Below are 144,179 nucleotides of genomic sequence, written 5' to 3'. Positions count from 1 at the left end.
AGGCTGAACCTGAAGCTTGGGGACAGAAAAGCACTTGGAGGCAGAGGAGAGGTGAAGATGAGTAGGATCTCCATCATGATGCTGACTGAAACAGTGTACCAGTTTTCTCTTGCAGTATTAACAAGCCATCCCCAAATGTAGTGCCTTCAGTTCAGTTCAGTTCAGTTACTCAGTCCTGTCCAACTCTTTGAGACCCCATGGACCGCAGCATGCCAGGCTGTCCATCACCAACTCCCGGAGTTTACTCAAATGTATGTTCATTGAGTTGGTGATGCCATCCAACCATCTCATCCTCTGTCGTTCCCTTTTCCTCCCACCTTCAATCTTTCCCAGCATCAGGGCCTTTTCTAATGAGTCAGCTCTTCGCATCAGGTGACCAAAGTATTGGAGTTTCAGCTTCAACATCAGTCTTTCCAATGAACACTCAGGACTGATCTCCTTTAGGATGGACTGGTTGGATCTTCTTGCAGTCTAAAGATCTCTCAATAGTCTTCTTTAACACCACAGTTCAAAAGCATCAATTCTTTGGTGCTCAGCTTTCTTTATAGTTGAACTCTCACATCCATATATGACTACTGGAAAAACCATAGCCTTGACTAGATAGACCTTTGTTGGCAAAGTAATGTCTCTGCTTTTTAATATGCTGTCTGGGTTGGTCATAACTTTCCTTCCAAGGAGTAAGCGTTTTTTAATTTCATGGATGCAGTCACCATCTGCAGTGATTTTGGAGCCTCCCAAAATAAAGCCAGCCACCATTTCTACTGTTTCCCCATCTATTTGCCATGAAATTATGGGACCAGATGCCATGATCTTAGTTTTCTGAATGTTGAGCTTTAAGCCAACTTTTTCACTCTCCTCTTTCACTTTCATCAACAGGCTCTTTAGTTCTTCACTTTCTGCCATAAGGGTGGTGTCATCTGCATATCTGAGGTTATTGATATTTCTCCCGGCAATCTTGATTCCAGCTTGTGCTTCTTCCAGCTCAGCATTTCTCATGATGTACTCTGTATATAAGTTAAATAAGCAGGGTGACAATATACAGCCTTGACGTATCCCTTTTCCTATTTGGAACCAGTCTGTTGTTCCATGTCCAGTTCCAACTGTTGCTTCCTGACCTGGAAACAGATTTCAGGTGGTCTGGTATTTCCATCTCTTTCAGAATTTTCCACAGTTTATTGTGATCCACACAGTCAAAGGCTTTGGCATACTCAATAAAGCAGAAATAGATGTTTTCTGGAACTCTCTTGTTTTTTCAATGATCCAGAAGGTGTTGGCAATTTGATGATCTCTGGTTCCTCTGCCTTTTCTAAAACCATCTTGAACATCTGGAAGTTCTCGGTTCACGTATTGCTGAAGCCTGGCTTGGAGAATTTTGAGCATTACTTTACTAGCGTATGAGATGAATGCAATTGTATGGTAGTTTGAGCATTCTTTGGCATTGCCTTTCTTTGAGATTGGAATGAAAACTGACCTTTTCCAGTCCTGTGGCCACTGCTGAGTTTTCCAAATTTGCTGGCATATTGAGTGCAGCACTTTCACAGCATCATCTTTCAGGATTTGAAATAGCTCAACTGGAATTCCATCACCTCAACTAGCTTTGTTCATAGTGATGCTTCTTAAGGCCCACTGACTTCACATTCCAGGATGTCTGGCTCTAGGTGAATGTGAGTGACCACACCATTGTGATTATCTGGTCGTGAAGATCTTTTTTGTATAGTTCTTCTGTGTAGTGCCTTAAAACAGCAATAAAAAGTAACGTTGCTCACAAATCTATAATTGGTAGGCAGAGCTTAGTGGGGACAACTGGTGTCTGTTCCATGAGAAGAGCCTGCTCGGGAAGTTAGTGGAGGATTGGATAGAGGATCCCTCTTCAAGATGGCTCACTCACACGGCTGGCATGTGCAGGCCCATCACTAGCTATGAACCTCTCCATGGACTTCCTCACACACAGCATGGTGACTGGGTTTCATCGGGACAGGGTTGAAGAACATGAAAGTGAAAGTCACTCAGTCATGTCCGACTCTTTGTGATACCACGTTCTGTAGTCTGACAGGCTCCTCTGTCCATCGAATTCTCCAGGCCAGAATACTAGAGTGGGTAGGTGTTCCCTTTTCCAGGGGATTTTCCCAACCCAGGGATCAAACCCAGGTCTCCCACATTGCAGGCAAATTCTTTACCATCTGAGCCACCAGGGAAGTCCCTGAAGAACATAGTTTTCTTTTTTATAAGCACATGGTATTTTTATGACCTAGACCTGGAAGTCAAGGAGTGTCACTTTTACCAGGCTTAAGGTAAAGGCAGTCATAAAAGTCATCTTACTTTCAAAGAGATGATCATAGACTTCACTTCTTGTTGGAGGAATGGTTAGGCTTTCCTGGTGGCTCAGATGGTAAAGAATCTGCCTGCAATGTGGGAAACCTGGGTTCAATCCCTGGGTTGGGAAGACCAGCTGAGGAAGGGAATGGCTACCCACTCCAGTATTCTGGCCTGGAGAATTCCACAGAGGAGAGAGGAGCCTGGTGGCAGGCTACAGGCCATGGGGTAGCAAAGAGTTGTTCACGACTGAGCAACTTTGACTTCAAGGTTCTAGAGGAGAGCATAGAACAGGAGACACCTTTGCAGGTCTGCCACCAGCATAGAGGGTTAAATAAATGAAAGGGGACCAAGGACCTTAGTTGCTAATTAGGCTATGCTGGGCCCTGAATGACCTGAAGTTTCAAAACTACATTCTAGACACCATGGGACCTGTCCATTCTTTCTCTCGGATTTCATGATGGCAGACCTCCATTTTTTATAATAAACTTCCATTATTTAATTATTAATACCTCAGGTAACTTTAGCAAATCTTCCATCCTTGCAAACAAAAAAAGAAAAAGAAGCGCCACTAATCTAGACATCCAGATAGCAACTACATAAAGAAAAATTAATGGAAGGAAGACTGGACATAAATGTGTTGAAATGATAACAATTGTTGCCTCTGAGTGGTAGATTTTTAGGTGATTTGACTTATTCCTTTAAGATTATTTGAAAAACACTAAGGTGAAAAGGCACTAAAAAACTTTATTTAAAAAAGAAATAAGATTATTCGTGGTAGGGAGATTTGTATTATAAATGAGCCTTCTATCAAGTTATGTCTGGTTGCCCAGAACTGGTTCTCATAAAGATCTTAGCTATACCCAGTTCTTTCCCCAATCTCATTTTTATTTATTAAAAATGTTTTTAGTATTTATTTTTATTTATTTATTTATGTGTCTGCACCGAGACTTAGTTGCAGCATGTGGGCTCTAGTTGTCCCAGCAAAGAGTGAACCTGGGCCTCCCACACTGGGAGCACAGAGTCTTAGCCACTGGACCACCAGGGAAGTCCCCTAAATCTCTTTTTTAATAATCCCAGCTTGGTGCCAGTTATTTGCAAGAGATCGTTTTCTAGACATATTCATGTCTAATAACAATCCTAAAATTAGATGTTCAGGGAAATTGGAAGAGACATCTTGTCTGATCTGGCTCTCTTGTTCTTCACCACCCTTAAACAAGCAGTCCCTCAGTAAGGGCTGATGATTAAGGATGCTCTGCAGAGGACCCCTGCATCAGGCTGGCTGCTCAGGCTTGCCAGGTTGCCCCAGCGTTCTGCTGCTGGTCACGGAGAGTGATGACATCCCACTGCAATAAATCCTCATGGGCCGAGGGCTCCATTTCTATTTAAATCCACTGAAGCTAACTCATCTTGTTATTTCTCATTTCCACCACTGCCAGCTGGTTTAAAGGCAGTGATGAAGTAAGTTCAGGCCAAGCAGTCCCCATTCTAGAGATTCCCTCCTGCTGTCTCCACTGTCTCTTTCCCTTTCATGTTGTCATGCATGGAGAGAGAAGACATAATGTCAGCCACGGGCATGGTCCCTTGAATCGCTGGGAAGTCAGATTGGCTCCCTAAGATTGCAGGGGTATTCTTTATCATCTCCTTCACCCCAGTTCCCTTTTCTTCATCTGACTCACCTCACCTTACAACTCCCCCACTCGCTTCTACCTGAGGCACATGTATAAACACACACACATACACCCTGTACTACCACCTCATACAAATCTGTTCATCAGAGAATCTCTTACCAACTTTCCGTAGAGTCTCTGTTGTGCTTTGGTACAATGTGGTTGTCCCCTATTCAAAACTAAACCTGTTTCCTTTATCCTCAACATCCACCTTCTAGCTATGTTTCAAAGCCTCTGTAGGCTTTATGTTTAGTGGGAAGTTCCAAGCAATCCAGGTACTTTTATGGTCAAAATAGCTGGGGGGAAGATGGTGCAGGTCAGGCAGACATAGGGGATCTGTGACATTTGTCTTTACCTGTACAACCTCGGGGGTCCTGCTACTTACCAGTGAGAGAGTGCTTTAAGGTTTGCCCTATTTTCATCTCAATGAGGACTTCTCAGACAAGCAAGATTACATCTTGGATTTAGCACTGTTAGCATGCACTCTTCATTCATTTATTTTGGCAATAATAATTAATCTTTGCTCTGACCTATACAAACTGGCTTGGTGTGGATCCACTTCAAATGGTTTTCTCATAGGGTATTTCAACAATAGCAGAAGTAATGATGTCATCTCTGCAGAGTTGTCTAGTATTTGTTTTTTTTCTGACCATACCTTCTGATAGATCACACAAGAGCACTGTGAAGGCAGCAGTTAATTTTTCTTTGGTTACTGCACTTACTGAAGACACTTCACTTGTGAGGTCTATGCCTCCTGGCAGAGCATAGAGACAGCCCTGCCAGAAAGAAGATTCCCTTAGTAAGACAACGTTTTGTACGCAGAGAATGTTGAGATTCCCTGTTGAGGTATTTTAGTCTTTTGGAAATATTTTTGGGGAAAATTAGTTGGAATAGTTTTGTGTTAATAAATCCAAAGATCTCTGATGCAGAACCAGTCTCTTCCTTGCTTTTTGAAAACAACAAAACAAAAAAATAAACTATTATCCAATGCAATATGCTGAAAAATTGATGCTTTTGAATTGTGGTTCTGAAGACTCTTGAGGGTACATTGGACAGCAAGGCGATCAAACCAGTCAATCCTAAAGGAAATCAACACTGAATATTCATTTAAAGGACTGATTCTGTATCTCCAATACTTTAGCCACTTGGTGCGAAGAGCTGACTCATTCAAAATAAAAAAAAACAACCCTGATGCTGGGAAAGATCAAGGGCAGGAGAAGAAGGGGACAACAGAAGATGAGATGGTCAGGTGGCATCAACAGACATGAGTTTGAGCAAACTCCAGAAGATAGTGAAGGACAGGGAAGCCTGGTGTGCTGCAGTCCACCAGGTGGCAAAGAGTTGGACACGACTGTGTGACTAAGCACAGCACAGCACAATATTCCTCTGTATGATATATCACATTTTGTTAATCAATTGACAGACAGTTGGATTGTTTCCACCTTTTGACTATTATGAATAATGTTGTTTACCCCCTTTCGTGTGACACATTTTCAAATCTCTTAGGGGTATGTCTAGAAGTAGCATTTCTGGGTCTTATGATAACTCTATGTTTAGGGTGTTTTTGAGGAATTATTAAACTGTTTTTTAAAGTGGCTGTGCAATTTTACACTCCATAAGCAATCACTAGGGGGTTCCAGTTTCTTTATATCCTGCCAACACACATTATTGTCTGTCTTCCCCACTACCCTCTCATGAGTCTGTTTTCTTTTAAATTTATTTTTGTCTTTTATATGATAGCTATCTTAGTGGGTATGAAGTGATATTTCATTGTGGTTTTGATTTGTATGATGACTAATGATGTTAAGCATCTCATCATGTGTTTATTGGATATTTGTAAATATTCTTTGCTCATTTTTCAGTTGGGTTATTTGTTTTATTATTACTGAGTTGTAACAGTTCTTGGTTTTCTCTCTAATTGCTCTATCCATTATTGAATCATATTGAAGTTTCCAAATATTATTATTAAATTGCCTATTAATTCCTTCATGTCTGATCATTTTGTTTGTTTGCTTAGTGGTTAGGTAATTATTAGATAGAAATTTCCTTAAATGTTGGGAACCAATGGATCTTTCTTTCTTTGCAGAGGGCCCTTGCATACATGTTGAAGCATGCCTTCAACATCCAGTCAGGCAATTGACAACTCTGCCTTAGCTTACACTTCCTGCCTACACACAGCTTCAACGTTAGGTTGCATAGCAGCGAGAACTTAGGGCCTTCTCAGGTCTTTCCTGAGCATATGCAACAGTCCCATGTATGACCACAGCTTTCTAGTTTCCCAGGAATGTGTTAGAGTTTTTAGAAGTCCTTATGGGCATTCCCCAGCCTTTCCTTTTAAGCTTTTAGGTTAGCCTACTGTTTGCCAACATATATCCATTGCCTCGAAGTAGTCATGAGGTTAAATAATTGCTTCTAAGTATTTTCAACAAAAGTCCTCAGGGAAAAGGCTTTTCACATTAGGTGAGCTCCAAAAGAAGTCAAAGACTGCCTTGCAATTGGAATATTTTAGGGGAACAGCAGACAGGTCAAATCATGACTGTTCTGTGAGAAAGAGGCTTTGCAGGTGCTCTAGTTTCATTTTACGCTGTCCCATTGCTGTCGGCATGCTAATTTTCACTGTGATTGTTGCCTATTGGTTTTCAAGGCTACAGAGCTGGGGGATGTGGGTAATGGGAACCGGGCAAATTAAACCCACTCTTCTTTGTAAGATTCAACTGTTTTTCTTGAATAAAAACTTCTTGAATTCCTGTAATATTTGATCAATTTTCAGAGTTTTGAAAAAGCTGATTCTGACAACTTTTTGCCAGTTTCCTCCTTGTTTTTATGGAGGAAAGAATTTTTGGAGGTCCTTACTCTGCCATTTTCACTGACATTGCTCCAGTGAAGTCTTAATGGGGAAAACAAGTATGTGTTTTGAAATAGTGGAGTACAGTGTGTATGCTTAGTCACTCATGTCATGTCTGATTCTTTGCGACCCCATGGACTGTAGCCCACCAGGCTCCTCTGTCCATGGGGATTCTCCAAGCAAGAATACTGGAGCGGGTTGCCATGCCCTTCTCCAGGGGATCTTCCCAACCCAGGGATTGAACCCAGGTCTCCTACATTGCAGGTGGGTTCATGTTTTGAAATAGTGGAATTGTTTCAAGTAATGACAAGATTCAGGGTAGGATCATGGGACTGGAGAGCTGGAGTGGAAGGTAGGTAAATGCCACTGCTGTGGAGGAAGGTGGCAGATAATGGATTTTTGAGGCCAGGCTGATGAGAGGATACCATGGTCCCTATGTTTGTATCCTCCCGAAATTCATGTGTTTAAATAATAACCCTCAAGGTGATGGTATTCTGAGGCGGGGCCTCTGAAAAGCAATTAGATCATGAAGGTGGTACACTTATGAACGGGATTAGTGCCCTTATAAAAGAGGCCTCAGAGAGCTCCCTGTTCAGTTGCTAAGCTGTGTCTGAATCTTTGCAACCCCATGGACTGCAGCATGCCAGGCTTCTCTGTCTGTCACTATCTCCCAGAGTTTGCTCAACTCGTGTCCATTGAATCGGTGATGACATCCAACCATCTCATCCTCTGTTACCCCCCCTTCTCCTCCTGCCCTCAATCTTTCCCAGCCCCTTCCATCATGTGAGGAAAAAGATGACCATCCAGGAAGGAGGCCTTCACCAAACAACAAATCTACTGGCGCCTTGATTCAAGATCTTCTCAGGTTCAGCACTGTGAGAAACAAATTTCTGTGGTTTATAAGCCACTCAGTTTATGGTATTGTGTTTTAGCAGTTTACATGGACTAAGACAGAGGGTGTCCACATGGATTTTGAAATCTTCCTGAATGATGATACTGCTTCAGGGAAAAGGATATTGACCAGGTACCTAAGTTTCCCATGACTAAGAAGTCACCTGAGACTGATGGATGGTAGTGTCAATGTTTGAAATTTGAGAAATAAAAGTTATCATCATATGCATAGCCAGTAGGAAAAAGCAATGGTAGAGAAATTCTCAAGGGGGAATAGGACCAAAAAATTTTTTAATGAGAATTTTAAGTATATGGAAATTATACCAAGATAAAAAATGGAGAGCTGTTATCAATATACCAAGGATGGTCTATCTGTAGGAGCATTTCTTAATGCCAATAAACTATTTTTACTCATCCCTTCATACATCAGGATGTAAAGGCAAGAATTGCAGCCCTCGATAGCTTCATCTTCTCATAGTTAGACTCTGATCATTTTTCAAGGCAGTCTATTTCTCTGAGCTTTCTATTACCTGGGTTTCTTTCTAGCTTTATATTATATAAAAGCCCATAAGTCTCTCTCACTGGAGATGACCCACTATAAGGACAAGTTTGGTGACCTGCAATATCTTCAGATCAAGGTTAGTCAAGGCCTTTGTCTTTGGAAAGTCATTGCTTTCTGCAGGCTCTGAGGGCACTGATTCATCCATCTTTGGTCTTTACACACAGAATCATGAGTATTCATTACATAAAATTCTTTTCATTGACATTTTCACTATTTATAATAGCTAATCTATAGTGGCTCACAACACATGTGCAAAAGCATTATACACTAAAATGTCCTAATGGGGCCATTACCAAGTTATATCCAATACAAGCCAAGACAACAAGATTTGGGACTGGAAAATATACTCTTTAACATAGTGGTTTAAAGCTACCAACACTTTGGACAAGGAAAATCACTTCAAGTTCAGCTCTCCTGACTGAATTTTAGACCCAAGGGACACGGGGTGAATTCAACTGCTTTTCCCCTAATTTTCTAACCACACGTTATACCAGACTTAGAAGGAAACAGCATGAGGAAAATAAAGCAGGGAAATTGCCTCTCCTTCAAGTGGCTGTAACTCCTTTTCCTGCTGGTTGTTGACTTCCTGGAAATAGTGGTTTCTAGTTGCCTTCTAGTACTCATTCCCAAGCGATCTTCAGCAAGCAATGGCCTGGCTTCCACCTGCGCTGCTCTAAAAAGATCAGCTGTGATGGATGCTCTGCTGTCAAGGATGATGTCTGTCCTGTCTGTGAGTGCTGCATGAATAACTTGGTCCTTCGTCCCCCTATACCTCCCATCTCCACCTGGGAGCCCCAAGTCTCCACTCAGCCTGCCCGACACTGACATCGACACCAATATTTAGCAAATATCTCCAGCTCAGCATGCCTCAGATTGTACAAACTGGTTTCCCCAAACCTGCTTCTCTTCTTATCTTCCCTAGTCTCCATGTTACCCAGCCTAGAAATACTGAGTCATTACATATTCTTTCTCCATATAATCGATTCACTCCATTTCTGAATAAAACATTCTTAGATGCCTCTCCTCTCCAACCCCACTGGGTTCCCAGTTATCCCTCTGCTTTCCTATGTGCATTGCCATCAGACTCCCCTCTATAATATAGACACATCTGAACAGTGTCAGGCCTTACAGGTGTGGCAATGCTAGGGTGACTGAATCGCCCCATTAGCTTGGAAAATTTCAGTTTTATGTTGGGTGTTGTGTTATCCCATCTGGTTAGCATGCCCTTCTATTCTCAAAAGTGACCCATTTGGATGATGAATTATGTGGTCATTCTACCATGGCTAACAGGATAAAATTCAAACTCTTTTATCTAACTTACAGTCTGGCTCCAGGCTAACTTTTTGGCTCTGTCTTCTTCCATTCTGGACACCTGCTATTCCTCAAACATACCAAGCTGTTGCCCACCTCCTCGCTACCGTCTATGCCATTTCCTCTTCCTAAGCAACTTTCCCCCTATTTCCCACTTACTGATTCCTCTTTGACCTTCACTGCCCAACCAAAATAGCACCTCTTTGGTAAATACTATGTCCTCTCTGGCCCCACCTCCACCCATCAGAGATTGCTTCCCACTGTCCCCCAGAATCCTGCCTGTGATCTTGTAGCAATTTGTTCAAACGTTTGTTTGAAACTAGTACAACACCTGGCACATTGTAGGCCTTCAAAGTGTTTTGAAAGAGAGGCTTTAAAGGAGCATGAAGCCAGGAGTATTTTCTCTGTCTCTTTTTAGAATTGAGAGCTTTTATCCTCCATGTGGGACTTGCTTGAGAAAATCTGACATGTCAGAGCCAAGTCTATTTCTTCTTCATCTGTAAAGAAATAAGGAGAATAATTGCTGCTGCCAAAACCTACCCAAGTAAACTCAATAGGATGGTAAAAACAAGTCCTTCTGTTGAACTGTAACATGCTGAAATAAAGAGATGAGCTTTCCACCTTCTGTCATCTGTCCCCACAGCCTAGGGCCTGTGGAGGGTGTGGGCAGGAAGAGGTTCTGAGTTCTGGCAGATGGCTAAGTAGAGAATGTACCTATGGGAGGTCAGAATGATTTATTCCAATACAAATGAAACTTAGTTTCATTTATAATAAATAAATAAATAACCATTTATTGACCATGTCCATGGGTCAGATACTGTGCTAAGAAGTTTATATACCATTTTTTATGTAAGGCCAATCTTGTAGGATAGATATTATGAGTTCCCATTTTATATTTGAGGAAACTGAAACTCAGAGAGGTTAAGTAACTTACCAAGGGCATAAAGATTGTAAGTGGAGTCGGAATGCATAATCATAACACTAATAAACACATGTATGTGCCAAGGTCTTTATGAAGTTTGCTGCTTGGTCTTCACTACCACTTCACTACCACATATGAGTTTAATACTGTTATGTTTCCATTATCAGATGGGAAAACCTTTAAGTAACTAGCCCAGGGTCACACAGCTAGTAAGAAATTATACCAGGAAGTTTACATCAGAAGTCACATAGCTGGTCAGTAACTTCACTGTCCTCCAGCTCTGCTTGATTTTGCGATTTTGGTTCATTCTATATCGTCAGCATCCATAATATACTCTAGCTCCTCAAACATATGCAGACCAGCAACATTGATATCACCTGGAAGTATGCTTGAAAATTCCTGGACCCTAGTCCAGACCTAGGAAACCAGAATCAGCACTGTAACACGATCCCAGGTCCAATGGGTATCAACCTTGTCTGCACATTGGACTTCCGTCAGTTCAGTTCAGTTGCTCAGTCATGTCTGACTTTTGTGACCCCATGGACTGCAGCACGCCAGGCTCCCCTGTCCATCACCAACTCCCGGAGTTTACTCAAATTCATGTCCATTGAGTCAATGATGCCATCCAACCACCTCATCCTCTGTCGTCCGCTTCTCCTCCTGCCTTCAATCTTTCCCAGCATCAGGGTCTTTTCAAATGAGTCAGCTCTTCACATCAGGTGGCCAAAGGATTGGCATTTCAGCTTCAGCATCAGTCCTTCCAATGAATATTCAGGATTGATTTCCTTTAGGATGGACTGGTTGGATCTTCTTGCAGTCCAACGGACTCTCAAGAGTCTTCTCCAACACCACAGTTCAAAAGCATCAATTCTTTGGCACTCAGCTTTCTTTACAGTCCAACTCTCACATCCATACATGACCACTGGAAAAACCATATTTTTGAGTAGATGGACATTTGTTGGCAAAGTAATGTCTCTGCTTTTTAATATGCTGTCTAGGTTGTCTTTTCTTCCAAGGAGCCAGGGTCTTTTAATTTCATGGCTGCAGTCACCATCTGCAGTGATTTTGGAGCACCCCAAAATAAAGTCTCTCATTGTTTCCATTGTTTCCCCATCTATTTGCCGTGAAGTAATGGGACCGGATGCCACGATCTTAGTTTTCTGAATGTTGAGTTTCAAGCCAACTTTTTCGCTCTCCTCTTTCACTTTCATCTAGAGGCTCTTCAGTTCTTCTTCAATTTCTGCCATAAGGGTGGTGTCATCTGCATATCTGAGGTTATTGATATTTCTCCCGGCAATCTTGATTCCAGCTTGTGTTTCATCCAGCCCAGGGCTTCTCATGATGTACTCTGCATATAAGTTAAATAAGCAGGGTGACAATATACAGCCTTGACATACTCCTTTCCCGATTTGGAACCAGTCTGTTGTTCCATGTCCAGTTCTAACTGTTGCTTCTTGACCTGCATACAGATTTCTCAGGAGGTCAGGTGGTCTGATATTCCCATGTCTTTAAGAATTTTCCACAATTTGTTGTGATGCACACAGTCAAAGGCTTTGGTATAGTCAACAAAGAAGAAGTAGATGTTTTTATGGAGCTCTCTTGCTTTTTTGATAATCCAATTGATGTTGGCAAATTGATCTCTGGTTCCTCTGCCTTTTCTAAATCCAGCTTGAACAAAAAACAAAAAACTCTACAATTATGGTGGAGTAGAAGGACATGTGCTCATCTTCTCCTGCGAGAACTCCAAAATTACAACTCATTGGTGAACAATCATCAACAGGAGAATGTTGGATCCCACCAAAAAAGATACCCCACATCCAAGGGCAAAGGAGAAGCCCCAACAAGACAGTAGGAGGGGCGAAATCGTTGTTTAGAATCAAACCCCATAGCTGCAAGAGATGCTTGGAGGGCTCAAACAAACCTTGTGTGCACCAGGACCCAGAGAACCCACAGAGACTGGACTTCCATAGGGAGCTTGAAAGAATCCTGATGCCTGCGTTCCACTGACAGCGATTCTGCTTTGTCTGGTTATGGTTTCAGTATCGAACTTATAAAAAGCTTCCCAGGGGAATTCTGATGTGAGGTGAAGTCTGAGAACCACTCCTTTAAGCAAATATAGCTTGGTTCCTTTCTTCCTTTCTTCCTTAACTCATTTCTCTTATGTGCAATTGACCTTGCCGAAGTATAGGCACAGCTCTGTGGGAAGATGAACAAACAATTACAATATTGTAGAATAAGCACTATGAAAATCATTACCCCATTGGGCAGGGAGATCCAGAGGAAAGCCTGATGTCCAAGTTCACGTGAAAGAATCACGGCGGATTGTTTCCAGGACACCACATGGGTTTCAAAGGCAAATAGGAGTTCTTGGATCTGTTGCACCTATGCTCAGTTGCTCAGTTGTGTTTGACTCTTTTTCACTCTATGGAGCCTGCCAGGCTCCTCTGTCTATGGGGTTTTCCAGGCAAATTGAGCCATTGAGCCACCTGGGAAGCCCTGGATTTGTTGAGGGGGATGGGAAGCTGCTTATGGGTGAAGGGAGAGTTCTGTGTTTACTATGAAAGTGAGAGTCATAGAATTTGAAGCCATAACAGATTATAAAGATCATTTGATGAATCCAATGAAGTAATATTTACCTTCACTACATGTAATGCACTTTGATGTTTTCTAGTATTTCAATACTCTTTTCCTTCATTAAAAAAATAAATACTGGTCATGCCTAATTGAACTGGCTTCCTGCATCACTAATGGATCACATCTGCAGTTTGGAAGACCAGACTTAAATCCTTCCATCTTCCCTTGTAGAAAAAAATAATCTAGAATATTGAAATAACAGCCTGGAAGAGTAAAGAAAAATGTGTTCACATTCCAGTGTGAAGGATTTGTATCAGAACTTTTTTTAAAAAGCCTTCTGTATGGTTTTGGTTGTTGGATATTTCAGAAGGACTTGCCTTCCCTAGAAGTTCTACCCATTTTCTGGCAGACTAAGGCATAGACCTGTGCAGAAGGCCAGATGGTGATTAATAAATGAGGTATCCAGGCCCTTTCTTGTCGTCATTGTTCAGTCGCTAAGACATGTCTGACTCTGTGACTCCAAGGACCGAAGCACACCAGGCTTCCCTGTCCTTCAGTATCTCCCAGAGTTTGCTCAGATTCATGTCCATTGAGTTGGTGATGCTATCTAACCATCTTATCCTCTGCCACCCTCTTCTGCCTTCAACCTTTCCCAGCTTCAGGGTCTTTTCCAATTCACATCTGGTGGCCATAGGATTGGAGCTCCAGCTTCAGCATCATTCCTTCCAATGAATATTCAAGGTCCTTTCTAACCCCACTCAAATATCCTGGATATATTACTACTGAGCAGGAATTCTCAGTTTAGCTGGGTTTGGGAAGTGGTCATTGCCATTTGGGTGTGGGGAGAAGGCCTATTGGAATCACCCAGAGTCTTTATCTAAGGTACATGACTCCCAGCTCTTTTGATATGCACCCTGCCCTTTTAAGGCCCAAATTCCAGCTGACAGTATGTCCTATTGAGGCTGTGGGAAATGTAGGAAAAGCAAAAATGAGAACCACTGATCTCTTCAGCAATGGTTCCCCACCTTTTAGGTTTCACAGGTGAATAAAAATTCAAAATGAGTTTGGGAATCAATATCAGGGTGCCAATATTTCATTGTGTCAAATAAGGAAGTAAAAAAAAATCCCAAATAAGCAAAAAAAAAAAAAAACCAGCTAAATTCCCCAAACTACTGCTCTCTACAATATGCTACTGGAGACCAGTGGAGAAATAACTCCAAAAAGAATGAAGGGATGGAGCCAAAGCAAAAAGAATACCCAGCTGTGGATGTGACTGGTGATAGAAGTAAGGTCCGATGCTGTAAAGAGCAATGTTGCATAGGAACCTGGAATGTCAGGTCCATGAATCAAGGCAAATTGGAAGTGGTCAAACAAGAGATGGCAAGAGTGAATGTTGACATTCTAGCAATCAGCGAACTGAAATGGACTGGAATGGGTGAATTTAACTGAGATGACCATTATATCTACTACTGCAGGCAGGAATCCCTCAGAAGAAATGGAGTAGCCATCATGGTCAACAAAAGAGTCCGAAATGCAGTACCTGGATGCAATCTCAAAAACAACAGAATGATCTCTGTTCGTTTCCAAGGCAAACCATTCAATATCACAGTAATCCAAGTCTATGCCCCAACCAGTAACGCTGAAGAAGCTGAAGTTGAACAGTTCTATGAAGACCTACAAGAACTTTTAGAACTAACACCCAAAAAAGATGTCCTTTTCATTATAGGGGACTGTAATGCAAAAGTAGGAAGTCAAGAAACACCTGGAGTAACAGGCAAATTTGGCCTTGGAATACGGAATGAAGCAGGGCAAAGACTAATAGAGTTTTGCCAAGAAAATGCACTGGTCATAACAAACACCCTCTTCCAACAACACAAGAGAAGACTCTATACATGGACATCACCAGATGGTCAACACCGAAATCAGATTGATTATATTCTTTGCAGCCAAAGATGGAGAAGCTCTATACAGTCAGCGAAGACAAGACCAGGAGCTGACTGTGGTTTAGACCATGAACTCCTTATTGCCAAATTCAGACTTAAATTGAAGAAAGTAGGGAAAACCACTAGACCATTCAGGTATGACCTAAATCAAATCCCTTATGATTACACAGTGGAAATGAGAAATAGATTTAAGGGCCTAGATCTGATAGAGTGCCTGATGAACTATGGAATGAGGTTCGTGACATTGTACAGGAGACAGGGATCAAGACCATCCCCATGGAAAAGAAACACAAAAAAAGCAAAATGGCTGTCTGGGGAGGCCTTACAAATAGCTGTTAAAAGAAGAGAAGCGAAAAGCAAAGGAGAAAAGGAAAGATATAAACATCTGAATACAGAGTTCCAAAGAATAGCAAGAAGAGATAAGAAAGCCTTCCTCAGCGATCAATGCAAAGAAATAGAGGAAAACAACAGAATGGGAAAGACTAGAGATCTCTTCAAGAAAATCAGAGATACCAAAGGAACATTTCATGCAAAGATGGGATCAATAAAGGACAGAAATGGTATGGACCTAACAGAAGCAGAAGATATTAAGAAGAGATGGCAAGAATACACAGAAGAACTATACACAAAAGATATTCATGACCCAGATAATCACGATGGTGTGATCACTGACCTCGAGCCAGACATCCTGGAATGTGAAGTCAAGTGGGCCTTAGAAAGCATCAGTACGAACAAAGCTAGTGGAGGTGATAGAATTCCAGTTGAGCTATTCCAAATCCTGAAAGATGATGCTGTGAAAGTGCTGCACTCAATATGCCAGCAAATTTGGAAAACTCAGCAGTGGCCACAGGTCTGGAAAAGGTCAGTTTTCATTCCAATCCCAAAGAAAGGCAATGCCAAAGAATGCTCAAACTACCGCACAATTGCACTTATCTCACACGCTAGTAAAGTAATGCTCAAAATTCTCCAAGCCAGGCTTCAGCAATATGTGAACTGTGAACTTCCTGATGTTCAAGCTGGTTTTAGAAAAGGCAGAGGAACCAGAGATCAAATTGCCAACATCCACTGGATCATGGAAAAAGCAAGAGAGTTCCAGAAAAACATCTATTTCTGCTTTATTGACTATGCCAAAGCCTTTGACTGTGTGGATCACAATAAACTGTGGAAAATTCTGAAACAGATGGGAATACCAGACCACCTGCTCTGCCTCTTGAGAAATTTGTATGCAGGTCAGGAAGCAACACTTAGAAGTGGACATGGAACAACAGACTGGTTCCAAATAGGAAAAGGAGTACGTCAAAGCTGTATATTGTCACCCTGCTTATTTAACTTACATACAGAGTACATCATGAGAAACGCTGGACTGGAAGAAACACAAACTGGAATCAAGATTTCTGGGAGAAATATCAATAACTTCAGATATGAAGATGACACCACCCTTATGGCAGAAAGTGAAGAGGAACTCAAAAGCCTCTTGATGAAAGTGAAAGTGGAGAGTGAAAAAGTTGGCTTAAAGCTCAACATTCAGAAAACGAAGATCATGGCATCTGGTCCCATCACTTCATGGGAAGTAGATGGGGAAACAGTGGAAATAGTGTCAGACTTTATTTTTCTGGGGTCCAAAATCACTGCAGATGGTGACTGCAGCCATGAAATTAAAAGATGCTTACTCCTTGAAGGAAAGTTATGACCAACCTAGATAGCATATTCAAAAGCAGAGACATTACTTTGCCAACAAAGGTTCGTCTAGTCAAGGCTATGGTTTTTCCTGTGGTCATGTATGGATGTGAGAGTTGGACTGTGAAGAAGGCTGAGTGCCGAAGAATTGATGCTTTTGAACTGTGGTGTTGGAGAAGACTCTTGAGAGTCCCTTGGACTGCAAGGAGGTCCAACCGGTCCATTCTGAAGGAGATCAGCCCTGGGATTTCTTTGGAAGGACTGATGCTAAAGCTGAAACTCCAGTACTTTGGCCACCTCATGCGAAGACTTGACTCATTGGAAAAGACTCTGATGCTGGGAGGGATTGGGGGCAAGAGGAGAAGGGGACGACAGAGGATGAGATGGCTGGATGGCATCACTGACTCGATGGACGTGAGTCTGAGTGAACTCCGGGAGTTGGTGATGGACAGGGAGGCCTGGCGTGCTGGGATTCATGGGGTCGAAAAGAGTCTGACACGACTGAGCGACTGATGTGACAATTATCATAAGATTAGGAAGGACATAATCTTAAAGGAAAGTTTTGTGAAATGAATATGTTTAGCCTTAAGAAATTTTAAATATGGTAGCAGAAAATTTCCCATCTTAACCATTTTTAAGTGTACGGTTGGGTAGTGTTAATTATGTTCAATTATTGTGTAACCAGTCTCCAAAATTTTTCATCCTGCCAAACTAAAATTCTGTACCCCTTAACAACTCATAATATCTCCCTCCCCCTAGCCCCTGACAACCACCATTCTAATTTTGGTCTCTATGAATTTGACTGCTCTAGGTACCTCGTGTAAGTGGAATCGCACAGTATTTTTGTCTGTTTGTTTTTGTGACTGACTCCTTTCAAGCCTTCAGGTTTCATCCCTGTTGTAGCGTGTGTCAGTTTCCTTCCTTTCTGCTCTCCCTCTGCTCGCCCCTGTGTGAGAATACAATGAGAAGACAGTAACTTGGAGGCTCTCATCCGACACCAGATCTACTGGCACCTTGATTTTGGACTTCCCAGCTCCAGAGCTATGAGAAATAAATGTCTATTGTTCGAGTAAAAAAAATCTGAATAATATTTTATCATATGTATATACTACATTCTTTTAATCCATTCATCCACAGAGGAACACAGGTTGCTCCCACCTTTTGGCTATTTCTAGTAATGCTGCAATGAACAGGGTGAACAAATATGTTTGAGTCACTGCTTTCAATTCTTTTGGGTATAATCCCAGAGGTGGGATTGCTGGATCATATGGTAATTGAATGCTTAATTTTTGGAGGTACCATCATATTGTTGGAAGACATTTAGCGTTTTCTAGATAAGAAAGCAACTGCTGCATTGAACTAATTTTTCTTAGTTTACTGTGAAGGCTTCCTCACATACCTGCATCAGTCTGTAGATCGATGCCTAGAATTACTGCTTCAACAGATATAAACTTATTTCTGATGCTGTCCACTCTTCAAATGAGGAAATCTGGGTTCTTTATATCTTGCCTGACAAGAAAGATAATTATTTTTCATCATAAAATATCCATTAAGTAGTTTAGAAAAGTATACAAAATCCATTAGCTTTATTGCACTAAATTATGAAAAACAAGACAGTTTCTGTTATTCACCTTATCAAGCCATCACTATTTTAAATTTGACTGTAGGTCATTATCATTCTAATATTGAGCATTGAAGACAGCAGACATTTCCTCTTCCCTGCATAGTGACTGAGTTTATAAAACTCCTCGAGGAGATACTCTTGCTTTCCAAAACTCATTTCTCTAAAGTTCATGTGTATCAAACTAAGTAAAATTTCTGAATGATGGGGCTTAAAAAAATTTTTTTTTCAAGTTGTTCTTTTTCAGTTCTTTGTGAGCTCCACAAGAAACTCTTTTACTACTGAAAGTCATTAGTTATTATCAAATAACTTTAATTCAGTAGGAAAAAATCCTAATAAAAGAAAAGAAAATCCTGCTGTATTAAAATGAAATCTTAATTGTAGCTGCCATATTGGCCTTGACGTCTTGACAGTATTTTTCACATCACCCAGTCATTGGAGAGGGGTAGGCATGAAGAAACAGAGCACAATTTATTAGTAGTATGACGTGTCTTAAAAGACCTTACTCCTTGGAAGGAAAGTTATGACCAACCTAGATAGCATATTGAAAAGCAGAGACATTACTTTGTCAACAAAGGTCTGTCTAGTCAAGCCTATGGTTTTTCCAGTGGTCATGTATGGATGTGAGAGTTGGACTATAAAGAAAGCTGAGTGCCGAAGAATTGATGCTTTTGAACTGTGGTGTTGGAGAAGCCTCTTGAGAGTCTCTTTGGACTGCAAGGAGATCCAACCAGTCCATCCTAAAGGATATCAGTTCTCGGTGTTCACTGGAAGGACTGATGTTGAAGCTGAAACTCCAATCCTTTGGCCACCTCATGTGAAGAGCTAACTCATTTGAAAACACCCTGATGCTGGGAAAGATTGAAGGCAGGAGGAGAAGGGGACGACAGAGGATGAGATGGTTGGATGGCATCACCAACTCAATGGATATGGGTTTGGGTGAACTCCGGGAGTTGGTGATGGACAGGGAGGCCTGGCCTGCTACTGTTCACGGGGTTGCAATGAGTCGGTCACGACTGAGCGACTGAACTGAACTGAACTGATGATGTGTGTTAAAAGACATACTAGAGAAACTCCATAGATGTACATCTAAATGTTAATTGAAATGTTGCATTTTACTGAAGAAATTCCAGATCTCTCCTAATTCCTCCCTGGAATGCCAATGAATCATAATTTCAATATGTTACAAATTCTAAAAATTGTCATTTCCAAACCTGTGAATCTGCTCTTTGCACAAGTCATGTCTGAAGTTCCTCCTATTTAAATACCTTTTTTGTTTTTGCTTGCCTTACAAAGAACTCAATTCTGGAAATGTTTTTTATCTTTCTTACTTCTGACACAAAACTGAATCAGAGATCCCTCACGAAGTGTTTGTGTGTGTATGTGTGTGTGTGTTTTCTTTTTGCCCTTTCTCTGCTAAATCTGTGTGCTTTTAGTGTAGCACATTTTATTTTCCCATCTGTATGATTTGCTTGAAGCTTGGTACTTTTATGCCATACAAGAAAATGTTCTAAATGTATGGAAAAAATACACTTCATTGTAAAATCTGATTAAGTTATTCCACAGTTTCAGTATGTTTGTTTCAGACAGTTGTAAGAGTGTTTTTTGGCATTAATCTTCTAGAGTTTATTATTTGTTCACAATTTGCCCATGGTATGAAAACGAATCTCCACCCAATCATTTCATTAGGCCTGTAGACTCTTCTTCCTTTCCCACTGTTTCTGATGCAGGTCAGCCTCTTACTTTTTTTTTTTCTGGTGGTAAAATATATGTAACAAAAATTTTAATCATTAAAATAATTTTATTTTACTGAAGTATCATTGATTTACAATGTTGAGTTAATTTCTGCTATACAGCAAACAGCAAAGTGATTCAGTTACACAAACGTATATTCTTTTTCATACTTTTTTCATTACTATTTATGGATAATGATTATAGTTCTCTGTGCGATACAGTAGGACCTTGTTTATTCAAAGCGTCTTTAAGTGCACAGCTCAGTGGCAGTTAAGTGTATTCATATGATTGTGCAGCCCTCATCATTTTGTACCTGGGTTACTGCAACAGCCTTCAAAACCCAGTCTTGCTTCTAATTTTGCCCGCAGTAAGGAAACAGAAATCGTAACTCTGTTGACTTATTTTCACCATGTGCATCCGGAGAAAAAAAGTGAAATGTAAGGGGCATTCCTTGCCATTTCTTCTGTGCTTTTGTCTACATAGCTGATGAAGATCAAAGGCAGATAAAGTTCCAGGGGCAAAAAAAGGCATGTACCTGCTGCACTTGTGCTTCCCTGACGCAGATTATTCCTTGCTCCGGATATCACAGCCGACGCGATTGCTTTGTGAACCTTGAAAACGTAAATGCTCTTAAACTGATTTGGCACTAAAGGGTCTGGTCACCAGACGTACCAAAAGGCTTTTAGAAGTAAAATTTGTAGCTTAATAGAGCGCAGAAATGATTATTTCTAAAAACAAAGACGCAAAATTCTTAGACGGCTGAACTTTGTACACACGCGCGCGCGCGCGCGCACACACACACGCACACGCACACGCGCGCGCACACACACACACACACACACACACACACACACACACACACACAGCGTAAAGGAGCCTGACCCGCCTTGGCCCCGCCCACGACCGCTGACGTCACCTGGTCAATCTGGTCCACGCCGAGTCCTGAGCCCTCTAGGAGGGTAAGCGCTTCGAAAACGAAAACCAGGAACCGGTTGACGCAAACTGTTTCAGGTTTGGAGCCTTTGGCAGTGCAGTTTTGCATCACTAGATGTCAGTGTGGGCTTTCCCGACCGCCTCTGCAGGAGATGCTCCAGACAGCACCCTGGGTCCTTCCCCAAGTCCTGGCAAACACAGGGCTATTTTCAGAACTGTAATTTCACCAAATATATTATATACTTACATATTTTGACTTTTCAGAGCTCTTGTAAAACACAGAAACCCTGAACCAAAGGCTGTTCTTTTTAATGCTGTGACCTAATCTCAGTGCTTGCATTTGGAAGACAGCTCACCACGCTGTTTTGAGGCAGGTGATGGGAAGTCCCAGCTGTGTTCCACTTAGGGTCTTTCAAAAGCAGCGTGCTATCTCAGATACTTGTAATACCTAGCTTCAGGAAATCGAGCATCTTATGCTACCATGACTCACGAATAGGGCAGGAAGCCAAGAAAAAAATATGTATGATTAGCTACATAAGAATTTCATTGGTCATGGTTATTAGATTTTCTTTAAATGTAGTTTGTCATCAGGGAGCTTCTGAAGTCTTAAAGAACAATCAATATATTCGTTTCCTATGGCTGCTGTTGGAGAAGGAAATGGCAACCCATTCCAGTATTCTTGCCTAGAGAATTCCATGGACAGAGGAGCCTGGCAAAAAGTCCAACACAAAGGACCAGCACACATGGCTGCTGTAACAGATTACCACAAACAGTTGCCTAAAAACAATACACATTTACTATCTTGCAGTATCAGAGGTCAGAAATCCAAAATGGGTCACACTGACTAAAACCAAGATGTTGGTGGGACTGTGTTCCTCTTGAAGGATCTCGAGAGAATCCATTTCCTTGCTTTTTCCAGCTTCTAGAAGCTACCAGCTTTCCTTGGCTTGTAGCCCCTGTCTTTAGCAATGGCCCACCGAGTTCTTCTTGCACTGTATCACTCTTCTTGATGTATCATTTTGAAAAGTCAAAATATGTAAGTATATATTTGGTGAAATTACAGTTCCAAAAATAGTCCTGTGTTTGCCAGGACTTAGGGAAGGACCCAGGGTGCTGTCTGGTATATCTCCTGCAGAGCAGAGAGGTTGGCGGTCGGGAAAATCCACACTGATATCTAGTGCCTCTCCTCTCCTCCTCCCTGTTTCATTTATAAGGAACCTTGAAATTATTATTTTTTTTAATTTATTTATTTTCATTGAAGGCTAATTACAATATTGTAGTGTTTTTTTGCCATACATTGACATGAATCAGCCATGGGTGTACATGTGTTCCCCACCCTGAAACCCCCTCCCATCTCCCTCCCCATCCCATCCCTCTGGGTCATCCCAGTGCACCAGCCCTGAGCCCCGTCTCATACATTGAACCTGGACTGGCGATCTATTTCACATATGGTAATATACATGTTTCAGTGCTCTTCTCTTAGATCATCCCACCCTTGCCTTCTCCCACAGAGTCCAAAAGTCTGTTCTTTATATCTGTGTCTCTCTTGCTGTCTCGCATATAGGGTCATCGTTACGATCTTTCTAAATTCCATATATATGCATCAGTATACTGTATTCATGTTTTTCTTTCTGACTTACTCCACTCTGTACAATAGGCTCCAGTTTCATCCACCTCATTAGAACTGATTCAAATGTATTCTTTTTAATGGCTGAGTAAAACTCCATTGTGAGAGATGATTTTTTTTTTTTTACATCTTTTTTTTTTTTTAATTTATTCGTTTATTTCTCATGTGTTCCCCATCCTGAACCCTCCTCCCTCCTCCCTCCCCATACAATCCCTCTGGGTCGTCCCAGTGCACCAGCCCCAAGCATCCAGCATCGTGCGTTGAACCTGGACTGGCATCTCGTTTCATACATGACATTTCACATGTTTCAATGCCATTCTCCCAAAAGATTATATATTAGTCAAAGGATTACATTTAAAAAATAAAGCATTATTTGCAAAAATAACTACTGGAGGTACTAATTAAAAATGGCACTTGGGTTTCATTCCCTGATATAATCTATTCCCCTTTCTATCTATTAGAAATACCGAAAAAAAAAAAAAAGAAAACCAACAAAGATAAAAAAAAAAAAAATGGCTGAGTAATACTCCATTGTGTATATGTACCACAGCTTTTTTATCCATTTGTCTGCTGATGGACATCTAGATTGCTTTCATGTCCTGGCTATTATAAACAGTGCTGCGATGAACATTGGGGTACATGTGTCTCTTTCAATTCTGGGAACCTTGAAATTAAATTGGGCCCATTCAGATCATACAATCTCCCTATCTCAAGACCCTTCATTTATTTATACCTGCAAAGTCCCTCTTGCCATGTAAGGTAATATATTCACAAGTACCATAGATAAAGGCATAGACATCTTTAGGTGGGCATTTCCCTGCCTATCACAGTCATTATTTTAAGTACAATATAAGATGCAATTTTTAGATACTTATTTTTTATTTACTGATGTATTTGTCTATGCCGGGTCTTACTTGAGGCACAGTGATCTTTGATCTTTGTCGTGGCATGCAGGATCTTTATCAGTTGCAGCCTGTGAGATCTTTAGTTGTGGCATGTGGGATCTAGTTCCTTGACCAGGGCTTGAATTGGCCTGTTAAAAAGTTCATCACCTCAAAAATTGCATCTTAGTCACTGAGACTTTCCTGGTGGCCCAGTGGCAAGGATGCAATTTTTGAGGTGATGAACCTTTTAATAGCCTAATTCACTGTGATAGAAAACTGCTGTCCATAGTGGACTGTGTGGGAAAATAACAAGGCCTAAATTTCCTTTATTCATGGAATGTTAACAAGGAGGAAAAATAAATTTGCCACATCCAGCATTAATATTTGGTCGCCCTCCAACCTGACTGCACACAGCACTACCTCTCCTTGCCCTGTGGTTCTGCATATTCAGAATGTCTATCCTAGGAATAGCACTGAGCTGGAGAGTGGGAGATGTGGTTCTTGCACTGAGAAGCATTGTACTAAATGAAATCCAGGGCTTTGAGAAAGCTGTTTATATCCCTGTGCAAATTCAGTATAGGATTGGATGCCTAAAGCCAACAAAACTTAACTCCATGGCTTGTTACAACCCAAAGGCTGGTTTTGTTCTGCCTTGTAGAGCTGAACGTATTTCCCCACTTCTCAAAATTGATCTTTCCTATCTAGTGCTCCCAGGGACCCAAAAGCTTACCTGTTATCCTTGACTGTCCTTTTTCAGTAATGTACAACACCTGATGGGCCTCCAAGACCTGTGGTGGCTACTCTTTTCATAGGTTTTAAATCCACTGTACATCAGTCTCCTGACTTGTCTTCCTCTTCCATTGTGCTTTCCTATCAAGAAACTCTCCAAAATACTGCTTGAGTTATCCTTCTAAAATGTATATACAATCATGCTACTTCCCTGTTTATGAAAGTGGTTGTCTTTTGTCTTCTGGATTGATTCCAACCTCTTAGCCCAGCACACCAAGCCAGTTAAACTTTGCCTCAACCTACTTTTCCAGCCTAGTCGCTTGCCTCATCGCCTCCCACTCTTTGTTTCAGCTCTAATGAACTGCTTGCTGCTCTTCAGATGCTCAGAGCTCTCCCTTGCTTCATGTTCCCTCAGCCTGGAATGCCTGTGGCTGCTTAAGCCAACTCTCAAGATTCAGTTCAGTATCACTTCTGGGAATTCATCTGTCCTTCACCCAACCCCTGTCCCTGCACTCGGCTCCAGCATGCATTTATCACACTGCACTCTAATCATCTCATGATTTATATCTATGTCCCCTGACTCTAGGCTCTAAGTTTTTCAAAGGCAGGGACCCTGTTTAACTTTGCATCCCCACTGGTAAACACAGGGCCTGGCAATTACAAATGCTCAGTCACCTTTTGCTTAAAGAATGAAGACATCTCCAGCGCAGGTCCCAAGGTATTCTGCAGTTTCCATGAATCAAGGACAACCTAGTTCAGGGCTATGTTCCAAAACCTACCTGGTTTAGACCTGTATCCTGAGAGTGCAGCCAGAGCCCAGCTAGTTTCTGGGAAACAGAGGGTGGGGCAAGTTGAACAGTAGCTCTTATTACTCTGTTTTCTCTCTGGTTGCCAAGGATAGATCATCCAGCAATTATGAGTTTACTACTTCCAACCTGCCCTAACCTGGTGGCATACATCAATCAACAGCTACCCAAAGGGAACTGGTCACCCGAGATATGGACTTCCTGGCTGAAAAGCATAGAAGATGGTAAATGGGACACATGCAAACTTAATGAGGTGATGACAGCCTGGTAAATCAGGACAGATTCAGGACAGGTACTGTCATGGCTGCCCGTCGTGATCCACAGCGGATACTAATGTCTTTTGTGTGCAGAGTGTCTCAGAAGCAGGCACTGTAGGGAGTTAAAAATAAAACAGAAACAGAGTTCTGTATTTGGGAGGCTTATGCAATCTAGGCTTAAAATAAGGGGCTTGCTTTCACTGGGGCTTTTGGCTACTTTTCGGTCTAGGGGAGGAGATGGTTAGGGAAAATGTCTTATAATACTATTTAATCATTGATGTATAACCATAGTGATTTCAGCAAGTGACAGGAAGCAGGGGGGCGAGTGTATGTGCACTGGATAAGAGCCCACATGCATTATGTAGCAGAGAGCTATTTTTTCTCCAAGCCAAGCTATTCTTCACTTCTGGAGGCAGGGAAACACCCCTTGGTACTAACCTCATGACACACCTTTCCACTAAATCTTAAATTTTTTCAACAGTATGCCTCTCAGAGCGGGGATTCCTTTTAAATTTAAAACAGTGTGGGGAAGCTGAGGATTTCTTCATAAGGGAGGAAAATCATCATGTGTTGTGGTTGTTTTGTATGATGGGTTTTAAAATAGGGCTTTTAAATATTGGAAAAAATATATTGTTTGCAATCCAAGGTGGATTGAGAAGACAGCATAATATAAACATTTACACTTATTGATACTCCATATCATTTTGATAAGCAAGAATTAAGTTATTTTATTAGTAGTTGCTGACATGGTATCTCAAGCTGTTTTGGGAAAGGAAAATGATTTCAGAATCTGTGTTTGACATAGCTTAGGGATCTGGCCACTGATTAACTTGAAATGCTGTCACAACATGTTTAGTCCTGTTTAGGATGCTGAAGTCTCCTTAGTGAAAGTGTGATTTAATTATCTTGTAGACTCAAGAGATTTTTTGTTTTTAAAGCTTTAGATATATTTCAAATAACTAGTCCCTGGTCTCTTGATGACAATTTCTTTTCAAATTTTATATATATACATGCATACATATTCATCCATCTTATGACAATTAGATTTGCCATTATGTCATATTGTCATCAAAATTAGAGTAGTGATAGACATACTTATTAGTAAATTACTACTAAACAATTACTACCAATAAATTGTGCCAATAATGTGTTCAAATTATACAAAGTGGTAAAATCAATCCCAGTCAGTACTAGTATATATTAAACTGAATAATATCATAACTTGCTAGAAGTAATGCAAATTATTACAACCTGCTAGGGACAATCACATTGAGATTAAAATGTGTGCATCTATTAACAAATTTCAAAGTGTTTTCCAGTAGAGACTGAGTCTTTTGAGACTCACAACTGCTCTGTGCGATGGGTATTATGATCATTTGCATTTTACAGAGGAAACAGGTTTAGCCAGGTGAAGTGGCTTGTCCTAAATCCCATAGCCAAAGCTAGGCAAAGCCAGTGCCTAATGCTGGCCTGAGCTTATCCACTTCATGGTGTGGCTTAGGATCCTATCATGATGGCTCCATCTTTTGGAAGACAGGCATGATTGATTAAAGAATCAATGAAAGTAAAGGGATGGAAGAATTTGGCTTACTTGTGATCCCCCCAAAAAGTGTATTAAAGACATTATCTAAATTATTGATGTCCTATGAAAAATTACCCAACAACACGAGTCCTAAATATTCCTCTCAACTGACTTCAGTTTTATTAAGATATGTTTCTAATTACCACTCAAGTCTTTTGTAGGATGGATTAGGATAAATTTTAATGTTTAGATGCCTCATTTATGTAAAAAATGAAACATAAGAATAGGAAAAAGGCCTATTTAAAGATAGGTAATTATACCTATGGCTTCCCTGGTTAGAGTAAAGAATCCGTATGCAATGCAGGAGATGCAAGAGATGCGGGTTTGATCCCTGGATTGGAAAGCTCCCCTGGAGAAGGAAATGGCAACCCACTCCAGTATTCTTGCCTGGAGAATCCCATGGACAGAGGAGACTGGTGGGCTATAGTCTACAGGGTTGCAAAGAGTCAGACACGACTGAGTGCGCACATACAATTATACCTATAGTCCTATAGTTTGGTAAGGAGACCAGATAGTATATAATACCAAAAAAAAAAAGAAAAGGCAAAATCATGGCCTTTTAAATACTATAGTAAGAGGAAAGTGGGATGGCGGAGACTTTAGCAAAAGATGTAGGGCTGGTGCTGGCTGTAGGAAAGCCTGGTGGGGAGGCTGTGGCCTGACTGAGCAGATAAATGGGCGTGACAGGTCTTCTGCCTGGTGCAGATGTGCTGTATGTCAAAGGTCTGACCCGTCATAACTTTAAAAGAGTGGGCAAGAGAGGAAAGAGAAGCACACACAAAAAGAGTAAGTGCAAAAGGAAAGAGACGTGCTCTGACTGGAATTCAAACTAGATAACAGCAAACTGCTCGGTCAGGTATTTTTACTAAGTTCACAGCTGCTTTATTTGTTCCAGTGTGGGTTTCTGGTCACCAGTTTTGTCAACAGGAAGTACTTTAACAGTACAAACTAATTGTGAACCCCAAAAGTCTTTGATCAAATATCATCATTTAAACCTGTCAGGAGAAAGAAAAACAGAGCATGAGAAAGCTTCACACAATTTTAAAGAGCTGGGGCTTTGGTCTCTTGAAGAGTCACTGAGACATTAAAACAACAGCTCTGATTCGGTACAGGAGAGTGTCCTTGAGACGAGTGCTTCTCCAAGGATGTTCTGAGGTCCCATGGCATCAGCATCACTGGGCTGCTTGTGAGAAAGCACATTCTCAAGGTCTGATCCTGATCTAAGAAAGGAGAATCATTGAAGGTGGGGCCCAGCAGTCTGTTTTATCGAGGTCTCCAGTTGATTCTCTCATGCACTGAAGTTTGTAAAGCACTGATTTAGACCATCATTTGTCAAACCACAGATTACAACCCATGAGTGGGCTATAAAATCAATTTATCAGGCAGTAACCAGCATTTTACAAAAGTGAAATGGAACAGACCAGAAACTGGAGTGTATCCCATGTAGCATAGGTATGATTGCATAAGGCTTTGTTCAGTTCTGTACAAGTGTACTGATTTGGATGAAGCAGCACTTTTAAATGTTGAAGAAAGAGTAGGGTAGAATAAAGAAGCTACAAATTTTAAACGAAGTCAGAACTGTTTGGTTGACAATAAAACACACTGACAGCTTAATGTGCATCCCTGTTTGGAGAGAGACAGAGGAAAGAGGGAAGAGGGCCAAGGAAAAAAAAACAAAAAACAAAAAACAGAGCAGGCCAAAGTTTCATAATTCCAGGATCCTTGAGGGGAAAGAAATAAGTCCCACCCAGAGAGAAAATAGAAGGGGAATCGACCACAAGGGAGTTATCAAGGGGGATTCGTGCATGTGTGCTCAGTTGCTTCAGTCATGTCTGACTCTTTGTGACCATATGAACTGCAGCCCTCCAGGCTCCTCTGTCCATGGGATTCTCCAGGCAAGAATACTGGAGTGGGTTGCCATACCCTCCTCCAGGGGATCTTCCTGATTCAGGGATTGAACGCAAGGCTCTTTTGTCTCTTGCATTGGCAGGCAGGTTCTTTACCACTAGCACCGCCTGGGAAGCCCATCAAGGAGGATAAGTATGAAATAAGGTCATGTGTAACCTTCAGGAAACCATCATTTAAGCTGAAATATTCATTCACTCCTTCATTCATTCATTCATAGATCACTTATTGTACCATCACAGGTCCCAGGTACTGTGTTAGATGCTGGACAGTACTGTTTAATGACAGCAAGAAGATGAGTAATAACTCTAACAAGATCTGTTGTGTGAAGGGAATATTAACTTGTGTTGAGTGAGAATACTCAAGTTAGCCTGTGATGATGGGGTTAAGAGTAGAGTGACAAGTGACATCCATATGGAGAGGGTGTTTAATCAAAATGATGACCACATTTCAACATGATAGTTTATTCTGAAGTTAATTAATGGTTATTGAGATAAGTGGTTCTTAAATATTAGCATGCCTCAGAATCCCTTCAATAGCTTGTTCACACACTTTTTGATTTAGTACTTCTGGGGGGTGGGGGGAGGGTGGGGTCTGAAAATTGCCTTTCTGACAAACTTCCAGGTGATGCAGATACTACTGATCTGGGCACCATACTTTGAGGATCACTGACCCAAATGACTAAATGAACAGTTGTGCTGGATGGTATTTCTAGACACACAATGTAAAGCAGAAGGAATTTAGCTGACCCATACAGACACAAAACTTTTTTCTTTACATTTTGATGGCTTAAAAACAATAGCTGCCACTTGAAAATTTTCATGTAACTTAATTTTTATTGTAAAGATTAAAGTGTTACTAAGATTTCATACTTAGCTTAGATGTTTGATGGCCAGACAGTTGTTCTTGTGGGGCAAAGATATGTTTGCTATGTGCTTGCCAAAATTATTTCCTTCCCTTCCTGGGCACACACACAAATCCACATTTTCTGACCCCTTTGCAGGTAAGTTAGACCATGTGACTGATTTCTGCCAACATGGAGAGTGGGAAGGGGGATGTAAAATCTTCTAGTCTTGGCCAAAACTTCTTCCTATATCTGTCCTTTTTCTTTGGGTGGCACAGGATCTAGTGAGGGGACCAGGGGTCTGCTTAGCCACAAGATAAGAACCTGGGTCCCTGAGTCACCACTTGGAGAAGAGACACTCAGGATTGCCACTTACGTGGGAAACTATTTGGAGGGAGCTGAGTGGGTTTACCAAGTGAACTTGTAATGTGCTTTCATTGCATCATGAACCTGAGGTCAAGGGGCTTGTTTCCATTTTGTGGCTTAGCCTGCCCTGATTAAGATGCTCTTCCTGGCACTAAGTAACACAAAACACACACTTATGAAGCAGAATGAATAATCATTACAACCCTAATTTTTACCCTGTATGTTCAGTTTGTAAACGGCCTTCTCACTATTCATTTATTCAACAAATACCTACCTGAAGGTTACTGTGTGCCAAGCATTGCAATGGTGAGACAGAAAATGACACTTTCCATGCCCTCATGGAATTTACAATCTTGTGAGGAATGGACATAAACAATCAAATAAAAAATTCCAGGTGTTGTGAGTGGTATGAACACTGGAAACCTGGCACTATAAGGAGATGTTTTTTCTAGGTAGGAATAAATGAATAAATATTGAGTACTTTTTAGGTGTAATTAACATCTGAGTAAAAATGATTTAAAAGAATAGGTTTGGCTGTGTTGAAGCAAAATATATGTAAATTTGGATATGAGCAAGAATCATAGGGTTAAATCTTTTCATTTAACAGTTTTAACTAATGAATGGGGTTTGCTCCATATTATAGCTATCGAAACTTTTAAAATGCATAATGTATAATGACGCATAAAATTTTATATATGATAAAATGTACAATGATGAGTGTGAAACTCTTTATCAGTTGTTAGTTCCTCAGAGACCTGTAAAAGTCTTTTATTCCCTTTGAAAGTCATAATTTGTTATTTTTCTCTATTAACAATAAGTTCTTGCCATATTGGTATAAATTCCTGTTGAACCAGAGTTTCCCACCAAAGGTCTCATTCAATAAAACTTAAATTGGATTGAATAACTAGATTGCTTGCTTAAATTAGAGCTTATCATTCTGGTCATGACTTTGACCTTTCAAACTTTATTTTTGCTTACCAAGTAAATGTTAAATTCTTAAAGAGATGGGAATACCAGACTAACTTACCTGTCTCCTGAGAAATCTGTATGCAGGTCAAGAAGCAACAGTTAGAACCAGACATGGAACAACAGACTGGTTCCAAATTGGGAAAGGAGTACGTCAAGGCTGTATGTTGTCACCCTGCTTAACCTATATGCTGAGTACATCATGAGAAATGCTGGGCTTGAAGAAACAGAAGCTGAAATCAAGATTGCCTGGAGAAATATTAATAACCTCAGATATGCAGATGATACCACTTTTATGGCAGAAAGCAAAGAGGAACTGAAGAGCCTCTTGATGAAAGTGAAAGAGGAGAGTGAAAAAGGTGGCTTAAAGCTCAACATTCAGAAAACTAAGATCATGTTATCTGGTCCCATCACTTCATGGCAAATAGATGGGGAAACAGTGGAAACAGTGGCTGACTGTATTTTTCTGGGCTCCCAAATCACTGCAGATGGTGACTGAAGCCATGAAATTAAAAGACACTTGCTCCTTGGAAGAAAAGCTATGACCAACCTAGACAGCAGAGACATTACTTTGCTGACAAAGGTCTAGTCAAAGGTATGATTTTTTCAGTAGTCATGTATGCATGTGAAAGTTGGACCATAAAGAAAGCTGAGTGCTGAAGAATTGATGCTTTTGAACTGTGGTATTGGAGAAGACTCTTGAGACTCTTGGACTACAAGGAGATCAAACCAGTCCATTCTAAAGAAAATCAGTCCTGAATATTCATTGGAAGGACTGATGCTGAAGCTGAAGCTCCAATCCTTTGGCTACCTGATGCAAAGAACTGACTCATTTGAAGACTCTGATGCTGAGAAGGATTGAAGGCAGAAGAAGAAAGGGACGACAGAGGATGAGATGGTTGGATGGCATCAATGACTCGATGGACATGAGTTTGAGCAAGCTCCGGGAGTTGGTGATGGAAAGGGAAGCCTGACATGTGGCAGTCCATGGGGTTGCAGAGTCGGACACGACTAAGTGACTGAACTGAAGTAAACGTTGGTTCCATTAAGCTCATACCCAAGATGAAAGAATTTTGAATAGCTCAAGATTGAACTCCGGGAGTTGGTGATGGACAAGGAGGCCTGGCGTGCTGCGATTCATGGGGTCACAAAGAGTTGGATGCGACTGAATTGAACTGAACTGAGTTTTTTATATATATATATTGGAGAAGGCAATGGCACCCCACTCCAGTACTCTTGCCTGGACAATCCCATGGATGGAGGAGCCTGGAAGGCTACAGTCCACGGGGTCGCTGAGGGTTGGACACAACTAAGTGACTTCACTCTCACTTTTCAGTTTCATGCATTGGAGAAGGAAATGGCAATCCACTCCAGTGTTCTTGCCTGGAGAATCCCAGGGACGGGGGAGCCTGGTGGGCTGCCGTCTATGGGGTCGCACAGAGTCGGACACGACTGAAGTAACTTAGCAGCATACACACACACACACACACACACACACACACACACACACACAGAGTACATCAATATCTATACATATAGTCTTCTGTTCTGTTTAAAAACTTGATTCTCATACTTCAAAGTGATAATCATTACATAAATTACTCATTACTCATTACAAGTATGAGAAAAAAGACAAAGTATTTCTGCAGTTTGTACAAAAAAATACCAGTTACTATTATTTTCACATAGAGAACACTTTTAGGCATTTTAAAGTTCGAAGGGTCACAGCAGGGTGTCCACTGGGTATCTAGACCATGCTTTGCCACCAAAATACCACATTACAGTTTGGACTGGAGTGAGAAGAATTTTATTCAGTTCAGTTCAGTCGCTCAGTCATGTCCGACTCTTTGCGACCCCATGAATTGCAGCATGCCAGGCCTCCCTGTCCATCACCAACTCCTGGAGTTCACTCAAACTCATGTCCATCGAGTTGGTGATGCCATCCAGCCATCTCATCCTCTGTCATCCCCTTCTCCTCCTGCCCCCAATCCCGCCCAGCATCAGAGTCTTTTCCAATGAGTCAACTCTTCACACGAGGTGGCCAAAGTATTGGAGTTTCAGCTTCAACATTAGTCCTTCCAAAGAAATCCCAGGACTGATCTCCTTTAGAATGGACTGGTTGGATCTCCTTGCAGTCCAAAGGGACTCTCAAGAGTCTTCTCCAATACCGCAGTTCAAAAGCATCAATTCTTCGGCGCTCAGCTTTCTTCACAGTCCAACCCTCACATCCATACATGACCACTGGAAAAACCATAGCCTTGACTAGATGGACCTTTGTTGGCAAAATAATGTCTCTGCTTTTTAATATGCTATCTAGGTTGGTCACAACTTTCCTTCCAAAGAGTAAGTGTCTTTTAATTTCATGGCTTCAGTCACCATCTGCAGTGACTTTGGAGCACCCCAAAATAAAGTCTGACACTGTTTCCACTGTTTCCCCATCTATTTCCCATGAGGTGATGGGACCAGATGCCATGATCTTTGTTTTCTGGATGTTGAGCTTTAAGCCAACTTGTTCACACTCCTCTTTCACTTTCATCAAGAGGCTTTTTAGTTCCTCTTCACTTTCTGCCATAAGGGTGGTGTCATCTGCATATCTGAGGTTATTGATATTTCTCCCAGCAATCTTGATTCCAGCTTGTGCTTCTTCCAGCCCAGCGTTTCTCATGATGTACTCTGTGTATAAGTTAAATAAGCATAGTGACAATATACAGCCTTGACGTACTCCTTTTCCTATTTGGAACCAGTCTGTTGTTCCATGTCCACTTCTAAGTGTTGCTTCCTGACCTGCATATAGGTTTCTCAAGAGGCATGTCAGGTGGTCTGGTATTCCCATCTCTTTCAGAATTTTCCACAGTTTATTGTGATCCAGAGTCAAAGGCTTTGGCATAGTCAATAAAGCAGAAATAGATATTTTTCTGGAAGGTTGATGCAAATATAATTGCGGTTTCACACCGTGAATTTTAAATCATCATATCTGGGGTCAAGCCCATCTTTATTATTTAAAATAGGAACCATTATAATCAACACATTTTTGCCAACAAGAAATAAGTTTGTTTATCCCTGTAGTATCGAAATCAATACTTAGGGATTTGATGAACTCTTGGAAAGCATTTCCTGCCTTCTGCTGGCTCTGGAAGCATTTTCCCTGCAAAAAGTTGTCGAGATGGTTGAGAAGTGGTAGTCGGTTGATGAGAGGTCAGGTGAATATGGTGGATGATGCAAAACTTCATAGCCCATTTGTTCAGCTTTTGAAGCGTTGGTTGTGTGATGTGCAGTCAGGTGTTGTCAAGGAGAACTGGGCCCTTTCTGTTGAGCAATGCCAGCTGCAAGTGTTGCAGCTTTTGGTGCATCTCATTGATTTGATGAACATACTTCTCAGATGTGTTGGTTTGGCTAGGATTCACAAAGCTGTAGTGGATCAGACGGACAACAGAGCACCAATCAGTGACCGTAACCTTTTTTGGGTGCAAGTTTGGCTTTGGGAAGTGCTTTGAAGCTTCTTCTCAGTCCAGCCACTGAACTGGTCATCACTGGTTCTCATATAAAATCCACTTTTTGTCACATATCACAATCTGATAGAGAATAAGAGAAGAACCTAATGTAGAAAAAGAGAAGATGACCCTTCAAAACGATGATTTTTTTTCATTATTGGTCAGCTCATGATGCACCCACTTCTCGAGCATTTCACCTTTCAAATTTGCTTCAAATGCTGAGCAACTATAGAATGGCTGATGTTCAGTTCTTGGGCAACTTCTCATGTAGTTGTAAGCCTCTCAATTGGTTATTCTCAACTTTCCATGGGCAGCCACTATGTTTATCTTCAGGCTTTTATCTAGTCTGCAAAACTTCTTCAACCACCACTGCACTGTACATTTGTAAGCAGCTCCTGGGCCAAATGTGTTGTTGTGAGTTGTCTCTGCAAACTTGAGTAGGAAAATCTCTTGAATTTGCTTTTTCTGTAACATCATTTCCATAGTTGAAATAAATAAAAACAATAGGTCAGCCAAAAACATAAAGCAAGAAATGTGCATTAAAATGATGTACAGCACAATCATACTTAAGAATGTATTCCAATATCAAATGGAAAATTTAAACAACGCAAAAACCGCAATTGCATTTGCACCAACCTAGTAGTAATTGACATTTTAGCGAAATTACAGGGTTTTAAAGCAGCAGGTGCTGTGGAGATTTGATACAAACATCCCAGGTAAGGAAACTAAAGTCCACAAAGGTAAAATGATTGCTTATTACACTTAGTTTTGGTCCCAGACCTAGACCCCAGGTCTTATGAATCGGTTGCAGCTGTCTCTGTGCCGCAGTTTTTGCTCTACAGCTGAAGATCATGTTGGATTATCTTTAGTTCTATCAACTCTGCTTTCTCCACAGTCGGTGTTTAAATGGGATAGATCTAATTCAGATCAAGTTGCCTTCAGCCTCCTAGGTTCTTTCTTTTGTTTTCAGTCTTTTATTATCAGACTGGTGAGCTTCTGCTTTATTTAAAAGACGCACTCGGAGTAACATCAAGGAGGAAGGTCGACACCCACTCAAACGCAATGGCTAGGGACACAGGACGGAAACACACCCAGCCCCAGCTGTAAAAAGGTGAAGACTACCCACCGTCAGGTCCAGCGTCCGAGGGCCACGTGCAGGAGGAGGGGCCGCCTTCTGGTTGGCGTCCGGAGGAGCTCCGTCCCTCCAATCAGCGCAGGCCCCGCGGTGGAGAGGGGGCGCGCCCTGCAGGGGAGGGCGGGGCCAGAGACCTGTCCATCACCGAATCCGCGGGTGGCAGCACCTACCCCACTAAGGCACCTAGGCGAGACAGGGCGGGAGCGGGAAGGCCGCAGCGAGGGGGGAGGCGGGGCCAGGCCGGTGGGAGCCAATCCGCGGGGCGGCGCCAGGGGGCGGGGGCGGGGTCACCGCGCGCGACCCAAACACACGGGTTCGGGCGCACCCTGGGGCCGCGCTGCTCCTCCGCCTTCCGGTGCGAGGGCCGCAGTACCTTCTTCCCTTCTGAGCACCCCCACCTCGTGGTCCAGACCCTACCCACCCCCCCGCCCCTCCTTCTCTGGGGGAGCGCGGTGACGGTTGCCGGGAAGCGCGCGCTGCCCCTCCCTCTCCTCCTGCGTCCTCTCCTCCCGCGCCACCCGTTTTTCCTCCTTCTCAGTTAATAACAGCTGGGTGGCTGGGGGAGGAGGGAAGGTGGCCCCAGCGGAGTCTGGGCGGGCACCTCCCACTCACCCGCGAGCCGCCGTGGGAGCAGGAGGATGGCGGCGGTAGCGGCGGCCGCCCGGGAGGAGGCGGTGCCGAGGGCCCGGGCGCAGAGCGCAGCGGCGGCGGCAGAGAGCGGCAGCGGCCCGTCGCGGCGCACCAGAACCGAAAGCAGCGGCAGCCGCGCAGCCACCTGAGCCGCCCCTCCCGCCGGAGCCAGCGATCGGCGCCCGCGGGAGCCGGGACCTCCTTCCTCTCCGTCTCTCCTCGTCTCCCGCGTCCCCAGACAGGCCGTCGATCTCGCTCGTCACCCCTTAGAAGAGCGCGGCGGGCGCCGACCGCCCCCTGGGGCGCCGGGCGGCGGCCCTGGACGTGCGGGCTTCTTTCTGCGCCGGCCTCCGCGCCTCGGCCCTGCCCTCTCGCTCCCGCGCTCGCTCCCGCCCTCCCGGCGCTCCGGGCACTGTGCGCGGGCCCGGCCCGGGGCAGGGCGGACATGGGCGCCAAGCAGAGCGGGCCGGCCGCTGCTAACGGCCGCACCCGCGCGTACTCGGGCTCAGATTTACCTTCCAGTAGCAGCAGCAGCGGAGGGGCCAACGGGACCGCGGGCGGCGGGGCGCGAGCCGCAGCCGCTGGGAGGTTTCCGGCTCAGGTGCCCAGCGCGCACCAGCCCAGCGCCTCCGGCGGCGCCGCGGCGGCCTCGGCGGCCCCGCGCAGCCGCTCCCTCGGCGGGGCCGTGGGGACCGTGGCGTCGGGGGCCCGGGCGGCGCAGTCAACCTTCAGCATCCCCAACAGCAGCAGCGGCCCGTACGGCTCGCAGGACTCGGTTCACAGCAGCCCGGAGGACGGCGGCAGCAGCGGCGGCAGGGACCGGCCGGCGAGCGGGGGTCCCGGAGGGCCGCGCCTGGTGATCGGCTCCTTACCAGCTCACCTCTCGCCGCACATGTTTGGAGGTACGGCCCTTTCCCTCTCTGCCTCCCGCAGGCGGCACGTGGGCCGCGGCTGCGCTTATTTTTACCCTTCTCCTTTTCTCCTTCAGCCCGAGCGCCGGGGGTTCGCCGTGCGGCCGGGCCGGGTCACCCTCTTTGGGGTGGGAGGGAAAGAGAGAGGGAGAGAGCGCCTCTTAACCCCTGCAGCGCCGCTACCGCGGGACCCCAGTGTTTGGTTTTTGAACACCGCGTGCACCCTCACCTCTTCGTGGCTTTCTCGTACAGAAAGCCCTTGTTTGCTCCCGGAGGTGAAGGGAGCAAATATTGTTTTAAAAACAAACGCAATAGCTGGTGCTTGTGGTTTTTAGTAGCAGGAAGTCGGGACCCGTTGCTAAATGTAGTTGTATCTGGTGACTCGAGTGGTGAGCGGTTTTTAAAGGCCAAAAGTCAGAGTCTCAAATGAACAGATGAGTGTTTGAAAAAGGAGAGAGTTATCGCTTTTGGAGTAACTTACTGTAGAGCTGTAATTCTCATGTCTTGTGTCAGTAGTCCCACCTACTGTGTATGCTTTAATTGAGTGAATGTGTTAATAAAAAGTATATTTTTAACCTCAGTAAACTGCTGCTTTAGATAATGATTAATGTGAGTTCTGCTTAATTTGGACAGAACATGAAAAAATTGAGAACTGTTTCTTAAGGAAAGAAACCAATAATCATTACAACTCTGCCTACAAGATGCAGTAAAAGCCCAGGTGTTTTTGAAAAGCAGTGCTCTCTAGGGTTCAAGAAAGACCTTGTGAAAAATGGAAATTTTAGTAGAAAAACGGTATGTCTTTTTGGATTGATAGAAACGGGGGAGGGGTACCCCTGATCTGAGGAAAGCAAATTCGACTTCTTCAGTTGTGTTTTATGGTTTCTACTTTGCTTCAGAACAGTTAATGGTAAATGAATTAAGACACTCCCTTCTCAGTTCATGAAGAGTAGCAGTTAAATCTGGTTAGAGATGCAGACAATAGAAGATAAACATTTCCATATCATTGCTTTCTTTATACATCATGGTATTACCTACAGTTGAGCACAGGTGAATAGTGAAAACACCATTTTCTCTATTTCTCTGCTTCCTTTACTCATGTTTATAAATGTGAGAAATTTGAGCAGGCAGTTGGTAAAGTGAAATGTTCAATAATGTAATTGCTCTGATGTTCTGTACTATCAATATTCACATTCGTACAAATTAAAAATGGAGGGGACGTGTTTAGTTTTCCCCCCATCTTTTTAATACCGCTTTGCATATTCAAAATATAAAACAACTCTTTAATCACCTTTATTTTAATTACTTGTTATAAAATGATTTTTTCTTTGTAACTAAAAATACTGATTTTTCTTAAGGGGCCCTTAAAACATTTCTTTTTGAGAAAAAGAACTAGTGCTGACTGTACTGTGATTTGTGATTCATAACTAACACAGCTGAAGGTCCTGTAGTACCACACTGAAGAATAACAAAAGACAGTTTCTTAAGAACGGGAGATTAGTGGCAAGAATAAAGGCTAAGCTGGTCCTAAAAAAATATATTTATCTTAAGATTAAAATTTGCATGTAGTTATGTCTAACAGCTTGCTAAAGAAAGGGAATAGGGAAGGGCTTATCAGATTAGTAACTTCTTTGGTATACTGATGGCTTAACTTTTTTTAAAGGACTGTTTTTTTCTTTTAAAAAAGTTTATCTGTATGGGTTTAAAGTGTTTCATCTGGGGGTGGGGGCAAATATTTGACACCTGTGCTATTAATTCTTAGTGAAATAGCAGGTGGAGAAGATCTAGTTGCTGAAAGTTGGATTGAGTAAAGCATTTATCTTTTTTCTTCTCTGAGTTCTTAGATTTGTACACGTTAGCCGTTTTTAGTATTTTAGGGGTTAGCATGATTGGGGCCTAAGTGGAAGCACAGTGACACTGAGAACTGTGGCATTGTTTCCTAACCAAGTCTCTGTAGAGAATGGAGCCCCAATGGCTTAAAAGTATCTGTTGTGTGCAGTTAGTTAACTATTCTCTTGTGCATTTGGAATGTTTCTAGCCATTTATCATTCTTAGGAAATTTGAGAAAACAGTCACTGGGATAATTTTGTGTTTGGTAGTTCAGATGAGGGACTCTAGTTGAGAAAACTTGGAAGAGAATCAGAGAAATTACCTGTTCTTTCTAAATGACACGAACAGATCAAAGTGCCAGTACCGTAAATCCTACTTAAGACTGGGAGATGGAATACACTTCTTTCTAACTGATGGAAAAGCATCTTTCTAGCAGCGTTTGCTTTAATGAGATTTTTTACCTGTATTTCAGTAGTTGGGCTCATTAGGGAAACTTAATAGAACCCTGTTTGTCATCATCCTGAGATTTAGGGAACCAGATGATAAATCTTATTTTTAAAAAAAAATTTTTAAACTCTTTATTGAGTTTGTTACATATTGCTTGTATTTTACATTTAAAATTTTTGGCCCCAAGGCATGTGGGATCTTAACTCCCTGACCAGGAATCGAACCTGCACCCGCCACATTGGAAGGCAAAGTCATAATGTCTGGATTGCCAGGGAAGTCCTTGAATCTAAAACTGGACTTCATTATTACTCCATGTTGACTTAATTTTTTAGTAGTTTATTCAGTTAGAAATTGTGCAGATGTTTGGGCAAATAAAAAGGAACTCCATCTGAAAGTTGAGAGAAGGATTATTTCTAAATTAGTGGAAAGTTATTTCTGTAATTTTATAAAACTTTAATCGATGTTTGTATTGTTACTGTTTCCTAATAGGAAAATATGGTACTAATCAGATACAAAATTATCTTTCCCTTATGGAAAAGGAAAATCTAAACAATATCACTTTAAAAAAATTTAGACGTCTGGTAAGTTGAATTGTTAACTAGTTCCATCGTAATGAATTACCAAATTAAATGAGGTTTTCTGTGTTGGTTTTATGTTTTGCTCTCTTTGGGACATGTATTTTGGCTATATTCGCTCTTATTCTCTCTAGAGAAATAGAAGAGAGGTACTTAATTTATATTTCAGTTTACAGAATTTTCCTAGAATTTCTTAGAACTGAGTTGTATATCAGAGTATGATTATAAAACATACAGGAATTTTTAGATCAAGTAGGTTTCTTTTTTTATTATTTTCAGAGTGCTGAGTTTAACAAAAGTTTTACAGTGAACAAAAGCCTTTTTTTGTTTAATCACCTTTGTTTAAAAACAGGTCTTTAAGGGAATAGTCTAATATTGAAGACTTGATGGTATCTTAGGATTTTCCTGGCTTTAGTGTATGTCTGCATTTTTTTCACTACAAGTTGTTAATGTTTGTAACATCAATTATGATGGATGGTAAAATAGTGTTTAATGATCTAGCAAGGATATCGAAGGTAAATTGGACTATAAAATTATGCCAGTCAGTGGAGATCATTTCTAGAGAAATCATGTGGGGTCCTCTTGTATCTCTGAGTCTGGAAGTGAGACAGAGAGATGAATTAATCTACACTATTTATTGATGGTACTGGGTTGCTTTTGGTCACCTCCTAATTGATTGGTTTAAGTTTGGGTTTGTGATTGTAATTCAGGTGCCTCCTGTTACTTAGGAACAATTGCTTCCTTTTATTGAAGAAGTTTGTCATTGCTTAAAACTGAATATGTTAAAATTTGTAATTCTAGGCCAACTTCTCAGAGAAGGCAATGGCACCCCACTCCAGTACTCTTGCCTGGAAAATCCCATGGAAGGAGGAGCCTGGTAGGCTGCAGTCCATGGGGTCGCTAAGAGTCAGACACGACTGAGCGACTTCACTTACTTTTCATGTTCCTGCATTGGAGAAGGAAATGGCAACCCACTCCAGTGTTCTTGCCTGGAGAATCTCAGGGACGGGGGAGCCTGGTGGGCTGCCGTCTGTGGGGTCGCACAGAGTCGGACACGACTGAAGTGACTTAGCAGCAGCAGGCCAACTTCTCAATCTTCAGGACGGATGTGGGTTTTAAGGTGTTAGATTATCTGTATTAATTAACTGTTGAATTATGCTCAGTCACTATTACTTACCAGTATTTAGTACCAGAATGTTTGAGTTGGGGATATTGTGATTAATCTCCTTTCTATTCCTGACTGTTCTTTTATTCAGTTGAAAACTTACAGGGTGGTAGAAGAGAAATGTCTGCTTCAGAAAAATGACTAATTAACCACCATCCTGTCACCCATCTCCTCCCGCATCCACCCCCCAGAAATCAAGAACTCTTGTGGTTAATTTTTCTCATTTGTAAGCTCACATAATCCTTAAACACTCGATACTTTGTTATGCTAAAGTATGTGCTCCCTCATGAAAGTTTCTGCTTTGGGAATATTTTAAGTTTTCTTGCCTGCAGGATGGAGCAGGTGCCGAAGCGGGGAGTGGTTTGTGTTGCAGTGGGCACCATCTGATAAGAGAGCAGCTGCCTGACCTAAGTACTTTTGATGCTTTGCTGACTGCAAAGCCAGTACATGCTCCGTTGTTTTACTAACAGGTAGTGTCTCCAGCGGAGAAGGCAATGGCACCCCACTCCAGTACTCTTGCCTAGAAAATCCCAGGGGCGGAGGAGCCTGATAGGCTGCTGTCCATGGGGTCACGAAGAGTCGGACATGACTGAGCAACTTCACTCTCACTCTTCACTTTCATGCATTGGAGAGGGAAATGGCAACCCACTCCAGTGTTCTTGCCTGGAGAATCCCAGGGACGGGGGAGCCTGCTGGGCTGCCGTCTGTGGGGTTGCACAGAGTCGGACACGACTGAAGCGACTTAGCAGCAGCAGCAGCAGTGTCTCCAGCAAGTCCCCCAGTCCTCTCCAATTGGATTACTTTGCCTGGAAACCACTTATTTATTTTCTTTACCAATACCACTAATTAGTTGTGGGTTTTTATAAGAATTGTGTTAAGGTTATACTTACTATGTATTCTGGGTATCTGCACAATTGGGTATATTAGTAAATAGATTAAAAAAGAAGTATAGGAACTGCTATATGTAGCAAAATACTTCCTAATTAATTTTACTTTTTTGTATATACTGACTGGTGTTACTAATTAATTAAATTGTTCTCCACTTATTGAAGTGTTTAGAAATTGGAGCAAACATGCCCTTTGTATGAACAGAGTTCAGAAATAGCTTAGGTTATGATTGTATTCAGTTGCAGGTAGTTTTCTATGCTGCTTATTAAATACTACAATTCATTTCTTCATGGTTATTAAGCTGTTGGCAGCTTGCTTCTTCAAAGCCAGCAAAGGAGAGACTCGCAAGATGGGCCGGTGCTACACTCTCATGTAAATATGTACACGTAATGACACTCAGCCCATGGTCCTTGCTGCGTTCCATTGGTTATAAACAAGTCACAGGGCCTGCTTATACTCAAGGGGGAGGGAATGACAGAAAGGTGTAAGTATCAGGAGGCAGGAATCATGTGTGCCCACACTGATGATAGACTTAGGTTAACCAGCTAAACATGCAACTGTTCTAACCATATTTTTGAATTTACTGTTTACTTTGAAGAAGTTATAATAGTGTAGATGCCAAGTATGCTTTAATAAATGTGAATCGAGCCCTTTCTAGGGACTGGCCATTGTAGTTGTCAGGGTTACAACTGGTTATACACTTGAGTTCTCTAAGATAGAACTGATAGAGTTGGGAACTGGGGTGTGTGGTGATGTCATTAACCAATATTAAAAATAAAGAAGAAAATAATAAGTTATAGGGAATGATAATGAGTCCTTTTAGGCTTGTTAAATTTTGAGGATTTCTATCTAGAAGCATCTTTTAAGCATTTGGAAATATGTCTCCAATTTAGGACATTACAAAAAAAAATTGAGAAATTGTCAATTTGCATATTATAAATGAAGCTGAACAGTGGTTAATATTACTGAGGGATGGATACAAATTGAGGCACAAGCATAGGATTCTGGGGAGCAAGAATTTTAAGAGACAGGCAGTGCAGGAGGCCAGTGATTACAATTAAAGCACAAAGAAAAGTTGTTTAAAATGTTTTTATTATTAACATAATATATGTTCATTAGAGAAAGCTATAATGTGGAAAATACAGAAAGGCACATATAAGAAATTGCAAATCACTTGTAATATCACCATGGGAAATAACCAGAATAAAATGTTGATGGCTATTTTTCTCATATATATGTTTTAGATGGAAAATTTGGAGGTCATTCTTGTATATTCTTTTGATTTTTAAATCTTTTGGATGTTCTAATAGAAGATTTTAAGGCTAAAATTTCCCCCCAAGAATTGCTTTAGCTGAATGCCACAATTTTTGAAGTGTTTTGTTAACATTCAGTTAAAAATATTATCTAATTTCCCTTGTGATTTCCTTTTTGATGCATTGGTTACATATTCTTTGATAAAATGCTCTTTCTACTTAATCAGTTTCTTCTATCATGTTAAAATTTTTTATAGCATTATTTTTAATGATTGCCCAGTATTCCAGAGCTCATTCAATAAATATTTGATGAAGACCTACTTTGCCTTGCACTGTCCTAAGGATATAGAAGTGGAGAAATGTCCGCACTGTCATAGGCGTTATATTATGCTTGGGGGAGACAGTAAACAAACAAGTAAAATATCAGTATACAGTGTTTCAGAGGGTTTTGAATGTGATGCAGAAAAACTGGAGTGGAAAGGTAGAGATCGTGGGGTATAGACTTGTTTTTATTTTAAATAGGGTTTTAGGGATAACTTCTCTGATAAGGTGACATTCAAGCAGAAACTGAAGAAACAAGCCATGAAGAATCTCTAGGTGAGTAGCAAACGCAGGGAGAAAGTGAAGTAAAGTCGCTCAGTCGTGTCCAACTCTTCGACCTCGTAGACTAGCCTACCAGGCTCCTCCGTCCATGGGATTTTCCAGGCAAGAGTACTGGAGTGGGTTGCCATTTCCTTCTCCAGAGGATCTTCCCGACCCAGGGATCGAACCCGGGTCTCCTGCATTGTAGGCAGACTCTTTACCATCTGAGCTACCAGGGAAGCCCTGGTGAAGGAACAGTAACTAGAAAGGTACTTAGGTGTGATTGTAATGAACATACCTGGTGTGTTCTGGGAGTAGTTACGACACCAGTGTAGTTGGAGTGCAAGGGGTTGTAGATAAGGACTGGGATGGGGCATGAACTGCCTTATAACCATTGATGTGGTTTTTAGAGTTTTGTTTTAGAGAGAGATGGGGAGACATTGCAGAGTTTTTTTGAGGAGGAGATTGACATAACCCGACTTAGGCTTTTAAAAGATTGCTCTGAGCACCATGCAGGAGTAGACCCTAGAGAGCAAGAGTCAAGCAAAGGTGCAAAACCCTTGGCAAGAGATAAATGTCTTGGACAGAGTCGTGGCACTAAAGTTGGTGAAGTTGGTGAAGAGTTGGTAGACTCTGGATATCTAGCGCTTTGAAAGTGGAGTCAACTAGATAAGATGTAGAGGATTTATATTCAGCCAACCCCTGAATGTCATGGGGGTTTGGGGTGCAGATGCTCTGGGCAGTCCAGTTTAATTTGTAGCCCTTCTCTGAAATAGCCATTCCTCTGTATCCATGGTTAGGAATGGAGGACTCAACCAAACTGAAGATGGTGTGTTGTCATTGTTCAGTCGCTAAGTCATGTCCGACTCTTCCACCCAGTAGAATGCACTTGCAGGGTTCCTTTGTCCTTCTCTAACTCTTGGGAGTTTGCTAGAATTCATGGTGTACTGGAGAATTTACTATTGAAAAAAGTCCATGTATTTGACCTTCACAGTTATAATTTGTATTGTTCAAGGGTCAACTGTAGTTTGTCTGAAGTTTGGTTCTTTCAAATTATTAGGAAAAGTCCTACAATAGCTCACAGACTCAAAGGACCAAGTTCAGGAACCAGCATCAGTGGAGCTGAAATTGAGAAATTCTGTATGTGCATGCATATTTCAGTTGTGTCTGACTCTTGTGACCCCATGGACTGCAGCATGCCAGGCCCCCCTGTCCATCACCAACTCCCAGAGTTTACTCAAACTCATGTCCATTGAGTTGGTGATGCCATCCAACCATCTCATCCTCTGTCGTCCCCTTCTCCTTCTGCCTTCAATCTTTCCCAGCATCAGAGTCTTTTCAAATGAGTCAGGTCTTCGCATCAGGTGACCAAAGTATTGGAGTTTCAGCTTCAGCATCAGTCCTTCCAATGAATATTCAGGACTGATTTCCTTTAGGATGGACTGGTTAGATCTCCTTGCAGTCCAAGGTACTCTCAAAACACCTTGGAAGAGTCGTCTTCTCCAACACCACAGTTCAAAAGCATCAGTTCTTCAGCGCCCAGCTGTCTTTATAGTCCAACTCTCACATCCATACATGACTACTGGAAAAACCATAGCTTTGACTAGACACACCTTTGTTGGCAAAGTAATGTCTCTGCTGTTTAATATGCTGTCTAGGTTGGTCGTAACTTTTCCTCCAAGGAGCAAGCGTCTTTTAATTTCATGGCTGCAGTCACCATTTGCAGTGATTTTGGAGCACCCCAAAATAGTTTGTCACTGTTTCCATTGTTTCCCCATCTATTTGCCATGAAGTGATGGGACCAGATGCCATGATGTTAATTTTCTGGATGTTGAGTTTTAAGCCAACCTTTTCAGTCTCCTCTCTCACTTTCATCAAGAGGCTGTTTAGTTCTTCTTTGCTTTCTGCCATAAGGGTGGTGTCATCTGGATATCTGAGGTTATTGGTATTTCTCCTGGCAGTCGTGATTCCAGCTTGTGCTTCATCCAGCCCAGCGTTTCTCATGATGTACTCTGCATGCACACACACACCCTAGTTTTCATTTTGCTTATTACCTAGTTTTATCCTCTTATATTGTGTAGAGGCTTTATTTAAGGTGATGGCCTGTTGGCTTACGGTTACTTCCATCTACATGTCATCTGAGTGGCCTGAAGGGAATGTTTTCCTCCAGCTGTAGCAAGAGGACTCTGATTTAAGTTGTGTGCCTATCCACATATCAGTCACCGAAGCGAAGGAGATGGAATGCACTCTCGGAATGAGAAGGCTGTCTTCTGTGATCATGGGGAGGAGTTTGGGTTTTCGGAGTCAGGCTGCCTGGGTTGAGTCCATCCACACTGTATGACCTCATTATCTAACCGCTCCTTACCTTAGTTTTTTTTCACCTCTAAAATCAGGGTGAAAATAAATCTTGTTTTGTGGTATTGTGAGGTTTAATCTATCTTTTTATTTTTAACATTTGAACTGTTATCAAAAATTAAAACATTTAAGACTCATATCCCTCTTCTCATTCTCACCCTCTTCAGGAAGACCATGTCCTTTACTTTTCTCAACTTCTCAGATTTTGCAAAAAAGAAATCCAAGTCTTAGTTTTTATGTATGTGTTTTCTGTTCCCATGAATCTCCCTTGAATATCTGGATTAAGCTTTACAGTGCCTGTACTGTGTTAATCAGAAGGTAAAATTTTGTAAATTCAGTGTTTTCAAGTACATTTGGTATTTGAATACACAGCTAATGATCACTAAAATTATTCTATATTTAAATCGTATATAAAAACTTACTGCTCCAGAGATGTTATATTTTTACTTGTGTAAAGTAAATATATGTAAACTGAACTGTTGAGCCAAAGAAAGTAGGTATAATGTGGACTATGCAAATGTGGCAATCATAAAATTGTCTTACAAATAAAATCATGCTGTACTTAATAGTTGTTTTTTCATAAGCATTTGAAATGCTGCAAACATTGTTGATCAGTTTGAGTATATTTTGTGGGTGGTGGGAGATGGTTGATGTGAAGTTAAAGCAGGTCAGTTCTTTTAAATATATGCTACTTCTCCAGGGAAGTATCCGAAAACCTTAGCGTTTTATGCTGTATGGTTTACTGCATCTCAGGCAACCTGGATGACATGGCATTTGGTAAAGGAGCATGCTGCTGTGCTGGTGTTCTGGCATGCTCTGGTCTGAGACCTCTAAGGTCTTGATTGGGAATTTTTCAGATTTCCTGTCTATTATAACACATCTTCAGAAGCAGTGCATCTTCGAAAGCAGTGCCTCTGGTAACCTTTAAATCTCAGTTAATTCCCATGTTTCACTCTTTCCACCATCTTGCCATGTAAAGAAGTGTCGTTAGTTTCCTAAGAGAAAACTTAAAAGAGGAATACTTAATATTACAGACCACTTTTAGTAAGAACTAATACTGTTTTATGTGGTAATTTGTGGATTAGAAAAGTGACTTCACAAGCACTGACTCATTTGCATTTCATAAACATAGAGTAATTTCTTTGGTTATTTGGAGATGAACATCAGAAGTTAGATGAATTCCAATTCTGCATTTGTTGTATTTTTACTTATTCCCAGGTGGCACAGTGCTAAAAAATCCACCTGCCAATGCAGGAGACACAAGAGACAGGGTTCAATTCCTGGGTCAGGAAGATCACCTGGAGTAGAAAATGGCAACCCACTCCAGAATTTATGCTTGAAAAAGTCTCCTGGACAGAAGAGTCTGGTGGGCTGCAGTCCATGGGGTTTCAAAGAGTCAGACACAACAAGTGACTGGACATGCATTTCATATGTTGCAATGCACAGATCCTAATTTACATTTTATTTAAAGAGTTTTGACAAATAGATTTGACAATACACTGTGTAACCAACACACTGTCAAAAGTAGGAAACACTCTCTTTATCCCCAAAAGTTCTCTTAAACTCCTTCCAAGTCATTCTCATGGTACTTCTTAGAGATGATTACTATTACCTATTTCTATTATCATAGATTATCGTATCATCTATTATATCATCTATTATCGTAGATGAAATAGTTGGATGGTATCAGCACTCAATGGACATGAATTTGAGTAAACTCCAGGAAATAATGAAGGACAGGGAAGCCTGGCATGCTGCAGTTCATGGGATTGCAAAGAGTCAGACATGACCTCACAGCTGAACAACAACGTTATCATGTATTAGTTTTGTCTCTTCTTGAATTTAATGGAGTCATAATAACAGGTAGCTCTTCATGTTGAGGGTTTGGGGTAGTTGTAAAGTTAAAAATAGGAGACATTGGAAAGGTTAATAAAATTTTTTCTTGCCAATCCCTCCCTGCAGTAACACCGTCCTCGAATGTGTGGACACTAAGCCTGAGAATACCCACAATGTTTAATCAGTGATAGATTTATAGTAGGATACTTGAGTGTGTAAATACTTCAAATAAAGGAGAAATTTAATTTTAAAATTAATGCTTAAATTTATCCTTAAACTTTATCAACTCTTTAATCTTAAATTATCTGATTGGAAAAGGTTTTGAATGATACTAAATGTTTTAGATGTTATTCACTTTATCAAAGTGGGATATAGTGGTTAATTGTGTCTTCAAATTGTCAATTCTTAGGAAAAGGACAGCATTCAGGAAGCTTTGTTATTAGGATCAGTGCTTCTAAACATGGGAGAAATGTAACTTGTCCAAGGAATGTAGAGAAGTGATTGAACAAAGATGAAAAAGTTGGTTATTTCCTGTGTTTTTGGTTTAGTCTAAATCTTTTAAAAATTAAGTAGACAGTAGCTAGCCATCTAATTTTCTTTCTTCTTATGTTTTCTGTTTTTGTATATAAATCAGGAAGTATAAATGAGTCAAAGATCCTAAGTTTTGTGTACAACCTAACTGTAATCCACAGTAACAGCTGCTGCTGCTGCTGCTGCTAAGTCGCTTCAGTCGTGTCCGACTCTGCGACCCTATAGACGGCAGCCCACCAGGCTCCCCCGTCCCTGGGATTCTCCAGGCAAGAACACTGGAGTGGGTTGCCATTTCCTTCTCCAATGCATGAAAGTGGAAAGTGGAAGCTAGTTAGTAGAAATTCCAGTCTTATGCAAGAAGAACCAGAAAAAGGAGTTCTTAGGCTATTTGTGACCGTGAGACAGACTGTACTGAATCTTGAATATGGATTCTGTATTCACCAAGGATGAGAACAGGAGAAGAATCTACTCATTTTTTGTATGATGCATGTATCAAGCTACATGGACTGAGAAAGGTGACTAGGAAGACAGAACCTCAGCCTGGAGATTCCTTTAATATCTTTGGAGAAGAGTATTCTTAAAAAGCCTGTATAAAGGGCCTAACTAAAATTCTTAAAAGCAATCAGGGACATGGTTAGCTGCATTCACTTTTGATATATTAGATATTTTTGGAAGGGTCATTGGTTATGGTGAGAACAAATTCTACCTTGAGGTCAATAAAGCTTGTTTTATGACCTTCATCTTTCATTTTCTTGGGCTTCAGTTTCCAGGATAGACTAAAGAATAATGAAGCTTAAGAAAACAACTCTGTCCGTGCCTTGGAATTGAATATACTAATGCAGACAATTCCCATTTTTACAAATTCCAAAAGGGTAATTAAATTTGCTGTGTAAGAACAAATGATTAGGACAGCAGCCTGGAGGCCTATCCTCTTGCAGGTTAGTGCGCTGAAGAGAGTCATAATGAGACTTGTAGAAAGGCACATGCTGTTGCTTGTTCAGAGGAGGTGGTTTCACTTTTTTCAGAGGGGGTGGTAAACTAGCTCTGTCAGCATTATTCCTTGGTGTTCTGAAAGCAGTCTTCCTCTTTCGGAGTCAAGAGCTCTAGAGGAATTTGAGAAATCTGACAAGCTTATGCTACAGAAAATTGAGGTCCTTTGGGGACCAAATTGTCTGTCATTCTATTGACATTATTCTTGCTTTTGCTGTGTATCCGCATACTTAATGTCTTAAGGCTTTTTAAAGAAAGTAGCTTTATAATGTGGCAAGCACTAGAAAAAGTATTTCCTGTATTATGAAAGTGTGACAATGAACTTTTATAGGCCAATGCACAGGACTTAGGGATATCTTTTGTGTTTAGCTGGCTTTAAAATTGAGCATGGAAGAAACCTAAACTCATCTCTTATTATCATGCACAGTCTGTGTATCTGATTCTTCTTATTCACTCAGTCAAAAAATATTCAATGCCAGCTGCAGTAAGCTAGGTAGGCTTTCTGGTACTGGGAATGCAAAGGTGAAAACCACTCTTGTCCTCAGGAAGTCTGTCTAGTGGACAGACTGGAAACTACAAAATTAAGTATACAGTGGTACGGGTTTTGTTTTGGTAATTTTGTTACCAAATTTGTGTATGTATGTGCCTATAAGGAAAAAAGACCAGAAGGTAATACCCATACACTAAAAGTTGGTTATCTGGCTCGTAGGAATTTGTTTTGTCATATATTTTCTTATGGTAATACGTGTATACCTTTTATAAACAGAAAAGAACTGGCAGCAGGATCATTATCATTGCTGTTCTTTCTGTTACTACTCCTGTACTACCATTACTCATGCTTTGAGAGCTCAGGTTCACACTTAAGTTTATCTGACTTCCGGTGTGTGCCCTTAGCCCTCAGGCCCCACGGAACAAAATCTGCTTTGGGACAGGATCTTTGAGAGTTTAATCATATGAAAACACTGGTCCCATAAGCTTCTCCTAGAAGAGAGAGTTCTGCAGCCCAGGAAGTTTTATAAAGAAATTTGGTTAACTCCTTTTAATTCGATATCTCCTAAATTAGTTTCAGAGTAATTTGACTTCTGTTTCATTAATCCTTTATTGATGTTCTGTGGTTCTTGAACTTTAGTGGGCATCACCCCCATTCCCAAAGTGTTTGACTCAGTGAGTTTGGAATGGGGCCTGAGAATGTGCATTTCTGACAAGTTTTCAGGTTGCTGATGCTGCTGGTTTGAGAATCACAGCTAGTACTCTCTTTGTTAGGTGATTTGCAGTCCCATTTTTGCATTGAGATGTAAACTTGACAACTCTTAGGTTATGATGCTAGTGTTTTCCTGCTGAAAGAAGATATCTAAAAATGGGAAATAATTGTGGTATGGAAAGAGCCATCAAAGGGGTTTCATTAACTAAATTAACCAGGGGGCATTATTTCCCTTCTACCATCAGTATTTCTCTGTTACCTTGTGAGCTTGAGTTTAGGTATCTGTAGATGGAAATGATTAAACCTACCTCAGAAAGTTTTAATAAGGATTAAATCATGTAATATTTGCAAAAATGCCCAGTGCTCCCCACTTAGTGCTCACATTCTAAATGGTCACCGCCTTGTTAAAGTACATTCTGTGGGCCAGTTGCGTTACATTTACTTGTGAGCTTATTAGAAATGCAGAATCTTGGGCCCCATCCCAGACTTACTGAAACAGAAAAGAAAGTGACAGTGAAGGTCGCTCAGTCTTGTCAGACTCTTTGCGACCCCAAGGACTATACGGTCCATGGAATTCTCCAGGCCAGAATACTGGAGTGGGTAGCCATTCCCTTCACACAGAATCTGCATTTTAAAAAGGCCCAGGTGATTGGTATGTACATTACCACACAAGCACCGCTAGTAGCATACACCTTGAAAACAGCTTCTCTAGTGTAGCATGTGACTTACTCTCCACTTTATAAACTGACCATCCAGGGCTGTTTCTCTATGGATGTCACCAGGTGGGCTATTATTTATTCTAGACCTTAGAGATACTTTGTCCAAAATGATAGTGTCTACTTTAGTGTTTACTGGCCATAAAATAATATGTCCTATTTATAAATCTTGAGTGCTATTGTTAAAATCTTGAAATGGCACATAAAAATAGAAGAAAATAAAAATTACCTGAAAATCCAGTAAGATAAATTACTTGAAAAGTTGCTTGAAAACCTACTAAGATAAATACCACTGACACTTTGGTACATCTCTTTATACATGTATGTATGTTCACACCAATTTTTTTTGCTTTCTCTTTTTTATCCCCACACCTTTACCTGCCAGATAAAATGATTTCATGTTTATTTTCTGAACCTTTGTGCTAGGCATGGATATAACATATACACATATGTAGGAATTTTGTGGATTGTATTATGAATACTTTTCTGCATCTTGTTTTTTTCACTTAAAACACTTGGAAAATTCCTCAAGTAATATACTTAAGATTCTTTTTAGTGACTGCAAGATATTTCACAGTTGCCATGTTGGATAAATTATTGAGCTTTTTTTTTTAAACTACTACAAACAAATGAAAATCATTGTGCATATATTCTTTGTATATTGATGTTATCCCTAGGATGAATTACCAGATGGAGATTGCTGGATCAAAGGGTAATTTTTAGAAGTCATTTTATTGTGTAATATATTTTACATGCAGAAAAATATGTAAAATTGTATGCATCTTTCAAGACTAATAAAGTGAGTCCTTTTGTACTGCCACCCATGCCAAGAAATGAACGGTTCAGTGTTTATTAGAATCTCCCTCTTGGTCTTCTGTTGTATTATACTTGCTTCTGAGAAAAATATTTTTCTTTCTTTATGGCTTCATCGCTAAGTTACGCATCTCTAAAACATAAGCATCCTCAAATAATAGACTTCGTCATGAATACCATGTAAATGGAGTCATTCTAAGTGGATGACTTTATTTACAGTTCATCCATGTTATTGTTTGTAGCTGTAGCTTATTCATCTTTATTGATACATTGTATTCCATTGAATGAATATCCCACAATTTATTCATTTTAATTGTTGATGGAATTGGTGGTATTTCTGATTTTGCATTATTATAAAGATGCTGCTGTGAACGTTTTTATTCATGACTCCTTTTGCACATGTTCACAAGTCCTTTGGGATAGTGGTCAGTAAACCTTTCTGCTGTTTTATCTCCTAAATTTAAAAAATTGAAGTATAGTTTATTTCCAGTGTTGTGTTACCTTCTTATGTACAGCAAAGTGATTTAGTTATACACACACACACACACACACACCTGTATATACTTTTTCAGATTCTTTTCTGTCATAGTTTATTACTTGATACTTGATATAGTTCCCTCTATACAATAGAACCTTGTTTATCTGTTTTATTCAATATATATATATATAGTTTGTATATGCTAATCCCAAACTCCTAATTTATCCCTCCTCCCTGCTTTCCCCTTGTAACCATAAATATGTTTTCTATGTCTGTGAGCCTGTTTCTGTTTTGTAAATAAGTTCATTCATATCATACTTTGGATTCCACATGTAAGTGATATATTTGTCTGATTGCACTTAGTATAATCTGTAGGTCCCTGTTGCTGCAAATATTTCATGCTTTTTTATAGCCAAGTATGTGTGTATATACACCCCACATCATCCTTATCCATTCATCTGTCGGTGGACATTTGCGTTGCTTCCACGTCTTGGCTTTTGTAAATGGTGCTGCTGTGAATATTGTGCTGCAGGTATCTTTTTCAGTTAGAGTTTTCTCTGGGCGTATATCCAGGAGTAGGAGTGTTGGGTCATATGGTTACTTTCTTTTTAGTTTTTTAAGAAACCTCTATGCTGTTTTCCATAGTGCCTCACCAGTTTATAATCCTACCAGCAGTGCAGGAGAGTTCCTGTTTCTTTGCGTTCTCTCTAGCATTTATTATTTGTAGACTTCTTAATGAGGGCCGATCTTATTGGTGTGCGGTGATACTTGATTATGGTTTTGATTTACATTTCTTTAATAATTAGCAGTGTGCATCTTTTTGTGTGCTATTGACCATTTGTATGTCTTCTTTGGAGAAATTCCTATTTAGGTCTTTTACTTGTTTTTTGAAGCCCAAATAATTTTTTAAACTATCTACCTCTTTTTACATTTTTAAGTTGACATCTAACTTTTTTTATCATAATGTTTAAATAGTTGTAAGGGATATAATTTCAAGAATATTAAAAATACTAATGTTTTAAAATACTAATGTCACTGTTTTAAGTATATCCAATGGAATATAAATATCCTAGTGTCTTGAGATTTGCCTGCATCCTTTATAACATTCATGAAGAGGCTAGTCTTTAGTTGTTGGAAATTTTACATTGTTCCTTTTTTACCTTGAAGTAGTATTTGTATTTTATTTCCACCACAGAATTTTACACTAGAGAACCATACTTTTATGTTTGAGTGTTCACTGATCACTTTATCATACTCCTCTTCATGTATTTATATATATATATACACATACACACGTGCATATTATGTAGTACTGGTACATAAACAATATATTTTAAATATAATTTAAATTTCATTAAACATTTTGTTGCCATCAGACTCTAGATATTAAACATTGCAGCTGATGATAATATCAGTTCAGTTCAGTCACTCAGTCCTGTCCAACTCTCTGCGACTCCATGGATTGCAGCACACCAGGCCTCCTTGTCCATCGCCAACTCGCAGAGCTTGCTCAAACTCATGTCCATCGAGTCAGTGGTGCCATCCAACCATTCATTCTCTGTTGTCCCCTTCTCCTCCTGCCTTTAACCTTTCCCAGCATCAAGGTCTTTTCAGATGAGTCAGTTCTTCACATCAGGTGGCCAAAGTATTGGAATTTCAGCTTCAGCATCAGTCCTTCCAATGAAATTTCAGGACTGATTTCCTTTAGGATGGACTGGTTGGATCTCCTTGCAGTCCAAGGGACTCTCAAGAGTCTTCTCCAATACCACAGTTCAGAAGCATCAGTTCTTCGGCACTCAACTTTCTTTATGGTCCAACTCTCACATCCATACATGACTACTGGAAAAAACATAGCTTTGACTAGACAGATTTTTGTCGGCAGTGTCTCTGCTTTTTAATATGCTGTCTAGGTTTGTCATAGCTTTTCTTCCAGGGGCAAGCATCTATTGATTTCACAGCTGCAATCACCATCTGCAGTGACTTTGGAGCCCCCAAAAATAAAGTCTCTCACAGTCTTCATGGTTTCCCCATCTATTTGCCATGAAGTGATGGGACCGGATGCCATGATCTTTGTTTTTTGAATGTTGAGTTTTAAGGCAGCTTTTTCACTCTCCTGTTTCACTTTCATCAAGAGGCTCTTTAGTTTCTCTTTGCTTTCTGCCATAAGGGTGGTGTCATCTGCATATCTGAGGTTATTTATTTCTCCAGGCAATCTTGATTCCAGCTTGTGCGTCCTCCAACCCAGCATTTCACATGATGTACTCTGCATAGAAGTTAAATAAGCAGGGTGATAATATACAGCCTTGACGTACTGCTTTCCAAATTTGGAACCAGTCTGTTGTTCCATGTCTAGTTCTTACTGTTGCTTCTTCACCTGTATGCAGATTTCTCAGGAGGCAGGTTAGGTGGTCTGGTATTCTCATCTCTTTAAGAATTCTCCACAGTTTGTTGTGATCCATACAGTCAAAGGCTTTGGCGTAGTCAATAAAGCAGAAGTAGATGTTTTTCTGGAATTCTCTTGCTTTTTCGATGATCCGATCAATGTAAGTTGGCAATTTGATCTCTGGTTCTTCTGCCTTTTCTAAAACCAGCTTGAACATTTGGGTGTTCTTGGTTCACGTACTCTTGAAGTCTTGTTTGGAGAATTTTGAGCATTACTTTGCAAGTGTGTGAGATGTGTGTAATCGTGCAGTAGTTTGAACATTCTTTGGCATTGCCTTTCTTTGGGAATGGAATGAAAACCGATCTTTTCCAGACCTGTGGCCACTGCTGAGTTTCCCAAATTTGCTGGCATATTGAGTGCAGCACTTTCATAGCATCATCTTTTAGGATATGAGATAGCTTAGCTGGAATTCCATTACCTCCACTAGCTTTGTTCGTAATGATGCTTCCTAAGGCCCACTTGACCTTGCACTCCAGGATATCTGGCTCTAGGTGAGTGATCACACCATCGTGGTTATCTGGGTCATTAAGATCTTTTTTGTATAAATCTTCTGTGTATTCTTGCCACTTCTTCTTAATATCTTGTGCTTCCGTTAGGTCCATACTCTTTCTGTCCTTTATTGTACCCATCCTTGCAGGAAATGTTCCCTTCGTATCTCTAATTTTCTTGAAGAGATTGCTCTTTCCCATACTGTTGTTTCCCTCTATTTCTTTGCATTGATCACTGAAGAAGGCTTTTTTATCTTTCCTTACTAATCTTTGGAACTCTGCATTCAGATGGGTGTATCTTTCTTTTTTTCTTTTGCCTTTAGCTTCTCTCCTTTTCTCAGCTATGTGTAAGGCCTCCTCAAACAGCCATTTTGCCTTTTTTGCATTTCTTTTTCTTGGGGATGGTGTTGATCACTGCCTCCTGTACGGTGTCATAAACCTCCATCCATAGTTCTTCAAGCACTCTTGTCTATTAGATCTAATTCCTTGAATCTGTTTGTCACTTCCACTGTATAATCATAAGGGATTTGATTGAGGTCATACCTGAATGGTCTAGTGGTTTTCCCTACTTTCTTCAATTTAAGTCTGAATTTGGCAATAAGGAGTTCATGATCTGAGCCACAGTCAGCTCCTGGTCTTGTTTTTGCTGACTATATAGAGGTTCTCCATCTTCAATTGCAAAAAATATAATCAGTCTGATTTCGGTGTTGACCATCTCGTGATGTCCATGTGTAATTCGTCTCTTGGGTTGTTGGAAGAGGGTGTTTGCTATGACCAGTGCATTCTCTTGGCAAAATTTATGAGCCTTTGCCCTGTTAATTTTGTACTCCAAGGCCAAACTTGCCTGTTACTCCAGGTATCTCTTGACTTTCTACCTTTGCATTCCAATCCCCTATAATGAAAAGGACATCGTTTTGGGGTGTTAGTTCTAGAGGGTCTTGTAGGTCTTCATAGAACCATTCAGTTTCTTCAGCATTAGTGGTTGGGGCATAGACTTGGGTTACTGTGAGACAGAATTATTTGCCTTGGAAACAACTGTCATTGTTTAGGGTTAGGGTTAGAGATCATTCTGTCATTTTTGAGATTGCACCCAAGTACTGCATTTCAGACTCTTTTTGTTAACTATGATGGCTAATCCATTTCTTCTAAGGTATTCTTGGGCAGAGTAGTAGATACAATGGTCATCTGAATTAAATTTGCCCATTCCAGTCCATTTTAGTTCACTGACTCATAAAATGTCGACGTTCACCCTTGCCATCTCCTATTTGACCATTTCCAATTTACCTTGATTCATGGCCCTAACATTCCAGGTTTCTATGCAATATTGTTCTTTACAGCATTGGACTTTAGTTCCATCACCAGTCACATCCACAACTGGGCATTGTTTTCACTTTGGCTCTGTCTCTTCATTCTTTCTGCAGTTATTTCTCTACTCTGTACTCCAGTAGCATATTGGTCACCAACCGACCTGGGGAGTTCATCTTTCAGTATCATTCTTTTTGCCTTTTCATATTGGTCATGGGCTTCTCAAGGCAAAAATACTGAAGTGGTTTGCCATTCCCTTCTCCAGTGGACCACATTCTGTCAGAACTCTCCACCATGACCCTTCCGTCTGGGGTGGCCCCACACAGCATGGCTCATAGTTTCATCGAGTTACACAAGGCGGTGGTCCGTGTGATTAGTTTGGTTATTTGTCTGTGATTGTGGTAATAGTAGGCTATAAAAATGAAAGTTAAAGGAGTAATAAATAACTAAATTTTTAATAAATTAAAAAGTGATAATATTTATCTAGGAGTTTCTCTGGAGCTGCTGTGGGCAGTGTCGGGTCAGTTCAGTGTCAGATGGTTCCTTATTCCGGCTTGTATTTGTTCTCAAGGTCTATGGTTGCCCCTCAATGCAGTCTCAGCATTAACTGCAGGGTTTTAATCTGTTGCACCTGTCACTTCCAGAGCGGTACGCCCTTCTTTGTTTATTTTGGCTTCCTCTGTTTCCAAGTCTCTTCAGTGTCTAATTTCTACCCTGACATGAGGAGGCAAAGGTGGCCCCTTATTTAGACTCACTTGTTCTGTTGTAATGTGGAGAGGGAGGGACACCCAAACAAATGCCGCTAGCATGTGTGGGGAGTGCTCGCAGCGGACGGATCACGCTGGGTTCCCTCAGCCCAAGGCGGCATGCACTCCCCAGGTCCACGCTGCTCTGGCTCCAGCGTGCTCTGCAAGTGCACTGTCCCCTGTGGGCCCTTTGTTTCATGCACTTCCCCGGTCTAAGCTGCTCAGGTTCTCGGGTGCTCCGCAAGGGCACAGACCCAGATGGGTTGTGTGTTTTGTGCCCTTCTCAGGTCCAAACCACTCAGACAGCTGGGTACTTGGCGAGTGCCCTTTCCCAGATGGACGGTGTGTCTTAGGCACCTCCTTGGTCCTGGCTGCACGGTTTCTCATTGATCAAAAATAACATTCAAATTATGCAAATTACACACACACACACATTTATCTATGAGGTAGCAGCATTCTGTTTAAATAGGCCATGTAGGTGATTCTGATGCATGTTAAAGTGTGAGAATTTCAGGATAGGGATTTTGGACCATGTAGGAATTACAAAGTCAGACAGCAGATGCAGCAAGAGTTCTATTTGTGTCCCAAATTCACAGTGGTGATTTTTTTCATCTCCTCCCCACTCAGTGTCCAGGTTCAGTGGATTTTCCTTGAAGTTGCCTGGGAGATGGTGGTCAGGAGAGGAAAGTTATTTCTAACTTACCGTAATACAGCCATTTGAGGGTATCCTACCTCAAGGCAAAGGGCTTCCCTGGTGGCACTAGTGGTAAAGACCCCCCTGCCAATGCAGGAGACATGAGTTTGATCCCTGGGTCAGGAAGATCCCAGATCCCCTACGGAAGAACGTGGTAGCCTATTCCAGTATTCTTGCCTGGAGAATTCGATGGACAGAGGAGACGGGCGGGTTATGGTCCCTAGGGTTGCAAAGAGTTGGACATGACTGGAGTGACTTAGTATGTATACCTCAAGACAAAAGCTTGTCGCTGTTCTTGTACTGTTTTGGATTTTCAGTCTTTTTTCATTCTCTGGCCTGGGAATTTGTATCTTCCTTGCTAGCTTGTTAATGTTTTTAAGATTTTTTTAATGCTAGATTTTTATTTATTTATATTTTTTCTGTTAGGATTGACCTAAGTACCTATTCTTCTGTATTCCTGGGACATCTTTCTCTATTACTAAATTCAATAGATTTTGCCAGGCTGCTCTCTAGGGAAATACAAGCTAAAGTAGTAATGCAGCACTTTGTTCCTGTCAGGTTGGCAGAAAGTAAAGTAGTAGCAACATAGCGTTGTGGGTGAGAGGGGCGTAAGTGATAGTGGTGTAAATGTAAGTTGTTCTGGTTTTGTAGGCAACTTAAAAATCAGCTTGTGTCAGGCAAAAACCATCATGTCAAAGGAATAGGTTGGGGGAAGTATGTTTACAGCAAAGGAAACTGGCCATTGCTTTTATTTTTCTGTGATGAGGAATGGGAATGAATGATTGTTACTCACTTGTTATGTTTAAGCCCTGGGGAGTGGCTTTTGCTTAACTGAATAAAAAGAATAGGTGGATTTAGGGGATATTTACATAGGCTTGGAATAAATAAGTGAAAGCACTGATGGATTAAACTTGAAACTTCCTTACTAATCTACCAAAATGTATAATAGCAAAGTGAGGGAAATAAATGAAGGACTGGGGTGAATTAAAAAGGGAATAGTGGTGTGCTAGAACTGGCTCTTCTTGGAGTTGATTATTAAATTCGGGATTTTGGCAGCTATCATTACATTACATAAACATACAGTTAGATAAATTACATTTTGAACAAAAACAATGAATACTCAAAACTCACCACTTCCTAGTTACTTTACTATATTCTACTGTTAATGTGTTCTTGAGGTTACTGGCATCTATTTGATTGTATCTGTATGGTGGAAATACTATAAAATGATGTACTAGTGCTCATCTCTTCCCAATTCTGTTCAGTGATGATCCTTTGGTGGCTTAAAATCAGACAGAAATCATGGAAATTCGCAAATACTGAAATTCAGGATTTTTTTTTGCTCTGAAGAGCAGTTGTTACGCATTCACCAGAACACCACTGGGTATGTAACATTTTGCTGTTTGAGATATCGATTGCCTTTCATCTCTTTAAATGTACTTAGCTTTCTGAAGTTTTAGGCCTTCCAATATTATGTGTAAAGCTTTAACTGTTCTTAGGGAAATACTCAGTTATTTTAAACGAATCTTGAAGATATGCCTTTTACTTAGCTGTAACGTGTGTAGACTGTATCTGCAAATTTGTTCTCGTCTTTTAAAACATTGTTATTTAAAGGTATCTTGATAAACTTTTGTTTTTCTTGTAAGTCATTAGTTTCATTTATTGAGTTCCTTGTAGCAAGAAGAATATGCTTTTTTGTTATTTTTAAAATGAGTGTGTGTGAGAGAGAGATTGAGAGATTTGAATCTTGCACCGGTGTTATCGATGAAGTTGACCAGTTAACACTAAGAAACATTGTCTAGTATTTTTATTTATGACTAGAATTTGATGTTTTAAAATAAGATTCAAGTAGTGTTTTAATTATTTCCTACTTATATATGTGGTATCTTTATATTCAGGTACTTAGAAAATCAATGAATTGGGAAGTTCTTCATAAAACTTTTGATTGATGTTACATTGGTCTGTCATATTTTCAGCACTCATAGAAATAAGAAAATGACATTGAAATAATGTGAAAATACTATTTTAAGTTGCTTACTTATTCTGCAGTATAATGGTTTACATTTTTGGATTTATAGTTGGGCCTTTGCGACTTTGGTCAAATCATTTAAACACCAAACCTGTATTTCCTCAAATAAGTGGTTATAATAAATAGTATCTGCCTCATGTGATGGTTTTGAAAATTAGATGAGGTAGTGTAGCATTCAGCAAATCACTTGACTTAATAGTAAAGTGCTCTGCAAGTATGAGCTATCATCCTTATTACCAAAATAGTAAATCCTCCTATCTACAGATTGCTTTGAATGGTGGGTATGAAGCTAGTAGTAAGTAAAAGATGGTATGATATACTTTATAAAACAATAAAAGCTAATGTAACAAAGTTGTGAGTAAAATTCCATCTTTTATGGCACATTAGGTACATATAAGTAAGGTAATTGTCACCTTTCATTTGTTCAGGGTGATGGTTCGATATGAACCGTACCAGCAAATATAAAAACCATCTATTTTATTCACTTAAATGTTAAACCACTGCTTTAGTTGTATAGATATATTCTGGATGAACTTAGATGATTTTCCTAAAATACTAGGTAGTCCAGTTGCTGTAGAATAAAATGTAAGGGTTCTTAGTCCCTTAGTGATTTAAGCTGCATATTGATTCGTTGACCTTAATGAATATTACAGACTTAACCTTTGCCCTCCCCGGTCTGCTCTTTAGAATAGCTAAGGAACTCTGTCCACATAATAAGCAAAATGGGGATAAGAAGCGGAAGGGGCACCGACAGCCCACCTCTCAATACTTGTAGACAGTTGGCTGCTTGACCTCGTACTTTCTATTCATTTGTTATTTTATTCGGGTGCCTAGAGTTGATGTTGTGTTGCCACTTTTTATTCTTAGTATTGATTGGGTTTTCCCTCTTTTTTCTACTCTGCTACCTCTATTCCTTCTGGAACCAGTAGTTTGATGGTAAGTATTTCAATAAGATTTACAAAGTTTTTGACCTTGTGAGGAATTTTTTCCCCTCACCTATGCTGGTGAAAACTTTGTAGACTCCAGATGGTCCCTGTGGTTTCCCAGGTTTCATTGTTGCCTTGTTTGTGTATGGACTGATGGACCTCAATTTCGAGGTACGGCTGTCCTTGCATGCTGTGTCAAATGGCATCCATCGTTTGTGTGTTTCATAGTGGTATTTCTCTCGGAGCTTGCACTCTCCTTTTCCCCTTCTTTCTGCTGGTTTGTTTTTTTTTTTTTGGGTTGGGGGGTGGGGGTGGTGGTGGAAGAGGGAGCTTTTGGGGTGGGAAGGAGAAAAATCTTTCTCACACCTGCACTTTATTTTTCCTATGATATTTGGAATCTTTCCAAATCTTGCCAGTTAGATACCTGTAAGATGTTTGTTCTGTACACATTAAAAGCATAATTACTCTTATCTTTGGGCAGACTTACAGATTGAGTGATAGTGAAGTTGATTAAGCGATACTGCTTTCATCCATTGCCTCTTCAGTGTTAAATTTGCAATTAGGTTTTGTGTTGCTGTTATTTCTCAATTCAGATTTCAAGATATTTGAGCCGTATTTTTAAAATGTATAAATTTTTTTTTTTTTTTAGGATTTATCATAGCAATATCTGTTGTGCTGTTCCCTCAAAGCTTTGTACTGTAGTGATAAATTACCATTGCATTTACCACCAAGGCTAATATTTATTTCTTTGAACTTACATTATAAAGTATAATTTAATTGACTGAAAGGATGAGGTTAGATTTAGAACACTGAGATTCAAATAGCAGACTTTGGGAAGTCACTTTCATAAAATCCTATCATCAAAGAAAAATCTTAAAAAATTTGTTGTAGGTAAGAAAGATGCATAAGATAGAATAATTCATATTTACAAAATGAATACCAGTGCAGCTATCACCAGTATGCAGAATGGAACATCGCTAGTACTCCACCCCACTCCAGCGTTCTTGTCTGGAGAATCCCAGGGACGGGGGTGCCTGGTGGGCTGCCGTCTGTGGGGTCGCACAGAGTTGGACACGACTGAAGCAACTTAGCAGTAGCAATAGTACTCCAGAAACCTGTCTTTCTGATTATGAAACTTCTTCTTTCACTTAGAATAATAATTTTTTAGATAACCATTTCCTTGATTTTGTTTATTATTTATATATGCAATATAAAGAATGCCTTTAATTTTTCTGGCTTGATATAGGCAGAATCATATTTTTATTTTTGGATCTTTCTTCTTTTCCTCAGTTTTTTGGTAAAAGATTCATTTAATTTTGTGTGTAGTATACAGAGGGAATAATAATTTCCCTCTACAGTTCTGAGATTTTGGCTGAAACTCTGGTAAATGGCAGCCCACTCCAGTAGCCTTGCCTGGAAAATCCCATGGACGGAGGAACCTGGTGGGCTACAGTCCATGGGGTCGCAAAGAATTGGACACAACTGAATTGACTCCACTTCCACTTCCACTGGTAATGAAAGACAGATTAACATGAGAAAAACAAGCTTATTAACATGTGTGATTTATGTATACATGGAAGAAACCCAGAGAAAAATGCCAAGATGGCTTAGAATTCAGGCTTAAATATCATCTTAACAGGGAAAGGGGAGAGGGGATATTGGTCCCTCAGGGGAGAGAAATTACTTTTAGGAAGACTGAATGGACTTTTATAAGAATAGATGGGAGGTATGATAGTTTGTGACAAAGTTTGTCTGACTGTAGTGTCAACTTCTAGTCTCCTCTCCTGTGATGAGTCAGTTTTCCCTGGTTGATGAAATTCCTGGGGCAGGGAGGAAGGAACTCCCCAGCTGAGTTCTTTCTTGAGCTTACCTCTTTGGGCAGATGAGAGGAGTTTGGAGGGAGCTGCTCTGTGGATTAGCTGTCTTTTCAAGTGTCTACAGCTCAAAATAATCTGTATACCAAAGTGACATGTTTTAGGGTGGTGTATTCTGTCCTTCGGTAGCTGGTTAATCTCATCATTCCTTTCTCTGAATATACCACAATTTATTTTACCATTCCTTTGCTGGATATTTGTTTCCATTTCAGTGTTAGAAATACTGCTGCTGTGAATATTTTGTTAACGTGCATTTTGGAGCACGTGTGCACAAGTTTCTTTAGGACAGTGTTAACTCAAAGTGTGGTCCTTTGACCGGCAGCATTGGTGTTATCATCTGTGCTGCTGCTGCTAAGTCGCTTCAGTCGTGTCCGACTCTGTGTGACCCCATAGACGGCAGCCCACCAGGCTCCCCGTCCCTGGGATTCTCCAAGCAAGAACACTGGAGTGGGGTGCCATTTCCTCTTCCAATGCATGAAAGTGAAAAGTGGAAGTGAAGTCGCTCAGTCGTGTCCGACTCTTAGCGACCCCATGGACTGCAGCCCACCAGGCTCCTCCGTCCATGGGATTTTCCAGGCAAGGGTACTGGAGTGGGGTGCCATTGCCTTCTCCATATCATCTGTGAGCTTACCACAAATGCACATTGATGGACCACACCCTCACCAGCTGCATGAAAAACTCTGGTGTCCAGCAGACTGAAACAAAATCTCCAGGTGAATCTTAAGCACATTAAAGTTTAAGAATCACTGTTCTGAGATTTATACCTTGGAGTGGATTGAGAAATTATAGGTGTGCATACCTTCAGCTTTATTTCAGTTTTCTAGTGTAGTTGTATCAGTTTATACTTAGGCTGGCAGTGTTTCAAGACTCTGTTGTTGCTCTGTAAAAATGTTGTCAAGAGTTTTAGGGTTTTGTTTTCTTTTACATGTCAGTATTTTCTGAGTTCACTTTTAATTGCAGTCGAATTTTGCCTTTTCAGACCTGTTGGAAAAATTGACTTCTTAGATTTACTGAAGACTTTCTAAAAGTATTATTAGAGAAGTTTTCAAACATTCTCAGAAATAGAAATAGTGCAGTGAACTAATAAACTGCATCCCCATTTACGAGTTAGTTATTTTTTTTCCATATTTGGCTTTATCTCTTTTCTTTGAAATATTTTAAGCCAGATCCCAGATATTCTTGTCATTTAACCCCATATTCTCAAATGTGCATATTTGAAACACATACTATTTCTTTATATGATGAGAAAAACTTTTTTATTTTAAAAAGTTAGACATCATCATATTAAAAGCATTTACAAATTCTAAAGTAATGACACAGCACAGTTTTTAAACATTTGGGACATTATGAGAGGGATTTTGACATTGAACATTCAAACATTCTCTGTACTCTTCTAATATATTGAATTAGATAATTATACTGAATATTGTCTCTTTCACCAATAGAGTCAGAAATTTAACCTTCTTAAAATGATTAACTGGGTATTACTTTTGGGTGTAATTTTTTTTTGAGTGCTTAGAAATTTATCACTTCTCTAATGACTTACTTAATGACTTACTTCAGGGATCAGCAAACTTTCAGTAAAGGGCCAGATGGTAAATGTTTTAGGCTTTGCAGGCCATTGATCTCTGTTCCTTCTTGTATAGTATGAAGTCAGCCATAGAAAATATGTAAGTGCATGTACATGACTCTGTGTTGCAACAGAACTATTAGTGGACACGGAAGAACTTTGAATTTCATATAACTTCATGTGTCACAAAAAATTCTTCTGGTTTCTTTCCCCAGGCATTAAAAAATGTAAAACTATTTTTGATTCAAGGGCTCTGCAATGGCAGACTGCATTTAGCTCAAAGATTCAGTTTGCCAGTTACCCCAGATACAGGTTCTTCACAAGAAAGTTTTAAGATAAACAGTAAATAGGCTGTAAGGTGTCAATTCCTTTCAGTCCTAAGGATTTATAAATCTTTCAGTATGTAATGCTGTTATTTGATCCCTCCATTTGTAGGTTGAATTCCCCAAGAGACAGGAATATACACAGAAACAAGGAACTCCCAGCAAACTCTGTATAGCTGGGGAAATATTTAATGTAGAGTGAATTCCCTGAAGAACTGAATCTTTAAGGAGGTAAGAAACGTAGTTTCCAGAGGTAAGCCCCTATGGGAAAGAAAGTCAGTAACTGACTAATTGCAGATGTGTTAACAAAGTGGAGTTGGGTTATATTCTAGTGGTGAGGAATCTGATTTGTACGTGGAAGTTAGCATTTCTTTTAGGCCTTGCTCTACTCAGTTCAATTCAGTTGCTCAGTCGTGTATGACTCTTCTTGACCTCATGGACTGCAGCACGCCAGACCTCCTTGTCCATCACCGACTCTGAGTTTACTCACTCATATTCATTGAGTCAGTGACGCCATCCAACCATCTCATCCTCTGTGGTCCCCTTTTCCTCCCACCTTCAATCTTTCCCAGCATCAGGGTCTTTTCCAAGGAGTCAGTTCTTGGCATCAGGTGGCCAAAGTAATGGAGTTTTAGCTTCAGCATCAGTCCTTCCAATGAATATTCAGGACTGATTTCCTTTAGGATGGATTGGTTGGATCTCCTTGCAGTCCAAGGGACTCTCAAGAGTCTTCTCCAACACCTGGGTTCAAAAGCATCAATTCTTTTGTGCTCAGCTTTCTTTATAGTCCAGCTCTCACATCCATACATGACTACTGGAAAAACCATAGCTTTGACTAGATGGACCTTTGTTGGCAAAAACGTCTCTGCTTTTTAATAAGCTGTCTAGGTCGGTCATAACTTTTCCTCCAAGGAGCAAGCGTCTTTTAATTTCATGGCTGCAGTCACCATCTGCAGTGATTTTGGAGCCCCCCCAAAATAAAGCCTGTCACTGTTTCCATTGTTTCCCCATCTATTTGCCATGAAGTGATGGAACCAGATGCCATGATCTTCGTTTTCTGAATGTTGAGTTTTAAGCCAACTTTTTCACTCTCCTCTTTCACTTTCATCAAGAGGCTGTTTAGTTCTTCTTTGCTTTCTGCAATAAGGGTGGTGTCATCTGCATATCTGAGGTTATTGGTATTTCTCCTGGCAATCTTGATTCCAGCTTGTGCTTCATCCAGCCCAGTGTTTCTCATGATGATCTCTGCATAGAAGTTAAATAAGCAGGGTGACAGTATACAGCCTTGGTGTACTCATTTCCCAATTTGGAACCAGGTCTACCAGCTCTACTAGGAATACCATATACTAGTGATTTAACATCTCCTGCTAAACTTATATAAACTCTTACAGAACCAGCCTTTTAATTCTAAGTCAAATTTGATACGGTAAACCATGAGAATTAAATTATGTATACATGATATTAGGAAATACTGCCAACATTGAGTCAGATTATTTGTGTACAAATATAGTGGGCAGAGTTTTACCCAATTCGTTTTGTGTGTGTGTGTGTGTGTATGTGTCTGTGTGGCTTGTGGAATCTCATAGTTCCCTAACCAGGGATTGAACCAAAGCCATGGCAGTGAAAGCCTGGAATCCTAACGAGTAGGCCACTGGAGAATTCCTGATACTAAACTGTTAATGTATAATGTATGTTTAGCTTTCATAATTAACTCTTTGTTGTGGTGGACTTAAAAAAATTGACAGTAACTGAAAATACTTTTAGTCAAACATATAAGATTTTAAAACTCCAGTTGCCAAAAGAGCATTTTTTAAAATCCTATCAAATTTTGTTAGGTATATTCTACATTTGATTGTGTATCTAAAAACAGTTATTTGGTAAAGAATTTAGTGTTTGTGATAGACATGTTAAATTTTCACACACTGATGAATTGAATTATTTTATTTATTGTCTATAAGAAATCTCTAAACATCAAAGCCATATTGTTTTTTACAGAAAACAAAATATTTAAGATTTTAAAGTATCAGGCTTCTATTTAACTTTTAATTTTTGTTTTAATTATTTTCATCTCACATTTCATGTTAGTACATTAGTACTAATGTACTACATGGAAAATAGTAAATTTACTCATTGAAGTGTAAGCTATAACTAGAATGGCACAAATATAATTTAAGTCTAATTCTAGGAGCTTAATAAATGTGACTGTTTTGAATACTTTGTCCCTGTATGATGTTTGGCCTGGTATTTTTTCTTTCAATGTATATTTTTTTGAATTTCCAATTAAAAAAATCTTTTTTCATTTTGTATAGGGTATAGTGAGAAGAGAAATATGAGTATAGAAGAGAGGATATGCTTTTATTCTTGGCTGTATCTTCCTGTTTTCTTAGCTGTGTTCTAACAGCTCTGCTTTAGCCATTGCACCAGGTACTTGTACTTTCTCTTGCTCTTTCAGCCTTCTGGTTGGATATTAACTTTTCTTCTTTCGCTTCTTCAAGTCTCTGATTCCATGAGAGTGAATGGAATCATTAAAGATTTTAAAATTTAGTTAATCAGAATGATTGATAAAAGATTATCCCCCTTAGAGATAAAGTGCACACTAAACATTTTAGGATTTTATTAAAAAGTAAGTTCTCTAAGAATGTAATGTGCATATCATTCCCTGATCTTTTTTGAAAAACGTATTTTTTTATGGTCGATGAGGGAGAATTTATACTATGATTTTCCGAAGAATAGGTACCTCACTCTGTCTGCTTCTCCTCATGTTTCTGTGGCTGAGTGGAACAGTAAACCATTTAAATTTGTTTTTATGTGAAACAACAACAGACAGGCACCAGCTATTGTTCACCAAATAACTATTGTATAGTTATTCAGTGAACTATTGTTCATTCCATCTTCTCCTACTTTCTAGAAAATTGTGTCACATATTTTGTGGTCTTTAATTTAGGTTTAATTCTGACAGTTGACAGCATGATAAAACATCCATGGTGTGTAGTGTGAGAGAGAGACCAACAGACTGACAGAGGTGGGGGGAGGGGAGAGAAAGAGAAATATAAGTGAGCCATGCTTTAAAAATGTCATCTAGCTAGCTCTTCAGAGCTGCTATTGTTAACTTGAGTGCTAAGGAGAGAATTGTGGAGAGAGAAAAAAAACTCCATACTTCATCACATTTGGGCATGAGGAGGGATATATTAGAGGGAATACATCACTGTTCATTCATTCAATAAATATTTGAATGTCTACTTTACTTTGCCTTGGTGTGCTGGAAAGTAGATATCCTGATATGAAACACGAAGAAGATATATTTTAATCAGCTGAATATTTTGTATATTTTATATTTGTACTTGAAAGTTCTAAAGACGTTTGACTTAAAGACTCTAATATGATTAGCTTCCTTGTAGTTCCTGAAAAAAATTTTAAGTCCGATTACTATACTAGTAGTAATTTTGTTCTCATTTACATTTTGAAAAGACTTGAGCTTTAGTAAAATTGAACTGAACCTTTAGCAAATTGTTTTTGGAATAGCTAATAAGACAGCAAATATAAATATGATAGGGACAATATATGTGTCTTACAGAACCTGAAATGAAACAGGTGATAAACAAGTATAAGCCTTGTGGGCTGTATCCAGGTTGATAGTTTGTTTCTACAGCTTTGGTCATATGATTTCTGCACTTCCAAGGGAATTGAAAACATGTCTGTTTACAAACAAATATTTTGGGACATTGAGCTTATTGAGAATTTTAGTTGTGTAAGTTTTTCATAGTATTTTGCTTTAAGCCAACAAGTGTGAAAAGTTAACTGTTGTGGTTAGAGTTCATTGTAATAATTCTGAAGTCTATTGTTTAAAAATTTCCCCTTGATTTGATTTCTTTGTTAATCTAGAGCCATGACAAAACTAACACTTAGCTTATTATATGTTATTACATATGAACCCGTAGACTAGTGGGCATTACTATATAGCTGTACCGTGTGTGTCTTGGATGAGAAACTGTGGCTCAAAGATACTTTTCTCCATCTAGTATGTGAATTCCCAAAGTAAATGCCATTACGCTATCCTCTGCCTCTCCTCCTCCCTCAACTGAGAGAACATCCCAGAGCAGAGGTTACTGTCCTTTATATAAAAATGAATTAACTGTGACTGTTGCTGAAGTTCAATTTCAGAAATGCCTTGCATATTGTTGTGATTTGAATATTTGTGCCCTGCCCCCAAATTAATATGTTGAAAACCTAATGGCCAAAGTGATGATGGTATTAGGAGATAGGACCTTTGGGGTGGGATTTGGTCATGAAGTTAGAGACCTCATGGAAGAAATTAGTGCCATTGTGAAAGAGGCTCCAGAGAGCTCCCTAGCCCCATCCACTATGTGAGGATACAGTGAGAAGCCTGCAGCCAGGAGGGAGGGCCCTTGTGCGACCGTGCTGGCACCCTGACCTCCAAAACTACGAGAGAGAAAATTTTTGTTATTAGCTGCCTTGTTTCTGGTATTTTGTTCCAGTAGCCTGAATGGACTAAACATGTCCCCAAAATGCAGAGACTGATTTACTCTTGGCACTGAGGCATTCTCCTCCTATTCTAATAGTGAACTTGTTTCCATCAGTGAAGGATAAAAACTCATTCCTTCCCTTGGGCCTTTGTCTGTGTTTTGGTCATTCAGTATCCTGTCTCACTGCCCTCCTCCCCCGTGGGGATATGTGGCCATTTTGAGGTTCACTGATGAAAGAAGATGTTCAGTATATTGCATTTAACAGGACTCATTTGTACTTGTTAAACTACTGATCACTAGGTTCTTATACTATTATTGGCATACTTACTCGTTATGAATTAAGGACATCTTGTTTGTATTACCATATGAAATTTAATTTTCCATGAGAGCTGACCTGTTGCATACTACTGTAGTTTGTTTACTTTTCTAACCGTTCCCCTTTTCCAGCCGTTTAATAAGAGCAATCAGTCATAGCCTATGGTTCTTCTCTTCCCCTTTTCCAGTAGTTTAATAAGTGCAGTCAGTCGTATCCTATGGTTCTTCTGTTCCCCTTTTCCAACTGTTTAATAAGAGCAATCTATCATATCCTATTTGACTTTCTTATGTAGATGGATTAATTTCTTAATTCAGTCATACAAGTTTAAGAAGGAAGATTTATCTTATTTGTCTTCCAGAGAAAAGATCCATGTTGCTATGGCTGTGCTGGGTCTTTGTTGCTGTGCACAGGCTTTCTCCAGTTGTGGCGAGTAGGGCTTTCTCTTTGTCACGGTGCATTGGCTTCTCATCGTGGCTTTTCGTTGTAGAGCATGGGCCCTAGGGGGTGGGGCTTTGAGTAGTTGTGGCTCTCAGGTCTAGAGCACAGGCTCAATAGTTATGGCACATGGCGTGTAGGATCGTCCCAGTTCAGGGATTGAACCCGTTCCTGCATTGGCAGGCAGATTCTTTACCACTGAACCAGCAGGAAAGCCCCAAGATCTTTATTTTTTAATGAACCTGTGACTTTCCATGTTAGAATTACCTTTCTTAGATAATATAGGGCTCATACAATTGCTGTGCCAGAGAAGCCTTCTCTGTCACTTGTGGCACACTGTTAAGATCCTTCCTTTATCACATTTGTCAGTTATATGTAATATTCAAAATAGTTGAGACAATAAAGAAGCCAAAATGTAGGATGAGAGATAAAGCTAATGGGATATTTAAGAGAGTTGGGTGGAGGAGAGAGAAAAAAGTTGACTTAGAGTTGATTGATAAACTAGAAGACAATAAAAAGAATAATAAAAGGAAACAAAAGTAAAAAGATGGGCATCTTTGTAGTATTGTTTTCTAAGATTGTGAGTATGTCAAAGACATAAACATTTTTACATGTTTTTCTTGCATTTTATGACTGCAATTGCTTTTTGAATATTGAAGGAAAATTATTGAATCTCCAGTACTTAATCTTTCTGGGTTTCTGAACGGTTTCCCAAGCATGGGAAGTACATGTGTTAAGATGTCCAGGAATGGGTCCTAGTATGGATTTTGATTTGCTTGTGGTTCCTGGTGTATGTTCTTAATTCTGGCCATTGATTTTGTAGAATTTTGCCACTGTACACAAGGAATCTCACCTTTTCTTGAAAACAAACAAGTTCAGAATAGATCTCCTATAATTGTTGTATGGTTATTACATTAGGTTGGTGCAAAAGTAATTATGGTTTCAGACCCCTGAATTTTAAATCGTTATAACTAGGCTCAAACACATCTTTATTAATCAAAATAGGAACCATTACAGTCAACACAGTTTTGCCAATGAGAAATAAAGTTTGGTTATTCCTGTAGCCTAAAAATCCATGCTTCAGGATTCAGCAAACTCTTGGAAAACATTTTCTGCCTCCTGCTGGTTGTGGAAGCATTTTCTCTGCAAAAAGTTGTTGAGATGCTTGAAGAAGTGGTAGTTGGTTGGCAAGAGATCAGGTGAATATGGTGGATGAGGCGAAACTTTATAGCCCAATTCATTCAACTTTTAAAGCGTTGGTTGTGTGACGTCTGGTTGGATGTTGTTGTGGGGAAGAACTGGGCTCTTAACAAGTTCTGGCTGCAGGCGTGCAGTTTTCGGAGCATATCATCGGTGTGCTGAGCATACTTCTCAGATGTACTGATTTTGCTGAGATTCAGAAAGCTGTGGTGGGTCAGAGGAGCACCAAACCACCAAGCAGTGACCATGACCCCTTTTTGGTGTGAGTATGGCTTTGGGAAGTGCTTTGGACCTTTTTCTTGGTCCAACCACTGAGCTAGTCATTGTATAAAATCCGCTTTTCAACACACATCACAATCTGATCAAGAAATGGTTCGTTATTGTTCCATTATTGTTCCAAATGGTTCATTATTGCGTAGACTAAGAGATGATGACACTTCAGAACAACAATTTTTTTTTTGGCAACCAGCTCATGTGGCACCTACTTTTCGAGCTTTTTCCCTTTCCAGTTTGCTTCAAATGCCAGATGACTGTAGGATGGTTGACGTTGAGCTCTTGGGCAACTTCTTATGTAATTGTAAGAGGGTAAACTTCGATGATCCTCTCAGTTGATCGTTGACAACTTCTGATGGCTGGCCACTGCGCTCCTCATCTTCAAGGTCTTGAACCATCACTGTGCTGTATGTTCATTAGTAATTCCTGGGCCACATGCATTGTTGATGTTGCAAGTTGTCTCTTCTGCTTTATGACCCAGTTGCAACATGAATAAGAAAATCACTTTTTGTCTAACATCATTTCCATAGTCTAAATTGCATATAAAATATATAATAAGTAATAATTCATTTAGCAAAAAACAAAGAGCAAGAAATGCTTATTAAAATGATGTATAACTTAACCACATTTAAGAATGTATTCCAGTATTAAATGCAAAGTTCAGTAATACAAAACCGCATTCACTTTTGCACCAACCTACTAGCTTTTTTATGTATATTGTATTATAAATTATTAGTTTAATTGGTTACAAATGCTTATGAGAGAGATCTCATGGTAGATGAATGAATTGGGGAATGTAGTGAGAAGAACCCTAGTTCTGGCCCTCAGTTCAGTTCAGTTCAGTTCAGTCGCTCAGTCGTGTCCGACTCTTTGCGACCCCATGAATCACAGCACGCCAGGCCTCCCTGTCCATCACCAACTCCCGGAGTTCACTCAGACTCACGTCCATCGAGTCAGTGATGCCATCCAGCCATCTCATCCTCTGTCGTCCCCTTCTCCTCCTGCCCCCAATCCCGCCCAGCATCAGAGTCTTTTTCCAATGAGTCAGCTCTTCACATGAGGTGGCCAAAGTACTGGAGTTTCAGCTTTAGCATCATTCCTTCCAAAGAAATCCCAGGGCTGATCTCCTTCAGAATGGACTGGTTGGATCTCCTTGCAGTCCAAGGGACTCTCAAGAGTCTTCTCCAACACCACAGTTCAGAAGCATCAATTCTTCAGTGCTCAGCCTTCTTCACAGTCCAACTCTCACATCCATACATGACCACAGGAAAAACCATAGCCTTGACTAGACGGACCTTTGTTGGCAAAGTACTGTCTCTGCTTTTGAATATGCTATCTAGGTTGGTCATAACTTTCCTTCCAAGGAGTAAGTATCTTTTAATTTCATGGCTGCAGTCACCATCTGCAGTGATTTTGGAGCCCAAAAAAATAAAGTCTGACACTGTTTCCACTCTTTCCCCATCTATTTGCCATGAAGTGATGGGACCAGATGCCATGATCTTCGTTTTCTGAATGTTGAGCTTTAAGCCAACCTTTTCACTCTCCACTTTCACTTTCATCAAGAGGCTTTTTTAGTTCCTCTTCACTTTCTGCCATAAGGGTGGTGTCATCTGCATATCTGAGATTATTGATATTTCTCCTGGCAATCTTGATTCCAGCTTGTGTTTCTTCCAGTCCAGCGTTTCTCATGATGTACTCTGTATAGAAGTTAAATAAGCAGGTTGATAATATACAGCCTTGAGGTACTCCTTTTCCTATTTGGAACCAGTCTGTTGTTCCATGTCCAGTTCTAACTGTTGCTTCCTGACGTGCATACAGGTTTCTCAAGAGGCAGGTCAGGTGGTCTGGTATTCCCGTCTCTTTCAGAATTTTCCACAGTTGATTGTGATCCACACAGTCAAAGGCTTTGGCATAGTCAATAAAGCAGAAATAGATGTTTTTCTGGAACTCTCTTGATTTTCGATGATCCAGCGGATATTGGCAATTTGATCTGTGGTTCCTCTGCTTTTTATAAAACCAGCTTGAACATCAGGAAGTTCACGGTTCACGTATTGCTGAAGCCTGGCTTGGAGAATTTTGAGCACTACTTTCCTAGCATGTGAGATGAGTGCAATTGTGTGGTAGTTTGAGCATTCTTTGGCATTGCCTTTGGGATCGGAATGAAAACACCTTTTCCAGTTCTGGCCCTACTGCTGACTTGTTTTATAACTTCTGGCAAATTTTTTTACTTCTCTGAATTTTCTTATCTGTTGATGTAGATTAGAATAGATACTCTATTCAGACCCATTCACATTCTTATAAAATTGTTTCTAAACGGCATGGGAATAATTATAGTGAACATAGGAAAGTGGCTTTTTTTTAAAAACAATACTGGAGGGCATTGTTTGAACCTTGTTTGTTGTTAGTCGCTCAGTCATGTCTGACTCTTTGAGACCCCTTGAACTTACTGTCTTTCACTATCTCCCAGAGTTTGCTCAGACTTCGTCTAAGTCCATTGAGTTAGTGATGCCATTCAACCATCTCATCCTCTGTCACCCTCTTCTCCTCCTGCCCTCTATCTTTACCAGCATCAGGGTCTTTTCCAGGGAGTCAGTTCTTTGCATCAGGTGGCCAAAGAATTGGAGCTTCAGCTTCAGTCCTTGCAATGAATATTCAGGACTGATTTCCTTTAGGACTGACTGATTTGATATCATTGCTCTCCAAGGGACTCTCAAGAGACTTCTGCAGCACCACAGTTCGAAAGCTTAGGGCTTCCCAGGTGGCAGTAGTGGTAAAGGACCTGACTGCCAATACAGGAAATGTAAGAGAGTTGGGTTTGACCCTGGGTCAGGAAGATCCCCTGGAGAAGGAAATGGCAACTGTCTCCTGTATTGTTGCCTAGAAAATCCGGTGGAAGGAGGAGCCTGGTGGGCTATAGTCCGTAGGGTAGCAAAGAGTCAGACACAACTGTAGCGACTTAGCACATACATAGCCTTGTTTATGGTCCAACTCTCACATCCATTCATGACTACTGGAAAAACCATCGCTTTGACTATATATGGCCCTTTGTTGACAAAGTGATGTCTCTGCTTTTTAATACACTGTTTAGGTTTGTCATAGCTTTATTCCAAGGGGCAAGCATATTTTAATATCATGGCTGCTGTCACCATCTGCAGTGATTTTGGAGCCCAGCAATATAAAATCTGTGATGGTTTCCATTCCCCACCCCCCCATCTCTTTGCCATGAAGTGATGGGACTGGATGCCATAATCTTAAGTTTTTTTAATGTTGAGTTACAAGTCAGCTTTTTCACTCTCTTTCACCTTCATCAAGAGGCTCTTTAGTTCCCTTTCTCTTTCTGCCATTGGGGTGGTGTCAATGAAGCAGAAGTAGATGTTTTTCTGTAATTCTTTTGCTTTTTCTGTGATCCAGCAGATGTTGGCAGTTTGATCTCTGGTTCCTCTGCCTTTTAGATCCAGCTTGTACATCTAGAATTTCTTGGTTCACTTACTGTTGAAGCCTAGCTTGAAGGATTTTGAGCATTATCTCGCTGGCGTGTGACATGAAAACCTAGCATAATGCTATGCTAAGTCACTTCAGTCGTGTCCGACTCTGTGCGACCCCATAGACGGCAGCCCACCAGGCTCCCCCGTCCCTGGGATTCTCCAGGCAAGAACACTGGAGTGGGTTGCCATTTCCTTCTCCAATGCATGAAGGTGAAAAGTGAAAGTGAAGTCACTCAGTCATGTCCGACTCTTAGCGACCCCATGGACCGCAGCCCACCAGGCTCCTCCGTCCATGGGATTTTCCAGGCAAGAGCACTGGAGTGGGGTGCCATTGCCTTCTCCTAGCATAAAGCATATAAAAATATTCAAACTGTAAGTATTTTTGTTTTTTCTAAAACCAGGAGGCAGAAGAGACAAATTATACTCTTCCCCCACTTTTTAAACTACAAAGAAACTTTCAGGACATATTTAAAGTGCTTGTAGAACATTTTATGAATCATTTCAATGTGCTCATATGTAACTTGAAAAAATAAAACTTCTTTGGATAGGCTTTCATTTATTCCATTATTTGAATGTCTACAGTGTGTCATAATAGGCATACTAATGGCTCTGTGACGAGAAAAATAGACCATTTCACTTAAAATTGTTTCATTTCCTTTTTCCATTCTCATTGGAAATCATCTTTTTAAAAAGATAATATATGAAAAAAGAATAATAGACTTGTCACAAGTGGGTACATGGTAGAAAATAATGAGTTTTCATAATGGACCTAAAATGTAATCCTAACATAAACTGAGCTCTTCAGTAATGTTCGTTATGCAAATTGATACACACTGATGTTATTTTGTAGGTTCTCAAGGATTGTTTTTGATGATTTTTAGGATTCGAAATTTGAACATTTACTCTGGTGGAAACGCTTGTTGAGCAGAGCAAAAAAGGTGTTCTACTATCTTGTCTTGTGGAAACATTTGCTTTGCTGTCATTTAAATTTTGTTAGAGCTATTTTTGTCTTTTAAGTAGCTATCATTTTTAAACAATACAGGTTTTACCTAAATGTTTCCCTTTGGCTTTTTGAGCATCTTTTTTCGTGTAGTAGAAGTTTTGCCAGTTAGAAACCCATGATAGTTAGAAGACAGTCTACAGCTCATCTTGTCTGTTGGTTTGTTTTTTTTTTTTCAAGGTGAATTGCCTCGCATTTTCTGAGGAAATTTTTCAAATCAGATAATCCTGTATTTGCCAAGCTCTGAACAAGTCCTATTGGCAAATGAGATGTTGCTTTATACACTCCATACCTTTTCCTGAATGTCATGTATATTATGACACTTGCTTATGGAAGTTGCTCTGTTTACCTTTCTTTTTATTGCATGTTTTCTTTTTATTGGCATGTTTAGAATTTTATCTTTAAACTGAATTTCTAAGAAGACAAAATGCAGTTTATTCATGCAAACAATGCTTAGGACTCTATTAAATTGCAGTTACAATTACCAGTAATTAGAATTTTCCTTATCTGCCTTTAATTGTGCCAGTCTTGCCTTTTAGAACTCAGGTCACCTATACAATTAATTCACACATGCATTTAGGTATTTACTGAGTCTTGACTCGAGATCTATCTAGATGATGGGGCAGAGTGATTGAATAGAATATTTAGAAGAATATACACCTTCTGCCCCACAGGTATTATCAAATTTGGGAGATTAAGTCTACATAGAAGAAATGTAGTAGCTGCTTATATATATATGTGTGTGTGTGTGTGTGTGTGTGTGTTAAAAATGGAATATAGTAGGACAGAGGACATGGTTTCAGATTCTTTTAAAAGGTCTTCTTTTTTAAGAGGTTTTTTTTTAAAAGGTTAACCTAGACTTAACCCATCTAGTCTTGAAGGGATGGGAGTAGATCTTTAATAAGAGAAAAGGCATTTGGATTTAAGAGCAAAGGCATAGAGGTATGACTGGGTGTATTCTATTGGAAGAAAGGATTAAATTGCCTTCACTAAGTTAGTATTAGGTTAATAGTGATTATGTAAAACATCTAGTGTAGGGGAAAATGAAGAGTCCTAAAGTAAGGCATGTAAAAGATGATCCCAAGTCAGAGTGCTGTGGTAGAAAGCTTGATAGCTCAGGCATCGGAAGAGCTAATTTCTGTTACTTGATTTCTTTGCACTTAGGCTAGTCTTTTTAAATGAGCAGTTTAAACGAAGACAGTCTGTAGACTCTTTTAGCTTAATATTCTTCATTTCTGTTATTGAAGATAGGAGATGGCAACTACTGTTTTGTGTTATTGTACTTGAAGAGATTGATGTGGCAAATTGAGGTCACCTGCTGTAAAAATCTCTTGAATACGTTCCTTTGTCATTGATTCATTTCATTGTTTGTCACATTCAGTGCACATATACCTTAGAGAGTTTTACACCTATTGATCATTTCCTTCTGGAAATTTGTGTTAGTTAAATTACCTAATGGAGATTAGAAGGAATAGAGCTTTGTTTAAGGCAGTGTGTAGATAAATAGTTTTGACTTTGGGTAACTTGGGAGTGCCATCTTTGGGTAGAGAAATCTATACCCACGGGGTATTACAGAAGGGTGAGCACACCTTGGGAGGGGCAGACTATTTGGATTTTTATAAAGACTGAAGTAGAAGAGTCCTAAAGTCAGGCATCTATTATATCTTTACAGCAGCCAGCACAGTTTATCTTCCTATTCTTTTTCCCCTGAATTCTGGTAGTGGTTGAGAGGATAGCTTTTCCACTGTGACCCTCTCTGATGTCTTTATTTTGTTTATGACTCAACTAATAAGCAAGTGCATTAGATGACTTGTTTGTTGTAAAGTTGACAATTTGATTTATAAATCTCTTAATAGGACCTGATACTTTATAATCTTCTGTTTGCCCAGCAAATTCTGATTGTGGAAACAGATTTTTTCTGCTGATTGCTGTACACTGTCTCCCCATGTCTGAGGCAAATTGTTTCTAGGACTCCCAAGGGCACCAAAATCCACCTATGCTCAAGTCTTTTGTATAAAAATTGGCGTATGTATATTTGTATATAACCTATGCACACTTTAAATCATCTCTCGATTACCTGTAATACCTAATACAAATGCTGTGTAAATAGTTACCAGGGAATGGCAAATTCAGGTTTTATTTTCTGGAATATTTTCCTTCTCGGTATTTTGATCCCAGTGGTTGGATCTGTGGCTGTGGAGCTTGCTTATACAGAGGGCCAACTGTGTTTAGCAGACTTGGGTGCAGGAGCAATCCTTTTTGCTTATAGAAGGAAACAATGTACAAATGCTAAGTAAATGTAGGGTTGGGCCAGAGGGGATACTGAAGACTGTAAAGAAGAACCTTTTTGCCTTAGTCATCAACGTGGAAAAGGACAGGTATTCACAGTTTACTGGTGCTGTTCATGTTTAATATATAAAGTAACTTTGATGTCGCAGGTACATCTCGTTGAACTGTTGCAGAACATTTTCCTTTAGTCTGAAGGATCTGAATTTTACCATTAAAGAATGCCATTTTAGAACTGTACTGTTTTAAGAACTTCATGAAAAATAAGTGAATTGTCTTGAAGTTGAAAAAGAATGTCAATAAGTAATAACCACTGTTTATTGAATGGCTACTATGTTTTTTGGCACTTTACATACATTTTTGTAATCTTTAATCCTTAATCAGATTGCCAATATGTAAGTGATATTAACATTTTATAGGGGAAAAATCAGACCTGGAGAACTTAAGTATTAGATGCCTTCCCTTGGGACACATAGTCTGTAGTAGAAGCCACGTAGCCAGGTTTGTACCCGTGTCTTTGGGGTCCAAAGTCTGTTTTCACTGGACCATTAAAGCTAGTAAGGAGGATAGACACACAAGTGAGTGACTCGAGTTCCGTGTGCTCTATTGCAGGATTGGAAGTATCATCAAAGTACAGAAGAAACAAAAACGGAGAGGATGATTAAGTCAGGTCTGAGGTGGAGCATTCTGTAGCCTTTAGAGAAAGACTCTTGGGAAAAGGATGATCCCTGAGTGCGGCTTTGACGACAGCCTCAAAGTTCTATAGGGTAGAAGAGAGAATAATAACATTAATGTTTCAGTACCTCTGTGCTTAGTGTTAGTTGCTCAGTTGTGTCCAGCTCTTTGCACCCCTGTGGACTGTAGCTCGTCCATGGAATTCTCCAGGCAAGAATACTGGAATAGGTTGCCATTTGCTCCTCCAGGGGGTCTTCCCTATCCAGGGATCTAACCGGGTTTTTTGCATTGCAGGCAGATTCTTGACTGTCTGAGTCACCATGGAAGCCCCAGTACCTCTATACTTAGTTTTAAAAGAACAGGGTGATCTAGATCATTTCTGCTGTTCATTTTCTTCTTGCATCCCAGTCTTTTTTGTCCCTTTTATACACAGCAGAATCATGCCATTCTCATCTCAGTTTTTGCTAGTTGTGTTGTTTTTGCATTGTTGACATTTCTAATACTGTAGCAATAATTTCTACAATTGTTTTATGATGCTGCTGCTGCTAAGTCCCTTGAGTCGTGTCCGACTCTGTGCGACCCCATAGACGGCAGCCCACCAAGGCTCCCCTGTCCCTGGGATTCTCCAGGCAAGAACCCTGGAGTGGGCTGCCATTTCATTCTCCAGTGCATGAAAGTGAAAAGTGAAAGCGAAGTCACTCACTCATGCCCGACTCTTAGCAACCCCATGGACTGCAGCCCACCGGGCTCCTCTGTCCATGGGATTTTCCAGGCAAGAGTACTGGAGTGGGGTGCCATTGCCTTCTCCAACGATTGTTTTATACCTATTCAGTTAAATGATAACGTGTAGTGTGCTACCTTGTGTGTGTGTAAAACACCACAGCTTTTTTTGGTTAATCTCTTGGTTGAATCTTGAGTCTTTGAACTTTTGAGGATATGAATTTCTGGAGTCCTACTCCCCCCCCCCCCACCCCTTTTTAAGAGTTCTGAAGACATCTTTCCCATCCTTCCCCACACGTAAAATGTGTGTATTATTCTGTGGATAATTCTGAGACCAGTGTTATTTCTGCCATCCTCCCCCTTAATTGTAGACATCTTATGTTTTCTGTCTAGATATTCACTAGGATACTTGGTAATTTTGTTCTGATCTTTTGATCAAGTCTCTTTGAGAGAACTGGTTAGCCCCTTGTTTTCCATATGTTTCATCTTTTTTTCAAATTACTGTCATCTGTTTTGTTTTTCATACGTCTGCTTTCCATGTCAGTGATGTCACTGCTAGCTATTTCTGTCTCGTTCTGATTCTTCTGATAGTGGTTATCGTTACAGGTTTATTATTTAGTTCATGAACTATGACAGCTGTTTTTTGAGTTAATTTTCTAAGTTGTCTAATTCATAGGCCTTTTTATTTTGTTTTCCTTAAATAGATTTCAGTGGTTAGGTCCTGTAATAAATTCTTTATTATTCATCAAACAGTGGGGCCAATTCTAGTTGTCCCTGTTGTAAGTGAAGACAGTATGGGCGTTGGGGTAGGGTAGAGTGGGGGACTGGCAGAGGAAGAGATCTGAGGCAGCCTATAGCTTCAGCTAAGTTCCTGTGGAAACCTTTTCACTTGGCTTATATGTTCTATGCTCTTCTTCCTTTAAAATAGTTTTAAAAATTAAACTAATGTAAGATATATGTATATTTCGAAAATACAGAATACATCTAGTCCTACAATAAAAATAATTGGTTTCTTGCCTCAGCCTCCCCCAACTCCCAGTTTTTATTTTTTGGGGGATGGCTGTTTTCAACACCTGTAGGTGTTGCTTGTAAAATTTACTTTGGTTGGTTATAAAGACTACTATTTTTCTTACTACATATTACTGAGTAGTAAATATTACTATTGGTAAGAAATGTACCTGTATTCCTGTTTTTAATTTATTTTAAATGCTAGCTATCAACCGCTTGTCACGGAAGGTGAGGATTTTCACATCACCTGTCTTTATTTTTATGCTTCCACCTTTTGAATGTCTTTTTAAATGACAGTTTGCTTGACTTGATACTCATTGTTTCTGACTGTGGATTGAATTTCCTTTTATGTATTTTGTTTCATAATGAATAATTGCCTCATCTATTTGCTTACTTCATTTTTTAAGGTCCTATCAGTTTTTCCCAAACTTGCCCGAAGAATTATAGAACTGTCTAAGTACAGTACTGTTTCCACATGATTGAACACATCAAGGAGCCTCATCAGTTCACTCCCTGCCCCTCCCTCCTCCCCTACATTTCCCTCTCTCCGGTCCCTCCCCTCCCCTCCTTCCCCTTCCGTGTCCTCTGCCCGCCCCCACCCGCCTTCTCCCCCTTCTTGACCAGCTACAGAACTATGCAAGGAGTTCCCTTCACCTTTCTCCTATGAGAGAGCTTGTTGCCTTGATCTTGGTGTCTTTCTCATTTTCCTCTTCTGTGTACTCCCTTATTTTAGTGGAGCATATGTGCTAAAAATTTCTTAACAATGCACATAGGAAGGAAAGGTTTTGATGGTTTTTTTTTAATCAGGGAAATATGTTTTTGTCAATCAAGTATGAGTATGTGTAGTTTTTGTATATAGTCTAAGTGAAATAATTTTCTTTTAGAATTTGAAATTATTGCTTCACATGTGTTTTTTCAAGTGTTGCTGTTGAGAACACTAGTGCCATTCTGATTCTGAAAAGTGGACTAGACTCTCCAAAAATACTAGTTTCATGAAAGACAGAGTGTAGAAGTCTGGGAGGCTGTTTCAGATATTTTATATTGATCGTTTTTCATTTTAAAAGCTTGCATTTATTCTCTTTCCCTAGTGCTCTGTTATTTCGTGGTAATATAATTTGGTATGGCTCTTTTTTTTCATCTGTTGTATGGGTACATTCTTTTGGTCTGTATACTCAAACTTCAGTTTGGGAGATTATGTCTTTGACAGTTTCTTTCCCTTTTTTCAATTGTATTTCTAGCTGATTAGATGTTAGGCCACCTTGAATCAATCTTTTGATTTTATTTACTCTCCTGTTTGACTTTTGGTTTTACTTCCTGGGAGATTAAAAAAATATGTGTAAAGTAATGGTTAAGAATTAGGCTCTGGATCCAGAAGGCCTGTTTGAACTCATTGCCAATTTCTAACTGATCTTATGTAAGTTAATTACCTTTTGTCTTTTTTATTTGTAAAATAGGATTAATACTAGTGCCTAACTCAACGATGTAAGGATAAATAAGTTGCTGAGATGCTTAGATCATTTCTTGTTATATAGTAAATGTTATTGTTATTAACAGTTGGCATCATTATTACCTCAAAGTTAATACTTTAACCATCTATTTGAATTCTTAGTTTCTGCCAGAAGTTTCAATTTTCCAGAGCTTTTGTTTGCTTCTCTGTTCCTAGTTTATATATAGCCTCCTGTTCTTGTTTCATGGATGCAGTATCATCTTGAATTACTGGGACAATTGAGGAAATTTGGAAAAAAACTCCAGTATGTAAGATGTACACCCAAACAATATGTAGAAACACAATTAAATAGATAAAGCAAAAATAGAAATCTTTTAATTATAAGGTTTGGGTGGGGGGATCAGTAATGCCGAAGTTTGTTTTCTACATTGATTGTATTATCAGAGTTCCCTTTCTATTAGTTTTGGTGTACATCTCGTTAGAGGCTTTTCCTAAATTTCCTTGTTGTTGTTCAGCCACCAAGTCGTATCCAACTCTCATGACACCCACAGTATGTCATATCAGGGAGCACAGATGTCAGCTTGCCCTTGTGTTGGTGATACTAAGTTTGGACTTTTAAGCTAATGTCAGCCAGTTTCTCCATTTTAAAAATACCTTTTAATCTTTGTTAAGTAAGTGATTTCAGTTGATATTTCAGAATGTGTAATTATCCATCTGTAATTTTGAATTTTTTAAAATTTAAAATATTATAATTTATTATATCATGCATTTTGATGTTTAGCTTGTCTGGATTTGACCAGGAGAAGCCCTTTCAAAGTGGCTTCTGTGCCTTTTTGTGTCTGTTTCTGAACTCTTCCTTAATCTGGAACAAGATATTCGAGGTTCACTATTTCTTGGTGCCCCAGACTTAAAACCAGCCATTTCTTCAAGGATCTCTGGTTCCTTTTTTGGGAGAGGGAGGGGGGAAGATATTTAAAAACCCAAGATCTGGGAGTAGGTCCTTTTTGCTACTGAGTGTCATTGATTCTAGGCTCTTTTAGAGAACTGAGCTAAATAAGTTTGTGTGTATATTTTTGTTTGTATCTGTTTATATACATTGAGTTCATTTGTTTTCATTTATATTTGCCTTTGAGCTTCCCTGATGGCTCAGACATCTTGGAATGTGAAGTCAAGTGGGCCTTAGAAAACATCACTACAAACAAAGCTAGTGGAGGTGATGGAATTCCAGTTGAGCTATTTCAGATCCTGAAAGATGATGCTGTGAAAGTGCTGCACTCAATATGCCAGCAAATTTGGAAAACTCAGCAGTGGCCACAGGACTGGAAAAGGTCAGTTTTCATTCCAATCCCAAAGAAAGGCAATGCCAAAGAATGCTTAAAGTACCGCACAATTGCACTCATCTCACATGCTAGTAAAGTAGTGCTCGAAATTCTCCAAGCCAGGCTTCAGCAATACATGAACCGTGAACTTCCAGATGTTCAAGCTGGTTTTAGAAAAGGTAGAGGAACCAGATATCAAATTGCCAACATCCGCTGGATCATGGAAAAAGCCAGAGAGTTCCAGAAAAACATTGATTTCTGCTTTATTGACTATGCCAAAGCCTTTGACTGTGTGGATCACAATAAACTGTGGAAAACTCTGAAAGAGATGGAAATACCAGACCACCTGACCGGCCTCTTGAGAAACCGGTATGCAGGTCAGGAAGCAACACTTAGAACTGGACATGGAACAACAGACTGGTTCCAAATAGGAAAAGGAGTATGTCAAGGCAGTATATTGTCAGCCTGCTTATTTAACTTATATGCAGAGTACATCATGAGAAACGCTGGGCTGGAAGAAGCACAAGCTGGACTCAAGATTGCCAGGAGAAATATCAATAACAGATATGCAGATGACACCACCCTTATGGCAGAAAGTGAAGAGGAACTAAAGAGCCTCTTGATGAAAGTGAAAGAGGAGAGTGAAAAGGTTGGCTTAAAGCTCAACATTCAGAAAACGAAGATCATGGCATCTGGTCCCATCACTTCATGGGAAATAGATGGGGAAACAGTGTCAGACTTTATTTTTGGGGCTCCAGAATCACTGCACATGGTGATTGCATGATTGCATGAAATTAAAAGATGCTTACTCCTTGGAAGGAAAGTTATGACCAACCTAGATAGCATATTCAAAAGCAGAGACATTACTTTGCCAACAAAGGTCCGTCTAGTCAAGGCTGTGGTTTCTCCAGTGGTCATGTATGGATGTGAGAGTTGGACTGTGAAGAAAGCTGAGCGCTGAAGAATTGATGCTTTTGAATTGTGGTGTTGGAGAAGACTCTTGAGAGTCCCTTGGACTACAAGGAGATCCAACCAGTCCTTTCTAAAGGAGATCAGTCCTGGGTGTTCATTAGAAGGACTGATGCTAAAGCTGAAACTCCAGTACTTTGGCTACCTCATGCAAAGAGTTGACTCTGATGCTGGGAGGGTTTGGGGGCAGGAGGGGAAGAGGACGGAAGAGGATGAGATGGCTGGATGGTATCACAGACTCGATGGACATGAGTCTGAGTGAACTCCGGGAGTTGGTGATGGACAGGGAGGCCTGGCGTGCTGCTGGGGTCGCAAAGAGTCGGATATGACTGAGCGAATGAACTGAACTGATAGCTCAGAACGGAAAGAATCTGCCTGCAGTGCAGGAGACACACCCTGATCCCTGGGTTGGGAAAATCCCCTAGAGAAGGAAATGGCTACCACTTCAGTATTCTTGCTTGGGAAATCCCATGGACAGTGGAATCTGGCAGGCTACAGCCCATGGGATCACGAAAAGTCGGAAGCAGCTGAGTGACTAACACACAGACATACACACATTTACTTTTACTAGAGACTTTTCCCTAATCCTTGTTTGTTTTTAATCTTTAAATACTTGTTATTAACATTGTTTAAAAGTCTAAAACTTTATTAAAAGGTGGACCCAGGAGTACCTCCTCCTTTGAGTTTTTCTTTGACTACATTCTCATTTACCACCTGTAGGTAACGTGTATAAACTTTAATTTGAAATTTATCCTTCCTTGTATTTCTTTTTGCAGATACACACATACATGTGTATTCTTATTTACTCTTTCTTACACAGTAATGAGTATAACATATGCCTGCTTTTCCACATTGTTTTTTCCATTTAATTTAGCTTGGGCATCTCTTGATATCAGTTTATAGAGGTTCTCATTTTTAAAAAATATTTGCATAGCTGTTCCCATTGCATAGATGTGTAAATGCGTAATTGTTTATTTACCAAATCTTTTATGTGTTTCCAATATTAGGCTGTTTCAGAGTGTCACAGTAAATTACTGTGTGTGTTTTAATTAAAAGATAAATATTATCTCTTTAGGTTCTACGATGAGTAAGCTAGGATCAGTAGATGGGCTTCCTGTTTGGAGTCTCAAGCGGTTGCAGTTGGAAATTGAGATTGGAGTCATCTGAAAGTCCAAGTGACTCAACATCTAAGGAAACTCAGTTAGTATGCCTGGCGATTGATATTGGTTGTTAACTCTGAGCCCAGCTTGGGTTGTCAGCTGAAGTACCTACCATGACTCCTCTGTGTGCCTGGTACTTCCAGAGCATGTCACCTGGGTTCTGAAAAGAAATGTCCCCAAAGTGAACATTCTAAAAGGCTCAAATGGAATCTGCTAGACTTCTTAAGGTTTATCTCAGAAATCCCAGAGCATCAGTTATGTATTCCATTGATCAAGTTATTAAGGCTGACTCATACTCACGGGGAGGAGAATTGGACTCCTTAATGTGAGGAACAGGATGCATGAAATTGATAGCAGCTATTCTTGGAGACTATATACCATAGTCCACTTAAAACTCAGCATTCAGAAAACTAAAATCATGGCATCCGGTCCCATCACTTCATAGCAGATAGATAGGGAAACAATGGAAACAGTGACAGACTTTGTTTTCTTGGGCTCTAAAATCACTGCAGATGGTGACTGCAGCCATGAAATTAAAAGACGCTTGCTCCTTAGAAGAAAAGCTATGAGAAACCTAGACAGCATATTAAAAAGCGGAGACATTACTTTGCTGACAAAGGTCCATCTAGTCAAAGCTATGGTTTTTCCAGTAGTCATGTAGAGACGTGCGAGTTGGACTAGAAAGAAAGCTGGGCACTGAAGAATTGATGCTTTTGAACTGTGGTGTTGGAGAAGACTCTTGAGAGTCCCTTGGACTGCAAGGAGATCAAGCCAGTCCATCCTAAAGGAAATCAGTCCTGAATATTCATTAGAAGGACTGGTGTTGAAGCTGAAGCTCCAATACTTTGGTTACCTGATGCGAAGAGCCAGTTCATTAGAAAAGACCCTGATGCTGGGAAAGATTGAAGGCAGGAGGAGAAGGGGACAACAGAGGATGAGATGGTTGGATGGCATCATCGACTCAGTGGATATGAGTTTGAGCAAGCTCTGGGAGTTGGTGGTGGACAGGGAAGCCTGGTGTGCTGCAGTCCATGGGGTTCCAAAGAGTTGGACACGACTGAGCAACTGAACAACAACAGTCTTGTTATCTAAGTCAGGTCCAGTTATAGTTGAAGCTTTTCAGGTGCAGTTCCTCCAGTATGGCACCTTGATAACAGTTTCCCTTGATCTAAAGACGTTTACTGAGATCTTTATTTCTCCATATGGCTTTGAGTTACCGTCCAGTATCTTCTCATTTCCGCTTGTAGGACTCCGTTGAGCATATCCGGTAGGGCATGCCAGTGATAACAAACTCCTTCAGCTTTTATTTGGGAATTTCATTTCTCCCTCACTTTTGAAGAAGTTTTGCTGTATATAAGATTTTTTTTGGCTGAGGTGGGTCTCAGTTGTGGCATGTGGGATCCACTTCCCTAACTACGGATCAAACACTCATGGGGGTGTGGAGTCTTAGCCACTGGACCACCTGAGAAGTCTGTGAATATAAGATTCTTAGTTAATGGTTTTTTCCTTTCTCCACCTGCCAGCTGCTTTCTGGAATCCAAGTTTATCATGAGTAATCTGCTTATAATCATATTGAGGATCCCTGTATTCAATAATTTTTCTTTGTCTTTTGAAAATTTGATTATAATATGACCTAGTTGGCCTCATCTTACATGGAGAATGTTGAGTGTCTCACATGTTTATATTCGTGTCTTTCATCAAATTTGGGAAGATTTCAGCCATTATTCAAATATTTTATCTACTCCCTTCTCTCTCCTTCTGGAACTCCCAAATGTATATTTTGGTCTGCTTGTTGGTATCTCACAGGTCTCATACCCTGTTCACTTTTTTCGGTCTGTTTTACTTTTCTGCTCCTAAGACATGATAACTTCATTGTCCTATCCTCACACTCACTGTTTTCTTTCATCTTCTTGTTCAAATCTGCCTTTGAATCCCTCTAGCGAGTTTTTCTGGAGAAGGCAATGGCAACCCCCTCCAGTACTCTTGCCTGGAAAATCCCATGGGCGGAGGAGCCTGGTGGGCTGCTGTCTGTGGGGTCACACAGACTCGGACACGACTGACCAAAAGACCATGGGAAGATGGCAAAGTAGAATGCACTCAGGGAATCTACCTCCCCACCTAGGCAAAAACTGAATGGGTGGAATTTGTTTGAAGGAACTGTTTTGGAAGTCTGCAGTCTACTGAAGGCTTGCAACTTCCAGGGGAAGGAAGGCTTGGACAATACACTGTGGTTAATTTCAGCTCTTAGCACAGAGGCAGTTGCCCTTCCCCTCCATTCCCAGCCAGAGGGCAGGCAGTGGTGCACTTGTTCCTGGCAAAATCTGATTTTCAGAGTTACCACATTAGATTTAAATGTTCAGTTTTCAGGAAGGAAGAAAAAAAGTTATACAAATGAACAGGGCCATTCAAAGAGGGGGGGTGGAAATCAGCAGAAACTGTCCCTGAAAAAGACCTGATGGCAGATATACTAAGAAATAAACCTTTAAAATGCCTGTCTTATATGCTATTATACATGAGGGGGGTTCAGGATGGTGAACATGTGTACGCCCGTGGCGGATTCATGTTGATGTGCGGCAGAACCAATACAATATTGTAAAGTAATTAGCCTCCAATTAAAATAAATAAATTTTAAATTAAATAATTAAAATGCCTGTCTTAGAGATGCTCAATAAAGGTGTAGAAAGTTAAGAAAATGACAAATGAGCAGAATATCAATAGAGAACAAATAAAAACCAATAAATTCTGGAGCTGAAAAGTATAATGTCTGTCTTATCAGCTCAGTCATGTCCAACTCTTTGAGACCCCACAGACTGTATGCAGCCCACTAGGTTCCTCTGTCCATAGGATTCTCCAGGCAAGAATACTGGAGTGAGTTGCCATTTCCTTCTCCAGCGGACCTTCCCGACTCAGTTCTTCTGCATCGCAGGCAGATTCTTTACCATCTAAGCCACCAGGACTGAAAAGTATAATAACTGAAATGAAAAACTCACTGCTGCTAAGTCACTGCAGTCGTGTCCAACTCTCTGCGACCCCATAGACGGCAGCCCACCAGGCTCCCCCATCCCTGGGATTCTCCAGGCAAGAACACTGGAGTAGGTTGCCATTTCCTTCTCCAATGCCTGAAAGTGAAAAGTGAAAGTGAAGTCACTCAGTCATGTCCAACTCTTCGAAACCCCATGGACTGCAGCCCACCAGGCTCCTCCGTCCATGGCGTTTTCCAGGCAAGAGTACTGGAATGGGGTGCCATTGCAAGTCTTACATTTAAAGCTTCCAAACAGCTTTTCAGGTTTTCTTCTCAGATACCTAACACAATACCAAAAAAAAAAAAAAATGCACAGTTAAAACACAGCAGAAACAATTTCAAAAGGCTGATGAAATATAACTTATCACAAAAGGATAATATCCTTAATATACAAAGAACTCTTTAAAAATGAGGATAACCAAACACCTGTTAGAAAAATGGGCAAAAATGTTCGACATCTCACCAGAAAGAAAGATTAGCAACCAACCCTTAAACAAATGAAAAACTGAACAGTGTCAGAATGTAAGAAGCGCTTTCCTCTCAAGAAGTTCTGTTTATTTCTTTACTCTCATTTTAGTGGACTTAAGAGGGAGGAGAGAAATATGTGTTTAATTCACTGTTTTCTAATTAAAAATCCAGGTGGTTCTTTGTACGTACTGTTTTCTCTCCTTGGGCTTTGTATCTCTACACTGATATCATGACTCATCCCAGACAGGCAAGAACACAAAAGACTGGCACTCATTCTTGGAGAGGCTGTGGAGAAACAGGCACTTTCACACATTGCTGGTAGGAGTACTAAACTGTACAACCTCTACAGAGGGTAATTTCAGAATATCTTAAGTAGATACATGTGTAATCTCCTCATGACACATGTAATCTACTAATCCTGCAATCCCATTTCTAGGATCTCTCCCTGAGGGTATACCAGCCAAAACACCAAAAAACACGTGCAGCAGCAACCTTATCAACAGACAAGGATCTTGATGTTTCATCTGTGGAATTTCTGATTTAAGAGAAGAGGCTACCAATTTTTTTGGTAGAGATAGAGAAAAGGAGATTTGTAGGAAGGGCCCTTTTCTGTACATAGATATTTATTTATTTATTCCCTTGTTTTCTTTCCTTCTCCTTGCTGTACCTGGTGTCCTCAAGCCAATCTGTTTTGGGTCTTTTTTTCTCCTGTAGTGAACTCTTATTCTTCTACTCTCATTGCGAAGCTGTATTTGCTTGGCTACACGACATGGGTTGGAGACTTGGGAATTTCTTTTATTCTGTTTATTAGTCCATTATTTTAACCTCATGGTTAACCTCATCACTGGCATGGAAAGTTATTGGAGGTATAGGTTCTTGAGTTTTTTGAGAATTATGTAGTGAGAATTGGCTTCTGCAGACACTTAGTATGTCTGTTTTCTCAGTCCTGTCAGTTCCACCTATCTGTTCATCTGCTGTCTCCTTTCAAGTTCCTTACCTTATTTTGTTATATTTATTTTCAATTTAGTGGGTTTTAGGCGAAGGAGAAAGAAATATATAGTTTATTGTATTTAACTAGAAATACGGTAGTCCTCTGTACAGAGTTTTTTTCCTTAGGCTCTACTTTGTGGGCAGCTGGATGGCTCCCAGAGGTTCATGGTTGTGCACTTTTGTTTGATAATTTAAAGTTCATGTGTCAGTATGCATATGATTTTGATCAGTAGTTAGAAAATTAAGTAGTTAAAAAATTTTTTTTAATGTCCTGTTTAATTTCAAGAGAAGGATGTTTTTGCAACTTTAAGAAAAAGATTACTAATGGTCCTGGAAATAGGAATGCTGCTTGATAGTCTCTTTGTCTTCTCCCTGTTTGATGCATGTTTTGCCACGTTGATGCAGTAGCTAGTATTTGTGTCAGAATTGTTTGAGGGTTGTAGCTGTTTTTGTAGTTTAATTTTAGATTGATCCTCTTTTGCTTTTTTTGGTGGTTTTTAAGAAGTGGGAATTAAATATACCTTTGTTCCTTTCTCTTGAAATGTATTTAATACAATGTGAAAAACTGCTCAGAAACACGTATTTCATTTAGGAAGTTGAGTACGTGGATTAAGTACGCAGGCCAAAACCTTTTCCGATTCAACAGAGCTCTGCATGAGGTATGACTCTACTCTGTCTTGAGTTGCAGTGGGTTTCATGTCAAGATGAAAGGAGAAGAGTGTCTGTCAGAGCACACATATACTAGAAGTAGAAAGCTACCACAATCTGGGTCAGCTTTTAGGGACTTTTTTTTCTTTCCCACCACTCTTGTTGTTTCTCACAGCACTTTGCTCCTCTCTGCACATCTGCTGTAAGATCTCCATGTGAGCTGTTTTCCTGTGCTTGCTGATAGCTTTTCTCCTATAAGTTCAGCCTACACATGACCCAGAATAGATATTCCACCGCAGTCTCTTAACTTCATGTACCCTTTTTGCTTCAGCTGTCTACAGCTGACCCATGACCCTCTTGCTGTTTCTTAGTCATATTTTCAAGAAAAACGAATTGGCTCAGGCCATCTTTTTGTGCCACTTCTGATTAGTCGTTCCTCACCAGACTATAAATGGACTTTATCAGCTCACTGCTTATGCAGGTTGGAGATGTTGGAGGAAAGAGCAGTAAGTAGGTCTACAGGGAAACAGCAAGGACCCATGAATGAACAGTTACCCTTGGTAAATGAGGGAGCAGGATAGAGCTGAATTCATAACATATTCCCTCCTTCAGTCTACCAGTTTATTTTTAATAGAGTACTGCTGGCAAGTACTTAGTGCAAATTGAATATTGTAGGAAACTAATATTTGTGTCAAAATTGACTAAGAAATCTGACATTTGGTGCTATTTTCTGTTTGCCTTGTGACTTGTGGTATGGCAATAAGTGCAATATAGTAGGAGTCAGGAGTCTTAGATTCTAGACCTGGTTTTGCTGTTCCACAAAAGGCTTCACTTTCTTCATCAGATAAATTTTTAAAAGGTCAGTGGAATAGAATAGTTTGTAAGGTACTATCTATCTATAAAACCTTGCAACTCAAATTGTACTGTACCAAGCTGGGAAAGGTACTGTCAGGAAAGAGGGTCAGAATACAAAGCTATTATAACAAAATGGTAAGTTTAGATTAATGAAAAAATAAATGAAAATGATTGGACCCATACATTAGAAGAGGATATGAGAGTTTTGTAGTGAATCAGATTTTCTTCATTGAAATTGGATGGTGTTCATAAACTGATTTAAGTCAGACACTAATAGTCACAAACTCTTTTCCCAACTTAAGTTGCGCATAGGTAGTGTATCAATGTACATGTAATACTGAAGTTTGAAATGCTTTTTCTTCCTTGCCTTTTTAAAGAGCAAGGCTGGATATTTAAAATTGTTAAGTAACATGGATTTCTTTTATTTTTTAGGATTTAAGTGCCCTGTATGCTCAAAATTTGTACCCTCAGATGAAATGGATTTACATCTTGTGATGTGTTTAACAAAGCCAAGAATAACCTATAATGGTAAGTCCAGTGCTTTAAAATGATACTTTAAATTATCATGGTAATTATATTTCATAAAATGTATTATGAATTTCATGTTTCAGGTAGAAGTTAAAAGGCCAGGAGGGACTGGCTCTGAGCCCTGAGCTAACTGATACCCTGATTAGGTCTGGTACTTTGGCCGTGCCATTCTTACCTGACCACAATCTCCAGATATTCAAAACCATAGGAGAAATTTTCAGTGTAGTCTTAGTACATTTTGAAGTAGACTTGGGGAAAAAAAAGAGTAGTTTATTTGTGACTTCAGATGAATAGAGTGAAATAAAGGGAAAATGAGAGCTTTTTTCAAAATTTTATTGATAAAAAGAGAGACTGCAAAATCCATGGAGAAATTTTAGATTTTTCAAATGTAAAATTTGGTTTGAAATAGAATGAGTAAGAAGAGTACCAGTAAACAGTGAAGCCAGTTGAAAGACTGACTCATTGATTAGCAAATGGTTTTTGAGTACCTGTCACCTGTAAGGCATATAGTGTTAGAAACTTTGGATATACCAGTAAATAAAACAGATGGATCCTACAGCATAGGATCAACCAAAGGTTAATCAGTGTAGTAACACTTTGTCAGTAATCTGAGATTTGTCCTCAGATTATAGAAACTTGTAGGAGTACAATTTAATATTGAAATGAACATGTTATTTTGAGTAGCTTTTTTGCAAAGTGATTTAGGAATGTCTCTCTTGACAAGGTAGTGCTTCAGCCCCGCTCTTATAGTAGTAGTTGAACACTTTCCCCCATTTTCCAGTGAATAAATAAAAATAGCTTTTAGCATTTTCTTTGAATAGTATATGTACCTGTTGATTATATATAAATCTTTTTGCATTAGGAAATTGAATTGGCTACTTTGCATAATCTAATTGAAATTTAGTTACTTAAGAAACAAAAGACAGGTTCAAAATTTGAGATAAAATTGATTTGGCTTGTTTCTCATACTTTATTATCTTATTCTCCTCCATAATTATTATGTTTATTATAAGTGTTTTTAAAATGAATATCCTTAAATGTTAAGACTCTCGCCTTGAATTTTAAAAGACAAGTGTATTTCCTTTTACCATATAATATATTTGCACATAATCTTAGTATTCTGTTTATTTTATGTGCAGTGTATCTGGATTTAATCTTCTTACGTGTTGATATTTGGCAGTTTTTAATTTCCTGGTTGAGCTGTGCCTGGTCATTAAAGTGTTCTAATAGATCACTTATTTGGTGGCTTAAAGAGCAGTATATAACCTTCTGTTTGGGGATACCTTGATCCAAGAATAAAGGTTTTAAATATTTGACAGTATTCCAGTTTAGACATTAGTAAACTTAATAGAAAAAGTGAAGTTTCAGCCACTTTTAAGAAGAGCTACCTACTGTAAGGTAGGTAAGCCTGAAAATTTTTAAATTGTTAATTATATATGGGTATCTATAGACATTCACAACAGGAAACAAAAACAGCTTCTTTATAAACATGTGTGATTCTTGAATTTTTAAAATGTGGACAGTGGTGAACTATGAGTGAGAAGGAAGAACTGTGACTGACTGGTTTAGGTTAGATAAGGTAGCAGATTGGTAATGTGCTCTCCCCTCACGCGCTGTGGCACTTCTAAGGCAAAGGTCTGTAGGGGAAGGAAAAAATGATCCCCTTACCCTTGAGTTCTTGGCTGAGACCTCTGTAATAAAAGACGGATTAATAAGAGGAAAACAAAAGTTTATTAACATGTATACCTCCTGGGTTCATAGAAGGTATTCCTGGGAGAATGAGATCTCCAGGGTGGCTTATAATGTGGGCTTAATAGCATCTTCAGCTGCAGACAAAGAAGAAAGTGAGGATGGGGAGGCCAGTTGTGGAGGATTACCAGGAAAATCACGATAAAGAGGTTTGTTATGCAGGTGTAAGTTAGTGCCGTCTCCTTCTCTTGTTTTAAGCTTTTGTGCTTTAGAGCCCTCCTTCTTTTCCTGGAACTGAGGAAACATCCTGGCAAATGAAGAGTTCCTCTGCTCAATCTTATGTAACAGCCTAAATGGGAAAAGAATTTGAAAATGCTTCTTGTTTTGTGTAGTAATTTTAAAATTTAGCATGTATTTACTTTATAAATAAGATGATGGATCAGAAGTGGTCATACAAGAAACAGTCTTATCTAGTTAGCAAAATTGTATACCTATTTTATGTGGCACTAAATTCAGTTTTCTTGCCCTTCTTTTAGCATATAGCTGCTCAAAAGCAGTACCAGTTTGCAATTAAAGTGTTATAAAGAACAACGATACTTAGTACAAACTGTAATCTTTACGTTCAGCTTGCTGAGTTCAGATCTCTGCTTTATTACTTAATTCCAGTGTGAAATCTTGGTTTTGATTTTCTCTCCTGTAAACTTAGGACTGGAAGTAGCGCCTGTCTTCACAGAGTTACTGCAAAAATTATACATACTTCTTTGTAGGTTTTGTAGTGAGTGTTAAGGAAACAAGACCTGTTGTTATAAATATTACCTTTGACTTTAAGAGGTAAAGATACAGTGGATACCATATTTAATGTGCTGACAAGTCTAAATTTCTTTTGATATTTTAAAAGCTCGTAGTAACTTAATTCCAAATTAGATGTCTAAAAGTCTTGCATAGCAATAGTAGTTCCTATAATATATGGAGAAGCAAGGGGATAATTAGAGTACTACCTGTTCTCACCTGATGTGATAAATTTACAACTGCAATTCAAGGAAAGAAATACTTTTTCTGCTTTCTATAAGGAATATGGTGGCCTGCATAGCTGAAATCTGAGGTCTAAAGCTGATGATAGGCAGTTTGCTTACTCTTTGAAGAAGCAGAAATCCTTTCATATTCAGTACAGAAATAAAATATTGTAAAAAACTAATTATAAATAGATGTGTGTTTCTGTTACCTTTTTTCCTTAGGGCCTATTATAAAAGAAGATATGTAGAATAGAAGTTGAAATTAAAATACATATTTCAGTGAGAAGGAAGTTCTGTAGATCTCTAAAGCATAAAGTAGGTTTCAGATTTCTGTTTCTGATTTCTTCAGTAAAATTTGAGAAGGAAAATTACATCTTTTTTTTTATTTATAGATTTTGTTTTTACTTATAGATCTTATTTTGTTTCATGATTTTATAAATCATTGTCTTGCCTTTTTGTGTGTTCTTATCATATCACTTTTATAACATTGATTTTTAAAAAATTAATCCAGCATTCAAGGTAAGCCTTCCTGAATTATAAGAAATCTGAAGAAACAAAACAGAGACAATGAAAAGACTTTTCTTGGAGTGCAAGAAAACCGAGTAAACCTATAGAGCTGTCCTCAGAGGGAAAGGTTTTTCCTCTGGTCACAGTTCTTTGGTTAGAGTGTAGTATTGGCAAACTCATTTTAAACAAATTTCAATGCAAATTTATACAGTGCATTTCTAAATTTGTCTCATTTTTATGTTTCTTCTATATTGGAGCAAAGATACGAATCAGCTCATGTCTATCAACAGTTTTGCCATTTCAGAATTATTTTATATGTGTATAAATTGGTCTGATATTAATAAGATTTGGAGAGAAATGGAGGATGTACTTGTAAATAACAACTAGGTAGGTATAGTTTGGGGCAACAGAATGACAAGAAAATTGTAGGTGAAAAGATAAATTAGGGCTGAATAATGAAGTTTTTAAATAAATTACGTGTAATTATTTGTATTCATGTGCAAAAATATTTGTAAGGAAAATAATTTCTTTAAAGACCAGTTGGAAGAATGGTATGGTATTTCATGTAGGAAATGGTCAGATGATTGTTACGTAGAGAAAGAGATGAAGAAAGAATGAATTGAGTACAGTGATTGCTAGAAATGGGGAAGGAGGAGCCACGGGCGACTTGAGGATTGGCTCTGGAGGACTCAAATTGGAGTAAAAAGGCTGTAAAAGTACCTAGCTGCTGTCAACGTTGTTGATCTTTGCAAAATGTGAAAATTGTGAATTTTTTTTTTTTTTTAGAATTTTTCCAAAATGAGTAAGGGGTTAAGGTCATTGAATATTTTAAGGTAACAAAACAATAAAAATATTCTAGTCTCACTCCTTTGGTATCTAAATATTTATGATATTTGTGATTTGCTTGATTTCTTCCATTTTTTGCTAGATAGACTTTGGGATCTCCAGGCTTCTTGACCTCTCAGTACCTCATAGGTTATTGTTACTTAGGATTCTTTTTATCTTAATCCCTTTAAACTGTACTTCTTGCTATTCAGTTCTTAGACCTTTCCTTGTAATGCTTTTTGGTGTGAGAGATCTTTTTAGAGCTGAAAAATCTTTGACACCCAGTACCCAAATTTTGGTTTCTAAATACCATTCTCATGTAAAAAGAAAACAGGATTCCTTGGAGAAATGGCTGATTCCAGGGCTGGAGCAGCGAAAGAAAAACCTGGAGATACTGTATTATTTGAATGCAAGAAGTGCTCCAAAATCAGGAAAGATGAAGGACACAGGAGGAGCAAACCTGAATGAGCTCCCCGTAAACAATTTGAGCAACAGAATTATTACAGCAAGGAGATGGTGGTTTAGTCATTAAGTCGTGTCTGCCTCTTGTGACCGCTTGGACTGTAGCCCTTCAGGCTCCTGTGTCCATGGATTTTTCCAGGCAGTAATCCTGGAGTGGGTTGCCATTTCCTTCTCCGGGGGATCTTCCCAACCCAGGGATCGAAGTTGGGTTTTCTGCATTGCAGGGTGGATTCTTCATCAACTGATCCACCAGGGAAGCCCTGTAGCATGGTATTGGATTATAACTCAATGTAAAGAATAATTATATCTGGTTCCACCAATCAATCAGTAAATTAATACAGAAAAGTAGAAGTTTAACCTGGATATTAATTCTAAGAGACAGACCGTACATTTCTTTAAAAAAAATTTTTTTAAGATTTTTAACATTCTCATTTGTGGTTATTTAAAATAATATTTTTCCAAAAGTTTTTAATGGTCCATATGTGCTCTCTGATTTTAAGTATCCCCAGGACACACTAAAATGTATAATGGCACATATATAATTTGAAATACCTAATCTTAGTTTATTATTATCATTATAGTAGTGGATGAAAGGGGTTTTTAGGTGGATGAGAGCTACTATTGTAAGCCCCAGCAACAAAAAACTTTATAATTTTCTCTTCCTTAGGGAAAACATGAGTTAATTTTGTTAGGTTTCATATTGTGACATTTTCATAGTGAAGGACTCCTATTGTGAAGTCTTACTTTCTAGTTTCAGACATTTTATGTTTGTTATATACAGAATACAGGTGAGTGACTATAGAACAGCCTTTTACTCATTATTATTCATTATTCATGAACATAAGACTGAACTGGACTCGACATGTTTTATACTTTATTAAATCTTACTAAGGAAAAGTTCACGGTCTTCCTCAGTGCTATATTTTTTTAAGATGGTCAGTTTACCTATTAAGGGACATGCTTTGTCTCTTACATTTGATTCACTGAGAACCTATACTTCAGTGTTAAACTTGCTAAATTTTTGCCTGGTATTTTATAGTTTTGCTACTGTTGTGGATGAGATTTGCTTACTATTTGAATATCAAATTGTTTTTGCTGGTTATAAGAGAAGCTAGGTTTTAGGGAAGTCTTTGGGTTTTCTAGATTTATGACATATCTGCAAATGGAGATACTATTTTCAAGCATTTATGCACATTTGTTGTTTCTTTGTATTCCTGCATTAGTTTGAAGCTTAAAAATGATGCTGATAATAATGGTGCTAGTGGACATGCCTGTCTTATGTGTCTTTAGTGTTTCATTGTTTCATAGATGCTGGCTAAGAGTTATGGTTAATCATCTTCATTGTATATATGTCATTCTCATTTCATTCTCTTTTACTTAAGGCAAAAAACAGCCTAATTTTATTAAATGCTTTGTTCCTTTATTTGTTGATAAATTACATTGGTAGATTTTATAATCTTTCAATTGAATTGTGTTGATTTCTAATATTACCTGGATTTAACTGTTTGATCATAGATAATTCTTATAAAGCAATGTTACCAAGTTTGTGCTAACTAAAGATTATGCTAATGAGTGGGAAAGCTTTCCATCTTTGCTCTGGAATAATTTGAAAAACCCTGGAAGGACTATTATTTTCATATCGTATATAATTTGACTGCAAAACCATCTAGCCCCCCCCCTTTTTAAATCTTTGACAGTCCTTATAACTTCCCTAATTATTAGTATATTCATGTTCTTCAATGTCCTTAGTCAATTATGGAAATTTGTATTTTGTTAGAAAATATTTTTCTTATGAATTTCCTAATTAATTGCCACAATATTGCATTGCATATAATATTTTCTTACAAATATAATTTTTATTTTTTGTTATATTGGCCTTTTCATTCTAATGTTGTATATTTTTGTACTTTTGAACCTTAGGCTATTTGAAAGAGCTTATATTTAGTTTGTATTTTCAAAAAAGCTTCTTTAGAATTGTAAATAAAGCTAATAATAAGTACTGTGGACTGGATAAAGCTACTTTCTTTTCAGTTTTTTAATTTTAATAAAAGTATTTTAGAAATAGAAATATTTTTCTTACAAGAGGCTTCAGTTGTATCTGAGGTTTTAATATGTATCTGAGAACAAAATGCTTTAGTTTGAAGATAAATTTTTTTTATGACAGGAGGAGTATGTGTGATAGGAAGTCATTCTGATCTTGTTATTAGAGAATGCTGCCCATAATAACTATGTTTTTAATAACTATGTGACCACATACATCATTGATCTCTATAAATCATGAATATAAGAGAAGCATATATGTTCTCTGTAGAATAAAAAATTTACTTATATTATTCTTTTTAAAACATGTATGCATATACTTCCAGTAAACTGAGTTTGGTTGTATTATTGAAATACTCTGTATTCTTGCCTATGTTTGGTTTACATAGTCTGACAAATTTGGAAAGAGTTTATTAGTGTCCCCTCTGTGGCCATAGTTTCATTAATTTTTTTCTTACAATGTTATAAGTTCCTTTTGGTGATAGTTGCCTGCAGCAATCTTTTTCTGGCTTTATGTATTTCATAATATGTTGTTTACACAAATATTGTGGCTTATTTTCCTTTTCCGTTGAATCTTTTATGTTATAAAGCATACTTCTCTCTATTCTGCTTTCTCTAATGTTATTTGACTTAGGCTTACCAGAAACCATGCAGAGTCTTAGATTTTTACCTTGTTTTTATTGTTCAGTCAGACTCATGTCCAGCTCTTTGTGAACTCATGAACTACAGCACACCAGGCTTCTCTGTCCTTCAGTGTTTCCAGGAGTTTGCTTAAATTCATGTCCATTGAGTCGGTGATGCCATCCAACCATCTCATCCTCTGTAGCCCCCTTCTCCTCCTGTCCTCAGTCTTTTCAGAATCAGGGTCTTTTCCAGTGAAGTGGCTCTTCGCATCAGGTGGCCATAGTATTACAGGTTCAATATCTGTCCTTCCAGTGAATATTCAGGGTTGATTTCTTTTAGGATTGACTGGTTTGAACTTCTTGCTGTCCAAGGGTCTCTCAAGAGTCTTCTCCAACACCACAGTTTGAAAGCATCAATTCTTCGGTGCTCAGTCTTCCTTATGGTCCAACTCTCACATCTGTACATGACTACTGGGAAAACCATAGCTTTGACTATATGTACCTTTTGTCAGCAAAGTAATGTCTCTGCTTTGTAATATGCTGTCTAGGTTTATCATAGTTTTTTTTCCAAGGAGTAGGCCTCTTTTAATTTCATGGCTGAAGTACACCCTCAACAATGATTTTGGAGCCCTAGAAAATAAAATCTGTCACTGTTTCCACTTTTCCCCACCTATGTGCCATGAAGTGATGAGGCTGGATGCCATGACCTTCTTTTTTGAATGTTGCATTTTAAGCTAGCTTTTCCCCTCTCCTCTTTCACCTTCATCAAGAGGCTCTTTAGTTCCTCCTCACTTTCTGCCATTAGAATGGTATCATCTGTATATCTGAGATTATTGATATTTCTCCTGGTAATTTTGATTCCAGTTTGTACTTCATCCAGCCCAGGATTTCTCATGATGTACTCTGCATATAAGTTAAATATGCAGGGTGATAGTATACAGCCTTGACGTACTCCTTTCCTAATTTTGAACCATTCTGTTGTTCATGTCTGATTGTAACTGATGCTTCTTGACCTGCATACAGGTTTCTCAGGAGGCAGGTAAAAATGTGGTCCAGTATTCCCATCTCTTGAAGAATTTTCCACAGTTTGTTGTGATCCACACAGTCAAGGGCTTTAACATAGTGAAGCAGAGATTGATGTTTTTTTGGCATTCCCTTGCTTTTTCTGTGATACAGCAGATGTTGACAATTTGATCTCTGGTTCCTCTGCCTTTTGTAAATCCAGCTTGTTCATCAGGAAGTTCTTGGTTCTCATGCTGAAACCTAGCTTGAAGGATTTTGGACATAACCTTGCTAGCATGTGAAATGAGCTTTATTGTATGGTAGTTGGAGCATTCTTTGGCATTGCCTTTCTTTGGGATTGGAATGAGAACTGACCTTTTCCAGTCCTGTGGCCACTGTTGGGTTTTCCAAATTTGCTGGCATATTGCATGCAGCACTTTAACAGCATAATCTTTTAGGATTTGAATTAGCTCAACTGGAATTCCATCACCTCTACTAGCTTTGTTTGTAGTAATGCTCCCTAAGGCCCACTTGACTTCACACTCCAGGATATCTGACTCAAGGTGAGGGACCACTCCATTGTGATTATCTGGGTGTGGGTAAACTATAAAAATCTTAACTTTTTTGTATAGTTCTTCTGTGTATTCTTTCTGCCTCTTAATATCTTCTGCTTCTGTTAGGTCCTTGCCATTTCTGTCCTTTATTGTGCCCATCTTTGCATGAAATGTTCCCTTGGCATCTCAGTTTTCTTTAGTCTTTCCAATTCTATTATTAATATCTCTATTTCTTTGCATTGTTCACTTAAGAAGGCTTTCTTATCTTCTTTATTGTTGTCTGAAACTGCATTCAGTTTGGTATATCTTCCCATTTCTCCATTCCCTTTCTCTCATATTCTTTTCTCAACTATTTGTAAAGCTTCCTCAGACAACCACTTTGCCTTCCTGTATTTCTTTTTCTTAAGGATAGTTTTGGTCACTGCCTCCTGTACAGTATTATGAACTTTCATCCATAGTTCTTCAGGCACTCAGACCTGATCCCTTGAATCTACTTTTCACCTTCACTGTATAATCATAAGGGATTAGGTTTAGGTCATACCTGAATGGCCTAGTGGTTTTCCTTACTTTCTTCAATTTGAGTCTGAATTTGGCAATAAGGAGCTCATGATCTGAGCCACAGTCAGCTCCTGGTTTTATTTTTGCTGACTGTATGGAGCTTCTCCATCAGTCTAATTTCCATATTGACCATCTGATGTCCATGTTTAGAGCTGTCTCTTGTGTTGTTAGAAGAGGGTGTTTGCTATGACTAGTGCATTTGCTTGGCAAAACTCTGTTAGACTTTGCTTGTCTTCATTTTGTACTTCAAGGCCAAACTTGCCTGTTAACTCCAGGTGTCTTTTGACTTCCTACTTTTGGATTCCAATCCACTATGATGAAAAAGACATCTTCTTTTTTGGTGTTCTAAAAGTTCTTGTAGGTCTTCATAGAACTGTTCTCCTTCACCTTTTTCGGCATTAGTGGTCGGGGCATAGATTTGGATTACTGTGATGTTGAAAAGTTTGTTTTGGAAATGAGCTGAGATCATTCTGTTGTTTTTGAGATTTCACTCAAGTACTGTATTTTGTACTTGGTTTTTTTTTTTTTTTTTTACTGTCAGAGCTACTCCATTTCTTCCATACGATTTTTGCCCACAATAGTAGATACAATGGTCATCTGAATTAAATTTGCCCATTCCTGTCCATTTTAGTTCACGGATTCCTGAAGTGTTGATGTTAACTCTTTACATCCCCTGCTTGACCACATCCAATTTACCTTAATTCACGGACCTAACATTCCAGGTTCATATGCACAGTCACAGAAAGCTCGCCAAAATGATCGCATGGATCACAGTCTTGTGTAATTCAGTAAAACTATGAGCCATACCATGCAGGGCCACCCAGGATGGATGGGTCATGATGGAGAGTTCTGACAAAACGTGGTCCCCTGGAGTAGGGAATGGCAAACCACTTCAGTATTCTTGCCTCAAGAACCCCATAAACAGTACGAAAAGGCAAAAAGATTTGACACTGGAAGATGAGTCCCCCAGGTCAGTAGGTGTCCAATATGTTATTGGGAAAAAGTGGAGAAACACCTCCAGAAAAGAATAAAGAGCCTGGGCCAAAGTGGAAGTGATACTCAGTTGTGGATGTGTCTGGTGGTGAAAGTAAAGTCCACTGCTGTAAAGATCAGTATTTCTTATACATTAATATTTCCGATAATACTTCTAGTACTTTATTTTAATGCTGGAGTATATTTGCTAGTATATGAGATATTGAAGAAGTTGTTACTTTTAAAAAATTTGTTCAAATATTCTATGTTTTGGGTGAATACCCTCTTGGATCAAAAGTTACTGAGTATTTTAAAATTCCCATGGTAAGGGCTTTTTCCCTGTAGTTTTGTAACTTGTTTTCTAGTTTTACTATATTGTGATCAGAGGATATTATCTTTACTGTTTCTTTTAGTTTATTAAGATTTTCTTTTTGTTGTTTAATATGTAGTCATTTGGGGGAAGTGTTTTGTATTTGTATTCAGTTTGAAAGGTCTTTTATATCCATCTTTTTCTTACTCTCTTTGTCATGGACTGAAGTGAGTTAAAGTCCTCTGCTGCTAGTATTTCTATTTCTGTCTGTTTTGTCTGTGCTTTTATGCTTTATGAATGCTAGTGCTATGTCTGTTATTCCTAACTAGAATAACTCTGTGCCATTTCACCTTTTACTGCTATAATGGTCCTTTGTCTCTTTTCACGCTTTTCTCATTATGTCCAACCTTGTCTGATGTTAAGATTGTAATTCTTTTTTTCTTTTAGTTTGTATTTGCCTGGTAAATGTTTTCTTGTCCTGTTACTTTCAACTTTTGTCTTTTTGTTTTGAATATGCTTCATGTATACAGTGCAGGGTTAATTTCAGTCAGGATCTAATCTTTCCTTTTATTGTGTTGGTTTATTTCATTTACATGTATTAATAGGCTAGTTTTAGTTCTGTCATTGTAATTTTATATACTTTGTTTTTCTGGCTCTTTAAAAATGTTTCACCAAATGGCCAGTTTTTCTTTGTTTCATATGCTTCTTCTTTTACTTAGGAAGAACCATTTTTCTCTTTTTAGAGAGTACTTTCATAAATATAATTGTATAAGTATTTTTTAGATACTTTTAGACACTTTATTTCTTTTTATGAGCAATGATGAAATTAAATATATTTCCTTTCTCCTTTCTTACCTCCATATCCCAATTTTAATTATCTCTTAATCTTTAAACTAATAAATATATTTATATATTTATTACTTCTGTATTAATTTAATTATATATTAAATACTTCTGTTATTTGCCTTATCCACTTCAAATGATACTTTTTTGTACCCAATTATTAGACAATAATTAACTTTTAATTTTTAGGTATATAATTTGTATATCATAATTCCCACATTTGTATTAATCTTGTAGTTAAGTAGATTCACTTCTCAGTGCCAGTCCTTTTGCTTAAGCTTTTCCAGGCATGTCTTGATTAGTTGAGGTTTATCCTCATATAAATCCTTTGAGAAGTCATGGGAAACAGTTCACTAGACTTCTTGTTTAACATTGCTTATCTGTGTTGTTTTTAAGTAACAGTTCAACTAGATATAAAATCTTTGGGTTATGCTTCCTTTACTTGAGGATATTATAAACATTCTTCCAGCCTTATAGTGTAAAGTGCTACTCTGGAGAAATCTAAGACCAACCCGATTTCACCTCTTTTTTAGAGTTGACATTCTTTTTACCAAGGTGCCTAAAGAATTCCACTTTTTATGACAAAAATACAGTAGAGTATATATTAAATAGCACTGATTTTTCATGATTAGTTCTTTCTAGGATTCAGTATGCCCTTAAGTATATAGACCTAGATCTAGTTTTGTTTCTGTGATGTTTTCTTGAGTTTTATTTTTTACTATAGGTATGTGATGGGATCTCCTTTTTTTGTCTTCCATAGGTAATTATTAAAGCTCTTTTCATTTCCAGTTTATTCTCACTTTTGTCCCCTTGTGGTCCTGTGATATCAGGAACGTCGTTTTTTTCTTGTGCTCCATTTTTTTCTAGTTTCAACTTCATTTTGTGGTAGGTTTTTCCCTCTTTTTCATCTTCACTCCTCAACTGTTATATCTTGACATGTGTTCTAGGACAGTTGTTTCCCTATCTTTCCCTGTTTTTTTTTTTAATTCATGGTAAATAAGTTGATTTTTTTGAAGCTAGATAAATATTATATGATGTACCGTTCAGCACACATAGGTTTACATTATAGCTGGTGGTTCTTCCTTGTCTTCTCTGGATTGGTCGAGTTCCTTCCCTTTCTTCCAAATTAATTCAGAACTTTCACTATAAATCTTTGATTCTTTGTTGGTTACCTAACTTTAATATATATATAGTTAAACATATACTTCTGTTTTATTCTATCAAAATTAGGAGTTTTCTTTGTGCTCATCTACCTAATACATTATTCTTGCTCACTTTCCTGTCTCCTACTCACCTTCCCCTCTATCTCCAACTCTTGGGTATTATGGAATAATTTTGACTTTATATCCTATATTACATATTAAGTTTGCACTGGCAGGATCTTGCTTCTGTTTCAAAAACCCTTTGTTATGTTGCAGTTTCAGTAATTTCCTTAGTCTTTGGTGGATGATATACTTAATGAGCTGTTGGGTTTGCAGGTGTTTCTTGTTTGGTTTCACATATGATTACTATCTTAGCTAAATATAGGATATTTTAATTTTTTCCCCTTTAAGTCTGTAAAATTGTAGTATTCTTTTATTCCCAGTATTACAGATGTGAGGTCTTGCTGGGTCTCATTTTTCTTTCATCTTAATTTGCCTGTTCTTTCCATTTAGAAGCTTACAGATTAATTTCTTTTTTTTGAAGGTTGAAACTTCTCTTTTTGTTCCCAGGATGCATCTATCTAAGTGTTTTTTCACTGTGCTCCCATCTCTAATTGAGACTTTATAAGACTTTTCAGTCTAGAAATGCAGATCTTTAGTCAGCTTGGGGATTATTTTCTTCTAGTATTTCTTTGATTGTTATTTCTTTCTCTGTTCCTTTTTCTCTTCCTGTGATTCCTATAATTTCAATACAAGAGCTCCTGGATTTATCCTCTCTTATGTCTTTGTTAATGATTTTTGTTTTTTATTTACATGATATTTATTCTAGATTACTGACTTAGTTTTCTGCATTGACCTTCCTTTTCCCTTCCTCTGAAGTATTAATCCTTCTAGGAACTTCTCCTTTTAGAGTCACCATCTCCCTTCCTTCCATTCATTCGTTCGTTCTGACTTTATGGTAAGTGTCTATTTCAGTTTTTTAGCTTGGTTCACCTTCATTCACATTGTTGTGTGTACTTAGTTTATGACTTTTCTCTGTTGTGTAATGTTAGCACACATACAGATCACACTTACTTGTTTCTCAAATGGAAGAGGATAGAAAGCAAGATACTTTCCTCTTGTGAACCTTGTGGTCATAAGCTTGGTGCACACTAGCCCTTTTTGTTTAAAACTGTGAAAACTGTAGAGTTTTGTTTAGAACTGTTTCCTTATTCTTGGGTGCAGAGAGAGCTCTAGCCTCAGCCCAGCTCAGTAGCTTCTTTCTGTGAGTAGTACTCTCACCATCAGAGCAGCCTTCTCCCCTTGTTCTAATGGGGTTCGCTCAGGTACTGAAGTTGCCTTGGGCGGCTGAAGGATTGGTAAAATTTGAGCAGAAAGAAATAAACCTCTTTCAGAATCAGTGTGTTTCCCTCTCCTTAAAACAATTTTTTGAAGAAAGCATTTTACATTTGCCCTTTGTTGATTTTCATGAGGTTTCATTACATGAACTTTCAGATGAATCTAGATTTAGTTTCTCCAGGGTTTTTCTCACAGGGTGTTTTTTTTTCTTAAGTAATTTAGTCGCAATATTTAGTCATTTAGTAGCAGAGTGTAAGGGGATCAAGAAAGAACTCTGAGTTGTTAGTATTGCATGACTGTTGTTGTGAGAAATACTGGTTCTCACCTTCCTTTTCGCTCCAGGTACATGTGAGTTTCACACTTTGCTTTATTATCCTGGTGGAATGGACATTTAAAATATCTCTCCTGTGTATACATAGTACTTATAACTCTTTACCCATAATTTTAATCAACTTATTATTATTTATTGGCAAACTCTTCATATATTAGTGCTCTCTGGTTGATTGGCTGATAGGAACCACTTGAATAAAGAAGTCAGTACACTTAAAAAAAGTCTGAGCTCAGCTGAGTCACCAGACTGCAAACTAAGTGCCTGAGTCACCGAAACTCCAGCCCTCTGACTTTGCGGTGTTTTCTCTCTCCATTGGTTCATTTGTTGCTTGGTGCTTTCTTTAGTCTTCTGAGATCTTCTGTTTTCTTAGCTGTTCAGAAAATATTTTTCAAGCAGTAACTGCAAAACACCATGCTACCTGCTGGAGTAAGCAGAATCTACAAGGTTCCCTTCCTCATGGAATGTATTGTTTCTTGAATACAGAGATTGCAAAGTATTGGCCACCTCTGGCTCAAAGACTCTATTTTTGTTTGTTTGTATCAAAAATGTTGGGCCAGTGAAAAATAAAACAAATGAAAACAAAAAAACCAAGGAACTTCCCTGGCAGTCTAGTGGTTAAGACTCTACCTTCTAATTCCTTCCTCCTCAGGAAGAATTAGAGGAACTCAGGAGGAAGCAGAAGGGAAGGAGCATCACACTCCAGCCTCAGTTAATAAAAGCAGTACATACACATACACACTGTAACACTCATTCTCAAATTCATTCTAACAAAATGATAGATATATTCCTACTTCATAAATCTGATAATAGTTCTGACATAATATGTTTTGTTATATGCCATTTGAGTTGACATTTTTCAGTTTCAATATGATAGTAAATGGAATTTTGTTTAATATTGCCCACATTTAGAGTTAAGCATTTTTACATTAGCTCTTCGATTTTTAATGATCAATATTAAAGAGTGTGTGAGATATAACTATTAAAACTTTCAATTTATTTGAAGAAAACGAAGCTCAAAGAATTTTGTGTGTTGTCCAAAGTTCAGGTCTTCCATTTGCGTTCTCATTAGATCTCCATAATACTCTTAAGAGACCCGTCTAGCAGCCTTCATCATTTCTTTCAATTGGAGATAACAAGCTCAGAGGAAGAGTCCCTCCTCAGTAGTCCTATAGCTAGTATTCAGAACATACCTGTTCTTTGCCAGGTACAATTCTAGACATTTAACAGGTATTTTTAAATTCTTACCATTGCCCTATGAAGTAGGTACTTTTATCCCCATTATGTACCTAGATCTGTTGCAGTGTTGGAATTTTATTTTATTTAATTCCTATCACTGCCCTGTGAAGTAGGTATTGTTATCCCCATTATTCCTAGATCCATTGCAGAGTTGGGATTTGAATCTAGAACTGTCTATAACATTTTAAAAATTTGCTACATTATATTACTCATATTGTTTGACTTCTGTTATTGCCATTAAAGACTACTTTATAATTGAATACATTAATATAATTTGAAAGTATACAATCATAAATTAAGTCTGAAAATCAGCTTTTTTGTTTTTTTTAGGACTGATGGTTTTTTCTTTGCATTGATGCAAAGCAAAAATGAACTTGAAACTTTAGTTCAAAGTGTATTTTATTCTGTTTTTATATATTTAGCAGTTTTTTTCTTTTCTGTGTTTTTTTTTTTCCCCTTTTTTAATGTGGACAACTCATTTATGTGATCTGAAGAGAAACCAGGGTATTAATGTGGACAACTCATTTAAGTAAACATTTATTTGGAGTTAGCAAATCAGCCATTTGTGATAGGGAGAGAGTAAAGGAAAGTCATCTTAATTTGATATGAAGATTGGGAAGTAATTTGGTAATTTAGAAATTTCTTAGATGACTTGTAAAACTTCTTACAGCTTATTAGGTATGTGGTTTTATAGAATACTTAATCCTGAGCTTTTTCCTAGGCAAGTTAGAAACAAAAATGCCCAAGAAAACTGAATTTATAAGTATTTAATTAGTTACTGTTGTTTTTGTCTATTTCACTTTTTAGAGTATGTAGTTTGGGTTCTGTTTTATTTTGCTTATATTTGCTTGGACAAGGATCCAAATGTCAATTTCCAGAAAATCCCAAGAGTATACATTTTTCCAAGTCATCAGAAGAGTTGCATATTCTGTCTCTTGAAGAATAGTCTTGATTTTAAAGTAAGTTTCTAACAATGCAAATGAAAAGCGACTAGGTGTTCAGTCATTTCTCAGTTATATTTAAAGAAAGCATTGACATTTATGTCAATGGCATGTAGGCAGAGGAAGCCAGCAATTGCTCCTTGAACCAGAAAAATAAATTTCTAAAAAGGATAACAGTTGACCCTGACCACAAATTTTGAGTTTTAGACAGTTTAGTGAAGGTTACTCCCATGTTTTTATTGATATATTAATTTTACACTGAAAATGACTGTTTCCCTTTGTTAAATATAATTTCTAATTCCCTTTAAGGTATTTGAGTACAGTAATAGCTCATGGATCTATAATCTAGAATGTTAATGTTAACATCTTCAAAATCCATTAGATATAACTTTATATCTGAAAGTACTTATTAATAAACCCTGTGAGCCCCAGTTTTTCATTCTTTGAGTAATTGCTTCTTACTAATGTTGTGAATTTTTTTAATTCTTGATTTTTCTAGGGATTATTTCACATTTCAGCTGCTTTTGTTTTCTACTGCTATCATTGAGGGTTCAAGAACAAAAAATAAGTCTTCAGGTAAAATGCCTGATCCATAATAGTGCTTGGCATTGTATTTTGCTGAAAAGATCATATACCTTTGGATGCTTGATCTGAAAATAAAGTTGTGATGATTATAACTTTTTCGCATGGAGTTTTGTTGGCTGGCTCTAACAAATTTGGTCTTATTTGTTGTTTTTTTCCCCCCTCCCCCAAAGGATTTTGGCTGTGTGCTGTTTTTCTTGTTGTCTTGATCTGCAATAACTATATGGATATGTGCTTGTACTTGCTACATATTTTAATTTTGCATATTTGGCTGCTTGAATTTTAAATAATTTCTTTGGGCAATGCAAATTAAGAGCTTGAGGCTATAAGTAAAATAACAATTTACAGAAAATTTTAGTTTATAAATGTATGTTCCTTGTCTACTATATTGAAATACATAGGTTTCATATTTTGCACTGGCCACATTTAAAGTGCTATTTTCAGGTCATATGTGGCTAGTAGCTACTGTTTTGGACAACATAGATAAAAGACTATTTTTGTCATCATAGAAAGTTATATTGGACAGAGCTGGTTTTCTATTCTATAAAGAAAGAAAATAGTAAAGTGTAAGCTCATTTCAGATAACAGTTTTTATGGCAGTTTATTAACTCCAGAAGATAAAGCATATGATCAGTCTTGAGCATGCTTCCTCTAATCTAAATAGGTAGCCATAGTACTTCTAACCTAAAGTTGTCTAACATAGTTTGCTTCTGTATTTATACTCTTAAAGTGAAATTGTTTCTTGTATCAAAATTGATGAAGTTGTAAAAAGGCCAAATAGCCTAAATTTGAATCCTGACCCCAGGACTTACTAGTTTAGTAACTTCTGGTAAATTAATTTATTTGAGCCTCATCTGTAAAATGGAGGTAATTTTAATTACCTAATAGGATTAATAAAAGACTTAAATATGTCTAAAAGCATGTAATAAAGTAGATATTTATAGTACTTTCAAATATAGAATGAAACCAAGACATTTAAAAATTATTTAGGCAATATTGTTTGTATGGAGTTGTCCCCAGCATGGAGTTATAAAAGGTCTCTAGAAATGACTAGGTCTAGAGTATCTGTTAGAAGTTTCTGTTGGCCATGGGATTATTTATGACATTTTATAAAATTGAAACAACTAGGATACCAGAATGGGGAGAAAAAGAAAAATGACCAACTTTGTTTTTGGAGAAGTCCATTAAGTTTTTTTCTGATAATATTTTATATAGTGTTTTTATAACCTAAAAGTTTTATGTAAGATTCTTTAAAGATTCATCTCTATAATACTTTGGATACCCAAAAGGAAACTCAAGGTTGACCAATATTTTGGAGGTTATGTACCTAATAGTGAGAATGGAAATTCATATTATTTGCAACTTTAAGTCAATGTTCTTTCTACTCAACATGGTGTTTCCTTGATAGCAATTGTTTTTCTGAAGCAGTTGTACATTTCAGAACTCTAGGGATGGGGCCCAGGGATATATAATCCTTTTTTTTTTCTTTCTGTGTTGAGACAGAATACAAACCCAAGTAATTTTGGTGCCCACTTCTTGATAAAAATCATTGCTGTCTTCCCAGTTTAATTCTTCTTTTCCAGTATCAGTATCTCTATCTCTGTATCAGTATCTCTAAATTAATGCACAGACCATGTGAATAAATCAAAGAATTTGACTGAAAAGCAGTACACTGACTAGATGTTAGGTTGGACATTGACAACACTTTTGAAAAAGCAACATAAATTTAGTTTCTTGTTCACAATCTTGAGTATCTCTCCCCTGATCAGTGCTGTGGAGAGGGGGATTACACAAGCAAACCATGGTAGTTGAGTCTGTGTTCCCTTCTCTGCTTTTCTCATTTTAATTTTGGTTGGTTAGTCGTCTGCCCTTAAGATATTCTAGTCCTAAAACATTGATTCCTTATTTTTTGAGATGGTTTTTTCATGACTGTTTTCAGTTGACTGGTTAAAGACTTTTAATAATCTTTTCCCAGCTTTCTTAAAGGCACTTCAGTCTCCTGGATTTAGTAGTATTTCTAGGCTCTAGTTAACTCTGCATGTGTCTCATTGCTAAGCTGAAAAATTCTCTTTTAATGAAAATTCTCTTTCAATGAAGTGAAGTCACTGGGTCGTGTCCAACTCTCTGCAACCCTGTGGACTGTAGCCCACCAGGCTTCTCCGTCCATGGGATTCTCCAGGCAAGGAATACTGGAGTGGGTTGCCATATCCTTCTCCAGGGGATCTTCCCAACCCAGGGATTGAACCCAGGTCTCCCTCATTGCAGGCAGACGCTTTAACCTCTGAGACACCAGGGAATCCCTTTAATGAAAATAGAATGTCATAATGGGGTAGGAGAGGGAATACTGTGGAAAACCTCCAGATGTTGCATAGTGAATTTTCAAAAATAAAAAATGCCTTCAAATATATAAAGACAGATTCTATTGGAAATAAGTCTTTCGAATTTGAAAATTAAGTATTTGTTACTTGAGGCAGTAACTGTGAGGTTTTGCAGTGAGAGTGAACTCAGAGTGACTTATCAAAATGCAGTTGACCAGTGGCTGTAATATGTTAACAGCTTTTAATTTTCTGAGCAGGTATCATTTCATTAGAAGCCATTTACATTGGATATTGGGCTGCTTCTGCATTGAAATTAATGTGTTTGGAATGTTCTTGTTTGTACAGGTGTACCTTTCTTAACATAGAGAATACAGTTCTGCATATTTTTTATTACTTGGGCTTAGAGACCTTGTGATTAAAATGACTGATGTTAATATGTCATTCTAGATTAAAGTAAAAAGATTTTTTTAACTTAGTAACTGCAAAGCATATCATCATATTCTTACAATATATATTATTCTGTTAATGATATGAATATTGGATTTGTCTTTGTTGTACTGTAAATAAATTTTCTTGTAAGCAGGATAGCCAAGGCCTTTCAAGATACTAAACTTTTCCCAACTCAAAGATTTTTAATACCTATTGCAATTAATGAGAGTTGGTAGTCATAGGTCCACATAAAAGTATTGTAAGACATTTATATTTGTGTGAACAGTGAATTTGGAAGCTTGAAGCTAGTGGATTTCTACTTACTTTTATTTGGTGCTGAGAATATGTTACAGAGATTTAGATGGAAAAAATGTGGCAATACAGTTTATTTTTCAAAAGCTGGTCTAATTTATGTTAATTGAATTTTTGGTTCATTTATACTTAAATCTAGATGTGTTGTTAATGTATTCTAGAAGGTAGAAAATTTTACACCCTAGTCCATCAAATCTAAGACATACTTTTAAAAAATAAATTGTAAAGTTCTGAAAAAGGTATATCTTAAAATTGATTTATATCACAGTTTAGTGGGAGCATTTTTTACTCAGTGAAATATAAAACCCATGGTGCATTTTATATAATGTCTTAGGCTTAATAAAAATAAATGGTTAATTTTTTGAAGTTAGTTGTGAGACGTAGATTCATTTTATGACATGGTTATCCCTGTGGTGGAAAAAAAAAAATCTAAGTGGTGAGAATATACATTCATTTGGAATTATACAATTGTACAGTGATCTTCTAGTATTTCCTTCAGATCTTTTTCTCTTTGTTTTCATTGCTATCATCTTCATATCAAATGGCAAAACTAAAAAACTTAGTAACAAGTTTGATGTCCTTTTACTCAAGGGAAAACAGTCCATAGACTGGGATCTACAATGCCTAGCAAGCACCTCCTCAGGGAATTTAGGGTAAGAGTGACTTTTATGGGGTCTTAAAAGAGGCACTGCAGAAACAGGACATGATTGGCTAGAAAGATGGGAGTTTCCTTTTAAAACTAGGAGGTCCTGTTTTCTAGGACAAGGTAGGCTGTAGCTAAAGCTGAATTGGACAATTGTGGTTGATGTTGGGTTTCTTGAGAGTGAGGTAATTTCTATGGTGCAGGCTGACTTAACGTATAGGTTTGTGATGTCTGAGCCACTGGCATGACTTTTGTGAGTTTTGATATAGCAGTTAACATTAACTGAGTGCTTTCCATTAAACTGGTTCTTTGTTTGTGGGAAGCTATTCAGAACAATAAAGGAAAAATAGAGATCAAGAGGAGGAGCAAAGAATTGGGGTTGCAGTTGAGGACAGGGTAGTGGTTAGGACTTCCAGGCTCAAGAAGGAAACTTGAGAAGATTCTTGTTCAGTCGCCATGTTATGGGCAACTCTTAGAAACCCCATGAACTGTAGCATACCAGGCTTCTCTGTCCTCTGCTATCTCCCAGAGTTTGCTCACATTCATGTCCATTGAGTCAATGATACCACCCAACCATCTCATCCTCTGCTGCCCCTTTGTCCTTTTGCCTTCAGTCTTTCCCAGCATCAGGGTCTTTTCCAGTGAGTCAACTCTTCATTTCACGTGGCTGAAGTATTGGAGCTTCAGTGTCAGTCCTTCCAGTGAATATTCAGGACTGATTTCCTTTAGGATTGACTGGTTTGATCTCCTTGAAGTCCAAGGGACTCGCAAGAGTCTTCTCCAGCACCACAGTTCAGAAGCATCAATTCTTCAGTGCTTAGCCTTCTTTATGGTGCAACTGTCACATCTGTGCATGACTACTGGAAAAGCCATAGCTTTGATTATATGGACCTTAGTCAGCAAAGTGATGTCTCTACTCTTTAATACACTGTCTAGTTTTGTCATACCTTTGGGCTTCCCTGATGGCTCAGATGGTAAAGAATCTGCCTGCAATGCAGGAGGCCCGGCTTCGATCCCTGAGTTGGGAAGATTTCCTGGAGAAGGAAATGGCAACCCACTCCAGTATTCTTGCCTGGAGAATCCCATGGACAGAGAAGCCTGGCGGGCTACAGTCCATGGGGTTGCAAAAGAGTCAGACAAGACTGAGCAACTAACAGTTTCACTTTTCTTCCAAAGAGCAAACGTCTTTTATTTTCATGGCTGCAGTCACCATCCGCAGTGATTTTAGAGCCCAAGAAAATAAAATCTGTCACTGCTTCTACTTTTTCCCCTTTTATTTACCTTGAAGTAATGGGAACAGATGCCATGGTTTTAGTTTTTTTAATGTTGAGTTTTAAGCCTGCTTTTTCACTCTTCTCTTTCACCCTCAAGAGGCTCTTTATTTCCTTTTCACTGTCTGCCATTAGAGTGATATCATCTGCATATCTGAGGTTGTTGATATTTCTCCCATAGTCTTGATCCCAGCTTGTGCTTTATCCAGCCTGGCATCTTGTATGATGTACTCTGCATATGTTAAAATAGGCAGGGTGACAGGATACAGCCTTGACATAGTCCTTTTCCAATTTTGAACCAGTGAGTTGTTCCATCACGGTTCTGACTGTTGCTTCTTGACCTACACAGATTTCTCCGGAGACAGGTAAGGTGGACTGGTATTCTCGTCTTTAAGAATTTTGTGCAGTTTTTGTGATCCACACAGTCAAAAGCTTTAGTGTAGTCAATGAAGCAGAAGTAAATGTTTTTCTGGAACTGCTGAATATCTGGAAGTTCCCGGTTCACATACTGCTGAAGCCTAGCTTGAAGGATTTTGAGCATAACCTTGCTTGCGTATGAAATGAGCTAAATTGCATGGTAGTTTGAACATTCTTCGGCCTTGAATGTAAACTGACACTTTTCCAGCCCTGTAGCCACTGCTGAGTTTTCCAAATTTGCTGACATATTGAATGCAGCACTTTCACAGCATCATCTTTTAGGATTTTAAATAGCTCAACTGGAATTCTATCACCTCCACTAAATTTGTTTGTAGTAGTGCTTCCTAAAGGCTCACTTGATGTCACACTCCAGTGTGTCCAGCTCTACGTGAGTGACCACACCATCGTAGTTATTCAGGTCATTAAGGCCGTTTTTGTATAGTTCTTTGTATTCTTGCCACCTCTTCTTAATCTCTTAGGTCCCTGCATCTGTTAGGTCCTTGCCATTTCTGTCCATTGCATGAAATGTTCCCTTGTTATCGCCAGTTTTCTTGAAGAGGGCTCTAGTCTTTCCCATTCTATTATTTTCTTCTATTTCTTCTCATAGTTCATGTAAGAAGGCCTTCTTATCTCTCCTTGCTATTGTCCGAAACTCTGAATTCAGTTGGGTATGTCTTTCCCTTTCTCCCTTACTTTTCACTTTTCTTCTTTCCTCAGCTGTTTGTAAAGTCTCCTCAGACAACCATTTTGCCTTCTTGCATGTCTTTTTCTTTGGGATGGTTTTGGTCACCCCCTTCTGTACAGTGTTAAAATGTCTGTCCATAGTTCTTCAGTCACTGTGTGCCGGATCTAATCCCTTGAATCTGTTTGTCACTTCCACTGTATAATCATAAGGGATTTGATGTTTGTCATATTTGAATGACAGTGGTTCTCCCACTTTCTTCAGTTTAAGTCTGAATTTTGCAATAAGAAGCTCATGATCTGAGCCACGGTCAGCTCCATCTTGTTTTAGTTGACTGTAAAGTGCTTTTCCGTCTTTGACTGCAAAGAACATAGTCTGATTTCGGTATTGACAATTCAGTCAATGATTCGGTGTAGAATCATCTCTTCTGTTGTTGGAAAAGGGTGTTTGTTGTGACCAGCGTGTTCTCTTGACAAAACTGTTAGCCTTTGCCCTGTTTCGTTTTGTCCTCCAAGGCGAAACATGCCTGTTGTTCTGGATATCTCTTGACTTCATACATTTGCGTTCCAGTCCCTGATGATGAAAAGGACATCCTTTTTTTGGTGTTAGTTCCAGAAGGTGTTGCGGGTCTTTATAGGTGGGTGGTAATCAGCATTTTCCCCAGTTTACCCAGTTCCACTTGCCGAAAACTTTTTCTGGTTAAATCTTTGATGTGATGTATTAGCTTGTGAGCTACCCAATAGTTAGCTAAAATTGCCTCAGTCGTATTCCCTAAATTCTGAGAGCGTAGACCTTCTTACCAAGGCCCTTCCTTTTGCTGTGGAAGTTGCCCTGTTGCCCTCTGTAGCCTAATGGGTAAATAATCTACTGATACCTTCCTTTCTACAGACCAAATAGAGCGGTATTTCCTCTTAATGTGCTGTCTCAAAATGAATCACTGAAGGGGAAACTATTTACAGAATGGATTTTTCTAAAAGGAACTATTAGGAAACTTACCTACCTTGGTCTATGTTTAAGCATTAGGGAGAGATTAATGCAGCTTTTCCCTTTTAGCTTGTTTGAGTTTTATTTCCAAAGCAGTAATTTATCTATTTGTGATACAAATTTATATTGCATGTTCCTGCTTTTGCTTTGTGTTCTCTAAACTTATTAAGTTTCTCCATATTAAAAGTAATGGCATGTTTTAGTTATTCCTTGTTTAAAAAGAGTCACAAAGCATATACTAAGATATTTTTAGGCAGGATCCTTTCAAAAATTAAAATTTAATGTTAAAATATCAGTTAAATTTTCAGTATAAAACATAAATTGAGAAAACCTTGGTGGGTTTTTTTGTTTGTTTGCTTTTCTTTTTCTTTTTTTCAAAGGGAAATTTTGCTTCATAAAGGGTTTCACTACAGTAATATTTGTGTTTAAAATACCCTGCAGGGCCTTTTTCAAGTGAGTCTAATTGGTGTCTGGGATAAACTTTGGATAGTTGCAGAAAAGGATTAAGAATTGTTGAGCCCAGTGTCTGAAATCCTCATTTCTAAAAGTCCCTTTCAGAATCTACACAGAAGCTTGGATTTCCCTCGTTTTGTATGTTCTTGAATTAAGCATATTTTTTTAAAGTCCTGTATTTGAGATGATTTCTTTAACTTATGCAATTTTGTTACTTTAGAATTTTAAAAATTATAATAGTATTTTAATGTCTTTTCTGCCATGTTACACTGTCTATACTTTTTTGACCTAGCTTGGTGGTGGTTTAGTCTCTCGGTTGTGTCCAACTCTTTGTGACACCATAGACTGTAGCCTGTCAGGCTCCTCTCCTTTGTCCATGGGATTTCCTAGGCAAGAATACTGGAGTGGGTTGCCATTTCCTTCTCCAGGGGATCTTCCTGACTCAGGGATCATACCCAGATCTCCTGTGTTGCAGGCAGTCTCCTGCATTGCAGTCAGATTCCTTATTGACTGAACCACCAGGGAAGGACCTTTGCTGCTAAGTTGCTTCAGTCGTGTGCGACTCTGTGCAACCCCATAGACGGCAGCCCACCAGGCTCCCCTGTTCCTGGGATTCTCCAGGCAAGAACACTGGAGTAGGTTGCCATTTCCTTCTCCAATGCATGAAAGTGAAAAGTGAAAGTGAAGTCACTCAGTCGTGTCTGACTCTCAGCGACCCCATGGACTGCAGCCTACCAGGCTCCTCCATCCATGGGATTTGCCAGGCAGTAGTACTGGAGTAGGTTGCCATTGCCTTCTCTGGAAGGATCTTTGGGCACGAGATTAATATTGGTTAGTAGGATGAATTCTAAATTACAAATAATGGACTTACTGATAAAATTTTATAGCAAAGTTGTTTGCGAGTTGGAAGATTGTATACTGTGTTTGTATTAACTGTAATGCCTCAGTGAAATCTAAATGAAATTGAGAGACACTGTAAGTAAAGGTAAACGTTGTTTAGTGAATTACAAATAGTATTTCAAATATAGGTGCTGAATTTTATGTGCTTCTGACAAAAATATGCCAGACACCACTCTGTAGAAGTTAGGATTCACATAATTCTTTCAGTTCTATTGTCCTAAATGCATTTTCTTTTTTCTCAGAGGACGTTCTGAGTAAAGATGCTGGGGAATGTGCAATATGCCTTGAAGAACTGCAGCAGGGAGATACTATAGCACGACTGCCTTGTCTATGTATATATCATAAAGGGTGAGTTTATTTTTATGTTAGCCAAATTGATATTAGACTAAAAGACCTTTCTCAAAGTTTCAAATTTTGTAATTAGGGCTGAAAGGTTTCTTCTTCATTGAAACTCCCTTCCCCCATTTCTTTTAAAAAAAAAAAAAAAAAAAAGGCCTTTTTTCCCTTGTTGGTAATAAAAATCTGTTTGCATCTCAAAGTCTACCATTTGTTAAGCATTTACTATGACCCAGGTATTGTCCATAGCTTCTTGAATAGGTTATCTTACGTAAGCCTTATAACAGTCCCGTTGTACCGTTGAGGAAGTAAGCTGGGGGGCATGGTCACATGGCTAGTGATAAATGAAAGAACTGAGATTCCAGCCATGTCTGTCTGACTCCAAAGCCCAGCTGGTTTCTGATAAAGTGTTGGTTTTAGGGCAACAAGGAAAATTTGATTTAAGATGGTTTGAAGTAAATTACAAAAAGAACAGAAAACTATAACTTTAAAAGCAATAGTGGAAATAACTTGGAATTTTATTTAAAAGCAGGATGTGGAGGTTGGAGAAAATAGTAAATAATACCAAAACAAAGAGGCAAAAATAAATAAGTAATTATAATAAATTAATTACATCAGTAATTATAATAATTATAATAATATCAGTAATTATACTAAATCCAAATGGTCAAACTAACCAGGTGAAAACAAATCAAAAGGTTGGTATATCCTGTTGAGCAGCACACTTAAACATAAGGGATACAGAACAATATGGACATAAAGGGATAGAAGACTATATCCAGGCAAATGTTAAATAAATAAAACTGACAAAGCTAAATTAATATTGGACAAAATTAACTTTATTGAAAAAAGTATTACTGGTATGATGATCCATGAATGAAATTGCTCAGTCCTGTCCGACTCTTTGCGACGCCATGGACTGTAGCCCACCAGGCTCCTCCATGCATGGAATTTTCTATGCAAGAATACTGGAATGGGTTGCCATTTCCTTCTCCAGGGGATCTTCCCGACCTGGGGATCAAACCCGGGTCTCCCGCATTGTGGGCAGATGCTTTACTGTCTGAGCCACCAGGGCATCCCTCCATTATCATTATCAATCCCTCCATATCATTGTATGATGATAATAGTATATAAAACTCCATTCTTTCTGTACCAAAGAACACAGTCTCAAAATATTTGTAGAATGGTCAGAAAAAATTGAGAAATCATCATGGTAATTGAAAATTTGATATACTTCTCATTGAGTCAAACAGGCATACACATAACTAGTTAAGACCTAGAAAACTTGAGCAGTACAGTGAACAGATTTGATCTCATGAGTATGAATGGATGTATCTACACTCAGCAATTGAGAGAATACATTTTCTTTTCAGGGACATACAAAACATTATAGAAATTGGTCATGTACTAGGCCACAAGGCAGGTAGGTCTTAGTAAACCACAAAAAGCTGGTACCATACAGAAAGCTGTTCTGTTCTCTGGGCACAGTTAGATGTCAACGACAAAAGATAAATGATCTTCACAAGTACTCTTAAGTAACTTATGGATCAAAGAAGAAATCATAATGGAATGTAGAAAATATTCTGAATAATAATGAACACCTTTCCAGCATTTTTCTAGAGTGATCCTTGCAAAATTTGTGTTACTGTGGAAAGGAAGACTGGAAATCAATAGTCTAAGTTTTTACCTGAATTAGAAAATTGATAGCAGGATAAACACAAAGGAAACAAAGATCAGAGAAGAAGAAACTGAATGAAAAGATTACACACTAGAATAGAGACTAACAAAGTCAAAAGTAGATTCTTTGAAAAGAATAATAAAACAGGTTAGCCACTGGCAAGATTGTGTCTAGAAGGAAAAAATAAACAGTGTTGGAATGAAAAGGAAAACATAACTTTAGATATAACAGGAATTAAAATAGTTGGACAATTCTGTGCAAAATTTTATATTTTCACCTAAAAATTCTAAACAAAACAGGTATTTTCCTTAGAAATATTATATTGTCCAAAATGACTCAAAAAGAAATAGGAAATCCAAATAAACTAGTAACTATCCTAAGTAGTTGTTAAGACTAACCCCAAAAAGTAACAAATATTTTTTAAAAAGCCAAACCAAAAAACTAAAGACAGGCCTACTATGACAGTTTGACAACAAGTTTACCACATAGCCAAAACATCATATGGGCTTCCGTGATGGCTCAGTGGTAAAGAATCTGACTATAATGCAGGAGACGCAGATTCTCTCCCTAGGTTGGGAAGTTCCCCTGCAGAAGGAAATGGCAACCCACTTTAGTATTTCTTGCCTGGAAAACCCCATGGACAGAGGAGTCTGGTGAGCTACAGTCCATGGGGTCACAAAGAGTCGAACATGACTTAGCAACTAAACAGCAACAACAAAACATTGTGTTAATAATCATAAATTCCTCCAAAAAGTAGATAATGATGGAGGGTTCTCCCACGTATTTTATGAGTATAGTATATACTTGATACCCATATCAGACAAGAACAGTATAAGAAAGAAAACTAAAAGACACTCTCATTTATGAACATAAATGCAAAATCTGAAAACATAGTAGCAAACCAAGTTCATCAGTATATATGTAAAATAAAGCCTCTTGACCAAATTGGATTTATGTTATTAATAGTAATGTGAAAACACTGTATGATTAGAAAATTTATGTATATAATTTATCACATTAGCAAAGGAAGAAGACTGTATTAACTTAATAAACTCTATTTATTATTAATTTAAAAGCAAAAGCAAAAAATAAGTATTAGATAATATGTTAAAATTAATAAGAATTTAGGTTGTCTGATAGGAGCTCAACATATGAAATGAGTTGCATTCATATCCCAGTAAAAAAAATATATAACTTTTTTTAGGATAATAACATTAATAGCAACAGAAACTGCAACAGGAATTCTATTAAGAATAAATCTTACAAAAAGATATTCAAGATTTTAAAACATTCCTGGAAGATATTATAGGAGGTCTAAAATAAATACGTGTAAAAATAAATAAATAAAATAAATACGTGGCATATGATTTTGTGGATGGGAAAAGTCAATATTGTAAAGATGTCACTGCACCCCAAATCTATGTAGTTAATACTATTTCAATCAAATCTCAACTAGTTTTTTCATATAACTTGACAAGTTGTTTCTTACATATATATGGACAAAAGAGCAAAGGGTCAAGAATAGTCAAGACAATCTAAAGAAGTAAGTGATGCTGGATTGGTGGTGATGGGGTACTTAGCCTATACAGATTCACTGTAAGACTCTTAATTAGGGTGGTGTGGAAAGAATATAGACAAGTAAGTGGAAAAGAATAGAGTCCATAAACACTCATACATATAAAATGGAGATTCAGCATTGCATGGAGGTAAAGAACATGGCCAATACTCCAATACTTGGTCACCTGATGTGAAGAACTGACTCATTGAAAGAAACCCTGATGCTGGGAAGATTGAAGGTAGGAGGAGAAGGGGGCGACAGAGGATGAGATGGTTGGATGGCATCATCGACTTGATGGATGTGAATTTGAGCAAGCTTCAGGAGTTGGTGATGGATAGGGAATCCTGGCGTGCTGCAGTCCATGGGGTCACAAAGAGTCAGACACGACTGAGCAACTGACCTGAAAGAACATAAACTGTTAAGAGTCAAGATTCCTAAAATTTGAATCCCAGCCCCTCTGCTAATTCATTGTATCATCTTGGTCAAGTTACTTTCTCTGCCTTAATCTGTAAAATGAAGCACTATTATTAACTTCGTAGAGTAGTTGTGAGGTTTTAAATGAGTTATTTTTAGAAAGTGCTGGCAAATAATAGATGCTATATAAGTGTTTGTTTAACATGAATAAATGGAAAAATTGGTTTACCAAAGTTGGTATTACAGTATAGTAAAGATAATAAGGAATAAACTATTCATTGAATGGCACTGGAATCAATTAGTTACTGACATGAAAAAATAATTGAATCTGTATTTTACTTTTGAAATAATTAATTCTAGATTAACTGCCTATGGAAACTAAAGTCTAAAATATTGGAAAGAATATAGAGAGATGTTCTTAACCTCATGGCAAGGAATTATTTTGGGGGCTAAGGTAACCTCTCCATAAAAAGTTAAAAGAAAAGTTGAAGAATTTGACTACATTAAAATTTAGAACTGTTTTTTGCATCATGATACTATAAAAAAGTAAAAAACTAGATGTCAGAGTGTTTTCAGTACATATAACAAAGGTTCGATATGTAAAGCGTGGAAGCAGCACTGTATGTTATTGTGGAATATGTACACACGGTTTGCTGGATCTTGGGAGGGGATATAATATTTTAAAGAACATGGGTTCATAGCAGTTAATCTAAGAAGGGGGGATTTTAAATGGCCTTCTTTGTCGAGATGAACTGAAATCACATGGTTATAAAATAGGAAGTACCCATTTTAGATCACAGAACTGTACATTCAGATGTACTGGGAATTGTTAACGCATCTGGCGTATTTTGTTCAGTTCTCAGTATTTTGTTGTTAAGAGGCATTCTGGTAGACCAGAAGTGAGTCAAACAGCAAGTTGAAAACAATGTTGTAAGTCAAATTGGGCATGTTTATTTAGACAGCAAAAGTTTTAATGGCAACAGAAATTGTTTTAAAATATTTGTAAGAATATCATGTGGATGGGATCTTTTACCTTGTTTCCTTTTAAATTTACCTATTGGTTTTACCTATGAAAACAACCTGTGAGGATAACTATTAATTTTGCCCTTCAGCGTATTAGTCAAGCCATCTGGCTTTGTGGCATATATTAATTTGCACTGTTAACTGTGAGAATGTTTGACGCTTTAAAAGCAAATCTGCTTGGGTAGTTTCCTAGCTGTTGGGCAAATTACTTAACCTTCTTAAGGCATTGAGTTTATCATTAGAACTTTCTGCATAGAACTTTCTGTTCTGTGTCTGTTTTATCTAGTAGAGTAGCCACTAGCCATGTGGTTGTTGAGCGCTTGAAATGTGGCTAGTGTGACTAAGCAAGTGGATTTTTCTTTAATTTTAATGAGCTTAAATAGCCATATGTGGCTCGTGGCTTACTGCATTGAACAAAGCAGATCTATAATGATAGTTATATATGCACCCTGATATTTAACTTCCTATAAACTTGTAAGATAGTTTATAAATGGATGATGGTATATTTATTTGTATCTGTACATGTATTGTCAGAAGAAAACGATAGAATTAAGTTTTCAATACTCCCATATAGTCTTTTAAAATGTGATATATAGTATTGTCAAGAATTAAAGTTTAAAAGCTTGATCTGTGGTTGACATTTGCATAAATTTGAACAACTGTTTTGAAGACAGATATCTGTCCAGATTTGGCCTTTAACTTTGAATGTTGGTCAAGTGGTAGTTCTTCAGGTTCTTTTGGGAATGGTGGTTCTGTTTAAACCTTAAAGTACTTTATAGCATAATTTTGCAAAGATGTATTTCCTTCTTAGAATAATCAGAATGTAATAAAAATATCCTTTTATTTATGTATGTCAAATATCGTTAAAAATCAAATTCTTTTTCTGTAGAGATACTAATGTCAAGAAGTAAGCATTTTTATTATAACTATTATATAGATAATTAAACGTGTTTCAATTTTTCTGTTTTTTACTTTTCTAGCTGCATAGATGAATGGTTTGAAGTAAATAGATCTTGCCCTGAGCACCCTTCAGATTAAGCATCAGCTTCCTGTCTTATAGGTAATTTTCCCTTTTTTAAAAAAAATTGCTTTTTAAACTGTTACCTGAGTCATCCATTCTCAACCACCATTTTTATTCATTGATTTAGTCACTGAGGTGTGTATGTGTTCCAGACATCGTATTAGGCTGCTGTATAGAAAACTCGCATGAAAAGTTACAAAGAAACAATTTTCTTGATTTCCTGAAGAGAATCATGTATTAAGTAAACTCTAAAATTTTCGTACTTTAAGGCACTTTAACTTAGTTTATTGCTTTCAAAAACACCATGAACTACTATGCTGACCCCATTTTACCAATGAGAAACCCGAGGGTCAGAGTCATTAAGTTCCATGACATTAAGAAGCATGTTGTCCCAACAATCCAAGGTTATGTAGTTAGCAACAGAATCAAATTCCACACTCTCCTAACTTCCCAGGTATGTTTTTTAGGTAATGCAATATATTATAGTTCTTCAGTCGTAATAATTAGTTAACATTTATATTGCATTATTATATTAAAAATCAGAAACATTACTTTGCCAACAGAGGTCCATCTAGTCAAGGCTATGGTTTTTCCGGTAGTCATGTATGGATGTGAGAGTTGGACCATAAAGAAAACTGAGCACCGAAGAATTGATGCTTTTGAACTGTGGTGTTGGAGAAGATTCTTGAGAGTCCCTTGGACTGCAAGGAGATCCAGCCAGTCCATTCTGAAGGAGATCAGTCCTGGGTGTTCATTGGAGGGACTGATGTTGAACCTGAAACTCCAATACTTTGGCCACCTGATGCAGAGAGCTGACTCATTAGAAAAAACCCTCATGCTGGGAAAGATTGAGGGCAGGAGGAGAAGGGGACGACAGAGGATGAGATGGTTGGATGGCATCACCGACACAATGGACATGGGTTTGGGTGGACTCTGGGAATTGGTGATGGACAGGGAGGCCTGGCGTGCTGCAGTTCATGGGGTCGCAAAGACTTGGACATGACTGAGCAACTGAACTGATTATGTACCAGGCATTGGTCTAAGCATTTTACATCTATTAATAACTCATCTAATTGTTATAACAATTCTTTGAGCTCAGTACTCTTTAACTACTCCCATAATGCAGATGAGGTAACTTAAGTTTTAGAGAGGGTAAGAAACTTGACTTGTCAAGGTCACATGGCTAGTTCCTTAGTAGAGCTGGGAATTGAACCCAAAGATTGTATTGTTTGCTGTTTTGCTGTTATTAGTGACAACATTTTCCACAGAAAGGTGTTTTTATAGTCATTCATTCAATTTTATCTTTCATTTGTGTATCCTATCTACACAGTAGACAGAAAAAAAGAATTTTTAAACCAAATACACAATTTGTTTTCTGTTGACATAGCTTATTCATGATTCTGCATTTTCTGAAAATGTATAGTAAATTGAATGAAAACCTCAAAACCTCACTTGTGTATTGCTTTTTTTTGAGTTCCATGAAGTGAATTGAACGACATCATTTAGCTTTGAAATTAGTTAATTGCTAACTTCATATGTATGAAAAGCTTTTTATTTGTATCACTTCAGAATGGTATAAAGTATTGTGTTTTACATGAAGGCAGAATATTTTAGCCAGTCTTGAAATTGTTTTGGAAGGAGGTACTGCCTCTGTGTTCAGAGACTCAACGTAGTCACAGAAGAATCTTTTCTGAATGTCTGTGATTGCAGGCAGGAAACTAGAGCAGATAGTATCCTAAGTTCTAGTCCTGTGCTGTCCCCCCAACTTCCTTTTATTTCAGTAACTCGTGGTCTTAAATATGAGGTGTTGTGATAATAAACACATTCAAGGAATTCTGTTGTTCTTAATGAGGATCATTTAAGAGCAACAGGTTAGAATATTAACAAAGAAGATTTGAGGTGACTTAATAACAGCTATTGCAGCTGGAATAAGAGCTGCAACTTTGAGACCTCTGTATTAATTAATAACAGTAGGATTACACTTGTGAACTATGAAGTCCTGGCTGAACCATCAGCTTTTGAACCTTTTTACCATGAGATGATTCAGATCACACCTGAACACATTTGAAGTATGAATTGGAATTCGATTACTGTGTGAGAGAAGGTGATGGGAGTGATATTTTGAGGATGCATGCATATATACTTTTATCTCACTTTATTAAAGGGATTTTGAAGAGGAAGATGCTTTGGAATGTCTTCAGTGTCACCTTACATCTGGGTCACTAAAGTAAAGCTATGGCTAAAATTTATAGAAGCTTTTTAAGAGAAGTACTAACACCAATGCTAATAGAATGAAATATAGTATTTTATGGACCAAAATAATATGTCTTAAGTCTTTCACCCATAAGTAAAATTTGTCTTTTTAGTCAATAAACTTTTTTGTGTGTAAGTGGAGTTTTATGATATAAAATCTGTTATTACCTGGTCTTATCAGCTAAATCTTTATTTTAGGGTCACAGCTTATGGGATGTGTGGGAACATGGCATCTCATCTTATGGGCAACATCGTGTGTTGGTTTTAAACAACATTTCAGTTTCCTTACCCTGTGTATCAGTGTTATCTTCTATCTTCTTCTTTAGTTTTTTTTTTTTTTCCCAATGTGGAACCTGGGTTTGGATGTGAATCGATGGAATCTGTCTCTATGGGTCTTTTCAAATGATGAGTCATTTCTAAGAATGTATAGACATGGAATTTCTCAACTCACATTTTGGCTTTGTTCTGACTGCCTTTGTCAAATGATGAATCCTCTTGTCTCTTTAGCTGTCCTAGATTAAAAGTGTATGGGTTGGAAGAGGATTCGGTGTTGTTAAAGCTTTTTTTTTTTTTTAAGGCAACATGTAGCGATACTCTTCAGCATATGAATTTAGTAGTCAGCCTAAAATAGAGATACATGAATGTCTAAGGTCTTGATTAGTTAGGACATCATTTACTACTTTTAATTTGAGATTTTGGGCTACTTGGAAAGGGATTAATGAATTGTGTATACACGTATGTGTTTGTACTTTCTGTACTCTATTGTAGTCTTTATTGTGGAGGGGGAAGGACTGTTGGGTTTTTTTTTTTTTTTTTGGTAACAATTTTAAGCTTTAATTTGTGCTTTGGTGTCCTTGATTTTTTTCTTTTGCAGAACACAGATTTTATCAGCTTTTTAAAATGCTAAGTGTATGAAAATTTACAGTCTAAAGCAATGTTCATGGGGAGATAGGTGTTTAATTTTGATTTGTATTACTATCATGAACCGTTGCTTAAGCTTAATGTATCTGCTTTTACACAGGTTTCCTTGACTTCAAGATGCTTGAAAAACCAAGAGGATACGAAGATCTATCTCTGGAAAAACAAAAACAAAAATGCAGACACACTCAGCCAGATATCTGAGTTCTGTGAGACTCAGTAATGCAGAGATGGACAATCATATAGGGAAAAAATCCTGCTGAAGAGAGGACAATTGCCACAGAACTCAGTGTACCAAACATGCATATAAAGGACACACAGGGATTTTGAAAATGCTGCACATCCCTTAGTAGTCATCTACATAGGTAATACTGATGAACATTTTGTATTCAGACGCCAAAGTTAACTGATTTAAAAGTTGATTTACTTTTTATTAAGTTCTCTAGGGCTGCACAACTACTTGTATTTGATTTGTTTTGGTTTTTAGTTTGGGGACCTTTACTTTCCCAACATGATGTTCCTGCATTCATCAGTTCTTAAATTGAAGACCACGTAATTTACTTCTTAAAAATTAAAGTCTTAAATGTGAAACCAAGAAATGTAATCAAGCAGTAAAACATTCTCTGAATGTAGACCATGATCTCAAGTTCTTTGATTTTTTTTTTTTCTCCCCAAGAATAGAAGTAGGCTTCTACATAGGAAAGCTACAGTATGTTACTATTTTAAATTAAAGGTTTAACATTATCAGAATGCAGTCCAAAGAATAAAAAATCAAGTTACATATTATATTCTAATTAATTAAATCTAGGATTATCTACTGAATTGCAATTTATTAAATATGTTATTTCCTTTTTAAATAAAACTGCTCAACAGGTAATCAGCAATGAATCATCTTGCAGCTATGCAACTTAAAAAAGATAATTACCAATTTTAAGTGCTGCCAGCTATAATAACTTTGTTTTAACGGGTATTTTTATTTGTTCTTTTCATGTAATGTGCTTTGCATCTCCAGGCAGTTTTCCTACATTTAGGTAAAATGTTTAGCAGGTTGTAATACTTTAATAACTTATGAAAAGGGTAAAATAAAATTTTCTTGAGTGGAACTTGGAATAATTTGAGGGACATTTTTATATACTTTTAAAAATCAGAATTTAATTGGGATGCCAGATTTATAGCAATTTGCATCTTTAATTTTCCAGATAATCTGGAGTTTAGCATTTGATAAATGATTTTTTAAAGCAGACATGAAGATTTTGTTAATTTATAATTTATTAATGTGTTATTACTATAATTAAAATGTTACAGAGAGTTTTAAATTCAGTCTTGTATAGAAAGAAATGTATTAAGCAAAATTCTGTGAATAAATATTCCCACAAAATACATCTGAATGGTTAAAAAGTACTGGAAGAAAGCTATCAGGGCTGCAACAATGAATGTCTTTTTCTTTTTTTTAGTATCAAAAATACCAATTCATAAATTTCATGTTTTCAACATAGGGAAAATGTTATCAGAGGACAATTTAAGCAGTGCACTTTACTTGGAATAATTAAGAGTTACACAGTACTGTTTCCTTATTTTAAGCTTTCTTTAATGTATTTAAGTATTTACTTTTCTTTTTTACTGCTGCTCTTATCCTTCTCGATTTTCTTCCCTTGTTCTGTTGCTTCTGTTGCATATTTTTTTTAAAGGACACGTACAGGAGCAACTGCTGCTACCCAGAAAAATTTGTGTATTATAAACAATTTCTTGGAAGAGTTTTTAATTGTTATTTGTGTGATTCTAGAGCAGATAACATTTTCCCTAAAGTTATGCTGTGAAATGCCTTTTGTTATGGTGCAGTTAAGGAATCCTAAACCTCCATTGTGACAAGCTGACAGCACAGTTTCATAGGTGCTTTTTTAACCAGTTGTGGAAATTATTCTTTCCTCAAGGAAAATATTCTCTTCTTAAATTTTTTGTGGTCATGAAATCTTAATATGAATGGATTTTAGTTCACATTTTCAGTTTTGTAAGCTCTCTCTCCCTCTCTTGCTCTCGCGTGCGTGCTTTCTCTGACACACACACACACACACACACACACACACACACACACACACACACACACACACACACACACACACACACACACCCCCCCCCCCCCCCCACCCACCCACCAAGAACACACACACACACACACACACACACACACCAAGAAAAACCTCTTAGAATGTGAATAATTTTTTTTTCTACCGGTATGTATGTTGTTATGGTAAGAATTACTTTGTATTCCATTCTTAAAGGAAAAGATTTACTGTAGCTGTGGTAGTTAGCTATTGATATTTTCTTGGAAATTGATTTTCCGATATAATTTACTCATTGACTTTTAAAGTTTATTGGCCTGAATTCCCTTGTCCTTCTTTATCCAGTACCATACTCTCACAGTCTTATTCATGTAGCCTTTGTTTGTCATAAGGTTCTATGCTGCAGCTCCTACAATAGAAGCTCCTGTGGTTGGAAAGAAAGTTCATTGTTTGCCAGTGTCAAGTGCTACTTGATTATTTGTTTAGAACAGTATTTACTTATTAATATATTTGTTCATAATGATCCCTTTTTGTTAAAATTTACAAAAGGTAGCATTTTTTTTAACTTTAAATTCAGTCTCCATCAGTGACTTCTTAAAAAGAATTTAGAAATTGAAAAAATTTTAAAGCCCAAATGCTCCAGTTTTTATTTAAAGTCAAAATTGTTAATCTGGAAAATATTATAAGTAATATTGTGCATAATGTCACTTATAATATTTATAAATTTATATAAAGATACCGAGTAGTGTAAGTAGGACATAAAATCACATTAGATGTTTAAATGTGTAGCTGAAACTGCTGACAGCTGAATATTATGGAGACAAAATAAAGATTGAAACCCTAGTTATCAAGTTGGTTCTAGTTTTCTAGAAACTTTGTAAATACTTGTTTTTAAGTAAGATCACAGTTAGGTATATAGAAAGCAGTATACTCTGAAATTTCACTTTAGTGCCACTCTCTTCTTTATAATGGGTTTATTGCCAATTTTGACTCATGCTGATCTGATTTTTCCGCCCCCAGAATGTATAAAAGAGTGTAAGGATGTATATGAGTACAATTATTCTGTCTTCTTTTGGCTCTTTCCCAGAGAAATAAACTAAGAATAATTTTAATCTGTATTTCAGATCTGGTCCTAAATCAGATGTAGATTGTGTTTTAAGAGTAATGTTTGTGATAGAAATATAGATAATGGTTTCTCTAACTCATTTTTTGGTAGTAGCCAAACAACTAAAAAGTCATGTTGTTAACTGTTGGATACTATGTAGGTTTTGATTGTTTCTTAGTGCAAGTTTTCTATTTCTTTTGGATATTATACAATTAATTTCAGTTTTCACCTACTAAACCGTGTACTGGAATGTAGCCCCGAAATGCCTGAGGGAGCATATATGCAGTATGTATCTTGAGTTAATGAAAATACCAGATTTTTTTCAAAGTTTGCTTTCTAAATTTGGATTTAGTGGAGTTTAAAAGCAGTTGTTTAACATTATAGCAAGACACAAGGATATTCCTTTAGTTGAAAAAGGAATTTAATATAAATATTAATAATAATAATTTAATGTAAATATTACCTAATTTAATTTACTAACATAGAATTGAAGAAGGGAAATTACGTTTGAACAAAACATGAAACTTTTTTAAAATTCAAGAAAAATTGACTTAACCATTTGATTGACATCCATGTTATTATACATTGATATTAATAGTCATCTTACATTTCCACAGAGAAAGTTTCCAGATAAGTCAGATTATTAAGAATTTTATAAAACTGCATAGAGATACATATTGCTCTAAATACAGTACAACTTGTTAGTTGCAGGAAGCATTTTAGTTCATTTGGGCTGTTTTCTTGCATTCTGATTTATCTTGAGGTTAACTCAGAACATATTGACAATGGGTGGTTAAATGTGACGTGTACCTTGTTCATGTACAGATATTTTCTAAGTTTAAAAAAATAATCTAGCATGCCAGTATTTTGCCTTTGGCCCATTCCCCTTTATTTCTGAAGTACGTAACTTCTGATCTTTTTCTTTGCTATATTATGAGAAATATTATGGTAGTTATATCATCTGTGTTATTGTCCCCTTTTCTTCTCTACCCAGATTTTTTCATTCCGAAAGTCAATTGTTACTTGATTTATATATATATATATATATTTATATATATATATATATGAAATTACTACTTAGTGTAGTAGTGATCCTTATTCAGGAACAGCTGGTAAAAAATTTTTTTGTAATAATAGGTAATACTCGGTTTCCCTGGTGGTTTAGCTGGTAAAGAATCTGCCTGCAATGTGGGAGACCTGGGTTCGATTCCTGGGTTGGGAAGATCCCCTGGAGAAGGGAATGGCTACCCACTCCAGTATTCTGACCTGGAGAATTGCGTGGACTATATAGTCCATGGGATTGCAAAGAGTCAGACACAACTGAGCAACTTTCACTAAACAATACTACAAATAAACCATATTCTATGAATGCTGTGCTTAAGCTAGGGATATTCTTTTCAAATCACAGAATTCCTGTATTGAATCAGAAATACCTTGTCTTTTAAGTTGTCTGATTCTCTATGGAAAGTAAAAGACATCAAAGAAAATCAGATTTGATAATGTTTAGTTTTAGTCAAAAATGCAACGTTACTATACTTAGGGGAATTGGCATATTTTCAGATATTTAAGCCATCATTAATTTTAGACCAATAGCTAATAAGATAAATTGTTGGTTGCTTGTTGGTTGCATGGCATAAACTCACATCCCAGAAAGAAACGAAATTTTAAAAAGTGATATTATATTATCTGTTAACCAACTTTGTGGTTCTTAACTCTGCTCTGGACTGTGTGGCATCTTCCAGGATTGTAAGTCTTATAATCAGAAGTGACTAATTTCTTCTGTTACTAGATTCTCATGACTTCCTTTTTCATTTAAAATGCTGAGATTGGTAAGTATTGATGATTTCTGTTTATAAACTTAAAAGAGTTCTCTGGGCAACCTGTTACCAGTGAATCTGGTGCCAGCATCTTGAAAAGGTTTTGTTGTTAGTCAAAAGCATTTTGAGCATCTGTGTGCATTTAATACAGTTAGCAGATCCTATAGAGAGATGCAAGAGATTTGGGGATTTGATGATGATATTGATCTCCATTACATTTTATTGCTTTGTAATGACTGTGAGTTTCCTTATTTGAAAATCATGATAATAATGAATTTTTACCTCTACTGCTCTAGAGGTTCATGGTTTCCTCAGCTCTTCTGTAATACTTTTTAATTTCCTCTATTAGAAAGGGTTTTCCTGGTATCAAAAGCATCAGTCACAAGAAATAGAGAAAATGTTTTGGGAACAACTTGTATGCTCTAAAGTAGAACAATTCATTATTAATATTTTAATAAATAAGACCTCCAAATGATCTCGCCAAATTATCCCACTATTTAGAAGTAGAAAATAAGAGAAGAATTCTTTCAGGGAACCTTGTCATATCCACCTTATGTCTAGAAGTTGACAGAACATTACAGTAAAACAGAATTATCTGAATTCTGAAAGGTTACCATGAATTAATTTATGTGATAGTTTCTTTATTTTTGTATACTCATTGCCGCAAAAATTGAATAAAAATATTAAAACTGCAGTAGCTTAAGAAACAGCTGCTTATAGTGGTAGTGGACAAGGAGGCCTCTCCCTACTGTAACCACGAGGAAAGAGACGCACTGTGAAATTTCTAATGTAAAACCTATTTTGTAAATTTGTAATTGAAATGTGATTGGAGAGCTATTACATTTTAGGGAGGGATGATGGTCTGCCAGTGCACAATCATAACTTAAAATTTAGATTGTATTTTAGTGGCATTCCATTATGTTTTTAAAAGGAGAGTAATTAATCTTCTGAAGTGCAGTTTTCATGATGGAAGACGTATTGAGTTTTTTAGCATAGTGGTTAACAACATGGATTTTGGAGCCACAGTGCCTAGTTTTGCCATCTTCTTAATGTTGGCAATACACTTCTCTGTGCCTCGCTTTTGCCTATAAAAACAGGTAATGCTACTGCCTACCTCAAGGTTGTTGTGGGGATTAAATGGAAAGTACGTGTATGCACCAGACAGAGTAAGCACTTAATGATGTTAGTAGTTTTTGTAAATAAAAATATTTTTGCCCATCTGTGAATAAATTTTGTTATTATCTCCATTCATGAAGTATAGGAGTAATTCATAGACCTTGATTTAAGAAACCTAAGTGTAATAGAGGACAGGGTGGATTCTGATCTTCCCTCTTGCTGAAATCTGAAGATTATTTCAGCAGTTACATATTAAGCACTACTTGGTTCTGTGGACTGTTAGGGAACTAAGAATATAGAAATCAAGAATAACTGATCTCCAGGAATTTAATCTTTAGTATGTGATGCAAATAAGTAAACATATAATAAGGAGTAAAGGCTCTTGTGGAGGTAGGGAGAAGGGTCATTAAGCTCAGACTAGGCAAGAGAATGACCTTAAGTCTTTAAGAAGAAATAGATCGTAGCTCTAGGGCATATGGATTAAAAGGAAATGTGAAGCAGGAGGTTGGGAAGAGTATTCTCAGGCAGAAAACATAGCACATAGAATCATAACCCTCTTGGACAGTTGCTGTGTCTAGAGAGGTAAGCAGGTAACAAATATCGAAGGGATGTATGTACCAAACTAAGATTGAAGGATTTTTAGCAGGAAAAACACAATCAGATTCACCCTTCAGATTAGAGAGGAGACTAGTGGCAGACATATTAGAAAATTTATAATAATTCAGACAAGATGATGAGCAAAACTAAAGCAATGACAATAGAGCAAAAATGGAAGAACTTAAAAGATGTAAAGAGTAGAATTAACTCATCCTGGTAGTCACTTAGATGTAAAAGATGACAGATAAGACCAAGACAACTCCCAGCTAGTACTTTTCCCACATCTTGAAGAGTGGAATCTTGAGGACAGAATATCTTTCCCTTGGGAAAGCAATTATGCTGAAGATCTGCTGGAGAACCAGAGATAAAGAGCACCAGTTCTGACCTGCAGGATCTTAAATCGAAGCAAAGTCTTGAGAGAACCAGACAGAAACAGCTGGTGTGTGTGTGTGTGTGTCTGTTTTTAGTGTTTAGGGGTCATCTAGAAAAAAATGTGGTCAACACTATTAGAAGTATATGGTAAGTGGGCTGCACTGAACTAGGTTATTGACATCTAGGTTGGGTGACCTGGACTCCTCCACCACTAATCTTCCCCTTAACCTCAGATACCTCTTGGAGTAGGGCCATGCTTTCCTAGGTGTGTTTAGTGAAATGCTGAGACGGACACTGAAGCCTTCTTGAAGTTTTCTCTTTGAGTCATTTGTTCCGTACCCTTTCTCTGTACCATTCTACCCTTGGAAGAAGAGTATTTTTAGAAATAGACAGGAAGGATGAATCCTGCCATCCTAATGGATGCTGCTGTTGGGATGAGTAGGTTAGGCTGTGCAAGAGGACCAGAAGAGGACCAGTTCCTGGAAGACACTGGATTGCTCCTGGCTGCATTTTTATCTTTGTTAGCAATTGTTAAAGTCTGTCACACAGTCCTTTATTTCTATGGTTCTTTCCATATAAACTTATGAATTCAGTGTTCATTATCTTATGAGATTTTAAAAAGTACGTGACACAAAAAATATCTTCCCAATGAAGTCAGTTTGAGATTTAAATGCTTTTGGAGTGTCTTGATCATTTTGTAGCTGGATAACTGAAAGCAGTTGTAATTGTACAGCATTAGCAATGTAAATTTGTATTTCAGAAAATCATCAAGTTATTGTATGTCATGAACTTTTCAAAGTTAATCATTAATAATTCAAATGTTATTAAATCTGTAAATGTTAAAAGGATTCATGTCCAAGTTTTCAGAGGATAGCCATCAATGAAGTTAAACGGTATATGGTTCAACCGTTGTTAGAATTCAAACACTGCAAAAGCTAAAGGCCTTGCTAGGGTATTTGAGTATCTAAACTATTATCACTTTAGTATATAATCAGTATAAAAACTACCAATGAAGTATTTTGCATTCTTTTTCAGTCTTTGAAATTGGGTAAATCTTTTATATTTATAGCACATCTGTATTCAGAACTAGCCTTATTTTAAGTGCTCAAGAGCAACATGTGACCATTGGCTACTGTGTTAGACACACAGGTCCAGATGACTAGGAGGTGGTTTTTCTACTCTGTCCTTAACGTGAAAATATTTTTGAAAGCCTTATAATTCTGTCTCTAGAGACCTGAGTTTCTCAAAGTTGATTTAGCTACTATGCATGAGCAGAGCTGGTCTTATTTTGTTACCAAATGGAAACAGAATATCCAGCTTTCTTTCTTTCTTTTTTTTTTTTAGTGAAAAAGGCTAGAAATGTCTTAAAGGTTGATGGCCTAACGAGCCCTCTTTGTGTGCTCTCATAAATGTCACTTTTTTTTTTACCAATCAATTTTTTTAATTGAAGAATAATGACTTTACAGAATGTGGTGGTTTTCTATCATCATCAACAAGAATCAGCCATAGGTACACCCATGTCCTCTCCCTCCCATCTCCCTCCCCATCCCACCTTCTGGATTGTCACAGGGCCCCTATTGAGTTCCCTGAGTCATACAGCAAATTCCCATTGGCTATCTGTTTTCCATATGGTATTGTAAGTTTCCATGTTACTCTCTTCATACTCTCACCCCGTGTCCATAAGTCTGTTCTCTGTGTCTGTTTCTCCATTGCTGTCCTGAAAATAAGTTCACCAGTCCCATCTTTCTAGATTCCATATATATGCATCAGTATATGATATTTATATTTCTCTTTCTGACTTACTTCACTCCGTATAATAGGATCTAGGTCCATCCACCTCATTAGAACTGACTCAAATGCATTCTTTTTTATGCTTGCGTAGTATTCCATTGTATATATGTACTACAGCTTCTTTATCCATTCATCTGTCTATGGACATCCAGGTTACTTCCATGTTCTAGCTGTTGTAAATAGTGCTGCAGTGAATATTGGGGTACATGAGTCTTTTTCAGTTTTGGCTTTCTTGGGGTATATGCACACACAGGCTCTGAATAACTGGTCCAATTGATAGACAGGAATGAGTGTCTGGTGTTTTAGCCAAATGACCAATAGGAATTGTGAGTAGTGCTGATGAATAGCACTTGTCCGAGTTGTCCCCTGTGTCGAGTTCTGCGGGGACAGTTTTGTGAGTTTCTGGCCTTCTTAGCCAGTAGTTGACTTTTTACCACATCCATGCTTAAACTTCTAAGCTTGTTCACCTGATTCTCATTCACAAAACTGAATCTTCAAAATCCAGCTTGAGAGTCACCAATAGTTAATTCTAAGCTCTCTTCAATAACATATTCTCCAGTTGGTGTGGGGATTCTATGCTCTTAGTGAGCTGTTGTGCTTCCCCGGTGGCTCAGCAGTAAAGAATCTGCCTGCAGTACAGGAGACACGGGTTCAATCCATGGGTCAGGAAGATCCCCTGGAGAAGGGCATGGTAACCCACTCCAGTATTCTTACTTGGAAAATCCCATGAACAGAGGAGCCTGGCTGGCTACAGTCCATAGGGTCGCACAGAGTCGGACACAACCAGAGCGACTTAGCACACACAGCCCAGCATAGTGAGCTGTTGAAAGGAGTCAGAGGGTGGGGTTGTGAGGGAGCTTGTCTACAAGGATGGACCGCATCCAGGGAAGACACATTACACTCTTCTGCTTCAAGATCCCCATAAGCCAGTGATTCTCAATACTTGACTAAACATGAGATCAACTCAGAAGGTAGGAAGGGAAGGCGGAGGCGGCTCTTCAAAGATCCCACTGCAAAGATTCTTGAGTTGATTGTTCTGGTGTGATACTGTTGCGTAGCCAGGGTACACCCCTTATCTAGGATTTTCTCCCACCCGCAAAATAAGGGGTCAGCCCTTGAGGAGGAGAATGCCTAGCATATTGCAGACCTCTGCAACTAAGCTGTAGCTTCATCCCCTCCAATTCTTTTTCCTGCTTGACTGAACTCTTGACTCTTTAAACTAGAAAGCTGCTCCTTTATCATGCATTCTTCACAACTCTGTGGTTCATAAAATAAACTACCTTTTTCAGCAAGGCTCACATCCTTGATTTGCACAGCAGAGTTTCTGGATTCTTGAAAGCCTTTTCTGCCTCCAGGACATGGCTGTGACAGATCAAAACAAGCTCTTGTCTTTTCTTTTGGCTCTTACGAAGTCCACTTTGACTTTCGAAATTGAGCAACAATGTCTTTGTTTTAATCCTTATTGTCTCTCCCTACTGAAGCAGCAGCTGCCAGTGAGTCACTAAGTTGCCATAAGCAACCGGGAATGCAAGGAATGAAAAATGTAGCAGTTAATAATTCAAAAATAGCATTTTATTACACTCACGTCAATCACTGGAAAGTCACTGTGGTAACTGTGTGGGCATATGAGTAGCTATAGTCTTGTATAGCCTTCATTCTTAATGTTGGTAATCGTCAGTCTTCTCACCATGAAGAAGAATGTGTGGGAGTAAATTGAATGCAGGGTAAGTTGAAGTGGTTCATTCATTTAGCACATATTTAGTGAATTTGATAGATACAAGATACTATGCATGTACTGAAATATTTCCTGCCCTTAGGCAGCTATATGGTTCTGTATTCCTGTTAGAAGTTGGTAATCAGCTTTGGTGTAGCAGATACATGACTATAACATGGATGCTTAAAACCTAGTTCTTTGTCTTTGCAGTTTTATGAAGCAAGTGTAAGTTTAAGGTGTACAGCATGATAATTTGACTTATATGCATCACAAAATGACTACCATAGTAAGCTCATTAAGTATTTATCACTCATGTAGATACAAAATTAAAAGGAAAAAAATTGTGATGAGAACTCTTAGGATTTACTCTTTCCTCCATAATACATCAATATTAATTATATTTTTCATGTTGTATATAACACCCCTAATACCTATTAGTCTTATGACTGGAAGTTTCTAACTTGGTTCTTGAATAAGCATTTTTGTCAGATCTTTCACAGCATGAGATTATTAAAGTAATTAGAAAACACTTGTGCATCTGCTGGCAGTTTTGTACCTCGTGCCTGACCGTGTGTGTGTCAGTGCTGCTAAAACAAAAGTGAAAACATGAAAGTGCTATAAGCTCTGTTTGCAGTAAAGACAACCACATAGATTTGTTAACTCATTTCCATTTTTAGACATCTGTTTCCTCAAAAGGAGGAGGGTGTTATAGTTCTAATCCATTTTTTTCTCCTCACCTTATTAAAGCAGCTAATGTAATGTTACATAGTAACATGTTTTGTACAATCTGATGATTTTGGACACACACACACCTGTGAAACCATCACTAAACCAACATGAATATATTTCCATCCCCCTCAAGAGTCTCCCTCCTCAAGCCCTTTTACAGTCGGTTTCCCCCATCCACGCTTGGGCCTGCACAGCCGTTAATCTACTCGGTGCTGCTATAGATCAGACAAACGTCCAGCATGGGCTTCGTTGGCATCAGGCTTGCTTGGCTTAGCATGTTCGTGAGAGGCATCAGTGTTGTTACTTGAATCAGTTCTTTCTTATTGCTGAGTATTCTATTATATGAATATGACTATCTTGGTAGTGTGTTATCCATTCTCCTATTGGTGAGAGCTATTTCTAGTTTGGGGCTATTATGAATAAAGTGGCTATGAACATTTATATATAAATCTTTATGTGGACATGTGATTTAGTTTCTCTAACAAATACCTAGGAGTGGATTTACTGAGTTGTATGCTAAAGATTTAACTTCGTAAGATACCACCAAACCATTTCCGGAGTCGGCTGTACCATTTTACATTTCCTCCAGTAACGTAAGGGTTTATCATGTCGTTGTCAGCACATGTATTTGTCAGTCTTTTGAATTGAGACCATTCTAGTGGATATGTTGTGGTATCTTGTAGCTTAGTTTGAACTGACCCAACCACTAATCATGTTAAGCATCTTTTTATGTGCTCATTTGCCCCTCTTACATTTTTTTGGTGAAAGGTCTGCTCAAATATTTATCCTGTTTCAATAGTTTTGTTGAAGTATAATTTACAGAACCATAAAAATCTAACCCTTTGAAATGTACGAGTCCATGGCTTTTTAGTATATCTACAAAGTTGTACAATCCTCATCATACCTAATTCTGTAATATTTTCATCACCATAAAGAAAACTTTATACCGATAAGCAATCACTCCTCGTTTCTCCCTCCTCCAGCAGTTAAGCAACCACTAATATATTCTGTCTCCATCATTTCCCTTTCTAGCTTTTTCATATAAAAGGGGAATCATACAAAATACAGTCTTTTGCACCTAGCTTCTTTCACCTAACATGTTCTGGGGTTCACGCACGTTTAGCAGGTGTGAGTAACTGCCTAATTTTGCTGAATAGTGTTCTACTGTATGTATATACTGCATTTGTTCATTTACTAATTGATAAAATTTGGATTGCTCCCACTCCTTTGGCTGTTATGAATAATGCTGTTAGAAACATTCGCCTTCAGGTCTTTGCGTGAACATACATTTTTCGTTTGTCTTAGATAAGTACTTAGAAGTAAAATTGCGGGATTAGATGCATACGGCCTTCTATCCCATCCATCCTGAGATATGTTGGAGGCTTACTGTTATCTCATCCCCATATCACCATGTGAAGTTTCTGCTGTTCTGTTCACCTGTTGCTTGCCACAGCCAGTATCTCATCATCAGGTTAGCTGGAATGTTGGCCTTCTCTGGTTGCCCCCAAGATGATACTGTTTCAGCAGCACTCCTGAGCAGGAGTTTTCTCAGCATGATTTTTCCCCAAATCAGTTCAGTGCCCTCCAGGAGATGGAGCCTGCTCCACTCTGGTAGCACTACAATGCCAGCAACTTGGGAGATTTCTGGGGGCAGGTGGAGCTCCCACAGGCTGAAGTGCTGGGCTCCCACTGATTTTGCCAAGATTCAATAGGTTTTCTTAAGTAAACGTCGCTGTTTGTTGCATGCATTGGGTCAGATTCCAATTTTGAAATGACTCTTTTGATAGTTTTGTCAAGTTTTATTATTTTGTGGAGACAAAGTATGCTGTACTCGTGACACACTTATTCCTGAGGTCTTACAGGGCTGCTTATTTTAAATTGTGAAAGTGTTAAGTTGCTCTGTCGTGTCTGACTCTGTGATCCCCTGGACAATAACCCTCTGGCTCCTCTGTCCATGGGATTTTCCAGGCAAGAATTCTGTAGTGGGTTGCCATTCCCTTCTCTAGGAGATCTTCCCAACTCAGGGATTGAACCTGGGTCTCCTGCATTGCAGGCAGATTCTTTATCATCTGAGCCACGAAGAGATTATTTTTAAATTGGGTCATGCATAATCTTCTTATTGAGTTGTCAAAGTTCTTTATATGTTCTGTATACAAGACTTCAATCAGATATATGATTTGCAAATACTTTCAGTCTGTGGCTTGTCTTATTGTCTTAACAGTATCTTTGAAAGAGCAACAGTTTTCAGTTTTGATTGAAGTTCAATTTATTTTTTTCCTGTTGATGCTTTTTGTGTCCTAAGAAATCTTTGCTTAATACAAAGCCACAGAAGTTTTCCATTTAGATCTATGATACAGTTTGAAATGATTTTTGTATATGTTGTGAAAGTAAGTATTGAGGTCTATATTTATCCAGAGGACTCTCCAGCTTATTTTTGTTGATTCTCCTTTCCCTGTGGAATTAACTTTCCATTTTGTTGAAAATCAAATGGTATGTGTGGATCTATTTCTGGAGTCTCTTCTGTTGCATTGAACTATATGTCTTTACTTACGCCATTATTATACTGTCTTGATTATTACAGATTTATGTAAGTCTTATATCACTGCCTTCAGCTTTGAAAAAAATTCTGCTAGTCATAGAATTCTACATTGTCCTTTTTTGTTTTGTTTTCTGGGACTTCCTGGTGGCTCAGATGGTAAAGTGTCTACAACGCGGGAGACCCGGGTTTTGTTTTCCTTCAGTACTTAAAGATACTGCTTCATTACCTTCTGTCTTACATAGCTCAGGCAAGAAGTTTGCATCATTCTTTTAAAAAATTTTTTTAAATTGAGCCATAATTTGTATACCATAAAATTCACCATTTTGAAGTATACTATTACATGTTTTTGGTATATTCACAAGGTTGTGCGACCACCACGACTGTCTAATTTCAGAACCATTTGCATGACTCCAAAAGGAAACCCCATGCCCATTAGTAGTCATACCTCATTGTTCCCTTACCCCTGCTTTCTGTGGAGCTGCCTGTTCTGGACATTTCATTAAATGGAGTCATAGAATATGTGTTCTTTGGTTCTTTCACTTAGTATGGTGTTCTCAAAGTTCATTCTGCTGTGACATATGGCAGTACTTTTCTTTTTATGGTTGAATACTATTCTGTTGGGCTTCCCTGGTGGCTCAGGTTAAAGCGTCCGCCTGCAATGCGGGAGACCTGGGTTCAATCCCTGGGTCGGGAAGATCCCCTGGAGAAGGAAGTGGAAACCTACTCCAGTATTCTTGCCTGGCGAACCCCATGGACGGAGGAGCCTGGTGGGCTACAGTCCACTGGGTCACAAAGAGTCAGACATGACTGAGCGACTTCACTTCACTTTGCTATTCTGTTCTATGAATATACCACATGTTTTTTAGGTGGACATTGGATTGTTTGCGTTTCTCACTGTTTTGAATAGTGTCACTGCAAGCATTCATGTACAGGTCTTTTTGTAAAAGCCTATTTTTAATTATCTTTGGTATGTACCTTGTAGAATTGCTGGGTTGCATGTCAACATATGGCAACTCTGTGATTAACTCACTGTCAGCTACCAAACTTTTTCCAAAATGGCTGTGTCATTTTACATTCCCACCAAAAATGTATAAAGTTTCCAATTTCTTCACGTCCTCACCAACACCTGTTATTGTTCGTCTTTATTAATATAGCCATTCCCTGTGGCTTTGATTTGCATTTCCATATCTGTGTTCATCATCTTTTCATGTGCCTATTGGCCATTTGTATTAATATATCTTCTTTGGAGAAATGTCTTCAGATCCTTTCCCCATCTTTAAATTATTTGTCTTTTTATTGTTGAGTTTCAAGAATTCTTTTTAATATGTTCTGGATTCCTAGACCCTTATCAGATATATGATTTGTAAAGCTTTGAATGTTTTCTCCTGTGTTTTGAGTTGTCTTTTCACTTTTTTGATAGTGACTTTTGTAGCACAAAAAATTTTAATTTTGATGAAGTTCAGTTTTGTCTTTTTCTTTGGCTTGTGCATAGGTGTCATCTGTGAAACTCTTACCTAATCTAAAGTTAGAAAGATTTACAGCTCTGTTTTCTTCCAAGAATTTTACAGTTGTAGCCCTTACATTCAGGTCTTTGATCCATTTGGAGTTAACTTTTATGTAGACCAGGAGGTGCCAGGGTCCACGTTCATTCTTTTGTGTGTATGTATCCAGTTGTTCCAGCACTATTTATTTGAAAGACTATGCTTTCCTCCATCTTAATTTTTTTGAAAATCAAGTGACTATCAATATATGGAGTAATTTCTCTGTTTTATTCCATTGATCTATGTCTGTCCTTGTGCCAGTATCACACAGTCCTGATAACTATGTTTGTAATATGTTTTGAAATTGGGAATTGTTCTTGGTTAAGAAATGTTGGAAGTTTTCCCTGGCAATTGACCTAAAGATAAGGTGATACCAGTTTGTAAGTATTGGCATAGCTTTACGTTTTTGCACACAGTAAATGATGCTGTAATCCAAATGATAGGAAGATCCTTAATTGGGCATTCTTCCACAATTGAAATTGACGAATCTTTGCTTGATAGGATTTTCATAAATATTGTACTGTACCTTGTCTAGCAAGGTGAGACCTCAAACCGTGTTGAGAATTGCTAGTGTTTGAATTGTTAGCTGACAGTTAATTCAGAACAGCTTGTAAAAAATCTTCCTTTGGAGCTTTCCTGAGAGTTCCACGTTTGCAGAATCTGTAGCCACTGGAGAAGTGGAGTTTCCCTGAATGTAGCCACCTTCCTCTCTCCTGGGTTCCATCTCTTGTGGGTCGTAGAGGCCCGAGTCAAAGGGCCTCACCACTCCAGAGTAAGGTGAGGCCGGGCTGGAGGACCTTTGAAGAGAAGACTTGCGCAGCTCCCTGTCCCGCCCAGACCCTAAAGTAACCCAACATGACCTACACATGAGGGAGCATGGAACATTGGCTTGCGACACTTCCCGGAGTCCCCAGGGTGTTGTCTCCTAACTTACTGACCCAGAGGTGCTTGCTGCCATTCTGGGAAACCAGCTCGCCAACATTGCTCCCTCCCAGATGCTTTGTGTGGAGGAGTATTTCTCAGACATCTACAACTTTCATTGTAAAAGTCTGGGGAGTAGGCACTTCTTTAAAGTTGCTGGAGTGAAATACCAAGAAGGCCTGGTGGTTGTGAAGGTCTTTGCAGTTCAGGATCCCACGTTGCCTCTAAGCAGCTCTAACAAGAGCTTGAGGAACTGTAAATCTGGCTTCGTTCTGCACAGAACTGTCTGTCTTTCTAGAAAGCAGCAGAAAAAGCATCTGAGAAGGCAGCCATGCTCTTCAAGCAGTATGTGCAAGATGACCTCTATGATCGCATCAACACTCGTCTGTTCTTAAATAACATTGAGAACAGGCGGGTGCTAATACGATCATAGAGGGAGTCTGGATCCTCACAGCTGTGGACGAAGCACACAAATCTGGAGTCGGTCATGGGGACGTCAGGACGGAGAACGTGATGGGTCCTTCTCACTGGTTTTGCCAGTTTTAAATCCACTTACCTTTCAGAGGACAACCCAGCAGATGTCAACAATTTTTTTGATACTTTACAGAGGAGAACTTGTTACATTGCTTAACCCACTGTGATGCTACTATTGTTAGACTAGCCTATGCTGGTTAGAGCTTGTGTGTGTGTGCTCAGTAGCTTCAGTCATGTCCAGCTCTTTGCAATCATATGGACTGTAGCCCACCAGACTCCTCTGTCCATGGAATTCTCCAGGTAAGAATACTAGAGTGGGTTGCCATGCCCTCCTCCAGAAGATCTTCCCAACC

The 144,179-nt window shown here is 38.5% G+C and overlaps 2 protein-coding genes and 1 non-coding gene across 4 annotated transcripts; 2 read left to right on the top strand and 1 right to left on the bottom strand.

Annotated features, from left to right (window-relative positions):
• Positions 1–33,918: 33,918 nt before the first annotated feature.
• LOC107132410 (uncharacterized) lies at positions 33,919–36,665 on the bottom strand. The gene is made up of 3 exons (XM_024991089.2): positions 36,201–36,665; positions 35,580–35,696; positions 33,919–34,918 (listed from the first exon to the last, which is right to left on the bottom strand). The coding sequence occupies exons 1-3, from the start codon at positions 36,663–36,665 to the stop codon at positions 34,736–34,738; spliced, it is 765 nt and encodes a 254-aa protein (XP_024846857.1). The 3' UTR covers positions 33,919–34,735.
• On the top strand, positions 36,332–127,682 carry ZNRF2 (zinc and ring finger 2). 2 transcript variants are annotated; one of them, NM_001105443.2, is made up of 5 exons: positions 36,332–37,120; positions 92,377–92,472; positions 118,092–118,197; positions 123,839–123,918; positions 127,154–127,682. In NM_001105443.2, the coding sequence occupies exons 1-4, from the start codon at positions 36,664–36,666 to the stop codon at positions 123,894–123,896; spliced, it is 717 nt and encodes a 238-aa protein (NP_001098913.1). In that variant the 5' UTR covers positions 36,332–36,663; the 3' UTR covers positions 123,897–123,918; positions 127,154–127,682. The 2 variants fall into 2 exon arrangements, with proteins under 2 accessions (NP_001098913.1, XP_024846674.1); XM_024990906.2 differs by lacking the exon at positions 127,154–127,682 and adding an exon at positions 124,443–127,146 and having other exon boundaries at positions 36,626–37,120.
• Positions 127,683–143,712: 16,030 nt separating this feature from the next.
• Positions 143,713–143,788, top strand: MIR2419 (microRNA mir-2419). Its single transcript, NR_031201.2, has one exon. It is a non-coding gene; the product is annotated as a microRNA mir-2419 (primary transcript).
• Positions 143,789–144,179: the final 391 nt, after the last annotated feature.

The sequence above is a fragment of the Bos taurus genome, chromosome 4 (assembly GCF_002263795.3).
Source record: "Bos taurus isolate L1 Dominette 01449 registration number 42190680 breed Hereford chromosome 4, ARS-UCD2.0, whole genome shotgun sequence".
Classification (NCBI taxonomy): Eukaryota; Metazoa; Chordata; class Mammalia; order Artiodactyla; family Bovidae; genus Bos; species Bos taurus.
Note: the sequence above shows the minus strand (reverse complement) of the source record. Positions and strands in the feature narration are given on the sequence as shown.

Coding starts and splice junctions, on each gene's coding strand:
- ZNRF2 (NM_001105443.2), top strand. CDS start 36,664: ATGGGCGCCAAGCAGAGCGGGCCGGCCGCTGCTAACGGCCGCACCCGC. Junction 37,121..92,376: donor CTCGCCGCACATGTTTGGAG/GTACGGCCCTTT, acceptor TTTATTTTTTAG/GATTTAAGTGCCCTGTATGC. Junction 118,198..123,838: donor CTATGTATATATCATAAAGG/GTGAGTTTATTT, acceptor TTACTTTTCTAG/CTGCATAGATGAATGGTTTG.
- LOC107132410 (XM_024991089.2), bottom strand. CDS start 36,665: ATGTCCGCCCTGCCCCGGGCCGGGCCCGCGCACAGTGCCCGGAGCGCC. Junction 35,697..36,200: donor GCTCCCACGGCGGCTCGCGG/GTGAGTGGGAGG, acceptor CCTCCCCTGCAG/GGCGCGCCCCCTCTCCACCG. Junction 34,919..35,579: donor CTCGGACGCTGGACCTGACG/GTGGGTAGTCTT, acceptor ATGATGTTACAG/AAAAAGCAAATTCAAGAGAT.